Genomic DNA, 144,179 nt, shown 5'->3' with positions numbered 1-144,179 from the left:
TTCACCCTCCTGGGGCCCAGGAAAGGGTCTTATTTATTTACTATATCCTTTATCCTTGTCAACATTTAATGGCACTGGCCCATGGTAGGTGTTCAGTAAATATTAATTGAATAAAGTCATATCTCTTGTCTAATTGCTGATATTGGCCATGTGGGAAAAACCTGTCAGTGGAAGATGGGTATTAAAAATACCGCGAGTTCTGCAGAGTTTGAGCATTGAGAACGTTTCTGTGTTTTTAAACTCAACAGTCTGTCCCCACATAATCCTGGAACCTGCAGTGACTTCTGCCAGTTTCCATGGTACCAGCTAGTTACAGAGATTTTAGGGCAGGTTGCGGGTACCTGGGTTATATCTGGGGTGGGGGAGGAGGAGACTGCAGAAATCTTGTACCTGAGCCACACTCAAAAGGAAGGAAAAAAAAACCCATTATCAGATTTTACTAGGATTAACAACAGGCTTTAAAAGGTTGGAATGTGGGAATGGTATGGAGTTTTCCCTGGACCTGGGCACGGATCCACATAGTAAGTACTAATTGATGAGTAGGAGAAACGACATGGTTTGCAGGACAATGGCCTCCATAACGAGGAGCTCACACAGAAGAGGTGTCTACTTCGTATGACTGACAATCCAGGTTTTCTCTTAAGAGTACTTGTCAGGAGCACTTAGGAATTGTATTACCTCTCAAACTTCATGGGTCTGGACCCCTCCTCAGAAATTTAAATTATGTAAAAAAAGTGGGGATTCTGATGCATCTGCTTAATTTAAAGGGACTGAGAATAATCTTAGTCTCTCACCCTTAAGGCTATGTCCACATAGAGCTCCACATAGAGCTGCAATCCTTTGTTTACAAGCCTGTCTCTTTAATACATAATAGGAGAGGTTACAACTAAGGCTTTATCAATTACTGATATTTTCAGATAACAGGTGAATGAGTTTCATCACTTGCTTTCCTAAGAAGTAGTTTTGGTAATAGTCATTACAAAAACAATAATGGATTTCTGGCTGTCCTTCTCTCTTCCAACTTGTGAGAAACAAAACTGCCTTAAGCTTTCACAATGATTTACAGTTGGTGATTTTATCCCTTAGTCATTTATTGTAGCATGTCCCCTTTCTATGGATGAGGAAAATGAAGTAACGTCTCCTGACATTCTCTTGTAGCACCACCCTTGACTAGGAAAAGCATAGTTGGAGAGAATAGGGCATTCCAGTGGGTGGAGCTACTCAAATATTTGACAGGTGGTGCAGAGGTACCATAGCTCTTTCCTAGTAACAGATGGTGAGTCAGATCCTATCCCGAGCCATCTCTTCTTCCAAGCATGGCAATCTTGAAATAAATGATTTAAAACAAAAAAACAAGGATTTATTTTATATTAAAAAAACACAATTTATTGAAAAAGACTAACACTTTATACAAATTCCCATTACAAAACCCTAAAATACATATTTGTCTGTTTCCAGGTATGGTAGCAGAGTACAAAAATATCAAAATTGGATAAATTTTGGTGTAACCATTCTGTTGGCCATTTTGGACTATAGATTTCAGAGTTTAGCAACTAGTAACCACATGTATTTATACTTGCCCATCATTAGGATCTATGTAGGTAGCAGAAGTTCTTTGAATTATACATTCTAGGAGCACAGACTTTCAGGATTGGAAGACACACTAAAATTTACTAGGTTCAAATCATAGGATGCAGTCCTTCGGATAATTTCCCCTATATGGTTTCACTATGAGTTACATTCCCAAACTACCTATCCTAGCAGTGTTAGCTGCCAGCTAATAGCAATACCTCTGATAACATCGCATAACAGATATCCACCTTGTATACCCTTGCAAGTTACTAAAAGTAAAAAAAAAATCTTCCATTCTTTGGTTTGCCAACAAGTACACTTCTGTTTCACCCATTACATCTGCAAACTTGTCCTAGGTCAAGTCCGCATTCCTGAAAGGAGAAAAGCTTAGCCACAAAAAGCATCAGGCCATAGTGACTGAAGAAAACTAAGACTGCCCTAGAATCCTTTTCACTTAGTAATCTGAAATTCACTTTAGTGTCTCATCACTTGAGAGGTTGGTTAAAGCAAGAAACCTATTGCTTACAATTTGTCTCTTTTCAGTCATTTGAAAAGTAATCCAAAACGTATGCACTTAAATTCCTTAATTCTTTCCCCTAGTATAATACTTTTTACCTCACAAAATCACACTTCCATGTATACCATCTCACTGGATCCCCACAACAGCCCTGAGAAGTAGGCAGGTCAGGAAGTACAATCCTCTTTTTATAAGTGAAGCAGTAAATCTAGGGCAACCAAGTGCCCTGCCCAAACTCACACTGTAATTGAGAGCACCAAGACTCACATCAGGTCTCCAGACACCGAAGTCAACACCCTTCCCATTACATCATCTTGCTCAAGTGAAGGAGCATTTTCCACAGACTGGAAAACTAAGGGCAATTGTTAAAACGGAACAGAGCACCAACAACATGGTGGCCACCGCTGAAAGGAAGGAAACGGGTCTGTGGAGAAAGGAAGGTGCCGAACGATGGGATGCCTGTGTGTAGGTTTGGTTCAATGACTTCTTAAGAGACAATTTAGCAAACAGAGACACTACTTAGGCATATTTCATGTTCAAAGAATGAGCATAATATCAACTAATTAATACTTACACCACTCTAGCAGCTGGTTAAGTATCATTATCTCAATTTAACAGATGGGAAAAGAGGAGAAAGATTAAGTGACTTGCTTACAGCTACAGAGAGAATATTTGTCATCAGGCTGTCATTACAGAAAGTCTAGCTCTTCATTCAGACAAAAAGGTCATCCCTCTCTGGGACGAGGTAAACTATATGAGAAAACAATACAGTTTGAGGAAGGGGACAAGAAAAAGGTAGTTTGGGAGGATATACAACTATGAATAAGTAGGTCAAAAAATTCAGTCAATAGAATTGTGTCACAACACTTGGGAAAGCAGCACACAGCTCCTCAATGGGACAAATATTTTCAAAGCAAACAAGTGTGTTACAGGTCAGAGTACAGGGAGCATATGGGAAGGTCAACAGGAATATACCATCTGGTCACACAGAAAGATCTGCTCCCAAAACTCTGGTCTGTAAGAGATTCTTATTGACTTTAGGAATTAAACTATAGGCATATAAATGTGTTATCAGAATCGAGAGTTAAGCCCAATCTCACAAAAAACAAAGTCATGAAGAATGACTGAATGGTGACAGAGCAAGTGCTATAAGATCATAGTAAAAAAAATATATGATACAAACATATGAAAAGGGCACATGTGAAGAACTGAAATAATTCATACTTGGTAAAGTAGGTCAGGTCTTCTGTGAAAGACATTAAAAGCTGATGAAGGAGGGTAAATGATATTTGACCTATTATATATGTATACATAAAGAAAGAAGAGAAGAATACCAAATAAACTATGTATTTAATCAATATAAATATATTTTTCTTTTTTTAGATATATTTTAAGAATGCTGGTACCAACATAATGAGGTTTTACTACCTAACTTTTTTATAGAAAAACATGTACATGTACATATCTATATATATTTAAAGAATGCCCTCTCCCCACATTTGAGATGATGACTCAGTGGGAAGCAGTAATACAAATAGAAAAGGCTCCCCTCTTATATTGAGGAAAGGAGATAAAATAAGACTAAGTCATTTTTAGCAATGGGTATTTAACAAAATATGTTCTTTTGGTAATACCACAGTTTAGACTACAATAGTCAAAATCTAAGATCTTAATGCCAATACAGTATTTCAGTGTTCATTTTCTGATTGTTCCAACAGGATTGTCTCCTTTTGCTTCTGTGTCACACATAGTCTTTCCCACTGGAAGGTGCAGGTTTTGGATAGGGCCTTGGTGTTTGGTAAGTTGTTGTTTTCCGGGGACAGGAGCAGCAAAGTAGGGCACCTCCCAGAAGGCAGAGAGAAGCAGCAGCCCAGCCAGTGAAGAGAGCCTGACCAAATTCATACCTAAAAAGAAGAGACAATGTATTTGCTTAATCAGTGAATCACTGGAAACTTCTCTAATATAATTAAAGAATGAAATCAATATCATACTCATTATATTTTTTCCATTGAATAAAATCCCCCATGACCTCTTTAAGTTTTGCAAAGTACTTTAAGGTTTGTGCACACACACACGAGAATGTTCACATTGCAGTTGTTGACAATTTGCAATAGTAGATCAGGCAATGTGGCATGCAACACCAGGTTAATTACACAAATAGTTCCAAAGACTTTTTCATGTGTAGGAGACTTGTAAAGCATGTTTATATATACCTTGGAAGTCAGGTTTGGACAATGGTTCCTAGGCTAAAACTTAACAAGTCATGCTATCACCAAGTAGCAACCAAATTCTACAAAGAAACTACTAGAGGGTGTTGGAGACTATTAGAGTTTTCAATAGTCAATCACTGATAAACACTGAAATCTGAAATTTATGGTTTTGCGAAAAAGACTTCTAAGCAGCTCATAGATCATTCTAGGTTAAGTTGATCCAGGTGGATGTATGAAGCCATAGTTCTGGGGAGAAGATCTGTGACTGATGGTGGACAATAAGGAGAGAGAAGGGCTGGATCTAGAGTTATAAGGCCTGAGTTTGAATTCTGATGCAAACTCTCAACTGCTAAATTTTGGGCCAGTAGCTCCTCTTCTCAACCTCAGCTGCTGCTTCTCTTAAAGCAGGATGATTCCATCTGCCTCACTGGACTGCTTTCAGGATCATGTGAAACAATGTAAATAAGTGTACAGTGCCTAGCAATTTATAAAGTGCTTTCATATCCATTACTGGTAAAATTTTAGCCTACTGACCTCCAGTAGATTCTGTCCTTATAGTGTAGATCTTATGGGATGGGTTCCAACACAATCATTGCAGTATGTGCTCTCCTCTATGTGGGTGATTTTATACAAAGAAGCATACCTTATCTCTCCACCACTGGGATTTTTCATCCATTCATCTTAGCATTCAACAAACAATAATTACATCTTAACATTCTGACTCAGAATATAGTTATTCGGCTTTAAAGATGTGAACACAGTGAGAAAAGAGCCGTGTCTCTGATCAAAGGGTGTCATTACGTGAGAGCCAAGAGTCAGCTCTTTAACTTCCACAACTTGCAATGTTAAGAAGGATGACCTTTCTAAAGTTATTTTTATGGTTGTGATGAAACACAAAATTTCAAAGTGCTAACTTTTCTTTTTCATAAATAGTTTTTTCATAAACAGGATTAAACCATTAGAAATGACATATTATTTGTTAACCTCTACAACAGTACTATTTTTTAAATCAATCATAAACTGTGTTTAGTTACAAATAATCACAAGTGTTAAAAGTTTCAGAATATACTTCAAAAATAAAATTTCAAATATGTTGGTATCTTTATTAATATTAAAAACATTTTTTAAATATGAAAAAAGGTCCAGCATACACTTGGAAAGTATACAGGTTAGAACTTTTCTAGTTTGAAGTTCATTTTCTTATCAATACAGGCCGTTAAAGCAATTATCAGACTATTTTTAACATGAGTCACAGGCCATTCAAATTATTTTCAAGTTTGACAGAAGTTCCATAAAATTCTGGATAGCAAATCTGGGAAGCTACGGCACTAGCTGGACTTTGCAGAACATTAAAAGGGTATTTTCTCAGAGAACAAACTATTTTAGGAGTGAACAGCATTACCTGGCATTGACCGGGGTCATGGGATCATAGAATTCTTGAACAATTCTATTGCCATACCATGCTGTGGCAACTAAAACAGCCAGACCTACAGAAATTCAAAACAAAAGACTGTTAATCACTATGGAACACTGAGCATAAATATAGGGCTCATTAAGTTTACAAGTATTTTACAAGAATTAAATCTCATCAATAGTGCTGACATTTTTAATTTAATCCATTTTAATTCAGACAACTTTAATTTAGGGAGATTAGAGGTTCAGACATGATTTATTCTAAGTATTCTCTTAAGACAGATGAAAATATTAGGTTGGAGTTAGGCTAGTTTATAATGTTCATGTCATCTTATTCACTTAGAGTTGAAGGTCACTGGCACAAACAACATTCTGTTGGAAATATTCAGCAGGTTCATGTCATTTAAGATCTCTTTCAAATATACTGTTATACATCACTGTGTTAGACTATTTTTGGTAAAACCAAAGTCCTTCTTAGTGAAGCTAGTCGCTTACAATACAAAAGGCAAGATGAAAACCCTTCTACATTCTTCTTGACCAAAACTCAAAATTCACATTTCTGAAGAATCAAAATGAAAGTAAATAGTAGCTAGATAGCAGGAACGAGTAGGACTAGTAGTAGGACTACTACGTAGTAGGACTAGTAGTCCTACTCTAGTAGTAGGACTAGATCACCTAAATTCCTACAGCCTCACTGGCCAGATGTGCCAGGTCTTGCCATGAGATTTGCTGAAGTGCCACATCAGATCAATATGTGCTGAACACTCAATTTCTCATGCCTTTCACATTTCAGTAAGGCCAGAGAAACTACTTAGTCAAAATAACCCACTCTATCATTCATAAGAAGTATACAACACCTTGATTTTTCTTATCCAAAGACATTAAATAACTTCTTTTTATAGCCATTCTAAAAATTCATCAATTTAGACAGATTAAATATTTCTATGCTACCCCCTCTGTTCCTTTCCTCCTACAAAAAATGTGGTCCAACCTAATTGCCTCTAATACTCGAGAGAAAACACCATTGCTTTGGCTGCTCAAGCAGATCATGCAAATGCTGTGGAACTTGAAAGCCTCACTCCCTAGGAAGTCCCTGAGACTGGGGAAGTGAGGTACCAGAGTTACAAGAAGGCAAGCGGAGGAAGGGTCTTACACAGTAAGTGCATTCACAGCCTTTGACGTAAAATCAAACTGTTGGGAATAAAATGCTATCCAGGAGTAATTTGAATAAACTTTAACCAAACCTTTAGCAAAGCCACAGGCACTCTTCCTTCATTATTGATGAAATCCACATACTTTTGTTAAAGAGAAAATGAGAAAAAACATCTAATTCTAGTGTTTCCTAGTGGTAGATTATATCACTGGTGTTGTTTTCAAAAACAATAGACTACTGCATACTACTATATATATATACATATATATATATATATAATATATATACTAGTCCATTTCAAAACAATAGACAACTGCTATATATAATAGTCTATTGTTTTATATATAAACACAATCTTATTTTATATAAACCTTGTTATAAGGCTTTACAAGTGACCTGTCCATGTCTTCTTCTGGCTTTCATTTTCTCAAAGGTCACATATCGACACTTGAATAAAGCAATACATACACATTCATTTTCTATGGAAAATGTAATCTCACTCTTTTGTCAAGGTTTTTTTCCAAGGCCTTTCTCTATTGTTTTCTTTCTTAACTCATTTACTCTTATCCCCTACCATTCCAACATTTCGCCTCCATTCCAACTGACCTTTCTCTTCACTGATCTATGGGTACCACCTGTTTATTCTGGAGTCAGATCTGCCCACGTGGAATGATGTCCTCATTTTCCTCCAATAATCCCAGTCTCATTCATTCCTCACACACCTGTATGACTGACACATTCTTTATGTTCTCTCTCACCATTCCCCATCTTTCCCACATAGTATCGGAAGAGACACTACAGAAATTTTCTGAATTACATAGAATTGTTCCTCAGTGTTTGCTAGATAGAAAAATCTCTCTTCACCTGGGGAGGATGGTTCTAACAACCAGTTGGCACCTGAAACCTCAAGGAATAGACCTGTCCACTGTGAATACAGATTTTCATTTGGTTCCTGTTTGAGAACGTGAAACTCAAATGGACTTAAGGTTTCTGTCTTCAGATTTTAAAGGAAGTGAATTCAATCGATTCAAGTGCAACAAATCCACCATAATCTCAGGAAACCAAAAACTATACCTTAACCCATGTCAGAGAGAGTTTAATAAGGTCTAAGGGGGACAGGGCCTCTCTTACCTGAAATAAGAAAGATCACGCCCCCAATGACAGCCATCCGCATCTTCTGTACCTCGTTGTCTTCTAGGCACTTCATACACTTCATGCCAACAGTGGCCACAAAGATGGCTACTAGTCCCAGCAGGACGCCAATCACCATCAAGGCGCGGGTTGCTTGCAGAGTGCCTGGCAGAAAACATTTTAGAACATGTAAAAATCATGCCTAGACCAACAAGAGAAGAGTGGTAGAAGACCAAGTATATTTCAATGTCCTATGGAAGAGAGAAAATCTAACCAGGAGTCAGGAGACCCTGCTTCTAGGGATGTTTCTGCAGGTAACCAACATAGTTTCTTCTCCAGAAAAACAAATACCTGGCTGAATGATGAATAAGAATTCCTCGAACTCTAACAGTTTATGTTTTCAACATTAAATTTAAAATCCTCTGAAAAAATAATTAATGATTTGGTTGAATAGGTTTAGCTGAGCTAATACATTTTTAATCCTTACTAATGGAGTTTTTAATTCTGAAATAACAATCATATGTGTTATCCTTAATGTTAAAACATTTATAATTAAAATGGTTTACAATATATCTTGGTAGTAGTCAATAGCTTTATACTCCACTCATCAAGCTGCAGAAAATGTGGGTGGGTGAACTTGGAAGACAACTAGTGAATTTCTCATAGATTATCATGGCTGGATAAGCAACACTGGTATCTCCAGTGATGGGGGTGGGGTGGGAGATATGAATACCATTTTCTTAGAACAAAACGTAATAGCCGGGCTTCCCTGGTGGCGCAGTGGTTGAGAGTCCGCCTGCCGATGCAGGGGACACGGGTTCGTGCCCTGGTCCGGAAGGATCCCACATGACGTGGAGCAGCTGGGCCCATGAGCCATGGCTGCTGAGCCTGCGCGTCCGGAGCCTGTGCTCCACAACGGGAGATGCCACAACAGTGAGAGGCCCGCGTACCACACACACACACACACACACACACACACACACACACACAAAAAAGGCTTTGAGATGTTATTTTGGAACATTGTAGGTTTATATTCGGAGATATCACCAGTTTTTAAAACTATTTAAACTGCTATATTGTAAAATAGCAGATAATTCAATGTAGTATTTCTCAGGATTCCACTAATTTTCTAATTTCCTGTTATTGTCATTGGTATACTAAGTCACGATCAAATCGATAGGGCCAAGTTTGAGATTATGCCAGTAAGTATCTTAAAGAGTAAAAAGGTGATACCATCACTGTGGCATAAAGACACACAGACTTTCAAAGAAAAAAGAGCTGAAACTACGCTGGTTAGATGAGTTTGATTAATTCTATCTTTATTTCCTCCTTCAAATAAAGATCATTATTTCTTTAACAGTGTTAACAGGTGACAAGTCTTTTTGCATATATAAATACTTACATTGTAACTAAGGATTCTATCTTGGGTGAGCTACTTATTATTCTTTGGGACCATCTTTTTATTATGTAAAGTGTGAATGATGGTTATCTCTAAGGAGAAGTTGGAACAATTGACTTCTTGATGGTCTTCAAAAGTGGCTGACATCATGGAAAGGTTTTATATCTCACTCTCTACTTTAGACCTAGGCTCAGGGTCAGTATTTTCAGGGTTGAGAACCTAGGCTACAAATCATAATTAAGACTAAAGATTTCTAAAACATCATTCAACTTTAAATTGTTAATTTTTCCATCCTTGCCATAACCAGGCAATCTATGATAAAATCATAGTAACCACTTTCTGAAAGTATCAAAGGCATTTTTTTTAACAGCATTTGAGAGATATTTTGGAAGCCAAGATAAATTTTTACTTGATTCAATTAAAATCAAATCATAGGCACTTCCATGCTCCCCTCATAGATCTACTTCCCCATAAATGTGTGTGCACGAGTGCCACACACTTATTGTAAGATTCCAGGGTGGTACAAGAACTCCTGGATCAAAACACAGGTTTCACGGACCATGGGTTTGTGAAACTTCTTCCTTGGAATCACAAACCATACTGTGGCATGAAGAGGAAAATACTAAGGACTCCACAGTTATGGTGTGTCCTTCCTTTTGGTTTACCAACAGTTTTTGCAAAGACAGTCATTACTTAGAAGGAAAATAAAAAATAACTAAACTCTTAAACATAACACAGATTTCAGATTTGGTCCTAAATTCCACTTAGAAGGAAAGCATTTCATGCAAAGGAACACTGGAAGAGGAGATACTGAAAGTCACAGCGATCCATGTGGAGGACAGGGTGACCACCTGTCCATTTGCCGAGGACTCTTTCAGTTTTAAAACTACAAGTCCTGGGCTTCCCTGGTGGCGCAGTGGTTGAGAGTCCACCTGCCGATGCAGGGGACACGGGTTCGTGCCCCGGTCTGGGAAGATCCCACATGACGCAGAGCGGCTAGGCCCGTGAGCCATGGCTGCTGAGCCTGCGCGTCCAGAGCCTGTGCTCCACAACGGGAGAGGCCACAACAGTGAGAGACCCACGTACCGGAAATAAATAAATAAATAAATAAATAAATAAATAAATAAATAAAACTACAAGTCCTGACTCCTGAGAAGGTCTTCAATCCTGGACAAACTGGCAAAGCTAGTACTACTGGAGGATGGTAGGATGTAAAAGTAAAATGAGGTGGGTTAGCAAGGTAGGCAGAAGGCATTTATCATGTAAGGCTTTGCAAGCTAGGGGAAGGGGTTTGGAGTATATTCTAAGTGTGATCAGAAGTCACTGGAGGGTCTTAAAGAAGAGGTGACAAGATTTTTACCCTTTGTCTTCATATGATAGCCCTTCAAGTATGTATAGCCTCTTACATCTCTCAACAACCTTTTGCTTTGTTTGTCCATTAAGCTCAGTTTTCCAACCCTTTATTCACCACTGTGGTTGCTTTCTCTGATCTCTAAGTGTTCTACTTTGTTTGAGTTGTAGGGCCCCAAACCAGACTCAGCTTCTATAATCATTCTGATCTGTGCTTCATGTGAAAACAGCAGGCCACCAGCCCAGCAGGTCTAAGCACTTGGGTCACAAGGTACTCTTCACGAGGAGTCTGCTGGGCCTCAATCTCCTGAGTCAGGCTTGTATAAAACCACCCAGGCAGGGAGCGTACATGGATCAACCACTCCAAGGCTCCACCTGCACTCGTCTGGAATTATCTCATTTTCACTGTCCTCATCTCTAAGTTTGTTCCCCTTTCAGTTCTCAAAGAAAACACATTTAATTCATGCCCCATTTTACTCGTTCCACTACTTTTACAAAAGTTCTAAGGGGGAAGGGATAGATATTGTATTCTGTGTGCTACAAACCCTAGTATGTTTTATTTCTTTATAGAACAATGTATCATTTTCATAACGCACAAAAAATTATGGAGAAAATGGGGGGAAAAAACCCGGGGGGAAAAACCTATACTCAGGAATCATGTAAACCATATAGAGCAAGGGGATCATTTTTTGTTTTGAAAAATCTGACATAGCAATAGTGTTATTTTGTGAAGCAATTTTTTTTTTTTTTTCATTTACGTCCTGGTATCCACTGACTTAGGAAATTTCACAAAATCTCATCTTGCATCACTGGAGACGTCTGGATGAATTCTTAACTATAGTGATATGCGGGGCGGGGGGGAATGTAAAAATACAAAAAAAAAAGGCTGAGAATAATAACAGCATGAAAACTCACTAGTTGGGCATATGTAATGGTGAATTACAAATCAAAGTAAGCAAGTGTTGTATTACAAGTTATGAGGGTTTTATGTGCAGATAGAATCTAAACCGCACAGTTTTAAGCTGGAACCAGATGAATCCTTCAAATTAATGTCTTATGGAAGCCTTTTAAGTCAGAGATCTAAAATATGTAATTGTGAGCTCCTTGATGATTTGGCCAAATATTTGTTCATATTTCCATCCAAAGCACTAAGAACAGTACCTGGCAAGCTTCATGGATTACTCAATCTGTGTTCAGTGAATTTAAATTTGAACATGTCTTTATCCTTTAAGAATTCTACTATGATAGGTAAAAATACTCTTTTGTGTTAAGCTTAATCTTTGAAATAATACTGAGAAACGCTTTCTTAGAAAGCCTCAGAATACTAAAATCTTGATACATAAAGCCAGATCTAGTTTAGATCATTAAAAGCTAGAAACTCATCTAGGGAGAAAAAAATCATACTTTTTGTTTAACCCAATATAATTTTTTAAAATTTTCTAAATTTCTAAATTATGCATCTAATTAGCTTCCAAGATGAAGTTTTCTTCTGGTGGAACAATGATCAGTAGGGCAGAGAAGTTGAGAAATATTTGAAAGCTGCAAAATATTTTAGACTAGAGAGATACAGTCTTGAACTATTATCTCTGAGTTGACCTGATTGGCTCAGATCTAGAAGCAAATATGTTCCTTTCTGGCCCACTAAATTTGCAGATACCTCTACAATATTATTAGCAGCGACTAAAGTTGTCTTTGGAGAAAATGGTTAGCAAACATTCAAAAAGTTACACTATTGCTCCTCATCATTATCAGCAGTATACGGAGAAGGCAGTCTTTTAATTATATTATACTTAGCTAGACTGATAATCTTGAGATTAAAGACTCCTTAAGGAGTTCTTACCACTTGCAACCTGAAAGTATAATTTGAAAACGTACTTACAAAGATCTCTACTTGTGAGACAAGAAATGAGTTAGAAGTTACTGATCTACTACAGTGAAGTTAATCAACATAAGCATAGAAAGACAAGCATAGACAAGTCAGTGGAATTGTTTTTTCTAAAGCTTTTCTAAAGTTTTACTATACAAGCAGCAGAATCTCCTTTAACTACGTGACATTGTTCATGCTGTTTACTAGCCATATTACTATATTATTACCCTATGATTATATATCACAAACAAAGTAGATTTTAATTATATCTCTATCCTCACACAGTCTCTCTTTGCATCAGTAGTTCCTTAAGAAGTATTAGGCAAATAAATAAACTGACCACTGGCTGACTAGAACAAAAATCCTCTTCTCTCCTCTGCAATTAAATGAACTCATCACAGAGTGTCACAGAACTATACTCGCATGACTTCTTCCCTTATTAAATTGTTCACTTTTGCTCAAGTTCAAAGTTTCTCAAGAGTCCTCATTGTTAGCGTTTCCATTTGATTGACGTATGAACTGGTGGCCGTTGGGTATGACCTTAGGACTCCAGCACAGTCAATAACTGTGGTCTGGGATGAGGCAGGGCTCACCACCTTTCAGGATGTGCCAAGCAGTTTTGCTACCTTGTTTGTTTCTTAGAGAAATTGCCTCATGATTAAATGTACGTGTCTATGTTACCTCTGTGCCTCTTACTCATCACTCCAATCAAGGAAACCTAAACCATGCCCCTTGCCTGTTTCTGCTCCATCACTGCAGTTATTAACAAAGAATGTTGGCACTGGAAAGAATCAACATTTGCATCTTACCAATCTTCTTAGCTGCATTTCTAGGAACACGGATAGGGCCTGGCTCATGCTTGTCGAATGGATGAATGAGTCATGGATTCACCTCCCCATTCCTGCCCTATTTCACAAGTGGGGAAACTACAGCCCAGAGAAATTGAGTGGATCACCATTATAAACATGGCTAGTTAGTGCAAGACCAGGGTAAGAAGTGAGTACTCAAGCCTGGCTTTGGGTTTTGACTTTCATCATTCCAAAAGTCAGAACTAATTCTTGAAACGGATCTGAACACAAACGGCCCCTTAAACACCCTTGATTCAGCAGGCATAATGCAGTCTAGGGAAGTGTAAGCAGGTGCCCTCCTCTCTGCCTGTGCTTCAAAGACTGTCCAAGTCAGTGATTTTGTTCTTTGATTGAGCCTAACATCATGGTGAGAGTGCTGGGAAACTTCACCCACAACCAATACTTATTAAAGCACACCAACACACATGTGGGTTCATGCAAAGCAAGTTGAACAGCCTAGAGGAACTTATAAACAAATTACAGAATCCCAAGGCTAGATGAGACTTAGAGAAAGTCTAGCCTAACCTCCCATTTGTCTGGGACTTGGATTTTTCCCTACAACATTCCTTCAAAACGCTTACTTATTCCTCTGCTTTCACACCTCCCACCATGCAACCTCCTGGGGCAACCCAGTCTTTGGACAGCTCTAGCTATTAAAGTCAAGCCAGAAGAAGCAATTAACTAAGCACATGAAATAGGCACTAGCTTGCCAAAAGTTTGATAATTGGATCAAAACAAGGCAAGATGTACAGTTTAATCAAGAGAAGTCGACTGCAACTCTATCTGACACTCTTTTTTGTATATTCCAACTATCAGTCATCGATGTCAATAAACATCCGTACTTGGATGGAAGTGAAACTGTCTCAACCATAGTAAAACCACAATCCACGGTATAAGATTTGTTTCCCCAGGAAGTTCCCCAGTTATATTTTCATAAACTGCTTTGCAAGAACCACCTAAAGAAGCCTGGCTGTATCTCCTTTCGTATATTTGTTTATGCACACCGTATCCCTATAGACACTGTCATGTGCTTTTTACAGCTGAAACTAATTAGAGAAAGGGAACAAGGGATTTTAACATATCTAGTGCTACAACCTTGATAAATCCCGGAATCTCGGCCCTAAGTTGCCAAATGGGCTCTACTGGCAAAAAGAACAAGGTACAATTTCAAGAAACTTCTAGCTAAGCTTTTTACCTAAAAGCACTTTGTGGAACACAACTTGTTACAAGGAACACTGCTTATACGTACAGATAATCCTGTTCACCTCTAGATGTCACAGAACTATACCAAAACCAGCCAATGAATCACCTCCCCAGCTCTCTACATCAGCTGGGTGTGAGCACAGCTGTCCAGGTAGAGAAACGGGGACAGGTAGGTTCTCTGGCCTCCATCCAAAGACATCTAGTTAGTTACTGGAAGGTTGGAAAGAGTACAAATGAGTCAAGTTTCCTTCTTCTGGGAATCAGTTTTGAGAGAAAGGCCTCAGCCCCACCTTCAATAAACTCTGGCTTTAACGAAAATGAAAAGAAATCTGATCTGGAGTTTAAAAAATTTCATCAGGAAGAAATCTCCAAAATGTGTATGGGGTAGAGGGAAGATATTGTTTAGATCTTCTGCCACAGCTTTAAAAACTGTAACAGCTCTATTCATTAGGAATAAATGAAAATAAAACATTTTAACACATTATCACGAGTAGGGATGACCTGTTTGAGTACTGACAACATGGATCAATCTGATTTCACTTGGTCCTTTAAGGCAGTTAACAGGAAACCTATTTAAACGTGTAGCAAATGAACTATTTTGATCAGAGGAATCAGAGACCTCTCTGGAACTGCCCTTAGAACGGTCTCCATCTGCCAATTCCTCAACATGACATGTCTGATACAATTCCTTACGTGTATTTATCCATGCATGGGTAGATTCAATGATTATATAAAGGTGTGTACCTAATATACTCCTTATGTTTGGCATAAAAGAATCCTAATAAGGTAACTTTGAAAAGCTGAAATGACAACACTAAAAACTACCGTATGTACACTGACTCACCAAATTCCAGAGGTACTCAAGTGGTTTAAACAGATTTGGCACAGATTTAACAACTCTAAAGTATATAGCTTTGGACAAAACCACATGCAGGAGGTGGACAAAACAACTGAAGTAACCTTGAGCGATGACAACACTGCTTACCATCAGCACACAAAGGGGACTTGTGGGCAGGCTTGTCTGTCTAGGCAAAGACTACGGAAGCTTTTCTTCAATTTAGTCCAAGTGCACGACAGACACAAGGTTCAGGACAACTAATGTAATATCTCAAGGAAGATACTCTAGCCATGAATTGTTATTACCTAAGTAAGTGGGAATTTAATGAGTTTCTGACAAGGCACTCAAAAGCTTCTATTTTAGGGCTTCCCTGGTGGCGCAGTGGTTGAGAGTCCACCTGCCGATGCAGGGGACACGGGTTCGTGCCCTGGTCTGGGAAGATCCCACATACCGCGGAGCGTCTGGGCCCGTGAGCCATGGCCGCTGAGCCTGCGCATCTGGAGCCTGTGCTCCGCAACGGGAGAGGCCACAACAGTGAGAGGCCCGTGTACCGCAGAAAAAAAAAAAAAAAAAAAAAAAAAAAGCTTCTATTTAAAAAAAAAATGAAAGGAAAAATTCTTGTGGTCTTTCCACCATCTTCAGGACTACATAATCCTTTCCAACCCGACAGAAGTAAGAAGCCAATATCCATTACACAGAAATTCCTTTGTGGAAGGCAGAAACTCAAGAGAAGACCCGCCCTCACTCTCCTGAACACTGAGCTCATCAGCTGAGTCTCCTTTGTGGCATTTGTCTTCAGTGGCTCCATTCTTCCCTTCATATTATGAAGGGAGGTTATTTAGAACTTCTCTTTGTTGTCATCCTTTTTCCACCTGCCACCCACCTTCACTTTGCAAAATAACATTATACAATCTGCCTCCTCTGAACACTCTTGGCTGAAAGCTAAACCCTCTGGAGAATCTTAAGAGGCTTCTTCAAGGCTATCCTGGTCATCCAGTGGGTAAGATTCTGCGGTCCCAACGCAGGGGGCCAGGGTTCGATCCCTGGTCAGGGAACTAGATCCCACATGCATGCCGCAACTAATAAGTCCTCATGCTACAACTAGGAGCTGGCATGTCGCAACGAAGACTCTTCGTGCAGAGACTAAGACCTGGAGCAGCCAAAAAAAAAAAAAAATTAAAATTGCTCCTTTATTTGAAAAAAAAAAAAAAAAAGGAGTCACGCCAGGGGATGCATAGGGGCTTCCTCACACTTACTGGATCTTAGAAGTCAAAAGAATCAAAAGATTCAAACTCAAGTGAGTAGAAGACATTAGGTTGGGACATTCCATGTAGGAATGTGATTTCTCCTATGAAAACCCATAGTAAAGATAGATTGAGAAAAAAAAATCCTATGTAGTAACTTTGGGATTATCTATTTAATTTTACAAACTGGAGAAGCTACCAGGCTCCAAACTTTTCAAGGCATATCATTTTCTTGACCCAACTCTACAGTTCTTCAATTTTCACAGAATCTGAGAATGTCCAGGAGAGGCCTAAGAGCTCAAGTTAGAGTTTGGCCTTCACTCGCTCCATCACCACCCCAGTCGTGGGCATGTAAGATGAAACCACACCTACAGAAAAGTGTCACCCAGGGTGTCAGAGGAAAAACAAGAGCTTAGGCCGGGGCCTCCCCTTCCCCAAGCCACAGGTCTCTCTCACTTCCTCACGGCAGATCACGTGATCAGAAGACTTGATCCACTGAAGGCTGATAGACATGTAACCACGCAACAGGGTCGTTTGGTAGCTACTACTCCAAAACGGAGCCACTGGGGGGTTGGGTCCCTGGGTCACAGCTGCGGGAGTAGGGAGTGCACTCACTGCTCAGATTCAGCAAGGAGTCGAAGACTTTGCACTGGATCTGCCCGGTGCTCTGCGACACGCAGGACATCCACAGCCCCTCGTAGATGGCCTGGGCCGTCACGATGTTGTCGCCAGCGTAGGAGTAAATCTTCCACTGGGGCAGCGCCGTGCTGACGATGGAGCCAATCCAGCCCAGGAAAGCCAGGACGAAGCCCAGCAGCTGCAGCCCCGCGTTGGCCATGGCTCGCTCGGGCTCCCGCACCGGCTCGGGGGCGGCCGGTGCACAAGCGGGAGTTTGCAGGTGCTCCCCGGGACTCCCGGGGGTGGCGGAGCTGCGCGGAGGAAGTTACTGCGGGGAGCCCTGCTCCCTGCGTCGCCGCTGAAGAAGCTCTGGATCCGGGTCCGGGCTGGCGCTGGAGTTGATAGGCGAGAAGCCTCGGCTACTTCGGGGCCGGGACTGAGACGCCGAGCCGCTGGGCGCCGCGATTTAAAGCAGCCCCGCCCCCGGCCGGCCCGGCCGTCGCGCAGCGCCCCCTGGCGGTTTCGGGGAGGCTTACGGGGAAGCGAGAGGGAGCGTGGGGGCTCGCGATGGCCCACGCGGCCGTGGCCGGAAGGTCCCGCCCCCTAAGTGGGGACAGGCCGAGGAGGAGCAGGCGCGCAGACTGTTCCCGAGCTCGCTTCCTCTCTTTTCTCCCCTAGCTCCTTTCCTCTGTTAGCCTTCCCAGGCTTTCCATTCATTCAATCTACGTTTATCCAAAAATGACTCCTTATGTCTAAACACTAAAAATGCATAAAGATGAAAAATAGAGACCTTAAGGGGCGCACAGTTTCATTTTCAACTTTTTTCCACTATCTGATTAAAAGGCATTCCCTGTCTCTCTCCACCCCTCTTCCCTCCCTCACACACACTTACCTCCCTTCGGTTCAGCCTCCTCCTCCTCCTTTCTTCCCTCTGCACCCTTCTTCCCTTCAAGATCTCTCCTAGAATCATATTTTTGCAAGGGTTGTAAGCAATCTTTATTCTTTATTGATTGGGAAATTGAGACCCAGAGAAGAAACGGTGATTTGCATAAGATCACACAGCAAGTTAGTAGCATATGCAGTACTTGGTTCTCAGCCCACGCTGCTTTCTAACTACTTCTCAGCTTGACCAAAATATATGTCCTTTGATCTATTATCATCCTTATGAAAATGCAGCCTACCCTGTCCCACCCCTACACGTGTACACACACACACATACACACACAGCACACACACCCCAACCTCTTTCCCACAGCACTTTGTCTTAGAGCAGTGATTCATTCTCAGAGGGACCCAGCCAATGGGCCTCTACTTCTCCAGAGGCTGTTTCATTAATGAATTATTAGATGCTATTCCTCAAAGGTGACAGCATCCCAAAAGTCCCCACCCCCAGCAGAAAGAGGCCTGGGATTAGAAAGTCTAGGTTCTGACTCCGTTTTTGCAGTGACTGGCTCTGGCCAACACCTCAGGTTTTAGTCTAGTTCAGCCTTTGGTTTCCCTGTACGGGTCTCTAAAGCCTCCTTCTTAGTAGTTACTCAGAAATGTACCTCAGGTGTTGTGGTCTGGAATAATTAAAATGTTTTCCCGGCTGCTTTGTGTATGTGGTGCCAGTGTGATGGAACGAGAAGCTTCTATGGTTTTAGTAAGAACAGAAACACCTGGGAGGCAGAGATAAACATGCTAAGGAGAAAACAAGATATGCTCCGATATTTACTATGGCAGCTGCCAGTTTGTAACAAGGAGGGACCAATTTAAAAAATAAATGTTAATAGTGTGAATGACCGGAGTGAAAACAACTCTACCCCTTGGGAGATTTTGGTAATGGGGGAGGCTATACACATGTGGGGCAAGAAGGAACATGGGAATCTCTGCACCTTTTGCTCAATTCTGCTGTGAACCTAAAACTGCTCTAAAAAAAAGTCTATAAAAAAGCGAAAAAGCAAAACACCCAAAACCCTACCACCCTCACTTCCACCTGGTTGTATCCAGATGTCTTTTGAAGGTTTAAATCCAAAGGATAAGTCTGCACAGAGATTTGGGGACTAGCAATGAATAGGGTAATACATGAGCTGGATGAAGAGATTTAATTTGGAGTAAGCAAGATTAAAACAAGTGGGTGATGTCCCTTATTTGAAAGCCACCTCAGACCCCAGGAAGGCTCTCAGGCAGCTCTGTAGGGCTGGACCACATCCAGGTTGAGTCTTCAGAGTCTGGGCCCAAAGTTAGCAGCTCCTTCTATGTCCAGATGAATGTTCTGTGGGGGTCTTGTGGTTGTAGATGAAGAGGTATCAATCACTTCTGATTTATTTGTTCCCCAGGACTATTAAGCTCAGAGGAGATTCTCATAATATGCTATAGGACTAGACCACCACCATGTGAATCAAATAGTCCTGTCTTTTTTGTTCCAGTCAGTTCAGAATTAAAGCTATTTAAAATTTTTTTTCTTTGTTGTTCAGATTAGATTAATGAAGACAATATTTGAGTTCAATGAACATACTTGTGCACAGGCCTTTTAATCTACCTTGGGACCTGTTTTTATCAGCCTACAGTTGTCAGGGAATTAGAAGGATGATCTCTGTGGTCAGTATGACCCCGTGTTTTTGTTTTTGTTTTATTCCAGGTCTGTGTGAGGCTGGTTACTTCACTGCCCACAGCACACTTGTGAGGCTGCATGCGGTGGGTGCTGTTTATTCCACTGTGACCCATGCCTGTCTCTGGCATCCCTAATCCTGTCTAGTTTTCTATCCTTCCCTCAGAGCAGATAGGTGAGATAATGGCTCAGCATAAATCCATCAACTCAAGAGGAAAAACAACTTACAGACATTGGTTTTTAATATGTGAGGCGTAAACAACAGAGAGGGCACTGTGACCAAGAAGTTTCTAGAAAGACCATTGATAATGTGGCAACTATCCTGGCCCACTGAGCAGGAAAATCCGCTGTGTACCCTCAGACACATTACTTCCTTTCTTTTTCTCAGTTTCCCTATCAATAAAAGTTAGGAATTGACTTGTAAATGGTCACCCAAGTCTAAAGCTTTGTGACTCTAAGTAATAATAGCTGGTACCAGTGGGCAACATACTCTCATCACCAAATGTTTAGCTCAGAGGTTTAAATGCACCATGTGAAGGTGACAGAGACACAGAGATGTTAGATCACTTTCCCAGGATTGGATCTGGTAAATGGCAGTGCTGGGATTCCAAACTATACACTTTGACCCTGAAGCACATGCCTTTAAGCACTGTCCTACAGGAGTTCCCTTGTCAACCAAATCAACTAAGGATCATTGGCGTTTAGGGATTAGGTATCCTTATCATGTGTTTCTCCACCAGTGAGATATTCCACACTATGACTGCCCTCCTGCCTTTTCCCATCCTTTCTCAAACTCTGCTGCTGCCCACTAAGATCATACACCCGGGGGATCCAGAATCATGTGGAGGGTGAGGTGTTGCTGCCGAGGAGGGAAATATGGGTGAAAACAGCAAGTAGCCTGCTGGTTTACTCTGTAAGTGACTGATGCTTGGGCTCAGCCATGATCCTGAGAATGAGGAATAAGCATAAGACATACAAAGAGAGATGAAAGTAAAGGTGAGAGTAAGAATAATAGAAGAGGGTAGAGACAAAGAAACAATCCCAAGAGGAAGCATGGCAGATTCTCAGAAATGGGGAATGATGAGCGTATGAAAGCCACTGGGAGGTAAATGTTTCACTTAGTGACAATGCCTGTTACTGTTGACTTTTCAGGCTTTCTCAGGTCGTAAAAGCAGAATGGATGAACAAATTTCTAAGTAAACAATTGGCTGTATAATTATTTAGGGCTTGAGGGAGGAATCAGAGTACAAATGTGAAAGTTTAACATGAATTCTAGTATTAGAACATGAAGGTTACCAATACTAAAAACCATTGATGCTTGCCTGTCATAACTACTATTTAAAACAGCCCTTTGAGTCCCCTTGGAGTTTTTGAGAAAGTAACGAAGTGTAAGTGGTTTAAAGCACAAACTTTTGAATCCTGGTTCTATCACTTACTGGTAGAGTAACTTTGGAAAATTTATGCAACATACTTGAGCCTTAGATTTTTCCTCTTGCAAATGGGTAAGTAAAACTCTACTTCATCGTGTTGTGATGGTTAAGCAAGTTAATATGTGTGCATTACTTAAAACAGTAGTTAGTACATAGTAAGCACATGAAATGGTGGTTATTATATCAAGCAGAACAGATATATTTAATTTACTAACCCTGCCATTTATAAATGATCCTCACATTTGTTCAGAAAGACTCTTTTTCTTGCCTTGATTATGTTAGAATCACACTTAATGTCATAGTTAAATCATGGTGACAGGATAGGAACTGTTTCTAGCAGGCAGATATTTTATATTCAGAAATCGAAAAGGCAGTGATGCAAGGGATGGGGGGCTTTAGATGAGATTTCTGGGCCCTTTCTCCTGGCCCTCGACAGTTTTCCCCTCCAAGTCCTGTGTAGTGTCCTTTCTGAGAAGGGATGAGCCAAGAGCAGAGGGAGGTTGGTGATATGGTACCAAATGACTGCAGATCAGCATGCCTCTTCAGAAGATTAGGTGGGAAAATCCTTAGTTTATGATTTGTATTAAGTCTCTGTCTAGTTATCATGTGGACGTAAATTTCCCCCTTAGTCCCTCCCATCAGCTCCCAGCCTAGCAGATCTATCTCTTCAGAAAAGAGAGAGAAAAAAAGATGGAATTTTGCCATAAAATCTACTCTTTGAATCATAAAAATTTACTTTGAAGCAAGCTGGTGAAGGACTGTTCACTTACTTTATCCCTTTGCTTGTGTTCTGTTTGGGGGAAGGTTTCCTTTTAAATATCAGAGATGTTAGAGACATCCCACTAATTTGACCATCAAGAATCAAGATCAAATTATGACATTTTACTTTTAATCTCCTTAATGTAACCTTGCCTTAATTAGGCAAGGTTCTCCGGAGAAACAGAGCCAATAGGAGATAAAGATAGATAGATTCCTGTATTAAACATGATGCTAGACAAGTTATATAAATATAATATATAATAATATGTTACATATTATATGTATATACATAGAGAAGGAGAGATTTATTTTAAATAATTCTTTATTTATTCTTTATTTATTCTAACCTTTATTTTAAAGTGTTGGCTCATGAAATTGTGAGAGCTGTCAAGTCTGAAATTTGTAGAGTAGGCCAGCAGGCTGGAGACTCAGTAAGAGTTGATGTTGCAAGCTTGAGTTTAAAATCTTGCAGGCTTGAAAATTCTTTTTTTTTTTTCAGAAACTTCAGTCTTTGTTCTTAAGGCTTTCAACTGATTAGATGAGGCCCACCCACATTATGGAGAGTAATCTACTTTACTCAAAGTCTAGTGATTTAAATGTTAATCACATCTAAAAAAATACCTTAACAGCAACATCTAGACTGGTGTTTAACCAAATAACTGGCCACTATAGCCTAGCCATGTGGAAACATAAAATGAATCAATACACTAACTAAGCTTACTGATCATTTAGATTCTAAAAGCTTTATCTGTATGAATTCACTTAGTACTTAAAACAGCCAGTGAGTTAGGTATTGATCACAGCAGATGAGGGAACTGAGGCCCAGATAAGCATAGTAGTTTGCCTCAAGTTACACAGCTGGTAAAAGGCAGACTTGGCATCCAAACTCAGTGGATCTGGCTTCTGAGGCAGAGAGCTTATGTGGTGGCCTGTGTTAACCTGAAGCACATGCTTATCTTCACCCTCTTTGCGAGTCTCCAAACCACCCGTACAGGGACATCCACAGACTGAGCCCTCAACAAGTCACCAGACCAGAGTCATATCAGAGTGAATAGTAGGTGCTCAGGAAGTGTTGGGTAATTAAGTGACTGTGTGAGCAGATGAGTGGAGATGACTCTTGTATGCTTTTATGTGATTTAAAATATTTACGCTTAGCCACTCAGCTGGCACATATTGACTGCTTAGTAAGTCTTATGTCTTATAATGGTTGGTGTGGGAGGAAGACAATGTGGATCTGAACCAGTACTTAACAGTGAGAATGGAGAGTGGGGAGAAGTGAGAAATTTTGCAATGGGAGAAGCTGTCTTATTGTGCCATAAAATGAAGTATAAGTACATAATTAAAATCCCATAACCCACTGAAAAATAACCACAACTAGCTGAAATTAATTTTCCAAAGATGTGTGTGTATGTGCTTTTACCTTCTAATTAAAAAGTAAACTCTCAAAAAAGTCTGCCACTGTTTCAGCCCTCCCCTGCATCCCACTTTTTGTCCCACTCGTGAAAGCCTTAGAAAAGACTACTTATCCTATGAAAGTTGCACAAGGTAGAGGTTAAAGTAGGTTGAACCAAAATCAGTGAGTAAACAGGAGAAATACAAAGAGGACAAAGAACACGACATTGCAAAAGCCCCACAGTTGGGAGTGAATTTGAACTGATTTTCTATTACTCTGCCCTGTAATATCAGACACATGTGGGATCAATGCCACTGGATGCGTACAGTTTGCTGGTTGGATACCCTTGACCTTACTGCCGGCAGAGGCCAAACCTGCTGGAATTTGGCTGAAAAAAGTTGTTATCTTCCTCCCAGTAACGGTCTTCCTCTACCTCCTTGATATTAATGGTGGCTGCCACCACATTCCCACAGACTTCATTAAATATTTACCAAGTACATAATCTACTAAACAGGGTTCCAGTACTTTAGCAGGCAAAGACTTGTTTCTGACTTGCTACATTATCTTGTCAGGATAGGGGAGAAACATTTAATTATAAACCAGACACTAACTGTGCTGTCCAATTTATTAGCCCCTATTCACATGTGGCTATTTAAATTTTAATTAAAATTAAATTTAAAATTCAGTTTCTCTGGCGTACTTGCCACATTTCAAGAGCTCAGTGTAGTGAAGGGCTATACACTGGACAATACAGATGTGGGGTATTCCATTATCTCAAATTCTTCTACTGTTTAGCACTATACTAGAGTGTTCTGGTCATGCTTCTACAATCGCTTTGACCAAATTCACAGGTTGTACATCTAAAAATGTTCTTTTTATATTCCTTTAAAAATGAGTATATTCATTTCCTGTGGATACTGTAACAAATTACCACTAACGTAGTGGCTTAAAATTATACATTTATTATCCTACAGTTCTGTAGTTCAGAAGACTGCAGTGGGTCTCACTGGGCTAAAATTAAGATGTCTGCAGAGCTTCCTCACCTTTCTGTAGGCTCTGTTCCTTTTTTTTTGCAGATTCGGGATGCCACCTGCATTCCTTGACTTCTGGCTCTCTTCCTCCATCTTCAGAGTTGGCAACTTTGGCCTAAGTCCTTTACTCACTGCCAATTCTCTTCTCTCTTTTTTGCCTCTCTCTTGCACTTATAAAGACCTTTATGATAACATTGGTGACATTGGGTTAATCCAAAATAATCTCCACAACTCAAGGTCAGTTGATTAGCAACCTTAATTCCATCTACAGCCTTAATTCTTCTCCCATTGCCATGAAATATGACATATTCTAGGTCTGGGGAATTAAGGTTCAGACATCTTTGAGAGGGGCTATTATTCTACCTACCTTAATGAGTAAATGTTTCATAAAGTACAGTGATTCTCCTTGAAAGGAGAGGCAATGTAAATATATTATAGACAATTATTCATATGTTTCTGATTTAACAAAAACTCTAATTACATATAATGAAATAATTTAATTAAATTATAGTTAATTATGAGAAAAATAAGATATTAATAAATATTATATGCACCAGACACTAAGTTCTAAGATTCTAAGAGCTTTACATTTATGAACTCATGAATGAATGAGTGAATAGAGACATTAATAACACCTTAATAGTAGTGTGGGATAAATGGAGATAGAGAATATTAATCAGGAAAATGGGGTTCTCTTCCTAGCATAGTCACCTACTCACTCGTGCAATTTCTCTGGATTCAAGTTGTTCACAAAGATAAAAGTAGAAGACCAGATAAAACTATCTCTACGGTCCTTTCCAACTCTTATCTTTTTTCTTTTTGTATTAAGTTAGAAGAAATAAGATTGAAAACAGATGATAATATTGAGCAATGCAGAGTTGCCCCATTTTACTTCAAAATAAAATAGTAGGTACAGGAAAACTAAACAGAGATGCTTTAATCATAGGTAATATAGCATGTTTTTATTTTGGTTACTGATAAGATATACTATGATTGAAGAGGTAAAGAAATTGGGTAAAAATAGTCACACTGAGCCTGGGAACTGTGGTTGCATCAACTTTGCTTTACTAAGGATCACCAAGACAGCACTTGTATTTCCAGTTGGTTTAGACTGACATTATTAGTCTGAAACATGTTTAAACACATTTTCATTTCCTTGCTTTATTTTAGTCAGAGTGCTTAGAAAAACAGATGCATATTATTGCCATTAGAAGAGCTAAACTCCTGTCAAAAGCTATCAGATGACGCAAATAAACCTTTGCACTCAACAAAGTTCATAAACAACCAAGACTGTGTGGTATGCAGCAGCTCACTGAAAGATCACCCCAAAGAATAAGATAAAAGCTTTTTCTCCATACAATTCTTCAAAAGAAGCTTTTTGAATTAGATAAATCTTGGGTTTGACAACCCTGAAGAGCCATAATTTTCACATCAAGGTGTTTTAAAACTGTTTTGTCTAAAGTCTGTTCGTCTAGAGATTAATCAGATTCTTAGAAATTTTTGTGCCAATGATACTCATATATTAACACATTAGCATTGTTGAGTACCTTAAACACATTAACTTAAATGTATCCTTACTCAAAAACTATAGATAATATTACATATACTAGAAATTGGAAATATTCTCTGATCCGAATTAAAAGCTAATCAGATAAAACCACCCTAAGCCTATCTCTATCTCTATCTCCTTATCTCATTCTATATAAGCTATCTATTATCTATCTATGATATTCTGTCAAATATTGTGCAACCCATTGAACATGCCACACTTATTAAAATTCCATTTTATTGTAATTTTCAATTCTTCTATTGATTCGAAGAAAGGAAAATATGCTCCCTTTCCTGGAAATTTTATGGTTTGTCCCTGTGTCTTACACTCGTTCACTCATTCAATCATTTATCCATCTTTCATATTCTTCAAGGTCCTATTATTTGCCAGGCACTGGAACTATAATGATGAAAGGCTCATATTACAGTGCAGGTGACAGGCACCTGACCAAATCATTATAATGCCCTATGGTGAGTCCTATGAAAAATGTAGGTCAAGGGTTATAAAAACAGAGTGGAGGGACATCTAAAATTTGAGACAGGAATGAGAGGCCAGAGATGACATTAAAAAAGATGTTACTTAAAACTGACCCTTGAAGGATATGAATGAATCATTCATTATTTCTTCCATTCATTCACTCATTGCTACTCTGTGGCAGAGCAATTGAAAAATAAAGCCATCTCTCTTCTCAGGTAATTTAAGATCTATTTGAGAAACCGACTCATAAGAGCTAGAGTAGAGTGATTGTTGTTAGGATAAACTGTGTGTGTGTGTGTATGTGTGGCCCAGTAGGGGGAAGTTGTGGTAGGGTGGCAGGAAGATGTAATGAAATTGGGAAGGGGAATATCAGGCAAGAAGAAAAGTATTTCAGAAATAAAAGTCTGAGCAATGTTGGTCAGGGCATATGTTATATCAGGTAAATAGCCATGAAGTATAAAGCTTCAAGGCAGGCAAGGAAGAGAGATTGTGAAGAGCCTGCCATGCTGAGGACTGAGGCTTAATCTTTTAGGTTATGTGGGAGCCCCAAGTGATTTTATGCAGAAGCACAGGACCTTTTCTGTGTGTTCCCCTGCATCTGTCTTGCAACCATCTCTACCCTGCTCTGTGTCCTAAGAACTGAATCTTTATAGTTGCATCTATGGTCTCTCTTGCCCTCTGACTTTGATCAAAGAGAAGCACCTTTAGGAAATCAGAAAGCTGGAGGGGAGGGGGACTGGTGTGTCAGAATGTTACACTCATTCCCCAGATGCTGCAGGTGTTGGCTACTGACAACTTATATTTTAGCAGTAATGGAGAGAGCCTTTAGCTAGTGGGTACTGCCTTACCAGGAGATGCCTAAAAAGTTATGCAATCCTCCACTTTGCCAGTGGTCAGTTATCAGTGGTTGACAAATATAAGGATATAACAACCCAGCATCCTTGGATATAAGTAGTGTAACCTCTATAAACAATTGACACTTCAGAGCTCTTCATGGGTTCAGGTTGAGGATGAATTTCTCTTGAAACCATATCTTTGTCTAGCTTCTTCTTTGCCTTGTCCTCTTTTCCTCCCCTCTTTAAAGGTTTATCCTGAGAGCATTCCCTGAATAAATCACTTGTTTTAGATTCTCTGCCTCAGATTCTGCTTCTAGGGAACCCAATTTAAGACAATTCATAACAGAAATGGTCCTATGAAGCAAACTCTAAAGATGTAATTCTGGAGTTGGATCATACACCAGCTGAATGGCAATGAAGACACTGTCCCTAATGACAAACAGTGTGTTGATAGTTTCTTGGATGTCATAGTAGTACAATTGCTAAGATGCTGGAAGTGCACTAGATTTTACAGGGTCTCTGACATTTGAGAGATAGAGAGAAAATAATAAAATTAAGGGATATGGAATTGGGTGACTGCTGGTGCATTCTGGAGAGAAAATAACTAATCATCTATTAAAGGTAAGTGTGAAAGTCAGAGGTCTTCCTTGGCAGAGGTCTTCTTTAAAGAGATCCTTATTACCTGCAACTGAAAGGCATACTGAGCTGCTGAATAGGTAAAGGACTTGATATTGAGGATAGCAGAACTTCAGAGAAAGCTGAATTCACAGCCTAGGTGACTCTGGATGCCATGATAAGACACACAAGCTTCAGAGAGTAGGAAAGATAAGCCATACAGAGATCCAGTGGCTTGTCACATCTGTGACGCTTTTAGGGAGTCAATGGTCTGGGGCACTGGTCCAAGGTAAAGGGGAAATTATTTTACCTTGTGCATTCTACCATTAAATAAGAAGCAATGTGCAGCAAACATCACACTGCACTGAATGATTTAGCAAGTGATGTGGAAAGCTGCCAGGCTTCAGTAGGGACTCTGGGCAAGAAAGGACATGTGGAGGCCATAGTACAAGTAGTCCTACCACTTGGATCATGTAACCCAGAAGATCCTATCATGGTGCATGAGTTATTTGTAGGAGATGAAGATATTCATGGAGTCTCTCGCAAGCCCCAACAGAGGAGTTTCAAACAGGCAACTGAGATTTTGGAGCAAGAGCATGCCATCTGCTGCAGAGAACATCATTCAAAATGCAGTTGCTTGGGGCTTCTCTGGTGGCGAAATGTTGAGAATCTGCCTGCCAATGCAGGGGACACAGGTTCGAGCCCTGGTCCGGGAAGTTCCCACATGCCACGGAGCAACTGGGCCCGTGAACCACAACTATGAGCCTGCGCATCTGGAGCCTGTGCTCTGCAACAAGAGAGGCCCGCGCACCGCGATGAAGAGTGGCCCCTGCTCGCCACAACTAGAGAAAATCCTTGCCCAGAAATGAAGACCCAAAACAGCCAAAAATAAATAAATAAATAAATTTATTAAAAAAAAAAATGCAGCTGCTGGAACGCTACTCGGCATGGTGTATTAGTTCAGGTTCTCTGGAGAAACAGACCAATAATGCACAAAATACATTTTATAAATACAGATAAAATTATATATATGTGTATTTATGATAGGACTTGACCTTGGTTATGGAGGCTAAGAAGTCCTCCAATCTGCCATCTGCAAGCTGGAGACCCAGAAAACCTGGTAGTATAATTCAGTCCAATGCCAAAGACCAGAAAACTAGGAGCACCAATGTCTGAGGACAGAAGAAGATGGATATCTTAGCTCAGGCAGAAAGCAAATTTACCCTTCTTTTGCCTTTTTGTGCTACTTAGGCCCTAAGTGCTTTGGATGATGCCAACCTGCATTGGTGAGGGAGATCTTCTTTACTCAGTTTACTGATTCAAATGCTAATTTCTTCAGAGACACCCTCACAGACACACACATAAATAATGTTTTACAGATATCTGGGCACCTCTTAGCCCAGTCAAGTTGACACATAAAATTAACCATCACAAGTCTGCCTTTTGTCAACTTGGCATCTAAACATATGTTTAATTTTAATTTTATTTTATATTTTTATCGAAGTGTAGTTTACTTAAATATTATATTAATTTCTGATGTACATGGTGATCCAATGTTTTTTTAGATTATACTCCATTTAAAGTTATTATAAAATATTAGCTATATACTCTATTCTGAACAATATACTTTATAGCTTATCTGTTTTACACTTGGTAGTTTATACCTCCTAATCCCTTGACCCTAACTTTCCCCTCTCTCTTTCCCTCTCCCCACTGGTAACCACTACATTGTTCTCTATATCTGTGAGTCTGTTTCTGTTTTGTTATATTCATTCATATGCTTTATTTTTTTAGATATTATATATAAATGATACAGTATTTATCTTTCTCTATCTGACTTATTTCACTAAGCATAATACCCTCCAGGTCCATCCATGTTGTTGAAATTGGCAAAATTTCATTTTTTTGTGTGGGTAAGTAAATTCCATTTGTATATATATATATATATATATATATATATATATATATATATATATATTCCATTGTGATATGTGTATATATACCACAACTTCTTTATTCATTCATCTGTTGATGGACCTTAGGTTGTTTCTATATCTTGGCTATTGCAAATAGTGCTGTTATGAACATTGAGGTGCTTCGATTTATTGTTTCTGTTTTCTCGGGGTACATACCCAGAAGTGGAATTGCCAGGTTATATGGTCGTTTTATTTTTAGTTTTTTGAGGAATCTCCATTCTGTTTTTCCATAGTGACTGCACCAATATACATTCCCATCAACAGTGTACAAGGGTTTCCTTTTCTTCATATCCTCACCAACATTTGTAATTTGTAGTCTTTCTGATGAGAGCCATTCTGAAAAGTGTGATGTGATGTCTCACTGTGGTTTTGATTTGCATTTCTCTGATGATTAGCAGTGTTGAGCAGTTTTTCAAGTCCATGTTGACCATCTGTATGTCTTCTTTAGAAAACATGTCTTTTCAGGTATTTTTCCCCATTTTTAAATTGAGTTGTTTGTTTTTTTCATATTGAGTTGTATGAGCTGTTTATACATTTTGGATACTAACCCTTTATCAGTTATATCATTTGCAAATATTTACTCCATTTAGTAGGTTTCTTTTCATTTTGCTGATGATTTTCTTTGCTGTGCAAAACTTTTAAGTTTAATTAGGTCCCATTTGTTTATTTTTCCTTTTTTTCATTTGCCTTAGGAACAGATAAAAAAAGCATTGCTATGATTTATGTCAAAGAGTGTTCTGCCTATGTTTTCTTCTAGGAGTTTTATGATTTATAGTCTTACATTTAGATCTTTAATCCATTTTGATTTTACTTTTGTATGTGGTGTGAGAAAATATTCTAATTGCATTCTTTTACATGTGGCTGTCCAGATTTCCCAGCACTTCTTATTGAAGACACTGTTTTTTCCCATTGTATATTCTTGCCTCCTTTGCCATAGATTAATTGACCATAAGTGCATGTGTTTATTTCTGGGCTCTCTATTCTCTTCCATTGATCTATGTGTCTGTTTTTGTTCCAGTACCATACTGTTTTGATTACTGTAGATTTGCAGTATAGTCTGAAATCAGGGAGTACGATACCTTCAGCTTTGTTCTTTTTTTCTTAAGATGGCTTTGGCGATTTGGGGTCTTTTGTGGTTCCAAATAAATTTTAGGATTATTTGTTCTAGTTCTGTGAAGTGTCATGGATATTTTGATAGGGATTGCATTAAATATGTAGTTTGCTTTGGGTAGTATGGACACTTTATTATTATTAATTCTTCTAATCCAAGCGCACAGAATATCTTTCGATTTGTATCATCTTCAATTTCCTTCATCACTGTTTTATAGTTTTCAGAGTATAGGTCTTTCACCTCCTTAAGTTTCTTTCTAGTTATTTTATTCTTTTTGATGGAATTTTAAACAAGATTGTTTTATTTCTTCTTTTTCTGGTAGCTCATTGTTAGTATATAGAAAAGGAACAGATTTACATATATTAATTTTGTATCCTACAATTTTACTGAATTCATTTATTAGTTCTAATAGTTTTTTGGTGGAGACTTTAGGGTTTTCTATACAGATTATTATGTTATCTGCAAATAGTGACAGTATTACTTCTTCCCTTCCATTTTGGATGCATTTTATTTCTTTTTCTTATCTAATTGCTGTGGCTAGGACTTTCAGTACTATGTTAATGGAAGTGACAAGAATGGGCATCCTTGTCTTGTTCCTGATTTTAGAGGAAAAGCACTCAGTTTTTCATTAATTGTATGATGTTAGCAATGGATTTGTCATAAATGCCCTTTATTATGTTGAGATATGTTCTCTCTATACCCATTTTGACTAGAGTTTTTATCATGAATGGATGTAGAATTTTATCAAATGATTTTTTTTGCAACTATTGGAATGGTCATATAATTTTTATCCTTCCTTTTGATAACATGGTGTATGACTGATGGATTTGTGGATATCGAACCATTCTTGCATCCCTAATAAATCCCACCTGATCATGGTATATAATCTTTTTAATATATTTTTGAATTCTATTTGCTAATTTTTCTGAGGATTTTTACATCTATATTCATTGGAGATATTGGCCTGTAATTTGCTTTTTTTATTTTTTTTTTTAGTAGTGTCTTTGTCTGGTTTTGGTATCAGGGTAATGGTAGCTTTGTAGAATGAATTTGCAAGTATTCTGTCCTCTTCAATTTTTTAGAATAGTTTGATGTATTAGCTTTTCCTTATATGTTTGGTAGAATTCACCTGTGAAGCCATCAGGTTCTGACATTTGGTTTGCTGGGAGATTTTTTTTTATTCTAAATTCAATTTCACTACTACTGATCAGTCTGTTCTTATTGTCTACTTCTTCCTGGTTCAGTCTTGGAAGATTGTATGTTTCTAGAAATTTATCCATTTCTTCTAGGTTGTCCAATTTATTGGTATATAACTTTTCATAGTCTCTTATGACTTTATGTGTCTCTTTAATATTGACTGTTATTTCTACTTTTAAATTTCTTATTCTGTATATTTGCATCTGCTCTCTTTATTTCTTGATGAGCCTGGCTAAAAGCTTACCAATTTTGTTTATCTTTTTAAAAAACTAGAGCTTGGTTTCACTGATCCTTTTTATTGTTTTCTTGGGGGGTCTGTATTTCATTTATTTTCTCTCTAATCTTTATTATTTCCTTCTTTCTTCCCTCAAGTTGTGCTACCAGCTATGATGTTGGTGGGAGGTGGGGCTGGAGATTCTAGAGCCAGAACCAGGTAGGAGCTAGGACTTCTCTTCTGCTTAGTGTCGACACTACCTTACTGGTGATGGGATTCGGTCCCAAGTTGCTGGAGTAGAAGCCCTGAGGATCCAGTCTGAGCTGTTTCTATTCCCACTAAGTGTGTTCTCTTTCAGCTCCCAGCACCAGCACCCTCACCCCAGAGGTGAGCAGTACTGGAGCAAGATGGGCCAGAGTGGACACCTGGAGTGGGCCAGTGTGTGCATGGCAGTGGTCCCAGCACACCAGTTAGAGTTCCAGACCTATCCTGATCTGCTGCCTTCATGTGCACCAGTAATGGTTGCACTTGCCCCACTCAGATGCTGTGCTGAGTCCAAACTGGCTTTGTCCCCCTCAACTGCATTCTTTCCTCGGCTGTGGTAGCCTTTACCCTAGTGTGGAGCTGCACTGAGGGGCAAGAGGGGTTGAGAGGGCTCTAGTCCTGGGCTGGGGTGCACACTGGGATGGTTGCAGGAAACCAGCTAGTGTCCTGGGCAGTTTTAATCTGCTCCCCCCAGCCTGTTTCTGGAGTAATCAAGTGTGTGTGCATTCCTCATGAGTGGAGTCGAGGCTTCTTACAGTCCACATGTCAGTCTACTGGTTTTCAAACCAGATAAGGGGACTCAGTCTCTGGGTCTCTGACCTATGTGGTTCAAACTGCTCATTCCCCAGGCAGGATCTCTGAGCCTATGTCATCCCCCTTCTCTTCTGTGTCCCCTACTAGGGGTAAAGGTCCTGACATGATCACTTTCCTTCCCTTCCTACCTGACTCCATGTGGATCTTTCTTACAGCCTTGGATGTGTAAAAGTCTTTCTGATAGTCTCCAGTTTGTTTCAGTGAGAATTGCTCCACATGTGGATGTATTTCTGATGTGTTCATTGGAAGAGGTTAACTCTGCATCCTCCTACTCTGCTATCTTGGTCTCCTCCCCTATACATATCTTCTTAAACCATAATTAATCTCCAAATAAAGATAATAACAAAGTCATAATACCACCTTACATGATACAACTATCCTGCATACAACTGAAAATACACTAATCTTTTTTCCAGAGGAGGAAGTAAAATCCTTGAGTGATGTTTACTCTTCTCCTGTTATCCCATAACTTAAATACTGTGATTTAAAATTAACAATACTTAAATGCTGATAGAAAGTCAATAAATCTTATGTTATGTGGTAAGGAAATATGAGAGGAAAGAAAACAAGGCTATTTGCTTAATATATGTATAAATACACACAAAACTTATTCATAACAAATTAGGAGGAAATACTCATGATAGTTATAGTCATTATTTCTGATGCTAGTCACATGGTCATAACTGGTATTTATAAATAAATTCTTCTACTATCCATTCTGTATTTCCTTTGCCTTCAGCAATCACCTCAGCTAGTTATGGTTCTTTATGTGGCAGTGTGACCCAAATCTTCATTTCCAATGTATCTGGTAGTTCTCCCTGGATTATGTTGTTGTGCTTTTCCATTGACCTTGATCACAGGGCATGTTAATATTAAGAGATGCCCTAATGGATCTCCTGTATTTCAGACATACTTTTCCTTACCTCCGTTGTGGAGTAGTTGTCCAACTTCTCCTTGATAGTCAGGATCACAGGCAGAATAAATAACTGGCCATGGAACATCAAGTAAGCTGTGATACCAAAACTGCTCACTGCTGGTGGCTGTCAGACCCACCAAGTCATAAACTTTAGTAGCCCAAGCAGCAATTATTTATAAAAATGGAAAGGTTACATCTTAGATCAGCCTTAAGCAGTTCCAAAGGGCATAAGTGAGCTGGAAAAATAAGTGTCTCAGACTTCCATGTCACCCAGCACATTCTCAAAACATACCACTCACACAGCTCACAACTGTGGTCTCATGGGATGATTCTTTATGACCAGCTTAGGAGAAGAAGAAAATAACCCAGACTTGGTCCATGGATAGTTCAGCCTGGTGTTCTAGTTTGGGCCCCAAATGGGCTGCTGTTAAAGTACAGCCCACTCAGAGGAAGCCTTGAAAAACAGTAGTGATGAGAAAATTCGAACAGTAGAGAGGGCTTTGGTCAGTATTATGCATCACCCAATTTTGTTGAGAGACATGTGACTCAAAACGAAGATATACAGGAATGCATAGGCAGTGGTGAATGACTTGGCTAATTGGCTGGAGGCATGCAAGGAACAAAATTATCAGTTTAGAGACAAGGATGTCTAAGGAAGTAGAATGTGGGTGGGCATATGGGAATGGACACGAAATAAGAGGAATTTACCACATGTTAACCAGGTATGGAGGATGGCTGGTCCAATAGATTATAAACCAACTTCTATGCTTGCTGAATAGACTCATGAATGGAGTGGCCATGATGACAGAGATGGAGACTACCTCTGGACCGAATAGCATGGGTTCCCCTCTCACTGAAGTTGATCTAGCTAATGCCCCAGCTAAATGTGCATCCTATCCAGAAACATATCCTAATGCTGAATCCCTGATATGATACCATACTTTGATGAAACCAAACAGACACTTGATGGTAATTTGATAACACTGTGCCCCTCTTATCCTGACAAGGGCAGTAATTTGTCTTGGGCAGAGTGACACATATTCCAAGTACGTGTTTACCTTTTTTCTTTAGCAGCAGTATCTCAGTCAGCATAATATACAAGAGCTCACAGAGTGATCTATAGAGTAGGATCCCACATATTGTCTCCTCAGACCAAGAGATCCTTTTAATGGCAAAAGAAGCATGGTGATGGGAACATGGCAAATAAATCCTCTGATGTTACCATATATTGAATGATTTGGAGGCTGCTGACCTGACAGAGCATGGAAATGCACATTTAAGGCACATCTGCAATATCAGTTTGGAGATGATACCCCTTAATGGGGACACTATCCTTCAGAAAGCAGTACCTTTATCCTAAACCAATGACCATATATGGTGCTATGTCCCGTATTATTCAATGAGTTCAGGAGCCAAGTGATAGAGGAAGGTGTGACTTCACTTCACAGTCACTCCAGGGCCCGACTGAGAGAATTTGTGTTTTCCGTTTGCTCAACTTAAGACCCTGTGGGCCTAGAGGTCCTATTTCCCAGAAGAGGGATGCTTTCACTCAAAGACAATGAAAAAGTCTCACTAAACTTAAGCCATGGCTGACAGCTGATAACTTAGAGTTTTTCAAATTGACCAACAAACAAAGGAGTTACTATACTGGCACAATTGTATACACTTGGGTATTTTAACCTGATGATCCTAAGGAGATATGGTTTTTGTTACTTAATAGGAGCATGGAGGTATACGTTTGGTACTTAGGTTAACTACAGTATATTTCTTGGTACGTCCATGTTTAACCTAATTATAAATGAACAAGTACAGCAATCATTGCTGGGTAAAGGTATGGTAATGATAGTATCAAGCCTCTCAGCAATGAGAGCCTGAATCATCTCACCAAACAAGCTACTGAGGCCATCTGAAGTTGTAGGTGAGAATAAGAGGAATTTAGAAGGAGAAGGAGAAGGAGATGATAAGTATCATTTACAAATTTAAAATCAATTGAAGTAAAGAAGGCTGCAATTCACCCTATTAATGCTACTTTTACAAGTTTTTCCAGAAATTTAGACCAACCCAAGTTCTGAAGAAGCCGAGAACAGATGGGAAGAGCTTAGGCTGGGCTGGTGCACCCATCCCCCAATGGCTGCAGGTCTTGGCTGGTAACTGCTCAAACTGGCTATTTCTCTGGAGGATCGCCCTAGGCTGATTGAAGCTGTTACACCCAAAGATTTCTGAGAAGTTAAACTGTCTCCTCTCCCAGGGGTCAGACAGTCCCCAGTGACTGTTTAATGCACAGATAAGAAAGTGAAGCCCTTCTTTCTCTGGGCAAGAAAATCTCTAGCTACAATCTATGCTCTGAAATGTCCTATGGGATTAGATTGAACCTAAACCTCTCCTGAAATCACATTTTTGCTTAATTTCATCTTTTGCCTTTTCTCACTCTCCTTACTCCCTTACAGATTTCACCTCAGAACTTCCTCAAAGATCACTTGCACAAGACTACCTGTCTTATGCTCTGCTTCTAAGTTACCTGATCCAAATCAACTGGGTGTGGCAAGAATTGCTTTCCTCAACCTAGGGCCACAATCTCATCTGGAGGTCATTTCCTGTAGCTACAGATCTCTTGCCTGGTTTTGGTAAAGGCCCTCTCCCTTTTCCCTTTTAGAATGCCTTGTGGTAGTGTCTTTCTCTTGTTGAGAGTCCTGAGGTCTTTACCATTCCTTTGACCTTGCTCATATCTTTGAAAACAGTCCCTTCATTTAAATCTTCTCCATTGCCCCATTTGTGTGTGACACTGATTTCCCATCACAGTCCTGACTAATAAAGTAGGGACAAGCAGGAAGTAACCTGATCAGATTAACATCTAGAAAGATCAATTTGGCAGCAGTGTAGAAGAGAGTATAAGAAAGGCAAGTCTAACTGCAAAGAGATTATTTAGTGGGTTATTGTAATAATCCAGAAAATAATTGAAAATGTTTAAATGTCAATATCCATGGAGATAGCATATTGGAGGTAAATTTGAGAGATAAGTAAGCAGTAAAATTTAAGGATTAAAATAACCTAACATCCTGAGATAAATAAAGTTACGTATGATGTCTTATGAATTCATTAAACAATGATTGTGTTACTACTTCAAATACATTTACTCTCACCCTGTAAGACTTGTGGTCTTAATGGAGACTCATTCCTATTTTGGTAGTTATTATAAAAAGCAAAACAAAGTAAATGTTATACTAGAGTTATAAGCAAAAGACTTTGAAGGCACATAATAAGGAATAGCCATCACTCTAAAGTTATAAAGTACAGAATTGCTTAATTTCTTTAACTAAATATATGTCTTCAAAGAAATCCCTGCATTACCCAAACATCTCTGATTAATTTCTTAAAGTCTTCAAAAAGCCATACGTGGATTTTTAGGCATTCATTTCCCAGGGGCAATATTTAATTACCTTAATCATATTCACTGCTACTATTAAAAGAATTACAAAGAAATGCCTATTAAATATTATTTAAACTATTATTAGCATTTGATGAGTTTAATGTGCATATAAATTGCTAACTCTAAATTTTCATATAAGTATAGTGGAGTAATGACTAATGTCTATAATATGTATATAGACTTCATAATTAAACATGCTGGATACTTTATTGCTTATTATATATAATATATATGTGAAAATATATTAAAATAATATAATATATTAAAATTGCATATGATTATATAATTTTAGCCCAAATTTTTATTCTGGCAAAACATTCAGAATTGAATAACTAAATTACCCCTTTCTCCTCCAGACACAAACAAAAATGTGAAAATGTAGAAAATACAGTAAGTTCCTTACATATGAATAAGTTCCATTCCAAGAGGGCATTCATAAGTCCAATTTGTTAGTGGGTCCAACAAATTTAGCTTAGGTACCCAACTAAAATAATTGGCTATATATTACTATACTATAATAGATTTATAATGCTTTTCACACAAATAATACATAAAAAACACACAAAATAATGAAAACACTTTTAATCTTACAGTAGAGTACCTTGAAAAGTACAGTAGTACAGTACAACAGCTGGCATACAGGGGCTGGCATCGAGTGAACAGGCAAGAAGAGCTACTGACTGGAGGAGGGAGAGGAGGTGGGAGATGGTAGAGCTGAAGGATCGTCAGCAATAGGAGATGGAGGGCAAGCTGCAATGTCACTCATGCCTGACATTGATGGCACAGGTTCCGGTTCCTTGCTGAATTCAATTCTATCTACCCTCTTGAAAAAATGGTCCAGTGATGTCTGGGTAGTAGCTCTTTTTTTCTCATCATAGATGACACAGTAGCACTGGATTGCATTCTGAACGGCTGCTGCAACCTTCATGTACCGTTTTATGTTCAGGTCCTGTGCCTCAAAAACTAACAGTGCCTCCTCAGATAAAAACAATCCCCTTGCCATTTCCTGCATCGTGAATCTCTTCGGTTCTTCAGTTACTCCTTCTTCCTCTTGTCTCTCTTCATTCTTTCTCTGGGCCTCCAATTCCATCAGGCCTTCATTAGTAAGCTCCTCGTGTTGCACAGCAAGGAGTTCAGTGAAATCGTTCTCTTGTAGATCTAGCTCCAGCTTCTCACTAAAGGTCACTAAGTTGCTGAAGACTTTTTTGGACTCCTTATCCACCTTCTCAAATACACGAAAACTGTGAATAAACTGCAGGCAAAGCTTCTTCCAAACCCTGTTCATGGTGACGGCTGTAACCTCATGCCAAGCAAAGTCAATGTTTTTTATGGCTTTGTAGATGTTATAGTCCTTCCAAAATTGTCACAAGGTTGCTCCCAATTCATGATTCACCTTTGCTGCCTGACAAGAAATGTGATGTAAATAATATTTCTTGAAAGTTGCTGTAACTCCCTGGTCCATAAGTTGGATAAGCAACCTATATTTGGTGGCAGATGTGCTACTTTGATGTTGGGATGAAAGTTGTCCATGAATGGGGGTGGCCTGGAGCACTGTCGAGCAGCAAAAGAATGTTGAATGGGATGTCCTTCTCCAAGCAATATTTCTCCACCTCCTGGATAAAGTGGTGGAAAAACCAGTCCTGGAAAACGGCCTGTGTAACCCAGACTTTGGGGTTACTCTTGCACACAACTGGGAGAGAGCCCCTAGCTATGTTTTGAAAGGCTCCTGGGTTCTCTGAATGATAATTGAAGAGGGCCTTCAGCTTCATATCACTGGAAACATTGCCACCAAACAACAGTTAGCCTATTCTTTGTGGCTTTATAGACTAGCATCAACTTTTCCTCCTTACTGATGTAACTTTGGTCTGGCATCCTCTTCCAGTACAGTCTTGCCGCATCTACATTAAAAATCTGCTCGGGTAAATAAGCGCCTTCATCAATAATTTCTCAGAGCACACTGCGGGGGCCGCCCCAGCTCCCGCCGACCCTGCCGCATCTCTGTCTATGGTTTCTCCCTAGAGCTTTGCCTTTGGAGGTAGCTGTTGTGGCTCTGTCCGCCCCGCGCCGCAGCAACATGGAGGAATTCGACTCTGAAGATTTCTCCACCTCGGAGGAGGATGAAGACTACGTGCCATCGGGTGGAGAGTATAGTGAAGATGATGTAAATGAATTAGTGAAGGAAGAGGAAATGGATGGTGAACAGCAGACACAGAAAACCAAAGGGAGAAAAAGAAAGGCTCAGAGCATTCTGGCTAGGAAGAGAAAACAAGGTGGTCTCTCATTAGAAAAGGATGAGGAGGATGCCAACGAGGAATCTGGAGGAAGTAGTAGTGAGGAGGAAGATGCAGCTGCAGAGCAAGAAAAAGACATTGAGTCAGAGGATGCAAGGAAAAACAAGGAAGATGTACTATGGGCCAGCTTCCTCAATGACGTAGGACTAAAATCAAAAGTGCTTCCGTGTACACAAGTTAAAAGAGGAGAGGAGGCTGAAGAGACAAGTTTGAGTAAATTGTTGGTCAAAGCAGAAGAGCTAGGGAAACCTAAAGAAACAGAAAAAGTTAAAATCACCAAGGTGTTTGATTTTGCTGGTGAAGAAGTCAGGGTGACTAAGGAAGTGGATGCTACATCTAAAGAAGCCAAATCCTTCTTCAAGCAAAATGAGAAAAAAAAAAAAAACCCAGGCTAATGTCCCTTCAGCTCTACCGTCACTTCCTGCCAGGTCAGGGTTAAAAAGGTCAAGGGGCATGAGCAGCCTTTTGGGGAAAATAGGAGCCAAGAAGCAGAAGGTGAGCACCCTAGAGAAGGCCGAGCTGGACTGGGAGAGCTTCAAGGAGGAAGAGGGCATTGGCGAAGAACTAGCCATCCACAATCAAGGGAAGGAGGGGTACGTTGAACGGAAAGCTTTTCTAGACCGAGTGGATCACAGGCAGTTTGAAATCGAGTGAGATCTCAGGCTGAGCAAAATGAAACCCTGATGTGATGAGGAACCTACAGCAGCTTAATCCTGTTTACAACGTGAGATTTTGTGCATCTATGAAATGTTTCCTGTGTTTCCCATTGACTGTTTCCCAGCAAGGTCTTTTTTTCTACATTGAATTTCTGTCTTTGTATCTTGATCTCATGTGATTTCAGTCATTTTACTTTTAATAGTTTGTCTTTTAAAAAATAAAAATAAAAAAGTACAGGTTGGTCCTGTGGAGAAAAAAAAAAAAAAATTCTCAGAGCATTTCAGGAAATTCCCGGGCAGCTACTGTATCTGCACTTGCTGCCTCACTGCTTACTTTTACACTGTGATGGTTGGTTCTAGCCTTGAACTGATGAAACCAGCCATGGCTGGCATTAAAAGATGTGCCCTCTGATTCTTTGCCGCGTTTCTTCTTCAAGTCTTCATAAAGGCTTTTAGCTTTCTCTTGAATCAGCATTAAGCTGAGCAGGACTCAGCGCTGATGTTGATCTTGCATCCGCACACTGAGAAGGTTCTCCATCTCCTCCATCACTTTTTCATGCTTCTTTGATATTTTGTCAACATCGTCAGCACAGCAGACTTCACATACTCCATGGTCTTGTCCTTGTTCTTTAGAATTGTACTGATGGTTGAACGATTCATGTTATAAGACTAAGTGACGTTTACTGTTTTTTCACCTCACTCCACTATCTCAATTATTTTCACTTTCGTTTCCATCGTTATCACTTGGCGCTTCTTAGCAGTACCACCTACATCACCGCTGCTTTTATGCTTGCTTCCAGACACCCTGGGCTTGAAATAAAGATACTGTACTCTATACAGTATTGTACAGTAAAGTACACAAAAGCACAACCACTTGTAGAGGATGCACGCATGTGACAGTATATGCCAGACACGTGAACTAACTTATGTGATTGGACATGAGAACGCATGTTCACATCTTTGAAATTTTGTGACTTGAAGGTTTGTATGTAGGGGACTTACTGTATGTAAAGATTTCAGAGGACAGTGTGGCCAGAGTATAGGGTATATGAGGATAAATATTTGGAGAAAGGGTTATAAAAGTAGGCTGAGACCAAGCTATAAAAAGTATTCTTGTCCGTGTTAGGAATTTGTTTAGGATTTAATAACTGATTAGATATTGGCAGAGGAGGGTCAAGTAACCCTCCTCTCCTTTCCAGATTGGTTGATTGAGTAGATATAAGTCTATCTACCCAGAAGTATAAGTAGAGTGAATAAGAAGACTGGGCTTTTACTCAGAGAAAAGTATAGGAAAAATAGACAGAATTCCAGGATAGAGGAAGAGATAACACTGGAATTTGTGGATTTAGGGTGTAAAGGAATCTGACTAAAGACACTTCCTCCCCGCCCTGATACACACAGTGCTGCTCTGTTATCTGTGTTAAACTGCACCTAGTTCTTGTTGTCTTATCAATCTGATGACATCCAGGGAGATAGACAGTTGGCGAGAGCTATTAGGGGCAGGTAGGCAGGCAGGATTTGGGCTTGGATGGATACTATTAGATAACAGGTGTTTCATAAATTCTCTGTTCCTTCTGCAGTATATCTCAATTTAGGGAATTCCTCTTCTCTTCCTCCCCAGATCACACACTTGTTGCACTTCAGGAATTTAATTTATCCTCCCTTAGTTACACATCCTCTGACTGCACTTAAGGAATTTGAGTTACTTCCTATCAGTTTTGAATCACCCTATTTGGCAATCTTGGAGTCATTTGAACATACGCTCATCTCATCACTATTATTTGCATCCTCTGTAAACAAGTCTGCTGTTTTTCCCAGTTTCATTCCTTCAGTTGCATTATCTCTCTCTTTTTTTTTTTTTTTTTTGCTGTACGCGGGCCTCTCACTGTTGTGGCCTCTCCCCCGTTGCGGAGCACAGGCTCTGGATGAGCAGGCTCAGCGGCCATGGCTCACAGGCCTAGCCACTCCGTGGCATGTGGGATCCTCCCAGACCGGGGCACGAACCCGCGTCCCCTGCATCGGCAGGGGGACTCTCAACCACTGCGCCACCAGGGAAGCCCGCATTATCTCTTATTAATTTATTTTTTAAAGGTCCCATATCCATTTCTCTTAGTATAAGCAGCATAATGCTATGGAAGAACTCTTTGGAGAGGAAAAGGAATACTGGTTCTAGTTTTGCCACTGATGGCTATTCAGCTTTAGGCAAATGCTTTATCTCATTCAGCTTCTGGATCATAAAATACAGGAAGGCGCTAAAATAAATGTGCTTTGGAGACTTTCTATCCACAAAATTCTATGACTCACAGTTTGTCCTAGGTGGCCTGAGAGTCTACGCATCTGTTCTCCCTTTATGGGCTATGATTGTATCTTTATTATTGTATTTATGGCATTGTAATTAAATAACCGTATTCATTTATTTATGTAATATATATTTATTGAATTACTGCTGACTATATGCCAGGTACTGGCAAGCACAAAGAAGAGAACAGTTGTGGTCAGTCCTCTTAGGGTTTACAGGGTAGCTAGGAATGTGATATGATGATATATGAGTTGATGAAAGTAGCAGAAGATAATAATACAGAGTATTAAGGGATTCAAGAGAGATCTCTCCTAATCAGGAAAGCCTCACTTAAAGGACTTTATGCAGAGTCCTAAAGGAGATGAAAGGAAAGGGAAGAATGCTCCAGACAGAGGGAATAGCATGTTGGAATGCTTGGAGATGGGAGAGCACAAGGGTTTCAAAGAAGGTCAGTATAGTTGGAGAAGAACGAATGAAGGAGAAAGAAGTATACAGAAGCAGTCGTGTGGTCAGATTTTGTTCAGGGCATTTTGAGCTGTCTTAAGGTTTTAGATTCTATCCTGTGGGCAATGGAAAGCCTCTGAAAAGTTTAAAGTAGGAATGTGCCCTAGTCATATTTACATTTTGAGTTTCAATCTGGATTCATAATGATAATGAAAATAAAATAATAACTAATTTTTATTGCATGCTTACTGTAGGTACGGCTGTAAATTCTTTACAGAAATTGTCCTACTTAATTCTCACAGTAACTGTATTAGTTTCCTAGGGCTGCTGTAACAAATTGCAGTAAACTGAGTGACTTAGAGTAAGACAATTTTTTCACAGTTCTGGAGGCCAGAAGTCTGAAATCAAGATGTCTTCTAGGTCATGCTCTCTCTGAAGGCTCTGAGGGAGAATCCTTCCTTGTTTCTTCCTACCTTCTAGTGGTTGCCAGTAATCGTTGGCATTCCTTGACTTATAGATTTATCATTCCAATCTCTGCCTTCATCTTTACATGGCATTCTTCCCTATGTCTCACATTTTCTTCCCTCTGTCTCTGTCTCTGTGTCCAAATTTCCCTCTTCTTATAAGGATACCAGTCATTGGATCAGGGCCCATCCTAGTGCAGTATGACTCCATTTTAACTTGACTACATCTGAAAAGACTCTATTTCCAAATGATTACATTCTGAGGTTATGTGTTAACATGATTTAGGGGGGACAGAAACCTACCACAATAACATTAAGAGGTTAACCCAGGTTGAGATGTGAGGAAACATAGGCGCAAATGACTGGCATTTATAGAGGTTAGATTAATTAATGGAACCTTTTATTATTGTTGTTGTTATTAATATTACTTCTTAGTTGTTGTTTTTTTTTTTAAGTGAAAATCATGCATTAGCAGGTCTGGGCCGATGACTATCTGTTGTTAGGGAGAAATAGGTATAAAATAAGTGGAAATGAAATAATAATCAAGAAACACACTGTATACACAATTAATGCAAATATAAGTAGTCAAATAAATCACAAAGGTGTAAGATTATTTCACCTGTTAGCCATCTAAAGTGAAAGGTGATATTTGATCCCAGGGTGAAGTAACCTGGCCTTGGTGTTATAGAGACACTAGGGACTGATTTTTCTTTTGATGATGGAAAAATTCAAGAGCATTCAGGTTAAACCAGGCCATCATTTCCCATGGATAAATCAGAATGTCAGAGAGAGGTCTAGCAAGTGCAGCAAAATGTTTTTTCAAGGCAAGTGCAGCAAAATGTTTTTTCCTGGCTTGAATTATCCCAGTAATTATACACATTCTACATTTTGCTTAGGTTGAGGGCATACAGGTAATTAATGGTCTTAATTTGATAGTGATTACAATCTAGATCATGCTTTACTCAACATTATTTGACTGAAACTGGAGGGCAACTGAAGGTGTTTTTGTTTGTTTGTTTGTTTATTTTTAAGGAAAATAACTTAATAAAACTTAAAAGGGGAAGGGAGGTCAGGATTGCTTCTTTCTAATGTCAAACATAATTAAAAATTTTTAAAGAATAAGGAAGGATTACTGAGGGAATTAGTTTTCTTTTTCAAAACACTGTGCCTAGCACATAAATTTTCAATAAGTATGTTATATTTAATTGTACTGGAATATTTCAGAAACAGTATACAGCATTGGAATCATCTTTATGTAGGTCTGCCCTATACAACTAAATAGAAGGATGAAAGTAGAAAGATGAAAAAGATGATCATTCAAGATCATTTCCAGCTTTAGGAATATTTATAACACTATTTAGGAATGTTTAATCCAACTGTAAATTCCACTTTCTCTAGTAAAGTGCTGTTTGAATTACTTATTTCAGACAGAGCTAATCAGGTTAACTTCTAATCATGTAATTAGAAATCAAATTAGCTATGGTTGGGAAAAGAACAAAAAAATTTCTGAATTTGTTTTTTTTTCTTTTTTGGGAGCTTATTAGTATAAGTCAAAACTACAATTCTGGGACATCAAAAACACCTTGAAATGTTGTTGTTGCCTCAGAAGAGTTTGGGACCCCCAGTGAGCATCTCTTAGAGTTTATCAGCATTCTGTTGCTTTCCTCATATTAACTCCTCCAGGCAGTGAGTAGATCATTGGTTTTAAGCAGTTACAATAGTGCTAAATTATTTCATATTTTACTCTCCTCTTTTTTCTGTCCTTCATTCTGCCCTTCAGAAATAAGTGTCACACAGACCTGAATGTGATAGCATCTCCATAAGTAGAAGTTGTGTGTCCTTGGGAAAGGACCTTGATCCCAACTTAATTTCCTCCCCAATTCCTAATAAACTACTAAGCCCATAGTAAATACTCAAAAATATTTGTTGAATAAATGATTTTGTGAAATGGAATCAACAGCATATTTACCCCCAATAATTATTATGAGTAGTAATACAAAGTCACTGAGACTGCCACACACTTGTCAATCTTGTATGTTGTTAATTATTATATTATTAACTATATTAATGATAGGACTGGGCTACCTTCATTCACAATTCAGTTTGAATGACCTAGTGTGAATAATCTACTCCAATAACCTCTTAACCTCTCCCTGTTTTCTGTCTCTTCTCTTTAACCCTTACTTTCCACAATAATACCAAAAGTTATTTTTTTAACTATAAATTGTATTATGACAAGTCCATGACCTGGAGCCTCTAATAGCTCCCATTTTTTTTTTATGGAAATAGCCTTCAAACTCCTAACAGTAAGAAAACCAAAAACAACAGAAAACTAAAGCTCATACCCCCAAAATATGTATATTTAATTATTTATTTATTATATCCATGGACCACTAAGTCGTCATACTACTTACATTATAAAACCTAAAAATAAACCTTAAAAAAGTTGTGATCATGATTAAAAGGTTTTGCTGATCATGGTGGCTCTATTTTAATATTCAAGCCACCATATACACTTAGGATAAAGTCCACATTAATAATCGAGATATCAGATTGTCCTCTTGATACACACACACACACACACACACACACACACACACACATATATATATATATATATATTTTTTTTTTTTTTCTGACCTTGCTAGACCTGCTTGAAATTACAGTTTTGTTCATAAAGTTGTTGACAGAGTGCTGGTTCTAGTATTAAAAGCGACAAACCTGCCCTTCTCATGGAGTTGGCCTCTTTGTACATGATTAGTCTCACCTTTAATTCATGATTTCTGTGTTCATTTCCTATGGTTGCTGTAAATATTACCATAAACTTGGTGGCTTAAAAGAACAAGAATGTATTCTCTTACAACTATGGAGGCCAGATGTTTGAAATTAGTTTCACTGGGCTGAAAACAAGGTGTTGGCAGGGCTGCATTCCCTCTGCAGGCATCCTCCAGAGGACTATCCTTCCATTGCCTCTTCTATCTTCTGGTGGATGCAGGGATCACTTGGTCTGTGACCACATCACTCCAATTTCTGTCTTCATAATTACATTGCCTTCTCTTCTGTCTCTATCAAACTTCCCTCTATCTCTCTTTTATTAGGATGCGTTTAATTGCATTTAGGGCCTGGATAATCTACCCAACTCAAGATCCTTAATTTAATCACAGCTGCAAAGTTCCTTTTTGTAATATAATGTAACATTCACAAGTTTCAGGGATTGGGACATAGATATCTTGGGTAAGGGAGCATTATTCAATCTACCACAATTTCTCTGCAGAAATGTTTAATAAACCTGGGTAGGCAGAATTCTGCAATGGCTCTCAAAATTCCCACTCCCTGGTGTGTATGTCTTGTATGAGTCCCTCCCCTTTAGTGTGGGTGATGTTGTGATAGGATGGATTTCATTCCTATCATTATGTTATGTTATATGGCAAAATGGATTTTGAAGATGGGATTCAGGTCCCAAATCAGTTTATTTTGAGTTAATCAAAAGGAAGACTATCTGGGTGGCTCCAACTTAATCAGGCAGAAGCCCTTAAAAAGGAAGAAATTTGAAACATGAGAGAGATTTTTCTCTTTCTGGTCTTGGAAAAGGTGGAAGCCATTGTGAGTTCTACAGCTGAAAGGAAGTAAATTCTGCCAACAACTTGAATGAGTTTGGAAGAGGATGGAAAGTTTCATGTAGGATGGAAGCTCCAGTCATCACTTTGATTGCAAACATATGAGACCTGAGCAAAGAATCCAGCTGACTCCTGCCAGACTCCTGACCAATGAAAACTGAGATAATAAATGGGTGTTATTTTAAGCCACTTAATTTGTGGTACATTGTTAGTCAGAAATAGAAAATAGTAATAGAATAACAGTACAAGGCCACTTAGCCTTTTCTGAGAATGAGATTAGCTAAACCTAGACAAAATTGTCCACGGATAGGAACCCATGTAAACTGCCACATGTGGCTGTACTCTCAATGAGAATAAAGGAGAGGAAGTGCCATTGTCAATCTCTCAGCCATGTGGGTCTCCCAATTTATTCATCTTTGGATACTTTGTTTAACATGTATTTGGCATATAACTGGTTGACAAGTTGAGTATCTGGATGGTCTAACAGTATCTGAAATTATCACCATGACATTTAAGGACCTCTACAGTGTGATGTCAACTATGTTTTGATTCTTCTCCCTCAGTCCACCTCTCATCCTCTTGGTCCACTTGTTAAATGATGCTGGAACACTCACTGCTCTCCAAATGCACAGTTCTGTTTTCCACGTTTTTTAAAACTGTATTTCAACAGCTTCACTATGAGTGCCCTGTTTCTCTTCACTTGCTAAACTCCCTTTCATTATTCAAGTTCCAGCTCAAATACAACCTCTTTAGGCATCCTTTTCCATCAAATGCCATATTTGGTATAGCTAAAATTTGTTATTGTCCATTAGGCCTTTGCACATATCTTGGGTATAGCACTCATATTACAGTATTATAGCTCATTTTTATTGCATTTATTGCTAAATTGTGAATGCCTTGAGGCCAAGAACTGCATTTTGTCAATGTCTCATTTCCCTAGGGTAGTGGGCATCCTCCCTTCTGATAATAGCACATCCTTTTCCTCGGGAAGCACTTCTTTCTCCATGTGTTTTGTGTTGACCATCACGGTTTTCTTGCCCCATGTTGGCAAGACAGGTGGACCAATCATCATACCTTGATGATCCCAGTCTGAGCCGAAGACTGGGATGGCACAAGACATAAACTGGGTCATTATAAGCCCTTTCTACTTTCTAAAAATGATTCCAATAGGGAAGATTTCTGTTCTCTTTGTAAGATTGTAGAGAATGGAAGACTAGAACTACCTGAAACCATAAGCTGGGTCTTGTGGAGTTTCTTTCATTAAAGGATGAAGCCAATAGGTAGGAGAAGTAAAGAGAAGAGATGGGAAATCCTAAAGGACCCTGAATGGGGATGTCCCTGAGACTAGATCTAGCCCTGCCTTTTCAGATATCTCTACTTTTTATATTAGCTCATAAAATCTTTTTTGCTCAGGGCAAGTGGGTTTCTATATACTTTACAGAGTTCTGCTTAATATTTCTAGAGTACCTAACAAGTAGACTGGCTCACAGACTGTGCACACAGTAGTTGTTCAATAAATAAACATTATTCTAAAGATTTTTAATTTTTTGGTGTGTGTGTGGGGGGCACTATTATATTTACCTAAAGAAAAGAGATTAAAAGAATCTCAAACATACATGAAACATTAAAAAGTTATTGTTAGAACTCCATTGTGTTGGCCTTACTCTTCCACACAACAAATCCTCCTAGTAATCTGGCCTCTGTTTCTTATACCATCATTACATACTTTCAGAGGTAATTAAATGTCTATGATGAGTAGGGATTACCATGGCTAGACTTAGACTCATTTGCTTTTGACTTGTTGACACCTTTAACTTTGTTGTTTTTGTTGTTTGAGTCCTTATTTTAACTTCATATTTGAAGGATATTTTTATTGGATTAAAATTATAGATTGACTTTTTGTTTTGGTTTGCTTTGTTTCTACCCTTTAAAGTGCCCTTCTATTGCTTTTTAACTTGCATTGTTTCTAATGAGAAATCAGTCATTCCTGTATTTCTGTTTTCCTATACATTATATGTATTTTTTTTTCTTATTTTCTTTGCATCTGGCTTCTTTCAAGATTTTCCCTTTATTTTTGGTTTTCATCAAAAACATGTCTAGGGGCTTCCCTGGTGACACAGTGGTTAAGAATCTGCCTGCCAAGGCAGGGGACATGGATTTGAGCCCTGGTCCGGGAAGATCCCACATGTTGCAGAGCAACTAAGCCTGTGCACCCCAGCTGCTGAGCCTGCACTCTAGAGCCCACGAGCCACAACTGCTGGAGCCATGCACCTAGAGCCTGTGCTCTGCAACAAGATAAACCACCACAATGAGAAGCCTGCATACTGCAACAGAGTAGCTCCCACTCACAGCAACTAGAGAAAACCCAAGTGCAGCAACGAAGACCCAATTCAGCCAAAAATAAATCAAATCAAATAAATAAATTTATATATATATATATATATATATAACGTGTCTAGGTGTGCTTCTCTTCGTATTTTTCCTGTTTAGGTTTACTGAAATTTTGGATTTGTACATTGATATTTTTCAAATTAAAAAAAAATTGAGCAATAACTTTTAAAGTATATTTTTCCCTTCCAATTTTATCTTTCCTTTCTTTCTGAGACTCCAATTACGACCCTGTTACACACTTGCTATTTATTCACAAGTTACTAATCCCCCCAATCCCCACCTTTTTTCTCTCTGTTTCAGTTTAGTTTAGGTGATTTTTATTGGCTTATCTTCAAGTTCACTAATTTCTTTTTCTTTTACTTTCCAGTATGCTATTGAGCCCACTCAATTAATATTATAATTTCAGATATTGAATTTTTCAGTTATAAACTTTCCTTTTTGTTCTTTTTAGAGTTTCCATTTCTTTCTTTCTCATTGTATCTATCTTTACCTATAAAAGTTTTATCACATTTATAATTTTAAAATCTTTGCTAATTCCAATAAATAGGTTTGGGTCATTTGTGAGACTGTATAAACTGTGTTTTCTCTTGATTATTGGTCACAAGTTTCTGCTTCATTGACTACTTTATACTTTTAAATTATATTTTTATTTATAGTTCAGAAGTTGAGAATAAAAAGACAGTGAAGACCAAAGTATAATTTTGCTTTGTTTTGTTTCTTTCCTGTCTGGCAATTAGGGTAATGTGCTGCTCAGTTAGATTTCTCCAAGTGTTGAGTTGAGGCTATAGCTTCAAACAAGTTATACTTACAGGCTGATGTCAACTGTCTATTTGATTGTTCATTGCCTCTTTCATAATAGATGTCCTCTGGTGGGAATTAACATGTGATCCAAGGATCACACTTTGTGCCCAGCCCCATAGATCTATCCCTAGACCTCCTTTTTCCAAATCTAATCTTTCTTCCAGTCTCTTGGCCAACTATTTGCCATTGTCCTTGAGGTTATGTATATTCTTTCTAAGAAATATTTATCTTATCACAGATGGTGAATGATTACTTGTACTACCTGAAGTTCTGCCTACTAGGAGGATTTCTTCTCCCTGCGGTTTTTAGCACTGCCCTGAATAAGGCTGAAATGTGAAATGATCCACTTTTGGTTCTCACCACATGTTGAGTCAAACTATCTGTGAATGAAACTTGTCCTTTTTCCCTCTTCCTTCATCCAGCCAGATATAAGGAAGCCCTATGTGAACATAGTTTTGGCTCAGAGACAGGTATCAGTATTACAGTGATAGATGGGTTGGGAGTCCAGACCACCTGTTCATGTAGCTCTGACCCTGTTCATGCCATCCTGGATGTACCTCTTCAGTCTAACAATAAATTGCTGTGGACATACATGCCTGATCTTATGATTTTGTGGTTCTGATAGGATATAGTTCACGATGGGTAGCTCTTGCTAAATGTCTTTTCGTTGTCCCATGGATAGATACTCTATCTCTACCAGGCCCCAGTAACACATCAGGGACTATTTTCCAAATGGTGTTTACTTGCATGGCCTTTTACCAGAACTTGCTCTGTAAATCTAGGGATTTATATGTTATTCTCCTATTTGAACTTGCCATACTTCTAGTAACATAAAAGTTTGCTTGTTCATATGGCTCAAGTGATAAGGCTGCCTTCACTAGAGTCTAAATTAGTAACAGAACCCTTTATGATCTGGGCCCTCTCAAAGCTGGCAGATTTGCATATAATTTGGTAAATGAGACAGAATATATTGCCTTCAAAGAGGGCTGCTCAATGTTTTTGGTTTGTTTGTTTGTTTCTGTGAGAGAAGCCTTAACATGTCTTGCACTAGAGAGTCCCTCAAAACTTCACTGGTGTGGCAGGCCCCTGGATATTTCTAGATGTTCTCATTGGGACCTTGTCTCTCATTTCTCTCCTTTAGCCAACAGGTTCTGGTCTTGAGAACTGGCTCAGATCTGGAAACTAGGACTTTTATTAGGACAGTTGTTCCCAGCCTCCTATTTATCCATCCTTTATTCATTTGGTTGTATAAATTAAGCAACACAGTTTTGGCTACCTAATTATCTTGTGCCTGAGAACACCATGGTCTATTAACCATCTTCCTAAGTGTGCACATCTCTCACCTCCCCTGGCTGCCACTTTGACCTTCACAGTAATTACATGTCTTTGATTCGGATAGTGAGTTGCCACCACTGGCCTATGTTCTTTGGGAATCCTCATTATTCTGTAACTGCCTCTCCTGTCATCAGTTTTGATCTATTGATGACAGCCATGACTGATCTTTTCAACCATGCTGATGCCCCACTCATTCTTTATTATATTGGTAAATGGAACATCTTTTGGGCTTTTCCATAGAACATAATTGGGTGGTGGGCTTCCAGCCTTAGGTAGTATAGCTATTCTGGCAAAATCATGTCTTTAAGCCACTTGATATCTCCTGCCACCATCCTCCATGAGAGTTCTAGTATTTTTACTTCACCTAATATGAGCCATTTCTCTCCTCAAGCTTCCTAGAGCCATCCTAAAAGGCTGTTAGTACTGTCTTCTAGAGTCCTTGATCGAGCATTAAATCTTGCATCATGGAAGAGTGATCCCATATCAATCAATCTTCCTTACAGAGCTTTGAGTTCTGCCCACCCTCTTTCATTTTGCACTCTTAGGACCTCATCCTCTACATACTCTCCCACCTCCTGTCACTGTATTTTGGCTAAATCCAGTAATTTCTTCAGCATTGTGTCTGATTCCTCCCTTATGTGGCCCAATTCTTCCCAGCCATATTATGTTGTTACTTAACCCTAATTACTGGTCTAGAGGAGAAGTGTTGGTATATTCAAAGTTGGGGGGGGGTAAGTTATGTGTTGCCTTGCAAGGCAGAAGCCTCTATATAATTCTCAAGTAGGGGGAAATTTGTCTACAACTTGGAGGATTGGGCCACTCTTACAGGCCCAGAACATTCAGGTTGAGTTCTTCCAGTTCATAAACTCAGTTATTCCCATTCCAAATCTCAGGATCCTACTCCATCCCAATCAGAGCTCTGATTTTGGAATAGCCGACTTTCCAGGCAGCAGTTCAATACTCTTTGGAGCTCTTGAGTCCTGGTTTGCTACCTTCAGCTATGAGAGGCGAGAGTCTTTGTATATATTGCCTCTGAATTGTACTTTAAGTTGGTAATTTATCACCTTTGGCTTTTTGTTGTTTTTCTTCACATCTATGGCATATTGTACCATCAGGGTATTCCATTCCAACATTATGCCACCCAAGTTAATCACCAGTGAAAGTTTTAACAATTTCACTAATATAGTATGACAATAACTATAAGTACTCCACCAGCAGGTAATCTGGCTTCTAAATTCCCATTTTAAAATCCGTTTTTTAGTCCCACTCTGATACTAGTGGTCTTAGGTCAAATTCCCCGGGAATGAGGATTCAGAGACGGAGACTAGGAATCAGATTTACTGAGACATACTCATTGGAACATACCTGTGAGTGGTGAGGGGAGAAGATTGGACAGAGGGAGAATTTGAATTGTGATGCAGTTGCAGCAAGGACTCGGCTAATCCCATAAGGAAATCTTGACTTGGGATGACCAGAGCTGTCCCAAATTGTGGAAAGGGGCCATGAATTTGTTTCCCTACATTCCAAGACGTAAGCTGCCTTTGAGGATGGAACATGTGCTTGGGTGAGAAGTTCCCTATAACTGAGAGCAATACTGGAAGAGGGGCTTAGTTAGCTATGATTCAGCAGTGTCCAACACTCCCAGAATCTTAGTGGAGTGAGTGCTTTATTTTTTAGGGAGGTTTGGGCAACATACCACAGCTTCCACTATATTTGATATGGCATGAGCTGGGACCTTCAAAAATAAGAATGCCTGAAGATTACAAAAACCTTAAAATTACTCCAGGGCAGGAGCGGGAGTGTTCAAGGAACAAGATAAATGAAAACATTCAAAATGTTCATTTCAACCCAAGAGTTGAAACCATGAGTTATTTCTAAATCCTTCTTTTTGTAAGTGAAGACTATCTTTCATATTCTGCTTCTTTTTGAGTAGGGAGATTAATTTTTTATTCTGAAAGAAAAGTTTTTTTTTTCTTTGTTTTATGATGGGGTAATATATTCTGTTCTGATAACTACAAACATTTGTATTTGACAATGGTTATAAAAAGTGCAGCGTGAAACTGTAGAGTGGGATAGAAAGCAGGATAATATATTTCATTATTACTTCCATGAAATAATCCTTTTATCCTGTGAGCTTCTGGAAATTTGGTGATGCCTAGGACTTGATACTATAGGCATAAATTATCTTCCCTCAAGAATTTACTCACACTCCAGCTGAAACCTATCAACTAATGAATTTGGCCCATGAAATGGAGACTCAGAACTACTATTCTGGTGTGCATTTCTCCAGTGGGGACTTTCACTACACACTTGTTGACTAATCAAAGAGTATATAACATATTAGGATTAGAGGGTGATCAACGTGAAAATTTTCTCCAAGTGTCCAATTAATTTTTGCCAAAGAGAATTCCATATAAAACAGGGCCCACAGAATATTTTGTTTTAAAAGAGTTTTATTATCCAAAAAGAAACACATTAGTTTTGTGTTATTGCCTGAACTCTTCTGGTCACAGACTCCACTTTTTTGTGAAACTCCTTATAATCCATTAGAATTAGTGCTCCATGGGAATACAGTGAGGTGTTCCCATGAGGTGTTAGGGAAGTGGAAACTGCTCCTGGTTGCAGAGTGTACTTGGATGGGGTAGCCAGCCTCCAAAATAGCCAGCCTCCAAAATAGCCCCTCCAAAATAGCTCCCCCATCCTAGTATTCACACCCTGTGTAGTCCCCTCCCACATTTTACAAGTCTGACTGGTAAAATTTGACTGAATTGATAGTAGTTTTGAGATTAGGTCATAAAAATGACTGCAACTTCCTTCCTGGGAGCACACTCTCTCTTTTTCTCTTCCTGACCACTAGTCTGTGGGAAGTCAGCTGTCATGTCTTGAACACACTAGGCAGCCAATGGATACACCCATATAATGAAGATCTGAAGTAATCAGCCAATAATCAGTGAGGACCTAGGGCCTGCCAACAATAGTAGAGTGGAAGCAGAGTTCTTAACTTATTGTGATAACCATTTCATGATGTATGTAAGAAAAATCATTATGCTGTACACCTGAAACTTATTGCTGTAAGTCAATTATGCCTCAATAAAACTGGAAGAAATATAAGTGTGTGTGTGTATATATATATATATATATGATGGATATATTTTAGATTATTTTAATTGAGAGAGTGGTTTACTTATCTAGATTTTCTACTTTTTCTACAATGAACATTCCCTGAATAATAAAAAATGATAGAAAAATCAAATTTTACCAATCTTTCACTTCATGTTCCTTTATGAACATTTATTTCTCAAGTTTAAAAGATCTCTTATGTATCCTATACACATTTACTGAGCAACTATTATAAAATCAGACCTATACACAATTTCATTTGAATCTCATAATGGCTTCGTGAGTGAGTCAGTTAAAAGATATACTGGACCTGGGACCTTAGTGGTAATCACCAGATAGAAAAGAAAAGGAATGGCCAGGTAGAATGGACCTGTAGAATAGACCTGCCTTTAGCCTGGTCTTTCAAAGGCAGTTAATATCTGGAGATGGTGTCTGAATTAGAGAGTGGCATATGGAAGCAGGATTTGCTACTCAGTAGAAAAATGGGGTGAACAACAGAGTTATGTCGAAGCGAATTCATCTGTTAATAAACAAGACTCAAGACAGCATAATCCAGAGAAAGGGAAAGGAGAGCTAATCAGGTTGTTAAGCTCTATGACCAGGTGTTTGAGATCCAGAGAATCAGGATGTTTTATAAGACTAGTCTTTATGCTCTAATAATACATTATAAGCTAAAATTCTTGTTAAGGTTTAAAGGCATAGTCTTTGCCTGTGTATACACTGAGATATTTCTTTTGGTAGCAAGTTGACAGAAAACCCAAATTAGATTAGTTTAAACAATAAAAGTGTTTGGTTGGCTTGTATAAGTGAAAAGATATAGAGGAATGATGGAAACACAAGCATTTTTTAAAAATCACAGTTCTGGTTATGTTTCCACAGTTCTTTATGTTCTACCCTCTTCAGAATGACAGCTTTGTCCTCCAGGTGGCTTTCCTCATCCTGGCAGAATGGATCCAACATTTACATATGCACATTTTACCATCTAGGAGACAGGAGACTCTCCATGTACTGGAATCCCCACAAGAATCTTGAAAGTCACCCCAAATGCACCAACTTAGATCAAATGCCCACCATTTTATCACTGTGGCAAGAAGAATGAAATGCACTGATTGGATTAGTTTAAATTATTACGCTAAGTTTCTAATGTTGTATTACAAATTATCCCCAAATTTAGCAGACTGGAATAACAAACATTTGTTTTCATGGGTCAGGAACACAGGGTCAGCTTAGTCAGGTGTTTCTGATTCAGAATTGGTCAGGGCTGCAGTCTCATCTGGAGGCACAACTATATATATATATATATATATATATATATATATATATAAATATTACTCAGCCATAAAAAACAGAGTGAAGGGGCTTCCCTGGTGGCACAGTGGTTGAGAGTCCGCCTGCTGATGCAGGGGACACGGGTTCGTGCCCCGGTCTGGGAAGATCCCACATGCCGTGGAGCGGCTGGGCCGTGAGCCATGGCCGCTGAGCCTGAGCGTCTGGAGCCTGTGCTCCGCAACGGGAGAGGCCACAACAGTGAGAGGCCCTCGTACCGCAAAAAAAAAAAAAAAAAAAAACCAGAGTGAAATCTTGCCATTTGTGTTCGCATTGATGGACCTAGAAGGTACTATACTAAAACGGAACTATTGACTGTTTAAATTTTGGAGTAAATTATCCTAGCCTTTTTCTAACAAAAACTGAACTCAGTAAGTGCAAAATAAATTATTGATTTGCTAATTAATGGATAGTACGCTGGATTATTCTGTCCAATTCAACTGGCAGCTGAGATTTTGCCCACTCCTGAACCCTAGTTCCAAGTTAGGCAACCAGACATCTGCCCTCACACTTTCTGCCATTCTTCTTGGTTCTATATGTTGCCAGACCCCAGACTCTCTGATACTGGAGCCTACATGCCTGCTGCCCCAGGTGGTTTAATATCTGCCCGGCTGGGCTGCTCCCTGTTCATGGCTACCACGATCTTTTTTTCTGTCTTCTACCTCCTGTGCTGTTTACCTTCATATCTCAGTGGGCTTAGTGTGGCTCTGAGCACCTGCTCTAACATGAAGTATGTCTCTTCTCTGGGTCCCAGGCCCTACCTCCTAGATTTCCTCATTTCCTACTTAGCTCACATCCTGGCAGGACTTACTGTACTTGAAGTCTGGTTAATGATAGATCTTTAATTTTGACAGCATTTGAAAGTTTTTTGTTTTTTTGTTTTTCCCAACCTAAAGAATTGAAAAGCTTTGCAAAAAGAAACAGGGTTCACTTTCAGCCAAAGGGTTCATCACCAGATCCTTTCAGAATTGACACCCAGCTCTTTCATGCCCCCTTGAACCTTGGGCCAGTTAGTAACACTCTCTGAACCTCAGTTTCATCAAAAGCAAGTGGAATTAAAGAGCTAGCATTTGTGGAAGTACATAATATGGCCCTTGGCACCTAACAATTACATGCAAATTAGCTCTCTATTCCTTTTCTTAAACAGAAACACAAAGGCTTGGGAATTGACAAAGACCTACTTTAGTTATCAAGGTCTTCATAATGCAGGTGGCTTGTTTCTGATCTGTGTATCTGATATGCTTGCCAGGGCCTGCTTCTCAGGCTCCTATTCCTTATTATTGGCATTAGCCTTTGAATGCTCACTTCTGGTATTTTTGGCTGCCTCCCCTTCCTTATTGTATATGCTGATATACCATATCAGCATAGTTCTCAAAATGCAACCCCTTTGTTTTTTCTGCCTCTAGTCCCTGACATAACTAACCGTACTCTGTCCCTGTTCCCTGTTTGACATATGTAGGATTTAGGAAATTCAAATTAGAATAAAACTTTTACGGAGCTGAGAGTTTCCCTTCCTCCCCTTGCTTTGAAGATGAGTCTAAAGGCAGTGAAGTATTTTTTCTTAAAATAATGAATATATGTCTGAGTCGGGGCTGAAACTTGGGTCTTGCAGGGCCTTTGTCCATTGAGTCATTCGCCTTGCTCCTTGTTCCTTATCCATAACCTACCTCCAACTCAAGGGTGTCACTGAGACTATTAGCTAGCAAATTCTTACTTCATACCTATGACAGTAGAAACATTTTATTAGTGATTCCATAAACCATACAGGCAAAGAACATGTTGTATTTTTAAGAGTGACTCATTTATGAAAAAGAAATATGTTCCCTGTTTCCTAGTCTGCTAGGCAAGCTTAAGTAGAGAAACCTTGAATTCATTCTGTTTTTTAACAAAAGTCTTAAAAGAGCCTCATCTTTTTTGAAACTTCTTTAGTATGAGAAGTGTATATGCCTCGAATATATCTGTAACACATGGTATTTAACTAACTTACATTGCCCCAAGTGATGCTATTGTGCTCAAGGTAGATTGTGAGCTCCTAGAAAACATTCTCTTAGTCATCTTTTTTTTTTTTTTGCAGTACGTGGGCCTCTTACTGCTGTGGCCTCTCCCGTTGCAGAGCACAGGCTCCTGACGTGAAGGCTCAGCGGCCATGGCTCACGGGCCCAGCCCTCCGCAGCATGTGGGATCCTCCCGGACCAGGGCATGAACCTGTGTCCCCTGCATTGGCAGGCGGACTCTCAACCACTGCGCCACCAGGGAAGACCCTCTTAGTCATCTTTGATTATCCAATATCTAATACAGTGCTCAGGCAACAGTTTTTTTTTTATGAATAAATTTCTCAGAATCCAGCAATGATGCAGAAAATCTATGACTTTCTTCAGACCCAATCAATGACATAGAAAATATATGACAGTTCAGAATGTGCCCATACTTTTATAAATAGAAGGCAGTCATAGTATTGTTTTTATAGTCTAGTTAGAGATCCAAGAGATCCTTATACATAGTTACCCTGCAATTAAAAAAGCTCTTCTTGCTTGTTAGGAAACTTCTGACTCCTCTGTTCTTCCACTTTTGTAAGGAGAAACTTCCCAGGGGTTATCTCGGGTGCTTCCCCTCTCTTATGGTTGATGACAGTAAGAGGAGGGATTTTAGGCAGCAAAATTTGAGCTTGTTAGTTTATATCTTATGTAAGCATAGAACTCAGATACAGAAAGGTTCTATAGAGATCAAAATGCAGATCAGAAAACTTCAGATACCAAGAATCTATATTGATCTACCATATGAGAGGTAGGACCATCCAACACTGGAAGCAACAATAAGAGTTTCTCCATTTTCCCTTAACATTGAAAATAGCCTCTGTGTGTGTGTGTGTGTGTGTGTATGTGTGTGGTGGTGGTGGTGGTGGTTTCCTCTGAGACAGTCAGAGGTCCTTAATGTTTATAGGGTCAAACATGTAAGTTTTCAACAAGTTCCATGAACTGCTTTAGATCTGAAAAAGTTGAGTTTCTGAAGGATGCTATTGAAAGGAGTGTCAAGCTGACTGTTTACTTCCCTCTCCTCCTTCCCTTTCTAATACCATGAAACACTCAATTCCCTAACACTCTGCAGGACTGGACTTGAAGTTGGCCATCTGTTTGGAAAACAATCTTCTTGTGGTTCAACCTAATACGTGCAGCATGTGCAGTTCAGCATGTAAGATTCATGAGTTCTCGCCCACATCCAGACACCAACTTATCTAGCTAGATCCAGGCACATCATTTGTTAGAATTAATTTTTTAGTTGACACCTATTTAAAAAAATTCAACAATACCAGTTATTAAACAGAAAAGAGTCTTTTTTCTGTTTTTTTTTAAAAAAACCCTGAAGGCTACAATACCTAAAAGAAGATTTTAAAAAGTTTATACATACTATACGCTGAGTTTTAATACTATATTTGCTCTAATTTTAAGCCTCTTTAATAAGAATATAACCAAAGAGTAATTAGGTCTATCATTGTATGTGGTATCTTCAAATTCAAAGTAGCAGAGTAGCGAACAGTTAAATAAATTTAAGTGGTATGAGATTTATAGGTCTATGGATTTATATCTGAACCATGTTTCTTTATAAAAAGAGGTATATGTTTACAAAACTTTCAAAGATCTTTTGTGTGTTATTGTGAAGTACTATATTTCTGTTTTTCTCCTTCCTACACCTACCCCTGTTATTTTTACATATTCAGAAGGAATGTCCAAACTCCAGTTTAGTGAGTTACACTTTAGGGTAAATGGTAAGCAGTCCTACCTTTTCCTTTCACATATAATTCTGGAAGATCAAATAAATGGTGTTTGCTTAAAAACTTACTGACAGCATTTTTGCAAATATTAACTAACAAAGGGGATTTAGGCTATTTTATTTTGTTTTGAAGACTTAGCATGTAATTTTGCTTCAACCTCTGGGCTCTTTGGAATGTCAGGGTTATGAGTATAGTCTCATTATAGATCTGAGTTGGGTCAGACTAGAGAAAACCCTTAGCCATGCAGGACCTCAGCTGAAGGGAGACCCACATGATGGGAGTAAGAGAAAATGCTTCAGACATGGATGTGGCTCATTAAGGAAGAAACCAGTTTGTTTTGTGTTGTAACTCAGTTACAATTGAGAGAGTTAGACATGTTTGCTTAAAGAGGATGGCAGAAGTTTTAAAGAACAGAGTGTAATGGTACTACTTGAAATTATGGACATAAATTGAGCCAGATATTCTTTCATGGATTCATTCATTAATTATTTACCTGTTTATTAAACATTTGCAGTTGATTCCCTTCAAGAGTCTACCCTCTACCCAACAAAGTATTTGTGAGTTAATCCAAAGTAAGTGATTCATAGGTTTTCTATTTTTCAGACGATTCAGCTTCTCCAACTCAAATGTTACCTTCCCCTGGTCATGTTCCTTCTCTAAACCTTGTCCATTCTTCACTCTTTCCTAAGCTTAGCTCTTTCATTAAAAAAAAAAAAAACTTGATTAGTTACCTAGTTCCAAATTTATGCCTCCGTTGTCTCAGTATCTTGATTTCAGATTTTCACATTGCAACAGTAAGTCCAGTAACCACCTCCTTCACTTTGTCAAGCATCACAACCATTCTCACTTACTGTTTTACTGACAAGTCCTGCTTGGCATAGATTGGAACTGAAGGAACTTTGTGGTTGGCTGGTTGAGGCACAATTTTCAAACTAATCCACACTGCCTTCAGAATAAATTTTTTCAAAACCGTCTATTACAGATTTATTTATTATTAAGAATCTTGTCTCTTTGGAACAGCTTCAAGATGGTGGAGGATTAAGACATGGAGATCACCTACATCCTCACAAATACATCAAAAATACATCTACATGTGGAACAACTCCTACAGAACACCTACTGAACGCTGGCAGAAGACCTCAGACTTCCCAAAAGGCAAGAAACTACTCACGTACCTGGGTAGGGCAAAAGAAAAAAGAAAAAAAGAGACAAAAGAATAGGGATGGGACCTGCACCTCTGGGAGGGAGCTGTGAAGGAGGAAAAGTTTCCACACACTAAGGAGCCCCTTCACTGGTAGAAGTGGGGAGTAGGTGGGGGGGAAGCTTTGGAGCCACAGAGGAGAGCCCAGCAACAGGGGTGCAGAGGGCAAAATGGAGAGATTCCCACACAGACGATGGGTACCGACCAGCACTCACAAGCCTGAGAGGCTTGTCTGTTCCCTACCGGGGAAGGTGGAGGCTGGGAGCTGAGGCTCAGGCTTCAGAGGCCAGATCCCAGGGAGAAGACTGGGGTTGGCTGCGAGAACACAGGCTGAGGGGGCTAGTGCACCACAGCTAGCCGGGAGAGAGTCCGGAAAAGAGTCTGGACCTGCCTAAGAGGCAAGAGACCATTGTTTTGGGGTGCACGAGGAGAGGGCATTCAGAGCACTGCCTAAATGAGCTCCAGAGATGGGCACAAGCCACGGTTGTCAGTGTGGACCCGAGAGACGGGCATGAGATGCTAAGGTTGCTGCTGCAGCCACCAAGAAGTCTGTGTCCAAGCACAGGTCACTATCCACACCTCCCTTCCTGGGAGCCTGTGCAGCCCACCACTGCCAGGGTCCTGTCATCCAGGGACAACTTCCCAGAGAAAACACAGGGCACACCTCAGGCTGGTGCAACACCATGCTGGCCTCTGCCGCTGCAGGCTCACCCTGCATCCATACCCTTCCCTCCCCTCCGCCTGAGTGAGCGAGAGCCCCTGAATCAGCTGCTCCTTTAACCCCGTCCTGTCTAAGAGAAGAACAGATGCCCTCAGGTGACCTACACGCAGAGGCGGGGCCAAATCCAAAGCTGAACCCAGGAGCTGTGCGAACAAAGAAGAGAAAGGGAAATCCCTCCCAGCAGCCTCAGGAGCAGCGGATTAAATCCTTACAATCAACTTGATGTACCCTGCATCTGTGGAATATATGAATAGATAATGGATCATCCCAAAATTCAGACGGTGGACTTTGGGAGTAAAGGTAGACTTGGGGTTTGCTGTATGCAACAGACTACTTTCTGATTTTTATGTTTATCTTAGTATAGTTTTTAGCACTTTTTATCATTGGTGGACTTGTTTATTGGTTTGGTTGGTCTATTCCTTTTTTAAAATTAATTTTCCAATTTATTAATTTTAATAATATAGTTTTGTATTTTTTTATTTTAATAACTTTATTTTATTTTATTTATTTTCTTTCTTTCTTTTATTTTTTCTCGATTTCTTCTGAGCCATGTGGCTGACAGGGTCTTGGTGCTCTGGCTGTGTGTCAGGTCTGAGCCTCTGAGATGGGAGAGCCGAGTTCAGGACACTGGACCATCAGAGACCTCCCAGCCCCACATAATATCAATTGGCGAGAGCTCTCCCAGAGATCTCTGTCTCAACACTAAGACCCAGCTCCACACAGAGACCAACAATCTCCAGTGCTGGACACCCCATGCCAAACAACAAACAAGAGTGGAGGAACAAAACCCCATCCATTAGCAGAGAGGTTGCCTAAAATCAAAATAAATTCACAAGCAGCCCAAAACACACCACTGGTCACATATCAGAAAGACAAGATCCAGCCTCATTCACCAGAACACAGGCATGAGTCTCCTCCACCAGGAAGCCTAAACAACCCACTGAACCAACCTTACCAACTGGAGGCAGACAACAAAAACAACAGGAAAGCAGGAACTATGAACCTGCAGCCTGCGAAAAGGAGACCCCAAACACAATAAATTAAGCAAAATGAGAAGACAGAGAAATATGCAGCAGGTGAAAGAGCAAAGTAAAAAAAAAAACCCAGACCAAACAAATGAAGAGGAATTAGGCAGTCTACCTGAAAAAGAATTGAGAGTAATGATAGTAAAGATGATCCAAAATCTTGGAAATAGAATGAAGAAAATACAAGAAACGTTTAACAAGGACTTAGAAGAACTAAAGAGCAAACAAACAATGATGAACAACACAATAAATGAAATAAAAAATTCTCTAGAAGAAATCAATATCAGAATAACTGAGGCAGAAGAACAGATAAGTGACTTAGAAGATAAAATGGTGTAAATAAATACTGTAGAGCAGAATAAAGAAAAAAGCATGAAAAGAATTGAGGACAGTCTCAGAGACCTCTGAGACAACATTAAATGCACCAACATTCGAATTATAGGTGTCCCAGAAGAAGAGGAGAAAAAGAAAGGAACAAAGAAAATATTTGAAGAGAATATAGTTGAAAACTTCCCTATTATGGGAAAGGAAATAATCAAACAAGTCCAGGAAGTGCAGAGAGTCCCATACAGGGTAAATCCAAGGAGAAACATGCCAAGGCATGCATTAATCAAACTAACAAAAATTAAGTACAAAGAAAAAATATTAAAAGCAGCAAGGGAAAAACAACAAATAACATACAAGTGAATCCACATAAGATTAATAGCTGATTTTTCAGCAGAAACTCTGCAAGCCAGAAGGGTGTGGCAAGACATATTTAACATGATGAAAGGGAAAAACCTACAAACAAGATTACTCTACCCAGCGAGGATCTCATTCAGATTCAATGGAGAAATTAAAACCTTTACAGACAAGCAAAAGCTAAGAGAATTCAGCACCACCAAACCAGCTTTACAACAAATCCTAAAAGAACTTCTCTAGGCAGGAAACACAAGAAAAGGAAAAGATCTACAATGACAAAACCAAAACAATTAAGAAAATGCAAAAAGGAACATACATGTCGATAATTACCTTAAATGTAAAAGGATTAAATGCTCCAACCAAAAGACCTAAACTGGCTGAATGGATACAAAAACAAGACCTGTATATATGCTGTCTACAGAGAACCACATCAGACTTAGGAACACATCCAGACTGAAAGTGAAGGGATGGAAAAAAGATATTCCATGCAAATGGGAATCAAAAGAAAGCTGGAGTAACAATTCTCATATCACACAAAATAGACTTTAAAATAAAGACTATTTCAAGAGACAAAGAAGAACACTACATAATGATCAAGGAATCAATCCTAGAAGAAGATATAAAAATTGTTACTATTTATACACCCAACATAAGAGCACCTCAATACATAAGGCAAATGCTAACAGCAAACAAAGAGGAAATAGACAGTAACACAATCATAGTAGGGCAGTTTAATGCCCCACTTTCACCAATGGACAGATCATCCAAAATGAAAATAAATAAGGAAACACAAGCTTTAAATGATACATTAAACAAGATGGACTTAACTGATATTTATAGGACATTCCATCCAAAAACAACAGAATACACTTTGTTCTCAAGTGCTCATGGAACATTCTCCAGGATAGATCATATCTTGGGTCACAAACCAAGCCTTGGTAAATTTAAGAAAATTGAAATAGCATCAATTATCTTTTCTGACCCCAATGCTATGAGACTAGATATAAATTACAGGAAAAAATGTAAAAAATACAAACACATGGAGGCTAAACAATACATGGCTAAATAACAAAGAGATTGCTGAAGAAATTATAGAGGAAATCAAAAAATACCTAGAAACAAATGACAATGAAAACAGGATGACCCAAAAACTATAGGATGCAGCAAAAGCAGTTCTAAGAGGGAAGTTTATAGCAATACAATCTTACCTCAAGAAACAAGAAAAATCTCAAATAAACAACCTAACCTTACACTTAAAGCAATTAGGGAAAGAAGAACAAAAAAAAAAAACCCTAAAGTTAGCAGAAGGAAAGAAATCATAAAGGTTATATCAGAAATAAATGAATAATAACTGAAGGAAATGATAACAAACATCAGTAAAACTAAAAGCTGGTTCTTTGAGAAGATAAACAAAATTGATAAACCCTTAAGCAGACTCATCAAGAAAAAAAGGGAGAAGACTCAAATCAACAGAATTAGAAATGAAAAAGGAGAAGTAACAGCTGACAGTGCAAAAATTCAAAGGATCATGAGAGATTGCTACAAGCAACTCTATGCCAATAAAATGGACAACCTGGAAGAAGTAGACAAATTCTTAGAAAAGCACAACTAAAAAAAAAAAAAAAGCACAACCTTCAAAGGCTGAACCAGGAAAACATATAAAATATAAACAGACCAATCACATCCACTGAAATTGAAACTGTGATTAAAAATCTTCCAACAAACAAAAGCCCAGGACTAGATGGCTTCACAGGCAAATTCTTTCAAACATTTACAAAAGAGTTAACACCTAACCTTCTCAAATTCTTCCAAAATATAGCAGAGGGAGAAACTCTCCCAAAATCATTCTATGAGGCACCATCACCCTGGTACCAAAACCAGACAAAAATGTCACAGAAAAAGAAAACTACAGGCTAATACACTGATGAATATATATGCAAAAATCCTCAACAAAATAGTAACAAAGAGAATCCAACAGCACATTAAAAGGATCATACTGATGATCAAGTGGGGTTTATCCCAAGAATGCAAGGATTCTTCAATATATGCAAATCAATCAATGTGATAAACCATATTAACAAATTGAAGGAGAAAAACCATATGATCATCTCAATAGATGCAGAAGAAGCTTTCGACAAAATTCAACACCCATTTATGATAAAGACCCTCCAGAAAGTAGGCATAAAGAGAACTTACTTCAACATAATAAAGGCCATATATGACAAACACTCAGCCAACATTGCTCTCAATGGTGAAAAATGAAACCATTTCCACTAAGATCAGGAACAAGACAAGGTTGTTCACTGTCACCACTATTACTGAACATAGTTTTGGAAGTTTTAGCCACAGCAATCAGAGAAGAAATAGAAATAAAAGGAATCCAAATTCATAAAAAAGAAGTAAAACTGTTACTTTTTGCAGATGACATGACAGTATACATAGAGTATCCTAAAGATGCTATCAGAAAACACGTAGAGCTAATCAATGAATCTGGTAAAGTAGCAGGATACAAAATTAATGCACAGAAATCTGTTGCATTCCTATACAATAATGATGAAAACTCTGAAAGAGAAATTAAGGAAACACTCCCATTTACCGTTGCAACAAAAAGAATGAAATACTTAGGAATAAACTTACCTAAGGAGACAAAAGACCTGTATGCAGAAAACTATAAGACACTGATGAAAGAAATTAAAGATGATACAAACAGATGGAGAAATATACCACGTTCTTGGATTGGAAGAATCAACATCTTGAAAATAACTATACTACCCAAAGCAATCTACAGACACAATGCAATCCTTATCAAACTACCAATGGCATTTTTCACAGAACTAGAACAAAAAATTTCACAATTGTTAGGGAAACACAAAAGACCCCGAATAGCCAAAGCAATCTTGAGAAAGAAAAATGGAGCTGGAGGAATCAGGCTCCTGATCTTCAGACTATACTACAAAGCTACAGTAATCAAGACAGTATGGTACTGGCACAAAAACAGAAATACAGATCAATGGAACAGGATAGAAAGCCCAGAGATAAACCCACATAAATATGGTCACCTTATCTTTGATAAAGGAGGCAAGAATATACAATGGAGAAAAGACAGCCTCTTCAATAAGTGGTGCTGGGAAAACTGGACAGCTACATGTAAAAGAAAGAAATTACAACACTTCCTAATACCATACACAAAAATAAACTCAAACTGGATTAAAGACCTAAATATAAAGCCAGACACTATTAAACTCTTAGAGGAAAACATGGGCAGAACACTCTATGACATAAATCACAGAAAGATCCTTTTTGACCCACCTCCTAGAGAAATGGAAATAAAAACAAAAATAACAGGTGGGACCTAATGAAACTTAAATGTTTTGCACAGCAAAGGAAACCATAAACAAGACAAAAAGACAACCCTCAGAATGGGAGAAAATATTTGCAAATGAAGCAACTGACAAAGGTTTAATGTCCACAATATACAAGCAGCTCATACAGTTCAATATCAAAAAAACAAACAACCCAATCGAAAAATGGGCAGAAGACCTAAACAGACATTTCTTCAAAGAAGGTATACAGATTGCCAACAAACACATGAAAGGATGCTCAACATCACTAATCATTAGAGAAATGCAAATCAAAAGTACAGTGAGGTATCACCTCACACCTGTCAGAATGGCCATGATCAAAAACTCTACAAACAGTAAATGCTGGAGAGGGTGTGGAGAAAAGAGAAGCCTCTTACACTGTTGTTGGGTATGTAAACTGATACAGCCACTATGGACAACAGTATGGAGTTTCCTTAAAATACTAAAAATAGAACTACCATACGACCCAGCAATCCTACTGCAGGGTGTATACCCAGAGACAACCATAATTCAAAAAGACTCATGTACCACAGTGTTCATTGCAGCACTATTTACAGTAGCCAGTACATGGAAGCAACCTAAGTGTCCATCAAAAGATGAATGGATAAAGAAGATGTGGCACATATATACAATGGAATATTACTCAGCCATAAAAAGAAACAAGTTCTTGGTAGTGAGGTGGATGGACCTAGAGTCTGTCATGCAGAGTGAAGTAAGTCAGAAAGGGAAAAACAAATACCGTGTGCTAACACATATATATGGAATCTAAAAAAAAAAGAAAATGGTTCTGAAGAACCTGGGGCAGGACAGGAATAAAGACACAGATGTAGAGAATGGAGTAGAGGACATGGGGAGGGGGAGGGGTAAGCTGGGATGAAGTGAGGGAGTGGCATGGATATATATATATATATATATATATATATTGCCAAATGTAAAATAGCTAGCTAGTCAGAAGCAGCCACATAGCACAGGGAGAATAGCTCGGTGCTTTGTGACCACCTAGAGTGGTGGAATAGGGAGGGTGGGAGGGAGACGCAAGAGGGAGGGGATATGGGGATATATGTATACGTACAGCTGATTCACTTTGTTATACAGCAGAAACTAACACACCTTTGTAAAGCAATTATACTCCAATAAAGATGTTAAAAAAAAAAGAATGTTGTGTCGTTGCAATCTTGTACAGATTATGTCTTACTCCAAAGGTCTGAAACCTCATCTCTCTTCTTGTTGGAGATGTGTGTGTGTGTGTGTGTGTGTGTGTGTGTTATACACACACACACACATATATATATATATATGCATACATTTACAATATAGATATCACATTGATATGAGTGTGGTCCTCATAAAGCTTGGGAATCAAAAGCTTTGCATATGAGATCAACTTAAGATTATTGGATGTATTTCTGCATGTTATATATTATGTGGTCATAAGGATTTTTTTTGCTCTGGGAATATGAAAGATTAGAAACCTAAAGAAATTAAAATTTTGGTTTAATTCAACAAGTATGGATAGCGTATGTTGATGATTGCTTAAAAAGTCACAAAATTGAAAAAGACTTAGGCTCTGACATCGGGGGCTCAGAATTCAGGGGGAGCCATGCACAAATACATAAATATAAATCAGGCTATAAAGTGTTACAAGAGAAAAAGAAATAAAAATATCTGCCATAGTAATATACAGCAAGGAGAGATTAACTTTAACTAAGAGAATCTGAAAAGGTTATCAGAAAATAATGGTGTAGATATGCTCATGTATAGCCAGAGGAAACAATTTGAGCAAAGATGCTGATGATTTGTCCACTTCATTTATTCATCCAGTGTTTATTACTGATCTAATGCCGGCTAGCATTAGAGAAATGGAAGGCATGTCTCTGCTGATAAAGAGCTCTTAATCTGATAGGGAGGAGAGACACAGACAATAACAGTCTGATGTAAAAGGGAAGTTATCTATGGCAGTGAATTCCCCGAATCTCTGGGAGATATTTTAAGAATTTATGATGTTTGGAAATCACAATCTCTGCGGGTATCTACTTTTTGGTAACCACTCCCCAGGTGATTCTGTTGAGCAAACAGGTTTTAGAGTCAACCAGCTATGAGGTAATGAAAGCTGAGTCCAGAAAGAGGCAGAGGAGTTAGTTAAGTGGTGAGGAGAGGGGAAGGGCAAGGATCTTCCAGGCAGAGGGAAAAGCTTTTTCCAGATGATGGAGAGATAGTCATTGGTTCAAAGGAACATTGCTGCATGTTAGAAGTCATAACCTGTGAATCTAGAGATTCGGAGAAGGGTCAGATTGAGAAAGACCTTGCATGCTATGTTAAACACTTTGTATTTTATCCTTAGAGTGATGGGAATCTTTTTTTTTTTTTTTTTTTTTTTTTTTTTTGCTGTACACGGGCCTCTCACTGTTGTGGCCTCTCCCATTGTGGAGCACAGGCTCCAGACACGCAGGCTCAGCGGCCATGGCTCACGGGCCCAGCCGCTCTGTGGCACATGGGATCTTCCCAGACCGGGGCACGAACCCGTGTCCCCTGCATCGGCAGGCAGACTCTCAACCACTGCGCCACCAGGGAAGCCCTGATGGGAATCTTTAAAAGGGTAATGTGGAGCAATGTGGTAAAGGACGCATGAAGGAATTACTTCTAATGCATTTGATCCCCAAATAATTTTTTTCACTAATGTTTGAATTTTGTAGTTGGAACATTTCACTAAAATGGAGGAATCACATGACTGGTCTCCTTCTACCATAAGAGTTTCCACTCTTGGGCTCCATTTTGGGCTTTATCAATTTTAGTTAGTTTTATCTCTGTAAATCAGTTTAGCTTAACAGAATTTAGTTGGTCCCAGGTTAAAAAAAAAAACTTTTTTCTCTTCTGTTTTAACGACTCCTTAGATATGCAAGTAAATTATACTTACTAGTGTGTATTCTATGTGTGTAATTAATAATCATGATATGCTGTAATATCTCAGTGTGTTCTAATTATGATCTCTGATCACAAAAAAATTCCAATAAATTGAATTCTTAAGCACTTGCTATAAACAAGATATCTGTGCAATACTGCAGGTGATAAGAGGATGAGGAGGTGCCCTCCATGGCCGTATGAATCTCTCAGGCACTATGTAAAGTGTGAAGTGGAGGGTTTTGGGTCTAATCAACCTCAGTAACAATTGAGTCACCTAGGATAAGATATTTTCCTGGAACCTCAGTTTCCTCATCTGTTAATCCAAGGTAGCTTTCCAATTTTAACCATGGGTTTCCAGTGACCTAGTAGAAAAAGGTATGGTGGTAATGCAATGTGGAAGTCTATAGTGCATAGTGATATCAGGACCATCTTCCCTGGAGTCAGTCAGACCTGGGTTTGGATCCTGGCTCCATTATTTGCTTTTTGTGAAAACTGGGTTAAGTTACAATATCACCCTAATCATCTATTTCCTTATCCATAAAGTATATGTTTATAATAGAACTACCTATTATGATTGTTGGGGGAATGTAAAAAGATAACACTCAAAAATCAATTAGCTTAGTCCATAGCATGTAATAAGCCCTCAATAAATGTTATTCAATCTAAAAGTTAGTATTGATTCAAAAGAGAGATTACATAAAAATAGGAGCCTTGCAATGCACTGAAACAATGATAACATTTGAGAAGATCCTGGAAGATGGAAGAGCATCTCAGCAGGTAGGCTTGGGAGACAAGAGTGAGAAGAGGCAAGAGTGAGAGGAGGAATTTTTCCTGAAGGAGGGTAGAACAGTGTTTATACACATTCATAAAACAGGACATGAAGTACAATGGAGCTTTCCACCCTTCATGAGTGATGTCACTGCCTCCCTGAGGGCAGATTGGTTGAAACTATTTCACTGATAAATTCAAACAAGTAAAATGACATGCTTCATAGTTTCAGCAGAGACCCTTCATCCTACCAGGATGGTAATCCAAATATCACGAGAGCCAGGTCCTGATTCTTTCCTATTCAGTGGTGGTTAGGACGGATCTTACATCTGACTCCTGCTTTAGGATTAAGGAGTCAGAATGTTGGACAGGTAACAGGTGGAATGAAACTGTCCCTGCACACTTGCCAGGTTTAAGTGGGTCTGCTGTCCTCAGGAGGACTTCCATTTCCCTGACTTACCTCCAATGTCTTTTATAGTTTCCATTGGATGCTTGCCTCTGCTCCACTTGGGTTGCCTTGGATCCAAACCCTGATTTTGCCACCTTCCAACTCCATCAGGTTGGGTAAGTAATTAAACAAATGATCCTTATCTTCCTCTCTGTGATATGATGCCTCTCTAATTGTGTCTTTAATACAAAATGAAATAATACAAATGAAAACGCCTATAAACTCCAATTAAATACGATTAAAATTAGGAATGTTGATACTGAGTTTTTTTCATAAATTCTTTAAGCACTGGTATATAGACCTTTTTGCTCATTTGATGTATAAGTAGAGAAATATACTTGATTTTTTTGTTTTAAGCCTCAGTTATATAGATTGGCTATCTACAATGATCAAATTACTGGACAGTTGTTAAAGGACCTTTTTAACATTTATTTTATTATTTTATTTATTTTGTTTTACAATATTGTGTTAATTTCTGCTGTATAGCAAAGTGATTCTGTTTTACATATGTATATATTATTTTTCATATTCTTTTCCATTATGGTTTATCACAGGATATTGAATATAGCTCCCTGTGCTATACAGTAGGATTAAAGGTCCTTTATTTTCATGTAATACAAGCTAAGAAAATCTAAAATGTACCTTGGACTGAAACCAAGTATATGGAATTCCAGCCCAATATTTTCTATTAAAATGCCCTAGATGCATCTAGAACATAAGATACATTCCAAATAAGCTATATTATAACTGGGCCACCTTTGAAGGACCTCTTTAGAATACTCATGCTAAATTTATAGCTTTATCTCACAGAGAAACATCAAATATCTATTAAGAGCCTAAATACTATTGAATATCTTTCCTCCATTAGAATATTTTGTTCTTTGATGTATTTCTAGTGCCTAGCATGATGCCTGGCACATGGAACTTATTCATTCATTTATTCATTCACTCAACATGTATTTATTGAAACCTAGCATTCAATAAAGCTATTCACATAGTTCTTATTTCTATGGGGCTTAAAATTTTAAACAAACAAATAAACATCCCCAGAACGTGAGCTTCTACAATGATGCCATCACTGTACTCGATATTGTGGAACATTTAAAGTACAGGCAAAAAATGAAATAAGATAAAAAAGGATTCCTGCTTGCTTATTGGTACTTGTCACAAACTCATTTCTCAATACTGTGATGCACACTCACACACCTCTCTCTTTGCTCAAGATGTTTCCCTTGTCTGTTCCCTTTATGTTTAGCGAATTATTATCACTTAAGAACCAAATCAGCCATTTTCTTTTCCACAAAGCTTTTTGTAATGATTGCCTAGAGATATCAATCACTCCATCATTTATACTTCTAAAACATTTTTCAAAAACATATATTTCAATACAAGATCTATCTATCTATCTATCTATCTATCTATCTATCTCTTCATCTCTTCTCCCAATCAACTGCAAACTTCTTGAATGGTGCTTTATTAATATTTGGGTATGAAGTAACTAACCCTGTGCCTGACACATACTTTCTACTTGGTGAATTTTGATTGTTTGTTTATTAAACATCATGTGGAGACATCAAACTAATGTATAGAAAACTTGAAATGATGGCATGCTAAAGTATGTGGTTATTGACTACATGTTAAACAGACAGAGAGGTGAGTGAGCTAGAGATATCATATAAGGCTTTGTGAAGTTAATATTCATCCCTTGGTTAATGATTAGGATTTTAATAAATGGTGAGAAAAATAAAAATCATTCCATCTAGAAGAGATAGCATAAACATATGATAAGAGACAGAAGTAACCAGAGGTTAAGAAAGAAACTGCATAATGTCTAGAATGGAAACTCTGTTGAGAAGGACTGAATGAGCAAAGAGAGGTGATACATAATCTTCTTATTAGATGTGTATTAGGGTTCTCCAGAGAAATGAACACACACACACACACACACACACACACACACACACACTCGATTATGGAGGTGGGCAAATCAAATCCCAAGATCTGCATGGTGAGTAGGCAAGACCCAGGTGACCCAGGAGAACTAGATACAAAGTGCACAGGTCTGAAAACCAGGAAGGCCAATGGTGTAGTTCTCATTTTAAGGTTGGCAGGCTCTAGACCCAAGTTCAGTTTCAATTCAAGGCTGAAGGGAGGAAAAAAGCCAAATGCCAGTTCTAAGGCAGTCCAACAGGAAGAATTCTCCCTTATTCAGGGAAAGGTCAGAACTTTTGTTCTACTCAGGCCTTCAATGGATTGGATGAAGCCCACTCACATTAGGGAGGGCAATCTGTTTAACTTAGAGTACTGATTTACATGTTAATCTCACCCAAAACACCCTCACAGAAGTACCCGGTTATCTTGACCAAATATCTGGTCACCCTCTAGCTCAATCAGTTTGACATAGAAAGTTAACTATCACAAGATGTATAGAGGAAACATTAGAAAGATAATTTTCATCCAGCATTATTAGTAAGAGGCTTTATGAAAAAGACATCTTTAAGGATATATAGGTTTGGGATAAGTGGACTTTGGGTTTTATTGGGGGTCATTCCTGATGACAAAGCAGCATGAACAAAGGTATAATTCAGGAAAGGACAGGGTATTTGTGGTTCAGGCAATGGTCACCTACATGGGACATCAGTGAGGATACAGGGAGGGAGTGGCAAAATGACCCATCCTTACCTCCTCTCCCCTCAAGAGTCAAGACCTTTTCTCAGACTTTCTGTTCTCTTCTCATTCCCTCCTGCTTTTCCAGCTCAAAGTTGACTGTGAAAATACTGCTGGAAAAAATTATGAAGATTTACAAAAATTAGGCTGGTGGATTTTTTATAAATTACTAAAATTTTAGCTCACCTGCCAAGGAATCAGAGGAACAATCAAGGCTTGGAGTTGCTTCCCCTTGGTGGGCAGAAGGAAATAGATCTTGCAAATTAACTGATACAAAGTAGGGTCCCCAGGACCAGAGCTGCAGAGGATGCAATGGACGTTACTCAGATTGGCCAGGAGGGTGAGCATGAGCTATGCCCTAGGGAGCACCAAAGGTAAAAGCTAGGGAATACGTCAACCTCCCAAGTCCAAGGGGTCAGTGCTGGGATTTAAATGACAGATAAACTACTAAGGCTCTGGATTCAGGAAGACAGGGCAGTGGTACAGGGTGATGTGCAGCAAAGTGCAAGGGATAGAGTGAAGAGGGAGGACCCGAAATACTTTCCTAAAATATAATTAGTTGACTAGAACTTGTTTTTATTAGCTTCCCCACACCTGGTTGGTAGCAGATCTTCTGGTTTAAAGGCTAAGGATTAGGACAGTAAGGAATTAATTTTATAAGTAGTAGTAAAAAGGGAGGCTACCTGACGTGTCTGCTACTTGACCACTCTCGCTTTCTTGTCTAAAACTTTCAGCGACTCTCAACAAATAGCACGTTAATCCACTCTCCTTAATCTAGGATTGAGGATCTTCTGCAATGTGACTGTAACTTGCCACTCCAGCTTTCTTTTCCTCTACTGTCCTAAACATATACTTAACTCTCTGCACAGCAGAGCACTCAGGGCTTATTCATCATATACTTTGTCCTTCTGCCTCTAGGCACTTTATACCATTATTTTTATCACTGATGTCATCTAGCACCAGTGTATTGAATGAAACCCCAAATTAGTCATCTATTGTCTTAGATAGGGACTTTGTGCAATTTTCATTCCAAATGAGCTGAGTTAAGAATACATCGATTAAGCCAACTGGATTGTAAAGGTGAGCACAAGGGCAATGATAAGGACACAACCTGATAGTTTATAAGAACATCTCCTACAATTTCCTGACAATTTCAATATTTTCCTGCTCAATGTGGACTAAGTATACACTGAACATTCACCATTCATATAGCCTTCATAATTTACAAAGAAGAACTGAAACTGACTCCCTAAGTGAATGCTTAAATATGCGGAGAGAAAACAAGAAGAAGGAAATGTAAAATGGTGAGGAAAAAAATCACAATTTTCAAGTGAATGCGCTTGAGTCAAATGAAGAAAGTTCAGCTTGTGAAATAAACCCTGATTCTGATAGATTTATTTAATACCAATTTAATAATGAACATAAGGATATATGTGGAAGGGTGCAGGCCATTGAAGAGAAAAGTTTCATGTTAGAATGGCTTCATGAGTTACCTGTTACCTCAAAGAGAATAAAATGCTAACCTTCGATACCAGGTTTATTACATTGCAGTTCCCCTAGAGCACCCTTGATAGCTTAATCATACTGTATCATGATGAAAATCTTGTTTTTCAAGGTGAAGTAAGTTACAGAATGAGTAATGATACATGCATTGCTGCTGAAGTTGAGGTGAGATTTTTGACGAATGATTCACTGAGTCATCGTTAAAGTTTGCTTAAGAAAGACTCAAATTCTGTGTAAGGTAAGAGATAACTTAGGAGCACAAGTTTTCCTGGACCCCATGCTCTCCAAGCATTCTCCAAATCAGAGTACAATTATCCCATCATGAACTGATTCATGAACCCTCTGCCAATGGTAATCCTTTCTCTGTTTGAACATCTCCAGTATCAAGAAACCCATCAGACCAGACCACTTCTCTTTCAGTCAGTTGTGATTTTTGGAAATTCTTCCTGATTTGAACACAACTTCGCCTTTCTGTGCTTTTACAATATTTTCTAGTTATGTTTTCTGAAGCCTCCTAGCAAGATTATTATTATTATTATTCCTTTCCCATTTGACAACCCTTCCATTATTTAAAACCCACTGTCGTGTTTACTATCTCCTTTATTTAGATTCAGTATACCCTCTTCTTCCCAACTTCCTCCAGTTATACTTAATATGAGATAGCTGCCAATCTCATCACTAACTTCACTAACTGGAACCTTCTCCTCTAGGTGGGCTTCAGTCTTTCTTAAATGATGGTACTCCAGAGTAAACTCAGTGAATCCAGGTGTGGTCCAGCCAGGATGAGCACTAGAGTTTCAGTCTAACACTAAATGAGTGTGTGTAGAGGATTTTCCACTGGAACCATTTTAGTCCCAGGTTTTTGTTTTTTTATTTTATTTTTTATTTTTTATTTTTATTTTTTTTTAGTCCCAGTTTTGACTGAAGTCACTAGACAGTAAATGCCACACTCTGAAATGAGATGAGGGACCCCAAGCTGGAGTTGCAAAAGAGGTGTCTTAGAACCAGTTTTGCAACTCTTAGTGGGCCAGCTATCTCCACCCTGCCTACTCTTCCCCATCCGTCTACAAAAAAAGACAAAGTTATCTCCAAGAAAAGAGATGAATATTAGGAGAGCTTTTTGGAGACTGACATGTATGGAGTCCCACTTCCTTGGCACCACAGAGGAGAATGATAGTTCTAATACCTTACTTTAAGCCCAGAGAAAGGAGTTCCAACTTGTCTACACTGAAAGCCTGGTATTTGTTTTCTGGACCTGGAGAGACATAATGGACTGCTGGCTGTCTCGGGCCCAAGAAATACAAAGGGCAGAGACCGTGGCAGGCACGTTGCTATGAGAGAGACCTGCATGAAGGAAGATTGGCTACAGAGGGCTTGGCCTCTGTACAGGAGTACAGATGTTTACATAACTGGAATGAGGCTGTGTCTTTGTGCCTTTAAATGACCAAAAGAATTTATATTACCTAAGAATGACAGAAATGTCATGGGACCTACCCTAGATTTCATCCTAGAGGCAGGGGAAGAAATGGCCCAAAACAAATGGATTGAAAGGATCATGGGAAAGAAAAATGAAATTTCTTCATGGTTACACCTTTTGTTTCCTCTGTGTTCACTTAAGTTGTTTTACTATGTATCTATGTATCTATGACATCTATGTGTATGTACATATATGCATATAGCACGTATACATACCTATACACACGTGTATATATATATATATATATATATAGATATATATGGCACATATGTAGAAGAGCAAGATTGCAACATAAAAACAATAATAGTTATAATTTATTGATTGTTTATTATGTCCCAGGCACTGTATTAAGACCTCTACAAATGTTATTTATTTTTCACAGCCATCTTAGACAGAACTTGTCATTTTCATTTTATTGAGCCAGCTATTAATTAAGTAGCAAGTAGTGTGCCCGAGACCTCACGTATGTTAAGTGGCTTAGTCTGAACTTGGGTCTGCCTGACTCTGAGGTCCAAACATTTTAACCCCTGGTTCATTTTGCCCTTAGTTATAGGCAGTATGGCCTTTGACAACAACAAATGATTTTATTATGTACTTTTTTCCAGTGAGCATTGGGTAATTAAAAAGGAGTGAGAAGATTATTCATAAGATGTGGTATAAATCAGCTTATTCCTCCTAAGGACGTATAATGAACATAGAAGGAACAGTGTGTGACCCTAACAGAAACAACAGTTAGCACAAAAACAACTTGCTGTTTTTCTCAACTGAAAATGCAGAGCTACTTCCACCTGCAGGCCAAAGGGACAACTGCAGTATTTCCAGCTGAGCAGAGACCGACAGTTAGGGTGCTGGACTGAGGGCACCACTCACTTCATCACCAGGTGGCTCTAAATCTTCAACCAGGAGTAATGCACATACTGGGTGAGTGGGAACACAGTGCTAACGAATGGACCACAATGTCTTAGGGATCCTGCAGAACAAAAAGCTCTGGAGCTGCAAAGATGATTGAGCCACTTCTGCCAGCCCAGTATTTATCCTAAGGGACCCTAGATGATTCAGAAAGAGCAAGCTCACCTTTACTATCTCTTCTGTCGAACATGGGGGCTTTGAGGATTAAATGAAATTCATCATCTAGTTGTTGAGAGCCTACTATAGGCCAGGCAGAATTTTAAGCATTTGGGGTGCATTGATGAATAAAATAAAGCTGTCTGTCTTCATGGAGCTTAGATGAGATAATGTATTTGAAAATATTTTATAAACACTACTGGGTCACACGCAGAGGGATGATGGTCCTTTGTGTTTATACTATAATGGGAATCCCTGCATGTTTTTAACCAATGTGCCCGTGTACTACTATTGGAAGTCATACTATCACTTAAGACTGTACTCAGGGTTGCCTGGACGGAGCTCTTCACTTCCTCTCATGTGCCGGACTCTGGTCCACTCACTGTAGCTTCTCAAGGACAGGAACCAGGTCTTCCATATTCTATTTTCTCTGTGTCTCCAGGACCTAGCATAGTGTTGACCAGAGCAGGCTATGTGTATATATGTACTGAGTGGAATGGAACTAAACCAGGATTGAGTAGATAAAGCTAAGTATTGGAATCTAGAGCATGGGCAGAAAGAAGAATTGATTTAATTACATAGGCTCATGACTGTTTTTTTGTTTTTGTTTTATTGAAGTATAGTTAATTTACAATGTTTAGTTTCAAGTGTACAGCAAAGTGATTCAGTTATATATATATATATATATCTATATATATATATATATATACACACACACACACACACACACATATATGCATATATATAATTTCTTTTTTCAGATTCTTTTCCATCATAGTTATTATAAGATGCTGAGTATAGTTCACTGTGCTATATAGTTGGTCCTTGTTTTTTACCTATTTTATATATAATAGTGTGTATTTTTTAATCCCAGATGGCTATTTGACCTGTCCCCCATACCACTCTCCCCTTTGGTAACCATAAGTTTGTTTTCTAGACTCGTGAATGGTTTATTCTGCATGTGCACCTCCGTGCTCACAGCTCCCAACACATTTGTCTCCTCCTTTGAAGTGCACTCACACTCCACCCATGGAGTCCTTCTTACTCATTGGTTAGTTTGCATGTCTCTCCTTTCTTGGATCTCCTATCATATTATGGCCTCACCCACAGAAATGGACCCTTAAGCATGCCTGTCTTACGTTATTCTCTAAAAGTACTATACTTTGATTCAGGAACTGCTCTATAGTCACATTAATGGTCTCCCAATCCTTAACCACATAAGACATCCAGTACAATTTGGGGAATGAAATAAATTAAGGTACACCCTATATATTTTCTGTGAAGGAATATCTGATTTCCAGAGATATATGTGTACTGGTGTGTGTTTGCATACATAGTGCATGCGTGGAACTCAGTGTTTTTTCCTTTACTTCACCTTCTTCATTAAGTCCTGATATTTGGATTTGGGACCTGTTATGGTACTACTTAGGGAAGACTTTGGTACCAAAGATGTAATTCTGGTGTGCCCCTCCCTCAGCTTTGTCTTTGAGCTACAGTATATGAGTCTGTTAAGTAATATGCTGGTTTTAATGCTGATTTTTCTTCTCTTCTTCTTAGTCTCTCAAGGCATGGTCATCTGGTTCAGAATCAGAATTTTATACAAGACATTTACAAAATGTGAACTCTTGACTTCCATTCCCAATTTCCCGAATCCAGATCTCTGAGGGTGGAGTTCCCAAGTCTGCATTTATAACACGTGGCTTTGGAGATTCCATTGTGCACTCAAGTTTAAGAACCATTGCCCTGGGGTGCACTGTTAGCAGGAAAAGTACATTGTGGAAGGTCCCTGGGTGGCAAGCTAGCAGCCAAGTCCAGGACTTTTCCTGTAATGGGCATGTGCTTTTGGAATTGGTTTCCCTCCCAGATCAACAGAGCATGAGCATTTTAGCTTTTAGGGCACAGGGACAGATTCACTTGTGACTCACCAAAGCAGCATGTGTGCATTGTAGCTGCCTTGCACCATAGGTAATTCCATTCTTTGAATGAGTACTTTAAAAACTAAGTGTTCTTTTCCCCAATCGTTAAGTGAAATAAGTCAAATAAAATAAATAAAATAAAAAGCAATTGTAATGCCGCTCACAAACTAATGATAACTACTGATAACATATATACTTTATTTATGGCAGTAAATAGACATATTCCACACATGGTTTTACAAATGATTTTACATTTATATTTACAGTTTATACTTTTGAACACAAATCAATTAGAAAACAACAAATTTTAGTCACAGAAGTTATTATTTTAATATAGACTTGAAGGATGTTTTATCAATACTGATTTTAGTCTTTTACACTAAATATTATGACTGAATCATTATTAAGTGGAAAAAAGTAATCCCTTCCTGAGCTGTCACTAAAATAACTTTCTTAATAGATGATTCTTCCCAGAGTAATGACCTATTTCTAATCCTTTTCCCTTGTTCCTCTTTCTCTTTCTCTCTCAATCTCTCTCTCTCCCCCTGCCTTTCTCATTCTCTCTCTTGCATTAAGAACTATGTAAAATATTTTTTATTATCACTTAAAAATCGTATTTTAGTGTAGAGAGGTCTCTCTGATAATGATTAAATGAGGGTATGTATGCTCTTTTAAGTATTTTTTTTAATTCTACTGGTTATGGAATATTTATACTCAATAAGGCTACCCATTCGGGTGTAGGTAAAACTCTAGTTGCCCCTGCTATATCACAGACTTAAAAAAATCCTTCTATTCTAGAATAAACAGTTTCTTTTTCAAGCATATTTTCAAACATTGGTTCATGGGGGAAAAGTAATCATATAGGGGATTCTTGGTCATGTTAATATTTACCATTTAGCTACTTTTGTCAGACACTCTTCTAAGTGATTTACAGACACAGTATCATTTAATTTCATGATTCCTGTTTGTATTAATATCCCCATTTTACAGAAACCACAGCCCAAGTACCTTCAGACTGTAAGCTTCAGAGCAAGGATTTATACCCAGAGCTCTTTGGGTTAAAATGCGCACTCTTTCCCACTGAATGATGTCGAAAGGTTAGGAGCCATGGCTCTACCTGGGGCCCAGGTGCTTGGAAACCCTTTATGGGCTGTTCTACCCGGCACTTTGGAATGCAAACTCCCTTGAGCAAGCCCTTGTTAGCATAGTTTCACCAGTGGCCTGTCTGTCTAAGGTAGTCAGCGAATATTAAAATAGTCCTAATAATAAAAGCACTCAGTCAACCATATAGCCCCCTTACTGAGGGGAGGAGGAGAATAGCTCACTTTTTCTGGAGGGCCTGAGAAAGATCAGTTTACAGGCGTCAGCATGGGGTGTGACCCTTCTTCCTTCTCTCCATCTTGGCACTGGCACGTGCCTCTGGTGACCATCATCTCACATTAGCCCACGGTCTGGGCAGAAAACATTACCAGGGCTCCTTTTCTCCCCCACCCAAAACATCCTCAGTCCTTTCACTGACCTGGCTTCTGATTGGAGGCTCGTTGCTTCAGATAATGACCTCCAGGACCCCTCTGTGTGTTACAGCCTGTTTGTATTACTCTTACCGCAGCTTAAGACGCCTGCAGTGGGGAGTAAGGAAAAGGAAAAGACCAGCATTTTCAACATCCCCAGGTACCAGAAGCACAGAAGACTGACAGCATTCCAGCTACCTGCATGGGTCCAGGGCTGGCAGCTGCCCATGTGTCCCTTGCAGACAGGCTGTTCGTTAAGATGAGGGATCTTTTTCAGTATGTCGCCTGCTTCTTTGCATTTTTCTCTACTGGGTTCTTGGTTGTGGCCACCTGGACAGACTGTTGGATGGTGAATGCAGATGACTCCCTGGAGGTAAGAAGTCAGCAGCTTCTTTTACTGACCCAAGCCTGTTCAACTTTTCTCTAAGCCCCACTGGCCCATTACATTCACTAGGACTAAGATAGTAATAATAGCCAACATGGTTGGGCTTGCTTCTTACTTACTACTTACTGAGTCTTTACATTATTAGCTTATTTAATTCTCACAGCTCATCTATGAGGTAGGTATTGTTGTTATCCCATTTTACAGATGAGGTAACTGAATAAGCCCTTTTTTCATAAAGGTAAATTTACACAAGCGTAATTATATAAGCTTTCCAGAAATTCACCTCTTCCATTGCTGCATATACCAAATTGAATAACATTCCATTAACATCCTTTCTCACAAACAGAAATTTGCTAACCTTGAAGACAGCATTAAAAGTAGTATGATAGACTTTCTTAAGGAGTGATTATCTAAATGTTGATCAAGTGATCAAACTCAAGTCATATAAAACCTACCCAATTACTGTGCAATGGAAAAATGTCATTGTAAGAAGTTTCCAAGTAGGAGAAAACATTCTGTGGGAAACCAAGTTTTTCTAGTGTGTAGCAAAGTACAGGAGACAGATATGGATTTAAGAAACCCACTTTTAAAAATGAGTTGCTCTTGGGGACCTACTGTTCATGTATAAGATGAGTGAGTGGTTCTTATTTGAAAATTTTATTTTTCTCACTGGAGAAGCTCTGAAAGAAGTAGTTTTCAAATTTATAATTATTTTCTGTGGCTATAGGAATCTGAGAGAGGTAAAACTAAGTAAAAATCAATTTTTCAGACTCAACAACTATTCATTTGTAAGGTTTCAAAAAGCGTAGGTGAGAAAAAGAAACAATATATCAGGAACTCACTGAGAATATACTGCAACTCACTATGTTCTCCTATGTACATCCTGAATGGAACAATTTACTCTAGCAAATGCTACACCTTTATGAAGTTTAAGAAAGATATCTGAGGGCAAGTTTTTATATTTTTTCTTCTAATTTTATTTATTAAACTCCCAAGTTGGAGTTTTGAATGGAAAGTAATAATCTTTTATTTTTCTGTGTATTATTTTTGTGTTTTACTTTTTTCTTGCTTTTAAATTTCCTCTGACTCTTATATGGTATTTCAAAACCAAGAGAGTTTTAAGTACTTCTTTAGCACTATAAAATTATTTTTTCTGAAAATAGTGATAGAACTGAAATACTATAAAGGATGTCTGTTATATGTTAATCCAGTGGTGCATTATCTGGCCATGCACATAAGTGGTGAATGAAAAAAACAAACCAAAGCTGTCCTTTGAACAGTACTCGGAAAAGTGCAGATAGAAATGTTCTGCTGCCATTAGCTTGCTAGAGTATGGGCTGCCAGTAGTAGGTGATGAATAGAGAAATATGTTGGACTTGAACTCACTTAAAATTATGTTTTTAAAAACACGCAAAATCTCATCTAAAAGCATTCTTAAAATATTTTCCAAAACAATTTGAAAATCTTTCTCCTTAAGCTGATGGAACTGCTAACTTCGCTTGATAAGAAATGAAAGTTTAGAAAGGGTCAGACCTTGCTGAGACGGATTGGGAGTTCTGGCATTTAAAGTGCCTTCTTGCTTTCATCTCAGTACATACAACCAATCTGCCCTCTGTTCTATGCAAGAACACTCCTAGATAAAATGAGTGGAATGAGTAGTCTAGTTTATTCACCTTGAGTAAATCCTTGCTAACCTCGGACTATAGTTTAGTAGTTCTTAGCTTCTTTCATATTTCCCATACTTGAGATGTATTGAAATAAATCTTCCCCAAGAAGTCTCCCCATTAAAAGAAGAACCCTTTAGTCATTTGTAGAGACGTGGATGGATCTAGAGACTGTCATACAGAATGAAGTAAGTCAGAAAGAGAAAAACAAATATCGTATATTAACACATATATGTGGAACCTAGAAAAATGGTACAGATGAACCGGTTTGCAGGGCAGAAATAGAGACACAGATGTAGAGAACAAACATATGGACACCAAGGGGGGAAAGTGGTGGGGGTGGTGGTGGGATGAATTGGGAGATTGGGATTGACATGTATACACTAATATGTATAAAATGGATAACTAATAAGAACCTGGTGTATAAAAAACTAAATAATATTCTAAAATTAAAAAAAAGAAGAAAACCCTTTAACAAATGAAGCCCCCTTCTCTCCCACAGCCTCTTTATTTGTTAGTATTTTTAAAGGGACATGGAACTCTCATAACAATTACTCCTTCAGTTAGCCAGCATATAAAGTCATAATATTATCCATAAATGTCAAGGTTCTGATACTCACTGACTCAATTTTACTATTCTGTCTCTTTGCTTCCTTCCTTGTGTATATATCATCATTGGTCCATATTAACAACTCACTTTAAACAACTACTGGACAAAAATTGACACAATAAAAGGGATTTTTAAAAAAGCACACCCATAGAAAATTTAAACAAAAAGGAATATAATGAATTTTTTGCTTTGTTAACCTTTGACAGTGATGTAGGCATCAGTGTTGGAAAATGGCTTCGGTAGTTCAGTTCAACATAACAAACGTGAAATGTATGTCATTTCAAAGGTGCCATGCTAATCCTCCAAGGGGAGTCAAAGCTAAAGCAAGAGCCATTCCTGCCTTTCATGAGCGCACGTTTAGGGAGGAACAAAGATGCACATGAAACTCTAATAAAGGGTGTAGGCCAATTCATATTTGAGAACGAAATGAACAAAGTGCCACTGGAGCAAAGAAGAGAGAACGATTATTTCCTGTCAGGGACATTGAGACAGACCTCAGGGAGGAAAAGACATTTGAACGAAGCGTCAAAAAAGATGCCCAGGATTTCAAATGTTAGAAATGGCAGCAAAGGTCTTCCAAGAGAGAGGACAAAGAACAAAACTACAGGCTAAAGGTGAGTAACAGGGAGCAAGAAGCAGAGCTCAGATATCCTTTTTTTTTTTTTTCTTTCTGGGCTTCCCTGGTGGCACAGTGGTTGGGAGTCCGCCTGCCGATGCAGGGGACGCGGGTTCGTGCCCTGGTCCGGGAAGATCCCACATGCCGCGGAGCGGCTGGGCCCATGAGCCATGGCTGCTGAGCTGTGTGTCTGGAGCCTGTGCTCTGCAACGGGAGAGGCCACAGCAGTGAGAGGCCCGCGTACCGCAAAAAAAGAAAAAAAAAGGAAAGGAATCCAGATATCCTTTTGACTTACTAGAGAATACTCAAAATACTACAAAATAGTATGGGGCCTCATTTATACCTGTCCTGAAGAGGAAAGTTCTTTGCATTAAGTAAAAACATTAGGAAAAAGAAATAGCACATGGAATTGTGCACAGTCCCAAGTCAAGGACCAGGGGTCCTGAGCTACCATGCTGCTCCTGTCATTCTTGATTCATGTGTGTCTTGGGGAAGACTGATGTGTGAAGAGAACTTGGGCTTTGAAATTATTCCAGACTGTGTTCACATCTTAACTGTCTTCTATTGAGCAGTCACAGCTCGTGTCTTCGGCTCAGTTTCCTCAATTATAAAATGAAGTTGAACTCAGTTGTTTTAAGGTCCTTTTTAGTCTTATATTCTTTAACATCAGAACTCCTTGACTATGACTGTGTCTAGAGACATGACTATGTCTTCCAGAGAGATGGGTAGCCGCTGAAGGACTGATGACATCTAGACACTCCCTAGAAATTTCCACTAGGAAATCTCATGTGAATAGTCTTCATTTTTCTGTTAACTTTATATGCTCTTTCTTCCTATTTCCCACGCTACTTCTCTCCTTACTTTTGTTCTCCCTTCCTTTCTTCTTTCCTCCCTGCCTCCTTCCTCTTTCTTCTTCTTCCTCTTCTCCCTTCCTTCTCCCCTTCTCCCTTTTCCTCCCTTTTAAAAAACCTTTCATGCCCTACTTCTCTTTTATTCTTCCTTTTCTACCCCCACCCTTCTCTTTCATCTCTTTATCTCTCTTTTGTGCTCCCCCTTTTTTCTTTACTTTCTATAATCTTTCATTCCACAAATGCTCTTTGATACCTACTGTCTACTTGGTACTGTGGTGGGTACAGATTATGAAGGAGGATGAAACTTGGATCTTACTTAGGTATCTCCCAGCATATTGGAGGAGACAGACAGGTAAACTGATAGACAGTATGATATGACCAATGCTATGATTACAGATAACTCTGAGTGGCCAGCTCACTCAATCGTGTATAATCAGTGAAGGCTACCCAGAAGAAATATCTAAACTAGGCTTGAAGAACAAGTGAAGGGGGCAGAAAAAGTAGAGAGTATTGCATGCACAGGACATGATATAGGCAGAGATCTAGGTATGAGAGTGCTGTATGTTTATCACTTTGGACATATAGGAAAAAGTTTCCAACATAGGGAGGAGAATATAAGGGCTGGATCATCGAGGGCTTGTGTTCATGTAAAATATAGATCTTATAACATAGACAAGGGTGGTTCACTGTAAGAAAACATATATGTGTGTTTTAGAAAGAGCAATCATTCTGGCTAATGTGGGGAATGATTAAAAAGGGTAAAATGAATTATAAGGAGATCAACTAGGCAGCTTTTCCCATAAAACAGGAGGAAAACATTGATGGTCAGAACTAGTGTGGCAGCAAGCATAAAAAGGGTACAAATGAACTTGTTTACAAAACAGAAGCAGAGTCACAGATGTAGAAAACAAATTTATGGTTATCAGGGGATAAGCAGGGAGGGATAAATTGGGAGACTGGGATTAACATATACACACTACTATGTATAAAATAGATAACTAATAGGAACCTACTGTATAGCACAGGGAACTCTACTCAATACTCTGTAATGACCTATATGGGAAAACAATCTGAAAAGAGTAGATATATGTATATGTATAACTGATTCACTTTGCTGTACATCTGAAACTAACACAACATTGTAAATCAACTATAATTCAATAAAATTTTTTTAAAAAGACATGAAGATATGGGAAACTAAATAACTCAAATTGATGGGATTAATAATTGATTGCATGTGGAGAAAGAAGGCTGATGGAGAAGAAGTAAAATTTGAAATCCACTTTACTATTTTGGGGTAATTGGAGGAAGGATGGAACCACTCACCTAGAGCTTAAATAGAGGAAAATTAGTCGCTATACAGAAGTCATTAAGCAGCAACATCCCTGGACCATGCCACTATTTTTTTCTTACTTAGATTTTTGCACAGCACCTTGAGGGGGCCAGGAAGGGAATGCTTTTCAGTGTGGATGTTTACAGGTTGGACTTGATGTTACAGGGACCTGAAATTAAATCCCACCCTGCCAGGCAGTAGTTGTGTGAATTTAGACAGATGTTTAAGTTGTGTAAAACTGCATTTCCTCTTCTATAAAGGGAGTGTAACAATATGCACATGGTAAGTGTCTTGTGAGGGTTAAATGAGCCTGTGTATCTAGTTGACCACAGTACCAGGCAAATACAAATCAGTCAATAAATGTTAGATATATTATCGTCTATTTGCAGTTTATTGTTTTGTTTTTGTTCTGGAGGAGGAGATGACATTTTGTACAATGTTCACTGAAGGGAGAAATATGAGATTTAAGTTTTGTTCCTATTTTCTCTATTGATTCTCTTGGACAAATTTTGTTTGCTTCTCTGAACTGTTGTTTTTTCCATTTTTACACTTATGACTGTTCCCTTTTTGTCTAACCAGGGGAATAAGGCACAGAATAGAGACAAAATAGCAGAAGTTATATATTAGATACATTTTAAAAGAAAATAAATTATGAATTAATAACATAAATATGTTAATTACATCATAAAATGTGTAATTCTTCATTACCCACGGTAAAATAGGAAAGTAGCTTCTTCACAAAGTTACTGGTCTCTCAGTTATCAGAAAGAAAAAATGTTTTCACAAGTTTATTTCATTTTTCAGTTCAACTTTTGTTAATTATTTATTGAGAATTTGTCATGTACCAAGCACTGTTAAGATTAAAATTTTATGACCTCAAATGAAAGGTAATCTGCATTTGGATTTATTTTATCTTCATTACCAGGTTCTCCCCTGGGATTTCTATTTTAATTAATGATGCTACAATTCTTTCATACATAAATATTGAAATTATTAGAGCTAGCATGTACTCTGATTATATATACTTGTTTTGCTTTCCAACTGATTTTAAACTCCTTTAGCAGACATTTGAGCTTAGAAATATTCTTTAATTTGCCTCATGGTCTCCTACAGCTCCTAGCACCCCCTTCCACATAATGGGAACTCAGGATGCATTTGTTAATATGAAGTGAATGGGTACCTATTATGATACTTGACATAGTTACTAAAGAATGAATAAATGAGTGAAATATAATGTGAAGTGATATTTGGAAATCTCACACTGAACACTAAATAAGAAGTATCTCTGTAGAAATACCATCACTTTTTCTTAGGGAAGATCTTTCATCTTGTTGCAGTTTAAATTTTTTCAAGATATGGATTTGGTCCCTCTTTTTAATCAGATAGGAAAAAAGAACCAATCTCCTGAGATGTATAATAAAGTTGGTGAAGAGTGTATTCCTACCTAGAAAATATAGCTTTTCTTCTGGTGCTTCAAAGAGGGAAAGAAATTAAGAAAAGGAGAGAGAGAAAAGGAAATTAATATTTTGTAATAATTCACTCAACGTAAATTGTGATCTCTGCCACTGGCCAGTAATCTTTGCAAAGTTCTGATTCCATACTTTCATAAGGAGAACATTCTATAATGATTAAATGTATGACTTAAATTAAATAATAAATATTAAAATTGAAATAATTATATAGTCCATATATGTAAATTAGGTAATATGACCATGAAGGCCACAAACATTATATTAATACCTAATAAGTTTGCATTATCCCATTCTTGTCATTTACGCCTTTAGCCAGTGCTCCACAGCTAAGCAAGAAGAGTTAAGCCAAATATATTTTAGCACATAAACTCATGGTACATAAATGGAGTAAAAAAGAAAGGTGACATCTATTTTATTTATTTTAATCTTGTTTTCTCATCCTTATAAATACCTGTCTTGAGTTCTTTTAGGCTCTGGGATAGTAAGAAAAAGAAAAGAAAATGTAAAAATTAGAAGTTCAGAACTCTAGTATGAAAAATTCAAATGCCTTTTTGTTCAAAGTGAAAATGTTTCATGTTTTAGTAGTAAAACATTATTTACTATAGTATTATTAAAACTTTTGCATCCCAATAAATATATTCAATTAAGTGCTGGAAACAAATAAGTTCCATCTTTAGCATTAAAGTACACTAGTACAGGGATGGTAAAATGGTGTGAAAACTATAAATCTCTATTTTATGCATATGCAAGGTGGTTTTTAAAGGAATATATCTTCATGACATCCCATTTTTCTTTTGGCTAATGATTATTCCCCCTATATATATTATATTTACACACAAATCCCAATGCATATGCATTTATAACATAATGCATAGTGACAAAGAAAAATCTTGTTTGATTGTGGTCAACCAAGAAAAAACATTTACTAAGCCTGCTGTGTATAATTACTATATATATTGGGTTGGCCAAACGGTTGGTTAATTTTTGCCATAAGATGGCTCTAGTAACACTTAGTTGTCTTTTAAATTTATTCAAAACAATTTTGTTAGATTGTATGTGACAACTGTCATATCAGACTGCATTTAAAAAAGACATCAAAATTAGTGAATTTTTGTGTAGCCATTTTAATATTGAAGACAGAAGAAAAAAAGCAACGTTTTCAGCATATTATGCTTTATTATTTCAAGAAAGGTAAAAATGCAACCTAAATGCAAGAAAAGATTTGTGCAGTGTATGGAGAAGGTGCTGTGACTGGTTGAAGGTGTCAAAAGTTGTTTGCCAAGTTTTGTGCTGGAGATTTCTCTCTGGACGATGCTCCATGGTTGGGTAGAGCAATTAAAGTTGATAGCAAACAAATCGAGACATTAATTGAGAACAATCAACGTTGTACCACATGGGAGATGATAGCAGACATACTAAAAAATATCCAAATCAAGCACTGAAAATCATTTGCACCAGCTTGGTTATGTGAATCGCTTTGATGTTTGGGTTCCACATAAGTTAAGTGAAAAAAACCTCTTGACCATATTTCCACATGCGATTCTCTACTTAAACATAATGAAAATGTTCCGTTTTTAAAACAAACTTTGACGGGCGATGAAAAGCAGATACTGTACAATAATGTGGAACAGAAAAGATCGTGGGGCAGGCGAAATGAACCACCACCAACCACACCAAAGGCCGGTCTTCATCCAAAGAAGGTGATGTTGTGTATATGGTGGGATTGGAAAGGAGTCCTCTATTATGAGCTGCTTCTGCAAAACCAAACGATTAATTCCAACAAGTACTGCTCCCAATTAGACCAAATGAAAGTAGCACTCGATGAAAAGCATCCGGAATTCGTCAACAGAAAACGCATCATCTTCCATCAGGATAACACAAGACTGCATGTTTGTTTGATGACCAGGCAAAAACTGTCACAGGTTGGCTGGGAAGTTCTTCATTCATCCACCATATTCACCAGACATTGCATCTTCAGATTTCCATTTATTTTGGTCTTTACAAAATTCTCTTAATGAAAAAAATTTCAATTGCCTGGAAGATTGTAAAAGACACTTGGAACAGTACTTTGCTCAGAAAGATAAAAATTTTGGGGAAGATTGAATTATGAAGTTGCCTGAAAAGTGGCAGAAAGTAGTGGAACAAAACGGTGAATATATTATTCAATAAAGTTCTTGGTAAAAATGAAAAATGTGGTTTTTATTTTTACTTAAAAACCAAAGACACTTGTTGGCCATCCCTATATATATATATATATATATATATATATATATATATAAATTTCTCCTATGTAACAGGAGGAGAAAATGCCAATTAATTAAAATATTTTAAAGTTTCTCTCTTCTCAAAAGATATATAAAATATATGGAGGCGTGACAGGCACACTCAAAACTGCAGAAGATAAGACAATGCAGGCAAAATTGTGTGTTGCTACTTGTAAACATTTTCAGAGGGATAAGAAAAGGGAAATTGGCAAAGGCTAGGATAGAGAAAAGAGAAAACTTAATTGGAAACTGCTAAAGAGGTTAGAATAAGAAATTCCAGGATTAAGGAATTAATTTATGCCATTATAAACTCAACTAGGAAGAGGGACCATCAGTCCCTCTTCCTGAAAGTTTCCTGAAACTATTTTTCTGTGTAGTATCCTGTTCATCCTTAGTATTATGGTAAACACTTTCCAGAGCCAGTTGAGTAGATAGGGTCCAGGCTGACACCAAATCATTATAAACTCTTTGGTCTCAATGATATTTCTTTAACTCCTGGATTTAGACATTCTAGTCTGTTCAGTCAAGTCAAAAGGACATATTAAGCCTCAATTGTGTGTACAGTATATCAGTAACCATTTTCTATGCCAAGTGAGAAATGAGAGTTAATGTGTATGAATTAGAAAAATTGACAAATATTTTCCCTCAGTAAACATCTATTGAGCATCTATTATATACTGAGAAGGAGGATTTGTAAGCTCCTTGAAGCAAGGTGTCATGCCTACTATCTTGGTTATTGCTGTATCCCCAGCACTTAGCCGGTTGACTGACACATGACAGACATTTAGTGAACATAGTTTGAAAGGCAGACTTGGGAGACAGATGCACATAAATGCACATAAAAAGATAATGCAATAGAAATATGGACTAGTTACTGTGGGATCCAAGAAGAGATTAACTCCAGCTGGAGAGACTGGGAGAATCTCATGGAAGAAGGGATATCTTTGAGGTGAGGTTTAAATGACAGGTAGAAATTTGAAGATCCACTTAGCTCCTGCTAATTGCTGCTATGTGCAGCCAGGGAGTCCAGGTGGCCAGACTGACCAAGTTTCCAAGGGAAGCCAGAAATCTGTACTCTTCTGTAAAATCTCTATGTTTCACTGTTGGCAGGTAATTAATATTAAGAAATTTAGGTTGGCCTCATGTTTGTGACTTGCACTTTTATTGCCACACCTTGGATAAACTGATTTCTTCCCACTTCAGGACCAACAGATATTTATTGAAATGATATAAAAATTCCCTGAGTATTATTTTATATGTTATTTATTAATATATGAATCACATGTTAAGAGCACAAAGCTTAAACTTGTAATCGTCTATTTTGGACAACGCTATGAGATAAAATTATTATTTAATGTTGTTTTTACCCGTTAAGTAAGGTTAACCATAATATTTTAAGCATGAGTCTGCTTTGTAAGAACCTTGTCTTAAAACTTTAAAAAATGTAGATTTGCTTGGTTTAGAGAGCTCTTAAGAAGCCATTGTACAACAGGAGGATAAGTGAAGATTCTAAATTATAGGCAAGGAGGGCTTTCCTAAATGTGATAAATAACGAAGTCTTTTAACCTTGTATTTTGTGCACAAAGGCACCTTTAAGGGTGTCTCCAGTAAGTGCTATATTAACACAGAAGTTTAGTTAATTACAGCTGCTATTCTCACGTACCTTAACTGAGTGTGAATACCAAGCAATCTAATATTGTGCCCCTAAGCATTAATACCTAATGAAATTGGATTCCTTGTTTCCTTTAATGAGCTCATTGCTTTTCTAAATATGGTCATTGCAGGTAAATGATCAATAGCCTTGAAAATGACACCATTACTGGATTATTTTGGCAAGAAAAAAATACTCTTTTTAGTTTAAATATCCTCACATATATAGCTCAGCTCATTTTCTAAATAACCTCGCATATAATGAGAATGACTATAGTAGGTTTTATTTGTTTGTTTTAGTGGCTGAGTTAGACGGCAGGAAATTGGGGACAGTCACTCTGATTATAGAATAGTGACTTCAGGTCCATATAACCTAGCTCAAATTGGAATGAACTGGATCCAGTGTGTTCCTGTTAATTGAGAGACTGAAGGGTAACAGGCTATGAGAAGGCTTGTCTTCTGTTGTGGTAAAATAGTTCAGTACAAATTGTCTCTACTATCCATTTCTTAGGGCTGCCATAACACATTGCCACAATTTGGTGGCTTAACACAAAAGACAGTTTTCTCTTACAGTTCTGAAGGCATGGATTTTGAAATCAAAGTTGTGTCAGGGCTACACCGCCTCTGAAGGCTCTAGAGAAGGCATTCCTCGCCTCTTCCAGCTTCTGGTGACATAGGCATTCCTTGACGTGGGCCCACGTCACTCCAGTTTCTGTGTCTATGGGCACATTGCTTCCTTCTCTTCTGTCTGTCTCTCCTCTGTGTGTCTCTTCTTATAAGGACACTTGTCATTAGATTTGGGGCCCACCCTGGTAATCCAAGAGGATCTACTTTTCTCAAAACCCTTAATTTAACTACATATGCAAAGTCCCTTTTTCCAAATAAGGTCACATTCACAGGTTCTGGGGATTAGAACATGGATACATCTGGGGGGCTGACATTCTACCCTTTACATCTACCTTTCTCCACTTTCATATGGTTAGTTAGTAATGCTGAACTTAGTCACTACTCAGGTTACTAGGCTGTTTAAGTACTTTACTAGTATTATCATTTATTGAGCAAATCATTTATGTTGTGTGTGTTTGCATTTTTTTTTTTTCGGTACACGGGCCTCTCACTGTTGTGGCCTCTCCCGTTGCGGAGCACAGGCTCCAGACGCGCAGGCTCAGCGGCCACGGCTCACGGGCCCAGCCGCTCCGCGGCATGTGGAATCCTCCCGGACCAGGGCATGAACCTGTGTCCCCTGAATCGGCAGGCAGACTCTCAACCACTGCGCCACCAGGGAAGCCCTGTAATTTTTAATTCTTATAGTCACCCTAGCATTAGCTCCTTTATAAAGATAAGGAGATTGAGACTCAAAAAAGGTAAGGCCTTGCCAAGGATGCAACACAGCTAATAAGAGTGTCAATTTAAAGTCTGGGGCCTCCCTGGTGGCGCAGTGGTTGAGAGTCTGCCTGTCGATGCAGGGGACACGGGTTTGTGCCCCGGTCCGGGAAGATCCCACATGCCGCGGAGCGGCTGGGCCCGTGAGCCATGGCCGCTGAGCCTGCGCGTCCGGAGCCTGTGCTCCTCAACAGGAGAGGCCACAACAGTGAGAGGCCCGCGTACCGCAAAAATAAATAAACAAAATAAAATATAAATAAATAAATAAAGTCTGTATTTTTTCAGTTATAGCTTAAATTTCATGTGCATGTAAGTTTAGATATTCACATCGTTCTTTAGAAATTTATATATTAGGTTTCTCAAGATGGATTTTCTTCATTAATATTTTGGTCTCTGTGGTGCCTCAGGTCAGATAATATTCCAACATTCTAAAACATCACTACTAGATTTAATCTTAGGAAGAGCAAGCCAAAGTGAGGTTTCATAGAATAATGGCCATAGGATGAGATTAAAGTTAGGGCTTACTACTTCACCGAAAACTATCTTCCAGTTTCCAATTCTGGAGTACTTTCACCTGAAGTAAACTTGGAATTAAAAAAAATAGGTTTTAAGTATACTGCAATGCTTAAGAGCGTATACACAGACTGCTGTGTTTGAATCCTATCTCCTCCATTTAACTACACTTCCTGGGGTTATCACTTAACTTTCCTGTGCCTCATTTTCCTTATTTGTAAAATGGACAGTAATAATGATAGATCACAGGATCCTCTAATTAATAAGTGAGGTGATAATACACTTAAACAGTAACTGCTTCAGAGTATAGATTCAATGTAGAATTATTAATTATTACCAATTATAAGCATTTTACATACAAAGTGAAAATAGAAGTACAACATTCAAAATTGTGATGGAGTAGCCAGCAGTAGAGTTTTATTTGGTGCACAACACAACTTCAAAGCAGAACATGGGTCAAAGAGTTTCATAGCGCAAATATTCTCTGATATAATTTTCTTTTGCAAATCAAATATTTCACATTCCTTCCTTTCTTCTCCACACCAGTTATAATCTCCCTGCCTTTGCATTTCTCTGCCCACTCTGCTCTGTTATTTATTTTTTCTTTAAGGAAAACTTTAAGCTTTCATTTTCCAAGATAATTTGTGGTTAAATCTTACTAAACTATTCCCAGATTGCCAAGATAATGTGAATCTGTAATCAAATCAGAATAAACAATCACACTAGTTCTGTTCGATATGTATGAGCTCTGTCAAGAATACTTGAAAACATTTTCTGTTGGCATGTTTACAATTCTAGGAAATCTATTTTGACTTACAGCTTATAGGTAAAATATGAGAAGGCTCAGGACACTTTCACCTTTTAGCTCTAAGTGGATACTTAGAATCATTTGTACAGCATTTCTAAGTAAAAGTGATTTATGACTGCAAGTTTGTATGAAATTAATGTTCAATTTGTTTACATCCATCTCATAGCTTAAACATTAGTAGTCTGTCAGTGGAGCAAGGAAGAAGTAGTATGGTCTTTATGTATAACTTTCTTTGACCATTATTTTAAATTTATGAACCTCATATATAATAATGTTTCTTCATGGGACTCATTGTTCATGATGAAGAAAAATTAATGTACATTCCTAATAGACTCAAGATGTCAACACTTATCACCTATTGTTATATTGATTTTTTTTTGGGGGGATAAGTAAATGTCAGCATATGGTAGTGAAATGAATTGTCGCCCTATTAAAATGACTCGATGAGAGAACCAGCCATAGGCATTTGCATATGTTTAATTCTGATTTTATCCATTTTAGGCATGACTTCTTCCCTCCCCCACCTCCAAATCAGGAAGTGATTTTATTTCCTGGTGGAGAAAGCCTTGAATTGTTAGTCCTTAAGGAAAAATACTCCAAAATGCATTGTGTTTGTTGTAAATGAAATTCTGATCATGCTTGTAACCACTGTACTTTGCTATCAAACTCACAACAGCCAAGTTCTTTCTTTGATCAAGGTGAATTGAAGTGTGTCTGCCCAAGTTGTTTCACATGGTGTCTTCTCCAACATCTAGGTGAGCACAAAATGCCGAGGCCTCTGGTGGGAGTGTGTCACAAATGCTTTTGATGGGATTCGCACCTGTGATGAGTATGATTCTATACTTGCTGAACACCCCTGTACGTATGCCTTAGACATCACCCTTGTCAGGGAGGGAAGACCAAAGGAAATTGAACTCAGGTTTCCATTATGTGTTTTTGTTTTTTACTATTCAATATTAAGGTTCTGTTTTAAATGTTTCAATTAGAAATTTAGTTTATTTCTAAAATGTGGATTGAAACATTATTAGCATATTTTATCTTTTCTCATGTATTTATAAATTCCTTTAGGGTAAAAATATTATCTTATTCAGTTCTGCTATCCCACAAAGGGTCTGGTATAGTATCTTATACACAGCAGGCTTATAGTAAACACTTTTTAAATTGAAATGAAATCTTCAGGGTGCAGTAACTTTATGATTAGAATTGACCGGTTAGATGAAAAACATTTTGGAGATGTCTTTTTGCTCTGACTTAGGTCAGATAGAAAGTTTACAGTATTTCAATGGATGACTTGCTAAAAAAGAGAGACAGTAGATATAGAGGGGCAGAGACAGAGACAGAAAAACAGATAGGGAGACAGATAGGCAAAGAGAGACACAGACTGTGGGATCAGGGAATGAAAAACATTAAAATATGTGACACATTCTTAGCAGAAATAATAAAGCCATCTCCTTCATCTTCCCTACCTTTAGCTTTAAATTATAATTAAGTGTTAACAAGGCCCATGTTTCTATGAATAAAAGATTTCATAGATTGAAAAACCTTATTACTGATTCTCTCAACTCTTCTCCATACTATTTATTTATTTATTTGTGAGTTTGTTTGTTTGTTTGTTTACTTATTAGAACATCCAATCGTGCCAAGAAATACTGGTGCTGTTATTAAAGCAAATTGGTTTTAGTCTCTTTCAAATCAAATGAAGGGTGGTGGTACAATATCAAAACTTCTTTTCTCAAGATAAATGAAAAGTAAAACCTTAGAATGTGACTTTTCCCCTTAGAATGTGACTTTTCCCCTGAACAGCTATTTCGGTCCAGGGAAAAGCACTTAAAAGGGGCTGTGCTCTACAAATATATTTCTCTGCCATTTAGGATTTGAGTGCCTGAAACATTTTTTAATTCATAAAGCTTTTATTTCATTTTTTAGAAAAAGGCCTTTTATGTTTTCCTCTTTTTTCCCTTCTTGCACTAACCTAGTTCTATCTACAAAGAAGCATGGTTTGGTCAATAGGAATAGGCATTCATGTTCACGTGGACCCTAGGCTATTCCAGAAATGCAGTGCTATGGTTAGAGTTGAGAAGAAAATAGAAAGATGAAATATTTCAAACTTTTAAATATTTGTTATATACATTTATGTAAGAAGAATATAAAATTATTCATAAGCTACTACACAGAGAAAACCACTGTTTATATTTTTAAATGGTCCTCTATCTTTTGCCTATACTATCTCACATTTGTCTTTTGATATATGTTTACCTATTACTTTCAAATAATATACTAAAAATCCATTAATTTTCTTTAAAAAATTCTATCATATGCTTAAAGACAAGAGAGATGAAAATGTGTTCTAAGAAAATAATATAATTGTACCCTCTAAGTTAGGATGTTACCTGTAAGAGAGCAGATTTTATTTTTAGTCTTTGATATCTTTTATACAATCACAATAAGATCACCTTTCTCATTACCTTGTATACTTAGAGTATTTAGAGCCAGATGCATTTTTTAGGGCTCCTGTTGATACTGTTAATTTGAGCCCTTCTCCACCCCCCAAATCAAGGTATTTAACATTATTCTGGCAGCCAAATCTCAGATAATCTCCAAAGGGAAATTCCTGGCTGGCCAGCATTAGCAATCTCTTGCAGAGCTGCCCTCTTGGAACTGGGCTAGCCATGTGTCCCCTGGATGACACCATAGGCATGAGTCCTGTAGTTCCACAGAGCATCTGAGACACACTTTGTATGGGAGCAAGGGTCAGAGAGGGGAAGACCAGGGCCAACAATGATTTCAGGGCACCCCATCCAGATAGCAACCCTGGCCCTGTTGATCCCAGGTTCCAGAAGAGGACTTAGAAAATTTCAAGGGAGGCCCTCCAAAATGTGGGACCACTTGGTTTGGGGTGCTGAATAGGAAGCCCACTTATGTATAACATTTGAGGATCAAGGAGATCTGCTAAAATATAAAAACTGATATCACCTAATGAGTTACATATTTTTCTCTTTCCTTAATTTTGAAGAAAACAAGATGAACTTTAGGTTTGTCCTAAATTTGAAATTTGAGCCTAAATTTTAAAAAATAATGTCACATTTTGAGATCTTAAATATTCACCTATTAATAAGGTAGAAACTGATTTTATGCATTGATTTCCTCTCTTAGATGGATTATAAAAATATTTTATATTTGAAATGAGGAAAATTGGCCACATTTTCACAAGCCATCTATGACTAAATAGCCCCTAAAATTGTCTCATCATTGGGAAAAAATTATTTCATTACAAGGAAACTCCAGATCACTATGAAAATAAAACATAATTACGATACCATCAAAGGAATAACTTTTATTACTCCTCTCCAGTAACCAGCTAAAGTAACAATAGTTCTGACTTCAGATAATTAACCCTCCATTTGTGACATTATTCTAGTTTTAATTTAGTGTTACTGGGACTCACAGGTGAGGAGGCTTTCACAGTCGATGATGCTCCCATTGCAGATGACTGCTACTTTTCTACTTCTATTTACCTGATCTTCTCTTTCCTGGACTTTCTACCACATATTCCCATTGGCCATAGCTTTAAAATATGCTTCGTTGACAATACAAGGTTGAAGGGTTAATGCAAAGTGTTGGCCAAGAAGGGTCACAACCTGAAGGAATAAAAGAAAATAAATAGTCTTCTGTTTAATAATGGAAGCTCCTTCTCCTTCTAAAGATCTGCTGATGGCTCCTACCTGAACTGGCATGAGATGTCTTGTAGTATTTTATTCTGCTCCCTTATTTTAACAAATTTGTTACATTTTTCCAATAAAACTTCAAACAAATGTAGTGATTATTTACTTATTGAATATTTATTGGTTGTCTTCAGAAGAAGAGATACGCTACTTTCAATTCAACATTAAGCTAATACTTGTGAATGAGACTCATTCCAAAACAGGAGGCAAAAAGGAAATAGTTATTTAGTCCCCACCATATGCCAGGCATTTCACTAGATGGCCAACAAGACTATAATAAGCAGTCCTTAACCAAATAATACTGTTGATAGTCTCATACTATTTTTGCATTTTATGAAAATTAAGGGTATTTATTTTCAAGTTCATGCATATTTAAAGTCTGATTTTATTCAGTGGGCATGTGTTAATGTACGTGGTTGTCTGTTTTTTGGTGTACCTCTGTGTATTAATATGTCTCCTTCCTCTGACTCTATTGAAACCACATGCTCTGATCTTCTAGTGAAGCTGGTGGTAACTCGGGCGCTGATGATTACTGCAGATATTTTAGCTGGATTTGGATTTATTACACTGCTCCTTGGTCTTGACTGTGTGAAATTCCTCCCTGATGAGCCATACATCAAAGTCCGCATCTGCTTTGTTGCTGGAACCACATTACTTATAGCAGGTATTGGACTGGACTAGTGATGGGGATAAAGATACTCAACTAAGGTCTTGGGATGAAGAAGGGTGTTGTCCTGAAGTAGTTCAATTTAGGATAATATTTGACTTGCTTTTCTAGATTGAAGGAATAAGGAGCACATCCACCTACCGTGCTTTCCTTAGTTTTGGAATCAGATAATTATCTTTTGTTAATATCCCTGGTCAGGGTTTATTGAAGTGCTCAAATTATTTTTTAAATATTTAAAAAGTTATATAAAGCTTTAAATTAAAAAAAATTGTGATTATTCCTGAAGTTAAATCCTAAAATAAGCCTCCAGCTGCCACCTTCTTGCCTGTACACACCCTTACCAGTTCTTCTTGGCAATGAACTAAATTGTACCAAGTCCTGTGTTAGGCTTTTCTCATGTGCCAACTCATATGATCATATCTGTAACAATAAACAGATTATGCTATTATCTCTACTTAAGAAGCTGGTGAATAAATGGAGTTCTGAAGACATAAATCAAGCATGAGTAATAAACAATAAATCAAGAATCACTTTATATAGTGTTTGTTAGTGAAACAGCAAAATTGATATTTTACTGAGGTCTGTCATCAAATTCAATTTAGTCTTCCTTTGTCATCATGTCTTTTCTGGATCATAATACAAGTTGGGAGGAAGTACACTGTGAAAGAAATCAAAGTGTAGGAAGATTGAAAACCAATGAGTCCACCCTCCAGAGAGAAAACCATCTTCTTTTATGATAGCAGCAAAAAGTTAGCAAATGCTTGCAGATATATATATATATATATATATATATATATATATATATATATATATATACATACATACATATATAAAATGTGTGACCTTAGGCCAGTTAATCTGTCTCCTTTTCTTGGTCTACAAATTAGGGTGAAGCCTCAGCAATAATATCTACTCCTAATTGTGGTTGTAAAGATCCCAATGTGGGCAGAGTAAGCCCATAGCTGAACGTCTCACCCATCACATAGTCAAGAGTGGGGCCTCCCTGATATTTTCACACAAGGCCCTAAGGATCCTTAGATTGTACTAAAAAGTCACAAGAATTTAGTACTTTGTTTTCCTTTTAAAGATATTCATTCCCATATCCAGCCTAGTGATAACATAAAGCTTTTGTATGTAACAACGTGTTCATGTAACTAATTTAAACATCATTTAATGCTTTGCAATTTTATCCTAGAATGCTTTTGAGACATCACTAATCTACTCCATTTTTTTATAAAATAGCAAAACGAACTAAATTTAAAGAAAAATAAGTCACTGAAGAAAATCCCTGCAGGAACGGCTAAAGAGATACTAAATTAAATTGCCAGAGATGGCCAAATCCTTGGAATCATCATTTGAAATTAGTATGCCACGTATATATTTATATATATATATACACACACACATATATATATATATACACACACATAGATATATACACATAACTAAAAGTGAGGTCTTGTTGCTCGCCGCTCAAAAGCCAATAAAGAGGTGAAGATGGTGGAAAGGAAAGTTTGCTTTATTTTGGATACAGGCAACCTGTGGGGAGGGCAGACGCCTGTCCAAAGGCTGACCGCCCCTCCACTCCCCGACAATCGGGGAGCAAGAGCTTTTATAGGTGGAGGGAAGGGGCTACATGTAGAAACAGTACAGTCAGCTCTGACAACCATCTTGAAATTGGTCATCGGTGGTCTGACTAGCAACATCTTGATTGTTTTAAGTACAGTTAATCTTCAGTTCCATGGTCAGTTTGTTCCCACTTCTTTGAGGCCAGTTGTCAGAATTGTGGCAGCTTATGTCATGGCTACAGCCTGCTCATCATGTAGTTAACTTCTTCCACCTGGTAGGGGTTTCAGTATCTATAAACCAGTGCACAGGATATGGCTCAGAGTACTATCCATAGCCCTTGAGAAGGAACTGAAGGGCCTTGACTTTGCTTACTGACTAAACTATCACTGTTTTGTCCTGTCTGACTGCTTTTTTTTCTTCTGCATTTTCTCACATCTCTGATTAAACTTATTCTTTGGCTAAAGTTTTTACACAGACAAAAGGCAGGCGGAGGACGTGGGGGAGAAAGGACCATAAGGTCCTGCTCCGTTTCACACACACATATATACATGTGTGTATATATATATATGTGTGTGTGTATACATATATGTGTGTGTATACATATATATATATATACGCATATGTATATATATGCACACATATATATGTATACATATATATACCAAAATCTGTTTCTAAGTTTCAAAAAAGAGTTTTCATCCTAAACCTATGGGTTACAGTATTATGGAAAAGGTGTGGTAATTTACACCCTGTATTTTAATGGTTACTATGTGTTCATGATCTGGTCCTTCTTAAACTTCTTGCATTAAACAATTGAGAAAAGAATGCAATTAAATTGTGACTTCAATAGATATCACAGACAGACTTACTAGAGAAAAATTGTGAGAGTTTCTTGGGGGTTACAGATTTCAGAAACACCATTTTCGTATAGCCTTTTGTCTGACAACTCCCCACTCTTTTTTCTTACCTCTGAGCCCTGACATGCAATTTATACCTTTAAAGCAAGAGGACTCTAGTGACATTGTTTCAAGACAATCAATTTTCAGAAAGACTAATCTGTGAGAATTAAATTTTATTTAAAATGAACAAAATTTCTTAGGCTATCCTAATATGGTGTGGGAGTGTTACATAAATTTTCAACTTCTACTTTAGTTATTTGTTTTTTACCTCAAAGTACTAAAATGAAGGACTTTAAAAACATAGTTTCCATATGGGTGCTGATTATGTAGCTGACATAACTTCAGTCATGGGTCTGGGGAGCCATAGAATACTCTTAAATACAATACAGTAGAATACTCTTAAATCTCCTTGGATATAAATTTTTTAAAGGCCTGCATTATTTTTAGCAATTTTCATCTCCTTCAGGTGCCCCAGGAATCATCGGCTCTGTGTGGTATGCTGTTGATGTTTATGTGGAACGTTCTTCTCTGGTTTTGCACAATATATTTCTTGGCATCCAATACAAATTTGGTTGGTCCTGTTGGCTTGGAATGGCTGGGTCTCTGGGTTGCTTCTTGGCTGGTGCTGTCCTCACATGCTGCTTATACCTCTTCAAAGGTAAGAACAAAATAAATTAGCACGCTTCCTTGCCTCCAGTATCATTCCTCCCAACCCAATGGAAACATATCTCACCAGCTCAAAGTAATGTTGATAACTTGATCCCTACCTACTTCCATTAGAAATTTCAGTTGTTCAAGGACAACTGATTTGCAGTACTAGAACCTTACTATCCTGTTAGTGGTATATTTGTTGAAAAGAAAAAAAAAGAATACTATAGCTACAACTGTATCTAACATTGAAATATATAATGGTTATTTTGATGTGTCATAATCTTATATATCTCACTTCACCCAATCAACTAAATTTATATCTAGAGTTAAACAGAGAAATAGACAGAGAGCCAAGTCAAATGCATACTTGTTGTTAAAGAGTGTAATATGTTACTATTGGGTTTCTCAAAATGTCACTGAAAAAAAAATAAGGAAATCCCTCTTCTCATAAGAAAGAAAAGAAAAGGAAATTACTTGACTGAATTTTAAATCTAAAAATAACTTTCAAGTTGAAAATCTTAGAGCTTCTTCTAAGTTCTTAGATGATTCTTTCTTATAATATTTATATTATTGCCCCTTTTGGGTAAGAGTATATAAAATTACATTTTCCCCCAAAGTTTACTGAGCCATAATTATTTTTATATCGCCATGTTTATCTCTTCCAAACAGATGTTGTACCTGAGAGGAGCTATCCTTATTCCAGGAGGAAAGCCTATTCAACTACAGCTGTTTCCATGGCCCAGTCATACGCAGCCCCTCGGACACAGACTGCCAAAATGTATGCTGTAGACACTAGGGTGTGAAGTGACACATATCAGTCTGTGTGTCTATGTTTAACTAACCAATCAATATGTTCAAGTTAATAAAATAGCCGGCCAATCCAGGAGCAGTTATCTAGACTTCCTGTTCAACTAAATTAATTGCTTAGCTTAATCAAAAAGTTTGATTCTCCTATCACTTCTCCTTCTCAATTATTCTTATATTCTTCCACATTCTTTTACCCTCTCTCACACATATACACACGTACACTTTCCCTGTATTTTAAGATAAGGTTGTTGGGATATAAAACTGTTTGTTGTGATATTGCTGCTAGAGATAGTGACATGGTGATATTAAAATTAAATGACACTTTAAGAATAGAAAACAACTTTCAAAAGAGGTCAGAGATTCTAATCTTTGAAAAGATTGACAAGCTCTTAGCTCTTTCCCTGGCTTTTGGCTCACTTTTTGTATTCTCAATTGAGTGAGTTATTTGGTAACTTTGAAGAAGATGATTCTTCCAAATTCAAACGAGTATATCAAAACTTACCATTGCTCTGATTCTGTTAAAATAGAAAAAGAAAATAACAGCTTCATGTACCAGCCACTGGTGGGAGTTAAAGATAAAAAGGTCCCCCTCCAAACTCTAAATGTCAAAAGCAAATACTAAATTAATACCAGAGTCAGTACTGAACTTCTTCCTTATTAACCACATTAAAGATCTGTGTATTTTTTTAATCACTACTCCAAGTTTGCCTATAGATTGTCAAATATTAAACTACAGCAGTTAATAGCTAAACCGGGGAGTTCACTTAACATTGATTGGGCATCCAAATGTATCTCAAGAATGTACCATATTAGAATTCACCAATTCAGGTGTCCTCTCACCACTGGATCCTCAGCACTCAGCAAAATAGTTGACATATGATAAAATGTAAAAAGTATTTGCTGCTTGAAAACAATAAAGGCTCAACAATTCTCTGTTGAAAAAAATTAATTTTCCTCACAAAATTTGTGCTTTTTTGAAAAAATGGAATTATATACACACTTAAAGAAATCAATGAATAATTGCTAATGGGATTTTGTTCATATCCATAATATAACCATATTTCAATTTTTTTAATTGTAGAGTTTTTTTAAAGTTATAAAATTTAACCTCAGGTTTTCTGCTTCCTTGAAACTCACATGAATAGCATTAATAGCCATACAGTACCTTAACAGACTATCAACTGAACTAAAAATTAATTCTTTGGAAAATGGAAATTTAGTTGTGAACATCTGAAGCTCCTAAAATAAGTGTTTCCAATTTAAAAAAGCTAAAAATAATGTGAAAACAAGATGATGGAAACTGGTACATACATTGCTAAGAATGATGTTCATGACTCCATACGACATCTCTTTACTACTATCTCAGGAGAATTTATAATATAATCATAGAATTAAGAACAACTGATTCACTTTTATTTCATGGATGTTATTAACTGTAACTGACATTTAACAAAAATAATTGTAGATTATGTTTACTAATTATATGGGTATTATTCTAAGCATTTTAAAGCTTATTTTGTGTTGTTCTTTTTTCTCAACATTAGCTTTCAAATTTTTTATTCCCGTATTTATTTTATGATATATTGTCTGTCATGTTTTATATATTTTAATAAGTCTCTTGACATACTTCTGGGGAAAGGCAGGGTAAAAATAATTAAATAATTAATTAGATTTTAGAGATACAAATTTTTCCCTCCTTAAAGGTTTCATTTCTATGAGGAAATATTTCAGAGGATTATGGTGATAATCGAAATCTATTAATGTTTTGAATATTTTTCTCAATAAAAACATTTTGCATATCCTGGGGAAAATATTAGTATTTTTAAAAAAAATCCCTTTGGGAATGTTCATTCCTAATCCACTGTAATCTAATGAAGCATTCCAAAATAAAGCATAACAAATATTATATTTTGTATAGCAACTACAAAATATATTTGTTGTATAGTGAACAGCAAAATAAATATCAAATTGTGAAGAAGCAATAGTTGACATAGTGGTAGCTCAACATGCGCAGAAAGAAAAAAATAACATAAGCCCAAAGTATACTCATATCTGGTTATTAGGTTGAATCATTAACATAGCCCACCAAATTCTGAGTACTATAATTTAGTCATGTCCTGTTAATTGCAATAGGAAAAAATAAAAATGTATAAAATGGAGCAATCTTATTTACCTATCCCTTTATTAATCATGACTTTCTAATATCACATTTTTAACTGAAATTAGCCTTTTGTTATTATAAAAGTTATATATGTGCATTGTAGAAAGTTGGAAAACAAAAACAAAAATGTACCTTGTTTAAATACCATGGGACCATATTCTCTCCACCTATATCACTACTCCTAAAACCCTATTGAACATCTGCACATTCTTCCAGATATTCTGTTTATACACATACACACAAAGACTATCTATTCTTCTTTAAGAGACCATTCCATATCTGTGGCTTTGTAACCTAATTTCTCCCCCATTAATTATCATTGTCTTTTCATAGCAATAAATTTTCATCTTATTGATAACCAATCCATGTTTAAATTTACCCGTTTCTCAAAATGCACCATACTACTGGTTTGTTTCAACCAGTATTTTCATTTCCTCTGATTATTATGCCCCTTAAGTCTCTTTTAATTAAGCTACATTTTTTCACCATCCCTGATTTATTAAAAAAAAAAAAAAGACAAAACAAAACTGAACCAGTTTTCCTACAGTTTATTCCACCTTCTGGATTTGTCTGGTGATGTCACTTAACTTGTTTCTCTATACCTTGTGTTTTCAGTAAATTGAAATTTAAATCAAAAGGCTTTGATGGAATCAAGTTAAGTAGTTTCTAAAATAAACCATAGGTGATGTGAAGCATATCTGGAGACCTAATATCTTGTTGATTTAGCCTTAATTATGATAAGGTTGTTCACTGGATTAGGGTGTTGCTAATCTGATCCCTCCATTCTTCAACTGTACATACTTTTCCTTTAGTGACAAAAACAAGTGATTATTGTGGTGTTATTTTGGAAACCATAGGAATATCCTATTCTCCATCAACCATAATAATAATTTTAAAATAATACTTTTAACAATTGATAATCTTTATTGGAGTCAGTACATTTGTTACAGTTTGTAGAAAGATGGTTTTCTAATTCTATTTTATCTTCATCTGTAGTAAAATCTCTTCTGTAAAATAAGCCTTGGTCTCTTCATTTGAGTCTATTTAGTTACCCTGAAAAGGCAGGATAAATGCTTAAAATTCTTCCCCTTCATTTATCAATTCACAATACAAAATAAGGAGCTGGCTTATTAGTGAGATAATATGTAATTTATCAGCCAAACAGGGACTATTTGAGAGTAAAAGTGGGGCCCATTAATAATTAAATGCTGGGAAAGTAAGGAGGTACTGTCTTTCTTTTAGCTCAAAGAGTGATGCATATTATGTTTCAATATTTCCTTATATTTGAGTGTCATTATGAACCTACAGATTACCATTGATTCAATGTGCTTTAATCCATAATAACTATTATTATTATGATACTTAAATTGTTCACCTTTTGTCTGCCTGGGCTTTTTTAAACTGGCTCCTGTGTTTTCTTGATACAGTACTTTAAAAAATTTTTTCTTCTGTAATCATAATGTTGAGGTACATCCAGAAAAGTACATGTTTACAGCTAGATGAATTTTCACAGAGTGAATATACCTGCATAATCTGTATTCATGTCAATAAATAGATTATCCTTTCCCAGAAGCTCCCTCTGCCCCACCTTCCTGTCCTTACCCTCACCGTTCTGTGGGTAACCACTATCCTGATTTCCAAAACCATAGATGAGTTTTGTCTGTTTTCGAACTACTGTATATTTAATTCTTTGAATCTAACTTCTTACCCAACATTATGTCCTAAGATTCAAAATTCATCTATATGGTTTCATGTAGTTTAGTTCACTTGCTTTCATTGCAGTACAGTATTCTATTGCAGAAAATACCACAACAAAATGTTTAATCCATTTTACTGGTAATGGACATTTGGTACGTTTCCAGTTTTTAGCTATTACAAATAGTGCTGCTATGAACTTTCTTTGTTTCTATTTTTTATTAAAGTGTAGTTGATTTACAATATTGTGTTAGTTTAAGGTATACAGCATAGTGATTCAGTATTTTTGCAGATTATATTCCATTATAGGTTATTACAAGATATTGGGTATAATTTCCTGTGCTATACAGCAAATTATTATGCTTAAACATTCTTGTACATGATTTGGGGAGAGCTATACCTTCTCTTCTCTGATACCTAGGAGTGGAGTTGCTCCATCACAGTTGCGCTTGGGTTCAGGGGTAGTGGATATTGCCAAAACATGTCCCAAAGTGCTTGTACCAATTTACACACTCACAGCAGTACATGATGTTCCACATCCTTGTCAGTGCCTAATATTATCTATCTTCTTTCATTTTAACCATTCTAGTAGGTATGTAGGGGGTCAAAAAATAAAAATTTGTAGTTTATAACTCATCTCCCTAATAACTAGTGAAGCCATACACATTTTACTATGGTTATTATCTATTTGAATATTCGATTTAGTGAATTATATGTTCAATTTCTTTGTCAATCATTCTATTTTCTTTTTTCTTTAAGGAGTTCTTTATATATTCTTGATCTGAGCCCTTTATCAGATATATGTGTTACAAATATCTTCTCCTAGCCTGTGGGCTGCTTTTCCACTTTATTAATGAAATTTTCTAATGACAAGTTATTTTTATTTATTTATTATTATTATTTTTTTGTGGTACGAGGGCCTCTCACTGTTGTGGCCTCTCCCGTTGGGGAGCACAGGCTCCGGACGCGCAGGCTCAGCGGCCATGGCTCACGGGCCCAGCCACTCCACGGCATACGGGATCCTCCTGGACCGGGGCACGAACCCACATCCCCTGAACTGGCAGGCGGACTCTCAACAACTGCGCCACCAGGGAAGCCCTGACAAGTTATTTTTACTGTAGTCCAGTTCATAATTTTTTCCCTTTATGATGATAATTTCTTTGTATCCTGGTTAAGAAATTTTTGTATGCCCCAAATCGTGATGATATTCTCTTCTGTTTTCTTCTAAACTATTTTAGTGATCCCTTGTATATTCTTTTATGTATTTTCTTTCTTGTATTTAAGTACAACATATATACTGAAAAGTACACAGATAATAAGTGTATAATTTGATAAATTTTTACAAAGTGAACATACTATGTAATCATCATCCAGATCAAAAATAATACTATGCCAGAATTTCAGATTTATTTTTAATATACTTCCTAGATGATTCCTCTGCAGCTTGCATCATCCCACTTAACCGACCCAAGGGTGAAAAACACTTTTAGAAAAATATCTGGGTAAAGATAATTTCCATAAAAGGAGATAGGATAATGCAACTGTACAGATTTCCGATTATGTCCTTCGCCATATAATTTCCTCGTTCATAGTGCTGTAAACTTTAAAATTTTCAGATATACTGATATTAGAATGATCAATATATAATTCACAATTGATTGTGCGTGCACACGTGCACGCATGCACGCACACACACACACACCCCTACATACACAATACTTACCGGGAGTAAAATCAAGTAGAGCAATTGAAGTACAGTGTTGAAGAGTTTTTCTTTGGTCTCCAGAGTTTAAGTCCTCTAAACGTAGGTTAGTTATATTTCATGGGTGCCTGGGATTCATAAAATTCAATCTTCCATTTTGTTTGAAAGCATGAACAACTGTTTCTTTTTAAGTACAATAGGAATCTCTGTCACTTATTCACCTTGGGAATCAAGTTTGCTACTTAATTTAAATATGAATCCAAGTGTTTTTGAATAAATTTAAAGAACAAAATAAATAGTATCCATAACCAGCATTTTATTGGAAGATTAAAGAGTCCAGGAGAAACATCTTATACCTAACTCCAATGAGTAGGTCAATTGGCTTTAACAAATTTCTTATAAAAGTATTAATACATTTGGTTAGAATTTGTTCCCAGACAACTGAAATGAGGTCCTGAAAATATAGTTCTAAGATTTATTTTTAATTTGACAATTACTCAAAATAATAATTTTAAAATAACTGATTCTTTTCAGTTTTTCTTCATAAAAATGTATATAAAATATAAAATATAAAAAAATAAGGAAAGGGTGAGGGTATTCCAGAAAACTTTATAATAATGCAAAATATGTAAAAAATATTAGGATGTCATCTAGATTATTATTCTATTTGAAAATTAGCCTTCCATAGTGATACTTATCAGTTTAATTATTCACATCACCTTACTCTCATTTAACTCTCATGTTAGAGAGAAGTAATCATAGGAATGGAAATCTAAGTATCACAGGATATCTTAACTAATTCTTTGCATAGAACTAGAAATTCACACACACACACACACACACACACACACACAAACACGCACAGAGTGATCTTTGGGAATATGGCTACTTTCCTTCAAATTGTTTTTTAAAACATAAAAGAAAAAGTTTAATGCTGGAAAGGAAACACTACAATAATGAGTTAGAAGTAGAGATTTAGTCCTAGAATGAATTTTTGAGGTCATCTTGTTTAACTCCCTCATTCTATAAATGTGCTTACTGTTTCAATTACTTTTGATAATAACATGATAGAAGTAAAATAGAGAAGTGGCATGGTAGTGGTGGGTTGAATTGGGAGATTGGGATTGGCATATATACACTAATATGTATAAAATGGATAACTAATAAGAACCTGCTGTATAAAAAATAAAATTCAAAAATTCAGAAAAAAAGAAGTAAAATAGAGGATTTTTTTAATGTAAGTGGTGTCATACACCACTAGGCACAGTATTATTCATTAAACATACTGTTACTATTACTATATAATATTCTGTAAAAATATTCTTAATATTCTATGAGAATCTGTTGTTAATTCATTCAAAAACATTTATGTTGTCCTGTGGGCTAGATACCAGGTATTTTATGCTTAATAGAAAAATGAGAAAGTTGTCTTTGTCTCTCTTATTACCTTCATTTCTACAGCCAGATGAACATTAAATGTCCTTAAAAGCCCTGTAAATCATTGTTTTGGTTCAAGTCATTATCTCCATCCTAGTCCAGATTGTTATCTTTTCTCTCTTTGATGATGGTGGCAGCTTCCTCTTTTCCTTCTTCCAATCCGTGTTTACACTACAGCCAGACAGAGCTTTTAAAAATACATATCCAATCATGTTACCCCTTTGCTTAAATGTCTTCCTATCATTTCTAGGATAAAGTAACAAAAATTTTAACATGATTTTTAAAGGTCAATCATGACTTGGTCCTTGGGTACCTCTCCTACTTCTTTTAGCACTCTCTCCTTTGCTCCACCCTCCAACCAGACTGCATTTCTTTCTCTGCCTCAAAAGCCCCATGCTTCTCTTGCCTCTGGCTCTGGAACAGCTTCTTCCTTTTCCAGTTCTTATCCCTATCATCCTTCCTATCTCTAGTAACACATCACTTCTTCAAGGGAGGCCTCCCTGACTTCCACTAGACTAGGTTCCCTAACACCTGAGGGCTCTGCTTTCATTGCCCGCATTGCACTTCACTTATGAGTGCATGATCTCCTGCAAGTTTGCAACCTCTAAAAGGGTAAAACACTTTATACTTTGTGTACTGCTCTGTTCCCAGCAACTGGCACAGTGCCTGATGCGTAGTAGACCTCCAATACATATTTTTGAATAAATGAGTGAGTGAATGATGATAATACCCTAGCCTGGAGAAGCTAAGCATTTTATTTGTATCCATTGTATGCAGTTATTTGTTCATTGGATTATTCCTTCCATTATTAATGCATACATTTGTGCAGTTTTATTGAAAGACCATCTCTATGTTTTCAAGCAACCAAAGACACAGAGAGGACAGAGGCATAAAAAAAGAAGAAACTTAGAGTACAATAAAGTAATTGCTATAATGTGGGTATGTATGGAATATCATGGAAAAAGCAATCTCTGCATCTGCCTGTGGAGTCAGGGAAGGCTTCATAGGGGAGGGAAATTTCAGTTGCATGAGGAAAGATGACAGGCATTTTCAAAGAAAACGATTACGGGAAAGAATTCTGTGTAAAGAGGAAAACATGCACAAAGAAATAGAATCAAGAGAGGGCAAGTAATTTGCTGAAAATGTAGTTCAATGTCCTCAGAGCATAATTGGGATAAGGAGGTTGCGATATATTCACAAATTAACTTTAAAATGAAAATCCTAGGAAGATAGTATTTCCTTCTTTCCAAGTAGGAAAATGGAGATGAAGATGTTTGCTAAAAAGCCCTCAATGCCACCATTAGAAATGCAAGCCAAGGTCATAAGGTGCTAGTTTTATTCTGTCGAATAACTATCCTGGTTTCCGTTCTACAGTCAGCCACTTTGAGGCATCATCCAAGGAGCAAAGTCTTATTAAAGACAGCTTTTGCCATCACAGAGATAAGTTTCATTCCCAAATTAATATTCCTACCATATCTTCTCCTTTACACTTTCATCTTCTTTCAAATCAGTTCTTTTTCCTTTTTGGTTTTGTCTCTTTATGTCAACATCCTCATGCTGGAGAGAATAGTTCCAATTTCATTTTAAGGAGATAAGCTGGGGATTATGTGGAAAAAGCATTCCTAGAGCAGGTTCTGCAGCTTTTGAGCTACGAAGTAATTGCTCTCCAGTGAATAATATTGGCCCTTGATATGCTGTAATTAATTGGAAAACAATATAATACACAGTCCTATATTGGTAAATCTATGTTTCCATTCAAAAAATCTGGTGGTTTTTCATTTAAAATTTTATTGAAGTAATCTTTACTTTTTTAAAACAGAAAATAATAAAGAATAAAACAAACAAACAAAAACACCATTTATCCCTGTACCCAGAGAGTGTTTGTTAACATAGAGGAAAATTATACCTGCATAAGATTTTTCACAAATTAACAGTACAGAAATGCAAATATTAAACAACGTCTCTCTTACCCACATCCATGGTTTCCCCCCACCACTTCTCCCCCAAGAGATGTACCTATCACATATTTCTTATGTCTTTACAAAGAAAATAAATTTTATGGCATATATAGATCCTTTGAAAATGTATACACCATACTCTTTATCTTCCTTTTAAAAATAAAATTAATAGTTAACTATACTTATTGGCATTTTCCATATCACCTTATTCTTGTTAATGGCTGCATAGTTCTTTGTTCATATGTACCATTATTTGTCTAATTTGTCCCCTTAAACGTCTCCATTGCTTCCTCCACTTTTTGTATCATAAGTACTGTGGCAATGAATATTCTTTTAAAAGCATCTTTGCCTTCTTATAGGATTACAACTATAGAATTACTTTCCAACTGTGTCTAAAAGTAGAAATGCTGAATCTATGAGAATATGTATTAATATTTTTGATACACATAGCCAAATTGGGTTCCAAAAAATGTTATGCTAATTCACACTTCTCCCAGTGGTATATAAAAAGGCTTGTTTACTCATATCCTTGCCAACATAAGATATTAGCAACATGTAATATTGTTACCACTTTTATGGGTAAAAAACTGATATCATATTATTGTTTTGATTTGCATTTATTTAACTAAATTGAGTATGGTTGATAAACTTTTTAAAATAATCACTAATTGTTTGAATATTTACTTCTGCAGATGGAAATTTTTTTTTATTGTTTTTACTACCCTGCTATGGTCTATTCCCAATTTCAAAACATGTATTTATTTTCTCAAAGTGTGTTATACTTCCTACCCATCTTATTTGAAATATTTTTAGGTGGTACATTGAGTATTTTTATTTTACAGCCGTCTATTTATTTTTATGTGGATATAAAAAACATGTTTTCCACTTAGAATACAATTTGAACTTTTCATTTAAATACATTTAAGTTTGAGACTGAGTTGATTTTAAAATACATTAAATAAAAATAAGTAAAAATGCTTTTTGGGTTATCAAAAATGGGTAAGTCCATATTTGGCTGACTGAATTTTGGTATACAATGGGCTAATCAACATAATATTCTCAAAATAAAATATATGCTAAGCAAAAGGTTCAGTAGTTTATTAAGTTTCATTGCTCAGGAAAAGTAGAGCCACAGGCTAGAATTAGAGTTAGCAAGTGAAAAATGGACATATGCTCAAATTCAACCTATAGACTTTCTCCAGAGCCAAAAACTAAGAAAATAAGAGTATTTATTTATTTGGTTATTTAAAATAGATCTCAGAAATCAAATCATTTCACTCATAAATATCTTATTATATATATAACAGATAAAGACTTTAACAATGTAACTACAATACCATTATCTCAGTCAACAACATAAACAACAGCTTCTTAATATCATTCTTCTCAATGTCTATTTTGTTCCAATTGTCTGAAAAATGTCTTTTCCTTTTACTATATTTAAACTACATTATATAGTGCCTTTGTTTTCTAAAACTATGGAGCAAGAAGTATTGATTAAAGGAGGAAATCAGAGGGGGGCTTTATTTTATTGGTGAAGGGAAAGGCTTCAAGTTTAGTAAATAAAAACAAAATAAGCTAATTTGGTTAATATAGCAGCAACTGAAGCAGTTAGCAAACCTTGTCTAAAACAGACAAAATAAAGGTGAAGGAAACTAAGAATAAAATGCATTATTGGAAAATAAAAATTGGAGGCTAAAAATACAGTGGAGGCTTAATCACACGGAGTTAATGTTCCAGTATTGGCTGTTCTGAGCATATGTCAATTCTTGTTTTCTTCTTAATGGAATCCTCTCTTTATGCTCATAAATTTATAGTAAAACTGTATTTATAAAGTAGAAAAACTCTCCTCTGAAGACTTACACAGTTTAGTTTTGGTCCCAAACACTTAAACCTTAAACAGCAAAGCAGAGTTCCTGGGGTTACACAGACTTACCCTTTTTAGTGAGCATCTATTGTTACTTGAGTGTTCCCTTGAGTGGCTTACACACCTTATCAAAGTGTTCCTTTCCACCACAAACTCTCCTTTAAAAAAACCCTTATCTCCAGAAAGACCTTAGAACCTCAGTAATGTTTTGGTATCCTTGAGAGATTGGCCTCCCAACCCTTCATCCAACTCTCCTCATATAGCATCAATCTATTTTATTGGCCATGCCACAGGTGACAAGCATTCCACATGGTATCAGGTAAGCATGCAATCGTCCACTGATTGTTTAAAATCAGTCCCTAGGCTTTCTTATTTTGTGTCTCTCAATACTCTTCATGAAAAAATAATAGCTCCAGACCTTTTAAGTCTAAAAGGCAATTAGTCAGTGGTACCTAAGGCTTTTTAACAGTATAAACTTTTCCAGATTTAGATACATAAATGAGAGAATAATCTGAACTGACAGATGAATTCAGGTTTCATATTCAATGAAAAAAGTTAAAGTTGACAATTTACTAAATATAAAGAGAGACAAAACTATATTAATTACTAGTGAAAGGGAAATTCTCTTAGTTTTGCTTACTGCATCCCATAAACAGATTTTCCAAAGGGGAAACTTTTCCTCAATAAACATGAGAATGAAACTAAGACACCTGAATTCTTTGATAATTTCAGTGCTTCTGAACAATACCATATTTCATCTTACTAATATAAAAATCTGACATCTTGATTGATATACATTACTTGCTTCATGAATCAGATAGATCTAGGCTGGCATAATTTTAGAAGGGGAAAAATAACTATTTCCAAATGCACAAATATAAATTACATTTTGTTTATCACCAAATTATATCATTTTGTAAAAGGATATTACTTTCATTTTCCCAGAACTACATTTAGTAAAATAACAAAAAATATATACTATTTTTCCAAGATGTAGTATTAAACAGGAAGAAAAAAGCTTGTATTGTTATTTTGTACAAAATCACAAAGCAAAATGGATTTAAAAGTGAAAGATTCCTTTGGAATGTATACTCTATTTCCTTTCTTTGTTCTGATTAAAAAAATCTTTCTCTATTGAAAGTGGAGCCTTATAGCCAACACATTTTCATGGTGTCATTTTATCTTATTCAAACCTGAAGTATTTCACATTTGCCTTAAATATAATATTCTGGTTGAGTTTCATTTTCATTGTCCAGCTGAATGCTATTCAGTCTTATCCTAGCTCTATTTCATTTCCATGAAAGATATTGAATTTTATAGTTGTCTTTTATAAAAGTTGTGCTCCTAACACAAATGAAACAAATTGGAACCACAAAACTGAAAATTAAAGGGGAACTCATGGTCAGGTAGAAAAGTATTAGACTAGACCTATAGGGTCAGTCCTGTAGGGTTATAGACCACATAAGGAACATATATACAAATTACCCTGCCTTTTTAGGCAACTCAAACTTACAAGTGTCACCCTCAGAAGTACAAGTATATTTCAAATTTTCTAGACTCTCTGATGGCAGGCGTCTCACCTGACGCTCAGCTTCATTGTGAGCAACACGAGCTAAAGTACTAAATTCCTCTTTGCAAATTTGAACCTCATTATTATTCCATTCTGCTAGAGTGTGTCCCTTAGCCATTAAATCAAATCTAGCTATTGGGCTAGAACCATGGATAGGCTTTCATGCCCTCTGCTGGACAGTCAAAGAAAAAGCTGCACCCTTCAGCAGTAAGAAAAACCTCCTTTTAAAAAATGAATGCTCTTTTAACATGGGAAGAAAAAGAAAATCTAGTCCTATCAAAATTAAAATCTGAGATGCCAGGTTAAATTGAATTTTAATGACTTACTGATGAACTAAGATGCAGGCAAAGATTTTTAGAAATGAGATGACAGAAAGGAACACAGGTTTTTTAATTTCTATTTTAAATATCATGATAATCTTATAACCCAAATTAGTTTTATCATTTTATTATTTGCAGTAGTTTTCAGTGGACCATAATGGACACTTACTACGGAACTTTCAAGTCTCTGTCTGGAGGTCAGATTAAAGTAGTGGAAACTCTAGTATCATGAAAAATAATACTAACAAAGTTTATCAGAGAAATACATCCAGAACCTTGTACAATATTTGACATACAGCAGTCATTCAGTAAGTATTTCTAAGACATTAAATTAAGATGTGACCTGTGATATTCGATAAAAAATCTTTGTCAGAAAATTTCTCTGAAAACAAACTATTTTCTGTCAACCCTACCCACCCGCTTACAGCCTATTCTCCACACTTCTTCCCCAGCCCCCAAAAGTAAACCAACCGACCACACACCAAGCATGAACTTTGGTTAGACTTGCACTGGCACATAAAATTCAAGTCACTTAAAAATGAATTCTGACGGCTGCAACCCTGACTTTCACTAATGTCTTCATCAAACTCCAGCTGCTGAATCACTAGCCCTGTTTCCAGATGTGCTTATACTTTTCTATGTGTTAATTATAACCTCTGCCTGTTCTGTAACTAGAATGGATTTTAACATACGTAGCTTATAGGATATGACCAAAATCTCTTTCGTTAGAGTTACTTATTTGAAATAAATGTAATTATAACCCACATTCTCTGATGTTTATTTCTATAACCACTTTTGAAGATAAAAGATCATAGTGAAAAAATACTTGCGGCAGGAATAAAGAGATCAAAATAGTCTCTAGTTTTGCCTCACACTACTTAGCTATGTACCTTGAGTAGTCAATTATATTTCCAAAGCCCATTTTTCTCATCTATTAAATGAAGGCAGTGTTTTGTGCTTTTTTAAAACAGAATTTTGCTGAGATTTTCAATTATAAAAGTAATGTACACATGTTATTAGGCAATTAGAAAAATCCAAAAAAGTGAATAAAAAATAAAATCACCTGTAGCCCCACAACCTAAAAACACTTATGTTTAACATTTTTCCTTGTGATATGATTCCCTCTGTTTGTTTGCAACTGCAAAGTATGAATCTGCCAAACCTTTATTTGTTTAACTTTATTTTTATTAAAGTAACTCTTGCATTTAGTTTTAAAAGTCAAATAGTACTATAGGCTCATGATGAAAACCAACACATCTCTGCTCTACCTGTTCCCACACAGCATTATCTCCAAATGCTATTTCTTGAGGAAATAATTTTCAACTCTTTGACCTTCTGTTTCAGATATTTATGATATTTCCACATGATGTACTTTACTACTATTTTTTGATTTTTTAAAACATTTAGATATTATTCATTGATTCCACACAATCTGAGATTAGGATTTACTTTCTAACCCTAACCCACCTCCCCTCATCCAAACTTTCCTCCTCTGCCTACACTGTCAATATGAATAACCCTCATTTTATAATTCAACATCAATTATTTACATTATTCACAACTTAACCATTTGGGTTGTTAATCCAACTTTTGTTTTTCATAGGTTTATAATCACCTTGTTTTTTCAGTTTCTTCACTTTCCATTTACCAATCTTTAGTTTATCACATTTTCATTACAGATTTTTTCCTTAATCTTACCTCTTATTCTCCTATAGCTATTCACTGTCATGTTCTGATTGGAACTGGCTCTTCTCTGGGCTGCTTCAATGCTATCTTGCTGTAGATGAAGTTCATCATCATTCCCCAAATTCTCTTCACCTCTCTTGCCTCTAACTCTTGGACATTTCTGCATTGGTACAGCAGGAATTTGCTTGATTATTCTCAGTTTCTTTCCAAAAGTCCTTTAGCATAGCAGAGAAACTAGAAACCCCAGTCAGTTATGATTTATCTATTTTTATCTATCTTAGACATCTTTCCATGTACTAAAACTTGTTGCTAATTTTCTTCATCATCTTCTTGCTACTCTCTTTGTTCTTGTGAATTAAAAAGCCCTTTTACTCCTTTACTATAATCTTCATGGGTTTAAGAAGAGAATGGATATATTCAATCTACCATGTATAACTTAAAGTTATACAACATTGTCAGCTGTCCCTGGCTCTTAGCCACAGTCACTTTTGTAAGGCTTCATTCCCATCAAATTCCCATCCAGTTATTTTCGGAAATTTTGAGAACTAATGAGCTTTACTTATAAAATTGTTTGAATACATACTAAGTGCCAGGCTGCTTTAGAGGCTTGGGATATAAATTAGTGTATGACACAAAGATCCCTCCCTTCATGGATTTATGTTCTAGCAAGGGAAGGCTGACAGCAGATGATAAATCGAATTTTACTATGCAGTATAGTAGAAGATGATAAGTAGAAGACAATAGATATTATAGGAAAAGGAGTAGTGTACCTGAGACAAGGAGGTGAAAGTGCTAGGGTTGGGAGAAATTGCAATTTCAAGTAGGGTCATCAGGGCGGACCTCACAGAAAAAGTGACTTTCAAACAAAGACTTACAGGAGGTGAAGGCGTGAAGCAATGTTGATATCTGGGAGAAGAGTTTTGCAGGCAAAAGGAATAGAAAGCACTAAGGCTGGAAAGGTCAGATGGGGGTTGGGTACAGCCTGGCAGGTTTGAGAACAGGGCTCCTGGAGCAAATGAGTAAGGGTGAGAGTCACTAGAAAGGAGAACTGAGAGGCATATGGATCCTCTAATGCCATGTGTCGAGGACTTTTGTCATTTTCTGAGTGGGATATGTTGTCATTTGGAGTTTAGTTAAGGAACATGATCATCCTTATGCTATAAGAATGCTACTCTAGTTACTGTGTTGGAAATAGAATATAGGAGGACAAAGCTGGGAGCAAACAGACCCGTTTAGATACTATTACAGTAATCCAGGGAAGAACTGACAGTACATGGCTCACACCAGAGATGGAGTAAAAAATGTTTAGAATCTAGAACTATTCTGAAGGTAGAGCCAAGCTAAGGCATTTCCTGATGTAGGAAGTCACATAAACGGAAAACTCAAGGCTCAAGTTATTTGGTCTGAGCACCTGGAAGGTTGCTATTAACCATCAATTAAGATAGGGAAGGTTTGGATAAACATGTTTGGGAAGCAATTAGGATTTAAGCTTGGTCAACGTTAAATTTGAAATGTATATTTGACTAACAAGTGAAGATGTCAACGATTCTGTTCAACAAAGACCATATGGCATTTGCCATGCATGTCTTTTCCTGGACCCCTTGCTCATGGCCACTACAGAAATGTCACTTGATGATATCTCACTGCTACTTCTGTAGTTAGGGTCCTCAATGGGAATACTGATATTTATACCAAGGGTTCTTACCATGGTTTGCTAAGAAATGCCAAGTCTTGAGGCACTGGTCTTGGGCTCTGGAGTCTACACTCACTCATATAAAATGGGAGCCTCTGCTTCTCCACACTGTGGGATTACATGTGTCTCACAGCTTAAGTAGTCTCCTTCAGCTTCAATCAACACTTTCTCCCTTCTCAGGCTGTGACATACAACTCCTTGAACTTTTAATCTTCCTCTTCATTCATCCTTAACCCTTCAACTCCAAATGGCCCTTCTTCCTACTCTCTCCCCTCACCCTAATTCAAATATTCTCTTTCTGGTTCTCGGTCTGGACATGTATGCATCTCTATTTGGGTCACTGTTAAATTATGATAATTTTATTGACTCCATACTAGGGAAGAGGTCAAATTAAAATAGAGATTGAGGCAGAAAAAATTATGATGTGTACGACAGCGGAATCCTAAACTTAATGGAAGCCACTCCTTGAGTTAAGTACTGCCTATTTGAGTACATGGAGAAATTTGATTAGGAGCATAAAAGTATAAAGCAGCAGTGACATACCAAGAGTCCACGAATTTACTACGGAAACATCTCCATGCTACAAGTTCTTTTCCTACATTCATGCTTTTGTCTATTTGTCCTTTTTTAGACTACATTAATTGATCTCTAGGAGTTCCCACTAAATGATAAACTGTTCTTAAATTTTATGTTTTGGAATTAAAAATATTTCTAATAGTTTCAATTAATCATCCAGATCTAAAATCGGCTTGATTTTAGAATTTTTTCATATGGAGGTGGGGGGCCTAAAGCACCAAAACATGGAACATGATACAGCTCAGGATTTTGAGTTTGAAGGTGCATTCCAACAGTTGGATTCACAGCTGCTTCTGTCCCTGGAAAGAGAAAGGTGGAGACATAATCTTTCTAGTGAGCATAAAACAGAAGCACATGAACTGCCTAATAAAATCTGGCATTTCTTGGATCACTGGAGCAACAGAAAATTGTTTGTTCCCTTGAGAAAAAATTTACAACCATATCACTCTCTGCCATGATAGTTTAGTCATTACAGCAAGAAAGTTGCTCTCATGAACCCATTAGACCATCATTGACTAAGCCATAAAGAAGCATCTACAACTTAACAGCTGAAACTAGAAGAAATAGCCCTTTTGGAAGATCAGAAGACAAGATTCCTGTAAACACTGATGGCATTTTAGCTAATGCTTCCATCATGAGATATGCAAATATCACTAGAAACATTAAAGTATTACCTCTGAACTTCATTATTTTATATGTATGCTCTGTAAACTGCAACTAACACAATTAATTAATTTCAACATCTCTATGATGAATAGTAAAAATATCAAGTTGTGAAAAGTTGGCAATTAAAGTATACACATGCAATAAACAAAAGGCATTCTCAAATTTTAAATTTTGAAATCAAAGCTCTTGACTTTAGATTATGCACACTACAAGCCATTAAATATCAAAAAAGAAACATTTTCTTCCTTAAACTGATCACCTTGAGAGATCATGCACTTATTCCAATAGTTCTTTGGGAAGTCTTCTATTAGTATTGGCTTGAAAGACTGTTTCTGAGTCACACAGGAAATCAACAGTAATTTTTTATAGCCATTTCTCTCTTTATATTTTTTCTTTTATTCACAGGGGTCTTCACCTTTCTGGGAATAATTTGGCTTCTTCTTCCCAGAACAATAATAACAACCATAAATTCACCTTTTAAAAAGAAACTACACCCTTAAACTAAATCTGGCCCTTTGACTGCTTTTGTATATTAAATTGAAATAGCACAAACATGTCCATTCATTTGCATATTGTCTCTGGCTGCTTTTTCTACTATAATTGCATAAGTGAGTCGTCCCCACAGAGACCATACACTTGCAAAATCAAATATATTTTGGCCTTTAATATAAAAAAAATGTGCTGACCTCTTTCTTAAAGGATTAAGATTCAATACCATTGAGAAGATTCCAAAGAACACGTCACAATTATCAAAATGATTCCAAGAGTAGTTACATATTAGGCAATAGCTGCTTCACTGGAATCCATATGTAGTTTACTCAAAATTATTACTTTGGAGTGCATTCTATTTACTTAGAATCATGAATTTCCATAGTATAATAATTCAAATATTATTATAATATGTGAAGGGTGGGGCCATATTTAGAATATAAATCTCACCTCCTGGTTCAACACTTTTCTTAAGGGGTTATTTATTTAATTGAATAATCTACTCCTAGGTTATTACACAGTTTTTTACACCTCAGTTTTTTGTTGTGCCATAAAAATCTCGTGATGGTATCTACATCTATAAAAACAAAGCTAAATGAATGTAAAGTGCTTAAAACAAAGCCTGACGCACATTAAAATTGATTGTCACACGGGCTTCCCTGGTGGCACAGTGGTTGAGAGTCAGCCTGCTGATGCAGGGGACACGGGTTCGTGCCCCAGTCCGGGAAGATGCCACATGCCGCGGAGCGGCTGGGCCCGTGAGTCATGGACACTGAGGCTGCGCGTCCAGAGCCTGTGCTCCGCAACGGGAGAGGCCACAGCAGTGAGAGGCCCGCGTACCGCAAAAAAAAAAAAAAAAAAAAAAAAAAAAAAAAAAAAAAAATTTGATTGTCACTATTATTAGTAGTGATAATAGTATTAGCATTATTACTATATAGCAAGAACTGTACTATGCTAAGAGTATGATGCATTTTCTTTTATTTATAATAGTGTTTCCCAAACTATCCTATCTTAATGGTTAAATAATGATTTAATTATTATCCTTACTAATGTTACAACACAGAGATTACTGAATGAAAACTTTCTTGGAGTTAGAGCCTTGAATAGTTAGGAAGTTTAGGATGACGAAGGCTAAGTCTGAGGGTCTTGATAAAATAGAGTTAACAGTGGCAAAGTAGACTTGCCTCAGTACTTCCCTCCGTATGGATACCAGTAGTAAGCACTGTCCATTTTCCAGATGAGCTGCTCCTGGCATATCCAATACAAAGTCAGAGGTCATTTGGCTATTATTGTCCTTGGAGTGGTTGACCAGATTGACTCGACACAATTATTAGCTCACATTTATTTCCACCACTGCCATTATTAAGATCATGCCCCAAGCAACAAGACATTGAAACTTGCTCTATGTGATAGAAAAGTTTTACTGTTATTTCCTTACTACAAATTTGCCCATTGCTCTTAAACTTGTGAAAACCACAGGGTATCCATTTGATAAACAGAACTAAGCTCAGAGAGCTTTTGTAAAATTGAACATATACCACTTTTCAATTTTTTTTCACATCATGTTTACATACAATATCATGTGATTGTGAGGGGGACAGATATTATTTTTGTCTTTTGACAAATTAAGAACCTGAGAGAGCTCAGTTAAAAATGCCTACAAAAATCCTATGGTTTTGACAGAGCTGTTGGTTAAGATATTAGAGTTTGTTTTTTAATTTTGTAAAATACACTCACTGCCAAGTTTTTACAGCCAGGTTTCAGATTCCCCAAGTCATTAAGAATCACTCCAATGGACTTAGCTTATTTTAACATGCCTTTCTTCCTCTTCCTGCTCTGTTCCCTTCTCTGTGTCATTCTGTTCTCTTACAGGGGGGTGGCTAATATTGCCTGAATTTGAGTCACTATTCTACCATCTACTCTGTTGTTTAATCTCTAAGTGCCTTTGTTCCCTCATCTTTAATGTTCAGAATGTTATTGAACCCCTCACAGAGTTGTAGGGAAGAATAAATGAGATGAGAGATGTCAAGGGTTAGCCCAGTGCATGACACATGAGTGCTCAATAAACGTGAGCCATTACTATTATCATGCCCGTGCATGACAGTGTATAAAGGAAATACTCTCATTTCTTTCCTACAATGAGTCCCAGAATATTTACATGAAGGACACAAAGTACATGAAAATGCCATTTCAAAAAAGGTTCTAAAATAAGACAGGATCCTGGGAGAGGGGAAGGGAGCACTCACATTTAATCATTGCTGGAAGACTAGTGTTTCTATTTGCCCTGAAATAAGAAAAAGGTAAGATTATTTCTGAAATTGCAGAAGAAATTGGGTCAGGGAGATTGGATAGTTGAAAGGCAGCATTATCAAGGAGATCTTGCCAAGCAGGTGCTAAGGCAGGATGAGTCCCAGGAGGGGTGTCTCTGTGGCTCTCACCTTGCTGTCTTCTCAGGAAAGGCATGGGACCTGCCTGCTGCCTCGTCTGGGACCCAGCTCTGATCCACGTGAGGTAGGAAGAAAAGGATTCCATGTAGATTTTATAGTAACATTATTTTTTGTTAAAACTTATCTTTTGTTAAGACAGATAATGGTTGGGATTCCTCTCCTAAGCTCTTAAATTCTCTCTTCTCTAATGAACACTAGATTTTTTTTCTGCTTCAAGCTTTTTGTTCTTCTCTCACCTCCTAACCCCCAAACTTCTTTCTCTTCATTATCTTTAAATGTCATATTCTTCATAAATAAGGGATTTCATTCAGCTTCACAACCTTATTTCCAATGAAAGCTTATTTTCATCTATATTTTTGGTGAATTTGAAAAAAATTGTTTTTAATAAGTTTTAAAACTCCTCTGTCACTACTTATTTTTAAATACATATTAAAAAAAATAAGGCAATTAATCTAACAAACCCAAAATATTTTATTTTTTTAATCACTTGTATTTTCTACCTCTTCACCCTGCCTGTATAGACTTATAAAGTGGAGAGCATTGATCACAAATAATAGATATTTGGGATATAGATTTTTGTGTGAGAATTTAAATAATATTCTCCTCTTCTTTTCCATCTTTACTAAAAATTTGCATACATCCTTTTAAAAAATCACTTTCTATGGTCCAACATGTGTTCTCATTCTCCATTTATACATTTGAGGAAAGAAAAAAAAAAACTGGTTGAAAATCTCCTATGTTTTCTGTTGAATTATCAGAAAGGAGGTTGTCCAAAGCATCATTAAAATAGGAAATATAATGAGATAAGAAATCTTTGAAACACTAAACTATTTTTACCCCTTAGATAGGTGCTTAAAAAAAAATGAATTATACCAGAACTGTTAGACTCTGATGGTTGAGAGAAGAGAGCAAGAAGGTCTCAGAGACTACTTCATGGATGATCCCATTCAAAAAGATGGAGAGCACAGAATGGATCCCTCTGGGCTTAGAGCAGAGATGGTAAGGGAAAACTGGATCCAGAAGATGAGCCAGGGATAGGGGCAGGAAAATAACAGAAGAAGGAACTGTTTAGGAGACCCTGGACCTGGGTCCAAGGAGAGGAGGTGGGCCTGAGGAAGAAGAAATAGCATAATTTTAGTGCTTGTATAAAATAAATAGGTTTAATTTCTGCCTTTAAAATATCTCCAACTTCAAACTGTAAGTTCCTTCTCCTTTAGCTCTTCATTCTTCCCCTCCTCCTGCACTTTCTTTTATTTATTTATTTATTTATTTATTTATTTATTTATTTTTGTGGCACGCGGGCCTCTCCCTGTTGTGGCCTCTCCCATTGTGGAGCACAGGCTCCGGATGTGAAGGCTCAGCGGCCATGGCTCACTGGCCCAGCCGCTCCGTGGCATGTGGGATCCTTCCGGACTGGGGCACGAACCCGTGTCCCCTGAATCGGCAGGCAGACTCTCAACAACTGCGCCACCAGTGAAGCCCCCTCCTGCACTTTCTTGACCTTATTTTGGTCTTCCTCCTTCTCCTTTTTCTCCAACAATACGTCCACTTCCTCCGTAACCTCCACAGGAGTATCAGAGAGATTAATTCTCCTTTTATTGGTGTATAAAGAGCTTCATCATAACATGTTATGATATAGAAACATAGATCCTATAAAAGGGGAAGGAAAACTGAGAAATCTGATCACCAAGCAAGCAGAGAACTGTGAAAAGGCATGATTCTTGATCCAGGAGATGCTCTTGAGCCTTGGGTGTTTGGCTGAGATTCCTAAGGACCTTTTCCAGACAGAAATCTCATCAGAAACTGTGATGGACTGGGCTGGCAAGGCTTCCCTTAAACACATTTTACAAGGATTCCCAAGCCAAGTGTTTCCCTTTCTCTCTTTAATATTTCTAATCAAGAAAATTGACTACCTGAGCCATGAAATATTGGCAGGAATTCCCAGTGAGATAAATTTCCTATTTTATATATTTCAACATCAGTAAAGTTCACTCTATCCCAGCCTCTGGTAATCAGTCAAAATTCTCCTCTTTGCTCTTCTCAGTTGAGGGCAGCTTTCATGGGGTCCTGAGAGTCAGACTTCTGACCCACAGGTCAGAAGAACAGAACTATTTCAACTAATATATTCAGCAAATAATGGGAATAGCATGATATGTTTTTTTTTTTTGTGGTACGTGGGCCTCTCACTGTTGTGACCTCTCTCGTTGCAGAGCATAGGCTCCGGACGTGCAGGCTCAGCGGCCATGGCTCACGGGCCCAGCTGCTCCACGGCATGAGGGATCTTCCTGGACCGGGGCACGAACCCGTGTCCCCTGCATCGGCAGGCGGACTCTCAACCACTGCGTCACCCGGGAAGCCCAATGAAATAAGTTTTTTTTTTTTTATTAGTTTCTGCTTTATAACAAAGTGAATCAGTCATACATATACATCTGTTCCCACATCCTTTCCCTCATGCATCTCCCTCCCTCCCACCCTCCCCATCCCACCCCTCCAGGCGGTCACAAAGCACCGAGCTGATCTCCCTGTGCTCTGCGGCTGCTTCCCACTATCTACCTTACGTTTGGTAGTGTATATATGTCCATGCCTCTTTTTCGCTTTGTCACAGCTTACCCTTCCCCCTCCCCATATCCTCAAGTCCATTCTCAAGTAGGTCTGTGTCTTTATTCCCGTTTTACCCCTAGGTTCTTCATGACATTTTTTAAATTCCATATATATGTGTTAGCATACGGTATTTGTCTTTCTCTTTCTGACTTACTTCACTCTGTATGACAGACTCTAGGTCTATCCACCTCATTACAAATAGCTCAGCTTCGTTTCTTTTTATGGCTGAGTAATATTCCATTGTATATATGTGCCACATCTTCTTTATACATTCATCTGTTGATGGACACTTACATTGCTTCCATGTCTTGGCTATTTTATATAGAGCTGCAATGAACATTTTGGTACATGTCTCTTTTTGAATTATGGTTTTCTCAGGGTATATGCCTAGTAGTGGGATGGCTGGGTCATATGGTAGTTCTATTTTTAGTTTTTTAAGGAACCCCCATACTGTTCTCCATAGTGGCTGTACCAATTCACATTCCCACCAGCAGTGCAAGAGTGTTCCCTTTTCTCCACACCCTCTCCAGCATTTATTGTTTCTAGATTTCTTGATGATGGCCATTCTGACTGGTGTGAGATGATATCTCATTGTAGTTTTGATTTGCATTTCTCTAATGATTAATGATGTTGAGCATTCTTTCATGTGTTTGTTGGCAGTCTGTATATCTTCTTTGGAGAAATGCCTATTTAAGTCTTCTGCCCATTTTTGGATTGGGTTGTTTGTTTTTTTGCTATTGAGCTGCATGAGCTGCTTATAAATTTTGGAGATTAATCCTTTGTCAGTTGCTTCATTTGCAAATATTTTCTCCCATTCTGAGGGTTGTCTTTTGGTCTTGTTTATGGTTTCCTTTGCTGTGCAAAAGCTTTGAAGTTTCATTAGGTCCCATTTGTTTATCTTTGTTTTTATTTCCATTTCTCTAGGAGGTGGGTCTAAAAGGATCTTGCTGTGATTTATGTCATAGAGTGTTCTGCCTATGTTTTCCTCTAAGAGTTTGATAGTTTCTGGCCTTACATTTAAGTCTTTAATCCATTTTGAGCTTATTTTTGTGTATGGTGTTAGGGAATGATCTAATCTCAAACTTTTACATGTCCCTGTCCAGTTTTCCCAGCACCACTTATTGAAGAGGCTGTCGTTTCTCCACTGTACATTCCTGCCTCCTTTATCAAAGATAAGTTGGCGATATGTGCATGGGTTTATCTCTGGGCTTTCTATCCTGATCCACTGATCTATCTTTCTGTTTTTATGCCAGTACCACACTGTCTTAATTACTGTAGCTTTGTAGTATAGTCTGAAGTCAGGGAGCCTGATTCCTCCAGCTCCGTTTTTCGTTCTCAAGATTGCTTTGGCTATTCAGGGTCTTTTGTTTTTCCAAACAAATTTTGAAATTTTTTGTTCTAGTTCTGTGAAAAATGCCAGTGGTAGTTTGATAGGGATTGCATTGAATCTGTAGATTGCTTTGGGTAGTAGAGTCATTTTCACAATATTGATTCTTCCAATCCAGGACCATGGTATATCTCTCCATCTATTTGTATCACCTTTAATTTCTTTCATCAGTGTCTTATAATTTTCTGCATACAGGTCTTTTGTCTCCTTAGGTAGGTTTATTCCTAGATATTTTATTCTTTTTGTTGCAATGGTAAATGGGAGTGTTTTCTTGATTTTATTTTCAGATTTTTCATCATTAGTGTACAGGAATGCCAGAGATTTCTGTACATTAATTTTGTATCCTGCTACTTTACCAAATTCATTGATTAGCTCTAGTAGTTTTTCGGTAGCATCTTTAGGATTCTCTATGTATAGTATCATGTCATCTGCAAACAGTGACAGCTTTACTTCTTCTTTTCCGATTTGGATTCCTTTTATTTCCATTTCTTCTCTGATTGCTGTGGCTAAAACTTCCAAAACTATGTTGAATAAGAGTGGTGAGAGTGGGCAGCCTTGTCTTGTTCCTGATCTTAGTGGAAATGGTTTCAGTTTTTCACCATTGAGGACAATGTTGGCTGTGGGTTTGTCATATATGGCCTTTATTATGTTGAGGAAAGATCCCTCTATGCCTACTTTCTGCAGGGTTTTTATCATAAATGGGTGTTGAATTTTGTCGAAAGCTTTCTCTGCATCTATTGAGATGATCATATGGTTTTTCTCCTTCAACTTGTTAATATGGTGTATCACATTGATTGATTTGCGTATATTGAAGAATCCTTGCATTCCTGGAATAAACCCCACTTGATCATGGTGTATGATCCTTTTAATGTGCTGTTGGATTCTGTTTGCTATTATTTTGTTGAGGATTTTTGCATCTATGTTCGTCAGTGATATTGGCCTGTAGTTTTCTTTCTTTGTGACATCCTTGCCTGGTTTTGGTATCAAGGTGATGGTGGCCTCGTAGAATGAGTTTGGGAGTGTTCCTTCCTCTGATATTGTTTGGAAGAGTTTGAGAAGGATGGGTGTTAGCTCTTCTCTAAATGTTTGATAGAATTCGCCTGTGAAGCCATCTGGTCCTGGGCTTTTGTTTGTTGGAAGATTTTTAATCACAGTTTCAATTTCAGTGCTTGCGATTGGTCTATTCATATTTTCTATTTCTTCCTGAGTCAGTCTTGGCAGGTTGTGCATTTCTAAGAATTTGTCCATTTCTTCCAGGTTGTCCATTTTATTGGCATAGAGTTGCTTATAGTAATCTCTCATGATCTTTTGTATTTCTGCAGTGTCAGTTGTTACTTCTCCTTTTTCATTTCTAATTCTATTGATTTGAGTCTTCTCCCTTCTTTTCTTGATGAGTCTGGCTAATGGTTTGTCAATTTTGTTTATCTTTTCAAAAAACCAGCTTTTAGTTTGGTTGATCTTTGCTATCGTTTCCTTCATTTCTTTTTCATTTATTTCTGATCTGATCTTTATGATTTCTTTCCTTCTGCTAGCTTTGGGGGTTTTTTGTTCTTCTTTCTCTAATTGCTTTAGGTGCAGGGTCAGGTTGTTTACTCGAAATGTTTCCTGTTTCTTAAGGTGGGATTGTATTGCTATAAACTTCCCCCTTAGAACTGCTTTTCCTGCGTCCCATAGGTTTTGGGTCGTCGTGTCTCCATTTTCATTTGTTTCTAGGTATTTTTTAATTTCCTCTTTGATTTCTTCAGTGATCACTTCGTTATTGAGTAGTGTATTGTTTAGCCTCCATGTGTTTGTATTTTTTACAGCTCTTTTCCTGTAATTGATGTCTAGTCTCATAGCACTGTGGTCAGAAAAGATACTTGATACAATTTCAATTTTCTTAAATTTACCAAGGCTTGATTTGTGACCCAAGATATGATCTATCCTGGAGAATGTTCCATGAGCACTTGAGAAAAATGTGTATTCTGTTGTTTTTGGATGGAATGTCCTATAAGTATCAACTAAGTCCATCTTGTTTAATGTATCATTTAAAGCTTGTATTTCCTTATTTATTTTCATTTTGGATGATCTCTCCATTGGTGAAAGTGGGGTGTTAAAGTCCCCTACTATGATTGTGTTACTGTCTATTTCCCCTTTTATGCCTGTTAGTATTTGCCTTATGTATTGAGGTGCTCCTATGTTGGGTGCATAAATATTTACAATTGTTATGTCTTCTTCTTGGATCGATCCCTTTATCATTATGTAGTGTCCTTCTTTGTCTCTTCTAATAGTCTTTATTTTAAAGTCTATTTTGTCTGATATAAGAATTGCTACTCCAGCTTTCTTTTGATTTCCATTTGCATGGAATATCTTTTTCCATCCCCTTACTTTCAGTCTGTATGTGTCTCTAGGTCTGAAGTGGGTCTCTTGTAGACAGCATATAGATGGGTCTTGTTTTTGTATCCATTCAGCCACTCTGTGTCTTTTGGTGGGAGCATTTAGTCCATTTACATTTAAGGTAATTATTGATATGTATGTTCCTATTCCCATTTCCTTAATTGCTTTGGGTTCGTTATTGTAGGTATATTCCTTCTGTTGTGTTTCTTGCCTAGAGAAGATCCTTTAGCATTTGTTGTAAAGCTGGTTTGGTGGTGCTGAACTCTCTCAGCTTTTGCTTGTCTGTAAAGGTTTTAATTTCTCCATCAAATCTGAATGAGATCCTTGCTGGGTAGAGTAATCTTGGTTGCAGGTTTCTCTCCTTCATCACTTTAATTATGTCCTGCCACTCCCTTCTGGCTTGTAGAGTTTCTGCTGAGAGATCATTTGTTAACCTGATGGGGATTCCCTTGTGTGTTATTTGTTGTTTTTCCCTTGCTGCTTTTAATATGATTTCTTTGTGTTTAATTTTTGACAGTTTGATTAATATGTGTCTTGGTGTATTTCTCCTTGGATTTATTCTGTATGGGACTCTCTGTGCCTCCTGGACTTGATTAACTATTTCCTTTCCCATATTGGGGAAGTTTTCAACTATAATCTCTTCAAATATTTTCTCAGTCCCTTTCTTTTTCTCTTCTTCTTCTGGAACCCCTATAATTCGAATGTTGGTGCGTTTAATGTTGTCCCAGAGGTCTCTGAGACTGTCCTCTGTTCTTTTCATTCTTTTTTCTTTATTTTGCTCTGCAGCAGTTATTTCCACTATTTTATCTTCCACCTCACTTATCCGTTCTTCTGCCTCAGTTATTCTGCTATTGATCCCATCTAGAGTATTTTTTATTTCCTTTATTGTGTTTTTAATTGATGCTTGATTCATCTTTAGTTCTTCTAGGTCCTTGTTAACTGTTTCTTGCATTTTGTCTATTCTATTTCCAAGATTTTGGATCTTGGAAATAGAATCTTGGATCAGCTTTACTATCATTATTCTGAATTCTTTTTCAAGTAGACTGCCTATTACCTCTTCATTTGTTAGGTCTGGTAGGTTTTTATCTTGCTCCTTCACCTGCTGTGTGTTTTTCTGTCTTCTCATTTTGCTTATGTTACTGTGTTTGGGGTCTCCTTTTCGCAGGCTGCAGATTCGTAGTTCCCGTTGTTTTTCGTGTCTGACCCCAGTGGCTAAGGTTGTTTCAGTAGGTTGTGTAGGCTTCCTGGTGGGGGGGACTGAAATAAGTTTTGAAGAAATAAAACGAGGGTCTCGGAGGAACCCGAGGTTTATATATCAAATCTAGTCTCACCTATAAAATGTTTTAAATGACTTATTTCCTACATTCTGTATTCACGAGGGAAGGTTCTATCTGCCCCTTTGTGCTCAAGGGGTGGCAGGGAGTCCAGAAATCCTATATTCTAATATGTCACCAGTATTCTTCAAACGAGTTCTCATTTTCCTCTCTTGCTTCTGAACAGTGGCTATAGGGAAGAAGTACAAACCCATAAGCTGCAGTGTAGATGGATGAATTCAGCAGTAGTGGACCCAGCTCTAAGCTGGGAGCACAAACTTTTTCAGGGTTGTGAGGGCAGAAGCTGTGGTTCGACACTTACTTTCCTCTGTAGCCATAAAAAGATCCTGTAGTATTTCCCTCACTTCTGCTTTGGAGAGCACCTCCTTTTATGGAAATATTAGGTAGGGAGGATCCTTTGTCTGGAGAAGTAAAAGTGTAATGAGAATCTAGTGTGGAAAGGAAATCCAGTGTGTGTCTGGGTTTCAGACTGCCTTAAAATATTGGTTCTCTCGAGTTTACTCTAGAGTTTACAGAAATTACTAGTTAAGAAGAGGTGACTAGAGATCACAGAGAATACACTTCCTAAATTACTCTTTTGTGTTTTGTTTTGGAGAGCAGGAACAGGAATGGCAAGAAGCACAGCTCTGAGAGCCATATCCACATCGAAGATGATGTAAATGGCTGTTCACTGCCTGTACAGCCACTCTGGACATCCTTAGGGCAGGATGGGAGGTGGGCAGTGGGTGGGATAACCCAACACTGATCCTAGCATAGGTGAGGATAAAAAGAAACGTGAGGGCTTCCCTGGTGGCGCAGTGGTTGAGAGTCCGCCTGCTGATGCAGGGGACACGGGTTCGTGCCCCGGTCCGGGAGGATCCCACATGCCACGGAGCGGCTGGGCCTGTGAGCCATGGCCGCTGAGCCTGCACATCTGGAGCCTGCACGTCTGGAGCCTGTGCTCCGCAACGGGAGAGGCCACGGCAGTGAGAGATGCGCGTACAGCAAAAAAAAAAAAAAAAAAAAGAAACGTGAAGAGGCCACTGAGGTTGTATTCTCTGAGATGGACATCAACAGAAGTGAACTTGGTAATGCAATTTAAGCTGAGGAATAGTTAAATGTTCCTTGTGCAAAATAAGAGCCAGAGCTATACCTGAGGGATTAAGGAGGAAAGGATAGAATGAGGAAGGGAATGAGGGAGGAAGTGAGGATTCTGGAGAGCAACACCTACCATTGCGGAATCACCCAATGGAAATGTCTGGAGGTTCAGGATATAAAGCTGTACTTAGTGTCCAGGGATAAGGTGGCTAAGCCATGTGTGCCCTGACTAAATGTTCATTGCTCTCTCTACCCTCAATTCTGGACAATCTGTAGTTGAACTGCAGCAAACATTTATGGGGTATATTTATACAGTAGAATGAGAAAAGTAGATAACATCCTCTAAGGGAAGTAAAAGCCACTCTTCTGAGTTGGTATTTGGGAATTAGAGATAATATATGAGAAGCCCCTGACCAAGTGCCTAGTGCTTGGTAGGTGTGAATTAAATTGTGATATATATATATATATATATATATATATATATACACACACATATATATATATACATATATATATATACTAAACAATTTCTTCCTACATATTTTTTCTGTCCATAATGACTTCAGGGTAATGTAGAGAATGTGACTCTAATGTAACTCACTGCACTCAGTGCTATTACATGCAGATTATTGAAGTACTATCTCAGTCTTGACTCCTTTTCTCACACTTATATGTGTTCAGGGAAATTCAGACAAATTCAAAAGCATGTATGTAAACCACCATCCAGGAAATATAAAAACATTAGATAAATGGGCATTTAACTGTGGCACATAAACTGCCTAAAAAGTTATAACAGTCTAACTGGGTAGCTTATTTACTGAAAATTAAAAACAAATTTTTTTATGCTTCAAGGCAGTCTAGTGAAAGAGTCTTCCTCAGAATGAGAGAGGGCTGAAAAGACTGCTGTGGATTTTCCTCTTTAGGAACTCATGTCAAGTTGGAAGAAACATAATTGCATTTATTTATTAAATACCTCTTGTTAGATAAAGAAAAATAGACCAATGTGACCATGTTGATCCCTTTGACTAACGTATTTTGTTAGAAGGCCAGTGACCCTATTTCCCTGTATGCTCAGTGGAAAGTGTTTTTGATTTTAGGAGAAAAAGCTATTTTCATTGGAGACTTTAATTATTCTTCTCCAAATAACCATTTCTCAAATTGACAGTGTGTTTCCCTGTTAAATAATAACTTAAAAAAATCCAATAGTGAATATAATCACTAAATCTTAGTACTGAATTTTGATATTTAAACATTTTAGTTTATTTTTACCCCACTTCCTATTTAGCTGTTAGTTTTTACAGTTCAGCTTCTGCTCTGTTGAAAATCTTATGCTGATCCAAGTTTCTGAAGGGTAGCTGTTAATCTCTACCAAGCACTCTTGAGGCAACTGTAGTATACAATGCAGTGCCTTAACAGGAAAGGCTCATAACAGACGGTCTCTGGATGAGGACACTGCTTAACATGAAGAAATAATCTATCAATTGTCACTTCCCAGAAATCAGAAAATTATCATCTTTCTATTTACAGCTGAGGCTGGCAATTACAAATAACTCAAGGCCATACTTTCCTCCATTTCATACCTCTTAATGCAGACTGGAAAATAATAGGAAAGGCATGGTTTGGGCATGGTTTGACAGGATCAGGATGCTGCCAATATGTCTGGGGAGAAAGGACATGAGTATTGACACTCGCTTGTCCAATTCCAGTATTTCAGGCTCTGCAGTGGCAGCAGATAATCTGTAAATTGTTATTCAATATTACTGCAGGTAAGTGAGACATGGAGAGCTTTGTAAATGAGACTATGAACACGGGGTAGGATAGATGGATATTAAAAACCCAGAGATGCTCTTCTGTACCTTAAACCTTACCATTCACTTGGAGTGGCCAGCCCTGTGTATCTTTTCCCTTCTGCTTGTTGACTGAATGACATGTTTAGGTTCTATCCCCATACTCAACTCTGAGTCATTTCCTCAGGACACATTTTTTTTTTCTTTTGGGGTCTTTTTCTTCTGAAGTTTTCTCATTTAGACTCTCTTCCCGGTGCATGCCTTTGAGTCTTCAATAAACCATGTCTTCTTCTATGTTTAAAAACCTGCTTTTCATAGATTAGATTTTCAACAAACACAAAACTATAAGGTTTCCAAAGGGGAAGTCTAGAAGTGTGTAGACAGCTTACCATAAACAGGGTTCAAGTCTCCAACAGCAAAAACAGCCATGGTGCGTCTTCGGGGACCATTTGGGAGCTTCCTCAGCCAGCACTGGAGGCAGAAGAGCACTGCTCCACAGAGAAGAGCCACCAGGAAAATCAGCAGCAAGAACCTTATGCCAGAAGAAGAAGGGGAGGAGTGAGGTGGAGCATTCTGGGAAGTTAAGAACTCCTGCTACTTCCTGGAAAGGGGCAAAAACTCAGCAAGACTGGATGCAAGCAATCTGGGAGGCCAAATTCCTTAAGCAATCCCCCACCACCACTCATACATTTTCACTGACTCTGGAATGTTCTCTGAGCTTAGAGGGGGTCAGTCTTGCCAAGTAATCTTAACTGTTTTCTCTTTAGGAATTAGAGAGTTGTTCAAAAGAGTAGCATCTTGATTCCTTAACTCATACATCAATTATTCCTTCCATTCAACCATCCATTCATTCATTCAACTAGTAGGTAAGTGACCAAATAGATTTTAGATGTTGGAACTGGGGATTCACAGGTTGACAAGACAGGGTCTCTGTCTTTGAGGAGCTAACCATCTAATTGAGAGAACTGGTAATGTTTAGTTTTGAAAATACAGAAGCCAAGATTTAGGAAGTTATAACAATCCTTTTTTGTCATTTTCTGAATGGCTTTTAAGGTCAGAACTAAAATCAGTGGAGGAGTCATTTTGGGAGATTTCAAGATAAAGAACAATGATTTTACCTCTAAAAATATCCAACTTGGGAATAAACTATTATTCTTAAAAATAGTAAGTTCTCTGTCATAGGAAGTGTTTAAGTAAACACTGGCCAACAACCTGAAAATGATGTTTCTTTTGATCCACATGATCCTTAAAGTTTTCTTATGCTCTATGATTTCAGATTCTATCTCAATTATTTAGGAAAAGAGTGTCATATACCACCAAAGGTTTTATAACACAAATTGAGGACGTCCTTACCAGATATACCAGCCATTTGTGTACTGATCTTTATAGTTTGTGCACCTGGTAATAAAGGAAGAGCAGTTAGTGCTGGGCCTCTAGATGGACAAGGATTATTCTTCTGGACCATAGTATTTGTTCTGACCACACTTGTTTCCTCAGCAATCACCTACTCACTGCACCCCCCATAATTAAACAAATGTTTACTGAATGTCCACTTCATTTAAGGCACTGAGAATACTGGTAAATGTGAAACTGTCAGATATGTAAGCAGATAATTACACTGTAATAGGCTTGATTCTAGAGTTATGAATACTGTTGTGAATTGAGAAGGTAGTGACTAACTTTTCAGGGCTAACATGTCATAAGTGTTAAGCATTAGGCAGATAACCATCGCAGTATTTTGTTTATTCAGAGACCTAGAGTTTTTCAAAATGCAAATTCTCCAGGGAAATTTCATAATCTCTATTATCCTTTAATATCTTGGTAAGGAAGATATTACTAAACCAGGCCTGTAAACCTGTTGGAGAAAAAAATTAGAATAAAAGGAAAATGGGTGTGTGTGGTCACACATACCATTTACCAAGGAGTTAGAAGTTGATCTTCCATTAGGATGGTTAAACCATTTTTGTATCTAAGCACAACTCAGTCATTCCTGGGTTTAGGTTAAAAAGATGACACAAAAACAAAGTTCACAGTGTAATTTTCAGGAGGTTTAACTCCCTAGGGGTAGACACTCAAGTGCTATTCATTCCAGAGTCCCTCACTATATCAGACACGGGCACTAAATATATGTTTGCTGATGGACTTTTTTCACACCTTGGTGTATGGGCCGCTGTTAAAGTATTCTAGTATTAATTAGTGGAAAACTGTTCATCGCAGCCTGATAAACTTCTGAGATAGAGCTGTACTTAATCATGTCTTCTTCAGCCATTGTTAAAATAATACTTAGGACTTTTCAGCTTGAAAGCATTTTTAAATGTCAGCTAATTTATTGCTCCCAGTATCTCTAAGGAAGCAGTGTGTCATGTTTATTATTATACTAGTCAGAAATGACTTTTTAACATATGTGAAGTATCAACTTAAAAATTTTACCACAAACATTTAAGACAAATGTCAGTCACTCAGATGACAAGACTTTTGTGTGGGTGCGCACCTAGAGGGTTTAGCCAAGTATATAGGTACAAATGGCAGGGGGAAAAATGGTAACTGAAGTATAACTTTCAAAAAATCATAAAACAAGTGATCATCAATAAAGGATTATAAAGATAATTAATGGAACATCCTTATAAAGGAATATTATCCATTCATCAAAGAGAATATAGATTTATATTTATAATTAAACAAAATAATACAGAGAGCTCAATTCTACTTTGTATATTTTCTTTTATGTAAATATAATGATTTCACTACATAGGTATTATACAGTTAGTATGTATACATATATACCAAATTGCTAACAATGCTTGCTTCTCTTGAAGATGGTATTGTGAGGCACTTTATATTTTCAGTATTTCTATATTGTTTGAATTTTTATAATGTACATGCATCACTTTTGTAGTCATAAAATTTTTACATAGTATATTATAAATACAAAAAATCTTTAAAATGTAGTATCCCACTTTAAAGATGTATGTAGGGAAATTCTGCTGGTGTCCTGGCTCAATAAAACAGCTCAAGGTTCTTGGTTTTGAATCTTGAAATCTAAGCTTATGACCAGAAAAAAGTATGGATTGCTTTATCTTCCTCCATATATAAATCTCTGCTTCTCTTCTTTACATTTAAAAATAGACCATATAGGGCTTCCCTGGTGGCACAGTGGTTGAGAGTCAGCCTGCTGATGCAGGGAACATGGGTTCGTGCCCCGGTCCGGGAGGATCCCACATGCTGCGGAGCGGCTGGGCCCGTGAGCCATGGCCGCTGAGCCTGTGCGTCCAGAGCCTGTGCTCCGCAACAGGAGAGACCACAACAGTGAGAGGCCCACGTAACGGAAAAAAAAAAAAAAAATAGACCATATACTTATTAAAATGTCAATTCTAAATCTTAACTACCTTATGTCATTTCTTTTTGACACTCAATAAGTGTCAATTATTGAGTGGCTCTTATTGAGCCACTCAATATTTTTTCAAGTGCTAACAATTATCCGAACGTATTTACTTTACTTCCTTTTTCTGACCCTGTGCACACACTGGTGAAGTTACTGATATGCAATAAAATGACCAGGAAGCAGTTAGCTGGAGAAATGCAAAGTGGTCATACAATTTCACAACTGCAGGCTCCTTTGGGATCATTTATTTCACCTTTAGGATTTTGCACACTGTGCAACAGACACTCACAGTGGGAAAGGAAATGGGGAGGTCACTACCTGACCAAAGAACTTAAACTAGAATACAGGTCTTCTGACTCCATGTGCCTCCTTCTTCACCATTGTTTCCATGTCTTTCACAAGTTCAATTTTTAAACAGAAATTTTTTGAGTTCTTAAAATATTAAAGTGTCTGAACAGTATCAGTATTTTAAATATTTAAAGTTTAGGTGCAAGTGTAGAAAAAGTTATTTACTCAGAGATTTACTTATGCTTGATCAAATTGGGATGAGGATGTCTAAAAGATAAAAAAAAAAAAATCCAGGAGAAGTGAGAGCTGACTATAACGTTTAAGGAAGACATTTCCAATAATCAGAGCTCTCTAGAAGTAGGTGTCAAAGGAGATTATTTCTGTCCCTTCCAGAACAACCAATGCCCTACTTTGATGTATAGAGATAATTTCTGCTCTATAGGGATGGTTAAACTAGTTGATCTTAATTTTTTTTTCTCAGTGCTGAGAATCTGTGGACCTAAGATTAACTGCAAATTCATTACTTTGATAAATAGAAGAAGAGTGCAAAGTTGTTTCATTGGCTTCTCTACTAGAATTATCCATAATTTCCTGTGCTGGGCATTCTTCTAAACCAGTTGTATAACTTCATGTGAATTAACTCACTTTCAAACTTAAAATGCTATAAAGTGGGGTCACACTATTATAATCCTCACTTTACAGTTGAGACAATTCAGTCATAAAGAGGTTAAGTAACTTGTTCATGATAAGATGGCTGGAAGTGGCAGAGGCAGGCTTTAAACCCAAATGGTCTGGCTGTGGAGTTCATGTCTCTTACCACCATGCAGCATTGTAATGGGAGAGTAAAATTCATCTCTAGCCTCATATTACTATGTGAACTACTGCCTGAATGGATTCAATATTCTGTGTTCCAAAATGCTTTAAGAAAATATTAAAAATACAAAAAAAAATTAGAAATGAGAGCACAGAGAGTATCAGACAAAGAGAATAAGCCAAGAGTGAGATCAGTTAGTAACCTGAATGTAGTAAATCCCATATATAAAATTAGTACTGAACTCCAGATCTGGCTTAAGCTTTCTAATGGTTAATAGGATGAAAGAGATAATTGGTTATATAGTATCCTCTAAAATTAACAAAAACAGGCAGCATTATTCACCAAATGCACAACTATTCTAGCTATAGAAATGAGAGACAAATTCAAACTATGGGGCTTCATAAAGAGTCTGTCTTTAACAACAGGAACAATGTTTCTCACAGTACTCTTAGAATAAATGCAATAATAAATTTCATGGGTCCTTTTTGTAAAAATTACTCTTAACAGAAGCCGGAATGCAATTCAGCTACAATTATTTGGGGGAGGGACAGGTGCCAAATCATATCATCCAGAGACCAGTGGCCTGACCTAATTAATCTGGGGTGGGTAAATTGTACAGTATCCAAAAGGATGGTTGGATTGTGTATCCCTAGGTATTTCACCAGGTGTGTAATTTTATCTAAATATTGGACATGCAGTGTGGATATGTAGTGAAAATCCCAGGCTCAGGAATCAGTCATAGGCCCAGATGCAAGCTCTGCCTTTTACTTGTTTACTCTTGAGCAAAATACTTAACTTCCCCAAGCCAGGTAATATGGTAGACTATCATCAGCAATGTATTAATGCAATTAATTTACAGAATCCCATATGTGTATGATTGTATTTATGTTTTGTAAAATACCCTATCTATGTACATACATGTACATCAGTGTACATGGTTATTTCTGGGGAAGGGAAAAGATTAAATGTGTAATTTTTCAGAGGGACTCTGACTTGTTTGATTTCATACACTAAATTACTTATAATATCTAAATTATACACAAAAAGTTTAGCAATGCATTGTTTATACTAAAAATGCAGTTATAAAAATAAATTGTTCGGCAGCCGTATAGCACAGAGAGATAATCTCAGTGCTTTGTGACCACCTAGAGGGGTGGGATAGGGAGGGTGGGAGGGAGACGCAAGAGGGAAGGGATATGCGGATATATGTATACATATAGCTGATTCACTTTGTTGTACAGCAGAAACTAACACACCATTGTAAGGCAATTATACTCCAATAAAGATGTTAAAATAAATAAATAAATAAATAAATAGATCAGGTTAGAGCAGAAAAAATTAGTCTTGTGCTGGAAAAAAATGTAAATAGAACTAATAATAGATCCCACAAATACCTTCCTGTGTTGGCAAAATATTTGAAATATTGTGTCTACCTTCAATACATTTACTTACCTTATACAAGCTCTCCACAAAATCAGCCACTTTCTTGCCTTCTCTGTCTTAATTTTCTGTTAATTTGCATTATATTTGAGGTGGTTTCTTGTTTTTATTCAAAAGCAATGATATTAAATAATGACTAATATAACAGACATTTACATGCAAAATGATGTAGTCAAAAAGTTTGTACCTAAGTTCTAATTTAAGCCCTGCAATTAATTTGTTACTATCTCTCTTTGGGCCTCAATTTCTTCACCTGAAAAAAAAGGCCAGTAGCCTCAGTGACTCTAAAGTTAGCTTATAAAGTTCCTCAATACCATATTCTCCTGTCATGTTGATTAGGGAATTAGATTCAACACTTCTGATCCTTTCCAATTATGAATTTCTTTATTCTATTATTCTGGGTCAAAGGCAGAAGATGAAAGGGCAAGGTGAGACAGCCATGAGGTCCAAAGTTAGGTAAGCACACCAATAGTCAAAAGTCCATTATGTCACCAACACCAGAAGACAGAGAAAAAAGCAAGTCCAAAATCAAGGCAAAGAAAGAGCAATGGAGAGCCATGCAGTAGCTGAAAGAGTGGCACACATTTAATAAGCAGATGATCAATAATGGGATGATCCATCAGAAATAGGTGAAGGATTCCAGGGCCAAGGAAAGCATCCCACCCAGCATGGCCTCATAATCTGGAGACAATGCCCGGAGACCCCAGCCTTGAGGGTAACAGTCAATGATAATTAAAAACAGTTAACTGGCAGTGAGGACTGCTCCCAGGAGAAGATAGGGCTTGGCAGAAGTGCTTTCTGACACTTGCACAAAGTCTCAGTACATTACAGTTATCGTTAATCATCAGCAGCTTTATTTATGGCACCTTCTCCCCATCTCCCAAATAGAATTCTGAGAAGAATTAAGCCTACAGTATGAAAAGTGAGAAAATAGTGTCAATTATTCACATAACATATCAAAAGCACTTTGAAAGGTACACATAATACAGGTTAGATCTTTGGTAGTTTGCTTATATTTGAAACCAAATTACCCAGAAAACTGTCTCCCATCATCCCTGTGAGTTACACATGTGGATGGAGTCATAGAGGAGGTCATGATTCTTTCAGGAACTTAAAGGACACTTAAAACTTCAAGTGTGGAGAATGCAGTGAGCAAAAATACCTAGAAATCAACTAAGCCCCTTATTTATTTAACAAAGTTGATCATAATGAAACTGCATCTTTTCTGCTTTTAGAAAAATTGAGCCATTTGCATTTAAAAGCAATTTACTTTTTATTTTTCTTGCATGATTATAATGATCATTTGAAACTCATTTGGGGCTTCTCAAATGACTTGAGACATTTTTATTCTTTGAATTTTGAAAATGCTGAATAAAACCATGGAGGCTCTTGCTATTTACTTACATTTCATTTTCTTCACATGTTGAGTCCGATAGCACCAACTGAAACACATGTTTAGAACAATGAAATCCAAACATCTCATGTCTAATCTTTTAATACAGCGCCTAGAGACAATGTGGGTTTATATCATTTCACTTGTTTTTCTTTTTTAATTAAAAGCTCTGCAGCAGAGTCTATTGGTGGAAAGAATTGTAATTGAAAAAAATCTCTGGGTAGATTCTCCAGCCCAGCAGTGACAGGAGATATATACTGGGAGCCAGATTCTTATCCTACACACCACCATAGGTGGGTGTGAAAACACTTTGTTTTTTCTATAGGCATATTTTGCTTTATCTAAAGAGCTTTTGTGCACCTTGCATTTTTCTTTGTTTTCACATTTTAGCTAGAGGAAGGAGTTTCATTACTTGTGAATATTATTTTCACGCAAAGGAATCAAGTTCCCTTCATGAAAACTGAAGTCCATTCCCTTAGCGTTAGTGGATATTAAATACATGAACGAAGGAGGGAGTGATTTTAACCTGCTCTAAGGCTAAGGCCAACCTAAGATCCATTGACATTCCTGTTGAGATTTACATTTTTCTCTTTATCAAAGAAGAGGTGAAAACTAATAACCTTGATTGCTTTGTTTTAAAAGACCCAAACCATAAGTATTCTAACACAATTATCTTAGTCTTCTGTGTTGAGCCTTATAGGTTACAATAACTCACGTCACAGAGGAAAGAAAGTACTCCTATCTAGAGGACTTGCTTATAGGTTTGTTTTTCTCTTGAACTAAGACCCTTTTCATGTACAATGAGAAAAATTGTTGAATATTATTTATATGTAGCCCTAAAAATTATGTTGATGAGGTCAGTGAAGTATTTATTTTCCTGGACCCTACATACAAATATCAATACAAGTAAGAAGTTACAAAATTTAAAATCATAGACTTGGAAATTTTGTGTGAGATACATTTTTTTCCCTTAATCCCAAACTCATCTTCTTCAGCACCTCATATTTATTCCACTAAGTTTGTCTGGGCAAAGAAATTTGTGGAGTTGCAGATGGAGTCATGAATTGGCCATCAGAGAGCGTGGTAATGAACAATTTATAAGCACAGAAAATGAGTTGCACTCTCTTTTGCTAGAATGCTGCAAATAGACTTGTATACTAACTGAGAGGAAAATGAACGTTCAAATTTTGTCCATAAAGAAACTTTATTTATGAGCAGATGAAATCATTTAGGATCCAGCTTAACAGATAAACAAATAAAGCCAGCATTTCACTTTCAAGTCACTTCCTTGAAACCCTAGCAAGAAGTACACAGTGTTACATTATTACCACCTCACTTCCAATGTCAGACTTTGCAGTTATCAAGAAATGGGGAGTGAAGTCTTAATATATTTCATACCTAAATCTTTCAGATACGCTGCATTCAAGAAACACAGATACAGAAATGCAGGGATTAGTCAGAATGAGATACTAGAGCAGAGGAATCAAAATAGACTCTAAGATGGTTCTGTCTGCACTGTTTAGCACTGAAAAACTGTTGAGCTTCAAGTATGGCTTTGGGCAACAGTAAACGTGTCTTAAATTAATCCTGCCACAGCATTTTATGTCAATAGCACTTTTGATTTTTAAAAATTTTACAGCATAACAAAGTTAAAAAAAAATTAATCACATCATATTTCAATAGCAATAGAACTAAATAAAGAAGACATAGGACTAAGGTCATAAACCATTCTGTTATCTGTATGTTTAACCAATCTATATAATGCCCTAAGATTCTGGTAACACATTCTTAAAGGAAATCTTCTAACTGTCAGAGTCATTGTTACCCAAACCACAAATCTATAACAAATCAGATCCTTAGAGTAGTAGCTTTGAAAATATTTTCCCAGAAAGAGAGATGGTTACCTGGAATAGTGGCAAACACAAGATTCCTGTTTTTGAGACCACCGAAGTGACACTTAGAAGTCTGGATCTCGACATAACTTAAAGGACAAGAGGCTCAAAGATAGTGGTTTGCTGTCTGTGTTTATCTCTGTCTTTCTCAGAACGTGTTAGCTTCTCTATAAGTGCTGCCTCCTGCCAGGGCACTCATTAATGCTGGCTCCTTGTGACTGCTAAAGTGCCTGCCAGGAGCAGGAATTTTAGGTGCAAGCTCACAGGTACTGAAAGTTCAAGGATTTCAGTTTAAGCTCAGAACACTGATAATGTTTCTCAAACCCTTAAAAGCCAGGGTAATACATGCTGACCCACAAAACTAGCTGGCTGCTGAAATAACTTACAACATTCAAGTGCATGTTTTATTCCAGGGTACCTCTGGGTTGTTTGTTGCTTGTTTTGTAGATTTTTTTTTTTTTGGAAAATTTATTAGTTTCCTTCCCTTTGTTGGTCCTCCTTGCTCTTCTTTTCCAATACATCATTTTCAGTCCCAGGTGTAACCCAACCTTGGGCATAAAGCTTTCCCTGTCTCATAATAATTGCAGCTTACTTTTAAACAGAGTATATTTCAGTATATATATAAATGAAACAACTCCAGCACAACTGCCAATAAAAAAGTTACCAAAAATGTCTAAGGAAGTTCTGAAAAAGAACAATTAAAGAGGCACTAAACTACTATATATTAAGACATTATATTCCTTACAAAAATTGGTACTGACACATGTAAGCAAAAA

At 37.5% G+C, this 144,179-nt stretch overlaps 4 protein-coding genes across 4 annotated transcripts; 2 read left to right on the top strand and 2 right to left on the bottom strand.

Annotated features, from left to right (window-relative positions):
* Positions 1–1,365: 1,365 nt before the first annotated feature.
* On the bottom strand, positions 1,366–17,812 carry CLDN1 (claudin 1). The gene is made up of 4 exons (XM_082624219.1): positions 17,361–17,812; positions 7,997–8,161; positions 5,702–5,786; positions 1,366–3,993 (listed from the first exon to the last, which is right to left on the bottom strand). Exons 1-4 carry the CDS (start codon positions 17,581–17,583, stop codon positions 3,831–3,833), a joined length of 636 nt encoding a protein of 211 aa, XP_082480345.1. The 5' UTR covers positions 17,584–17,812; the 3' UTR covers positions 1,366–3,830.
* Positions 17,813–39,804: 21,992 nt separating this feature from the next.
* On the top strand, positions 39,805–41,093 carry LOC309806684 (craniofacial development protein 1-like). The gene is given in 3 exon segments (XM_082625607.1): positions 39,805–40,421; positions 40,423–40,684; positions 40,688–41,093. Coding segments are annotated over 3 exon segments (897 nt in total). The 5' UTR covers positions 39,805–39,816; the 3' UTR covers positions 40,718–41,093.
* Positions 41,094–81,760: 40,667 nt separating this feature from the next.
* On the top strand, positions 81,761–103,361 carry CLDN16 (claudin 16; the record flags this gene model as incomplete). Its single annotated transcript, XM_082625089.1, has 5 exons — positions 81,761–81,874; positions 95,806–95,908; positions 99,272–99,436; positions 102,374–102,565; positions 103,228–103,361. 5 exons carry the CDS (start codon positions 81,761–81,763, stop codon positions 103,359–103,361), a joined length of 708 nt encoding a protein of 235 aa, XP_082481215.1.
* Positions 103,362–120,192: 16,831 nt separating this feature from the next.
* TMEM207 (transmembrane protein 207) lies at positions 120,193–143,490 on the bottom strand (the record flags this gene model as incomplete). Its single annotated transcript, XM_082625263.1, has 5 exons — positions 120,193–120,329; positions 134,584–134,726; positions 135,548–135,592; positions 141,523–141,560; positions 143,416–143,490. The coding sequence occupies 5 exons, from the start codon at positions 143,488–143,490 to the stop codon at positions 120,193–120,195; spliced, it is 438 nt and encodes a 145-aa protein (XP_082481389.1).
* Positions 143,491–144,179: the final 689 nt, after the last annotated feature.

Source organism: Mesoplodon mirus, assembly GCF_964341445.2.
Source record: "Mesoplodon mirus genome assembly, chromosome: 6".
Classification (NCBI taxonomy): domain Eukaryota; kingdom Metazoa; phylum Chordata; class Mammalia; order Artiodactyla; family Ziphiidae; genus Mesoplodon; species Mesoplodon mirus.
Note: the sequence above shows the minus strand (reverse complement) of the source record. Positions and strands in the feature narration are given on the sequence as shown.

Coding starts and splice junctions, on each gene's coding strand:
- CLDN1 (XM_082624219.1), bottom strand. CDS start 17,583: ATGGCCAACGCGGGGCTGCAGCTGCTGGGCTTCGTCCTGGCTTTCCTG. Junction 8,162..17,360: donor CTCCTTGCTGAATCTGAGCA/GTGAGTGCACTC, acceptor GTTTTCTGCCAG/GCACTCTGCAAGCAACCCGC. Junction 5,787..7,996: donor CGTGATCTTTCTTATTTCAG/GTAAGAGAGGCC, acceptor GAATTTCTGTAG/GTCTGGCTGTTTTAGTTGCC.